Raw genomic sequence first — 144,179 nt, 5'->3', positions numbered from 1 at the left:
GATGGGGGCCAAGGGAGAAAACTTAAGAGGTACTAAGTTCTATGTATAGAATAATTTGATTTGCGTATGTAAAAAAACTGCTTTTTGTATATACCAGTGGTGGCGAACCTATGGCACGGGTGCCAGAGGTGTTAGTCAGAGCCCTCTCTGTGGGCACCCGCGCCATGCCCCGGAGGTGGCAGCTGTCCCTCTTCAACCAGCCGCCTGCTAATTCGCCAAGGTCCCACGTGGCTGAATGCATCCCGGCACGGCTGGTTTCCCTCCCCCCCATCCCGTCCCTCCTGGCCTCGCATGCTCTCCTTTTCACAGGCATGACCCACTGTATCGCCTTAGCTGTTGACCGACCATCCATTTTGGAGGCAGCTTCTTTGAATTGCTGGCGATGGGCTGCGGAGCCCCAGAGTGCACCTGGCGAGGGGCCAGCAGGCTGTGGCTACTGACAGACACCATTGGCCCCCATGCGCTCGCTGGTCTGTGTGCGGGGGCCAATGGTGTCAGGCAGCAGCTGCCCCAGCCCTTGCCTTGCCCCATGGCAATGGCACCCCCACCCTGCCTCGCCTCAAGCTACAGGATGAGTCTCCTGCTTACCGCCCCTCCTGGAGCTCCCCCAACCCTGCCCACCTCCCACAGGTGTCCCTCCCGAGCAACATTGAGGTGACCACAGCCACCTTGGCCATAGCCACCCAATCTTCCATGACCACCACAGCCACACCCACTCAGTGGGCCACGCCCACCTGGCACCCAGCAATAAAAAAGTGGGTTTGGGGTTGCAGTTTGGGCACTTGGTCTCTAAATAGTTTGCCACCACTGGTATATACTGTAGTTCTAAGCTCCCTAATGAGGAATAGCAAGTGTACTAATACATACAGTAAGCTAGCTTGCTTGAGACTTTTTTTTCCATACACGAATGATACCGTGTTTTCCTGAAAATAAGACCCAACCGGAAAATAATCTCTAGCATGATTTTTCATGACATTCATAATATAAGCCTCACCCTAAAAATAAGCCCCAGTTAAGATTGTCAGCCAGACTGATGCATTTAGTACTGTATTTCTCCCAAAATAAGACCTAACTGAAAAATAAGCCCTAATGCATCTTTTGGAGCAAAAATTAATATAAGACCTGGTCTTATTTTCTGGAAAACATGGGTAGCAAAGCCAGTGAATGGGACAAATTAGAGCACAGATTTATTTTATTCGCCATTTGATTTTAATTATATGAAGGCATGAAGGCTGAATTGCCAAATAAGTATTGTCTATAAAACAAATATTTGAGGGGGGTGTGTGTGTGTGTGTGTGTGTGTGTGTGTGTGTAGGATTAAATAGTAAATAGATTTTGTTTTAAGTAAAAGGGCTTCACATACCTGGGCTTCCTCCTCTTCAGTGAAGTCATTTTTAATATTGAAAGTCTTGCGGATTTCTTCTGGTGTTTTTCCTTTAATCATATTTGCAACAGTCTTGCATGTCACATCCAGTAAGCCTTTGATATCTAAGTAGTTTGCAGCCTTTACAGAAAGCAACAGATTTTAAAGGCTTTGCAAATCAGTGATTTATTAAATAACAGTGCATATTATATTTCTAGTAGTAATCATACACAAAAGCAACCAGTGATAACTAAAATCAAGCCTAGTATAACTAGAAATATTATTGCTAATGGCAATAAGCCTTTCTTCTATTTACAGACTTTGTAAGGACTGCCAGTTAAAATTTCACTGTGCTGTTATAAATTTTGTACTTTGGAATACATATTCCATACGATACAATATATCAAGTTTTCATTGTTCAACTAGTTCTGCTGAGCTTTCAAAAAAGCAGCAAGAACTACAAACCAGTAAACATACTTACTTTTTCTTGTTTAAACTTCTGAGATAAACTAAGCAAAATCTCAGCCTTTAATCCTGTAGGCACAGTTAATTAAACATGCTTTCAGTGATTTCATTTACTGTTGCTTGCAATGTCTATCTCTGCATCTTTACAATCATGATGCTTTGACATTTGATATTTTAGACTTCTGCAAAGTAGTTATGACATTAAAATACACACAAGTTCTATTATACTCCAATATTTCATTAGTCTGTAAATATCAATGGAACAGGACATACTAGGCCAACCTACCAGGATGAGTTCAAATAGAGTTCCTTGGTCTACTTTGAGAAATTCTTGATCCCACACAGGGATATCATCTGTTCGTTTCTCTTTGTTTTCATCATCCTCAGGAGGAGGCGGATCATCTTTATGATGGGTACACCACTGAATCACCTTTGGAAATTGAAATATGTTATGGAAAAACTTTATATATTTTTTTGTGTTTTCTACTGCACTAGTGTTCTACTAGCATCCACAAAGCTTTTGTATAAACATTGTTTAGCACAATACTGCAAACATGGTTTATGGGTTTAAACAAAAGGCTGCACCATTTTCAAATTAAGCATGCTCACAATGCTTAAGTGCCAATCTTGTAGAGACAGAAGACTAGAAAATATGAATCAGAATTCACATATTTCTTATATAATTTATTATTCTGAATTCCAAGCATAATTATACTAATATAAAGGATTTACAGAAAAATATTCAGAAAAATGATAAACAGAAATGTTCCTAACTAAAATACTTTAGTTTAGCTACTTCCTAGAAAAATATTTTCAATAATGTAAAAATAATGCAAATTTCTATTTTGTTATCTCTAAAATAAAGGTAAAGATAAATCCTTTAACAATTTTGCCAGAATATTGCACTGATATTAAATACATAATCAAATATTTTCTTTTTCTACAACTATTTGAACCCTCTTGTAGTACAGAAACATCATGAATATAAAGTACTCTAAAAGTAAATGTTTAAAATTAAGTCTAATTTTAAACATTTAAAAAGTAAACTGTTAAAAATAAACAATTTGCCTAAAAGTAAACCAAACAGGAATAATCTAATCAGAATAAAAATTGTATATTTGGGCTATTATCACAAGAAAGTTCTATTTCATAGTTTTACCATTCTAAAAGGTTCTCAGTATGACAAAAACTATAACAAAAATAAGAAACCCCCGAAGAACTTAAATTAACATTAATTTTAATCAATGCAAGTGATAGAAGAAATGGCACAAAATGGACAACAAAAATGGTGCAAAATGGACAACAAAATCCATGCCAGAATGCCTTCATATTTGCACTAACTGCAACTTCTAAAGATTCAAGGTCAACCTTGTGTGAAGTGCACTGCAGTGTTCTATATAAGAAATGCTTTAATCACTCTCTGTATCAACACAAGACAAACTTGCATTTTCCAGAAATGGCATAGATGTTACAATGGCAAAGCTGAACAACGGCATTCTTGACCAGAAAATTGTCCTTCCAGAAGCAACAAGGGATTCAAAAGAACTTCACTAGAAAAACTATTTTTTAAAAAAAAAAGTCAGCTCCACATGAACAGGCCTAATTTTTGCACTGAGGAATTGTTTAATTATTGATTGACCGAAGTAGTGTAAAAGCATTTGTAATCAGTCTTTCAAAATCTAAGTAACTCACAGAAAATATTCAATAATATACTATTAAACATAAACTTATCATAAAGCACATGTACTAAATATAAGACAATAGTTATAAGTTAATATTAAATACTATAGTCTATTGACATGAATGCCAATAATAAACTGCAGTGTGGAAAAACCTCAAGCAAAGATGGCCTCGTAGCTTTAGCATTTACTATTGTACAGAAATTCAAGATCTTCAGTAGCATTTACTATTGTACAGAAATTCAAGATCTTCAGTTAATCATATCATGCACAAAATTTAATTTTATCCCACCACAATCTCACAAATCATGTTTTACAATATCACAATAAAAACAACAGAATTAAAACTATCTACAATCCAAATAACAAAATTATGTATTTTATTGAAATAGAATTATTACCTTTTTTAGTATAGCTGCATTAACATTTGGAAGAGGAACGGGGTCATCATCTCCTTCATCATCCATTCCCAAGTCTAAGAAAGAAAAACAAGCAATGAAAAATATATTAGCAGCCATTTTTACTAATAATTTAGCCCCTGGCTCATATTTAAGTAGTTGTCCCCTAGGACAGGGCTTTTCAACCGATGGTATGCGTACCACCTGTGACACATTGGCACGTGGCAGGTGGTACACGGCCCTGCCCAGCCCAGGGTAGCCGGAGAGGGAAGGAGCCAAAGCGGCACAGCGCAGGACTTGCCTTGAGAGAGTCCCCGGGAGCTGCAGCGCTGCTGGGGTGAGGCAAATGCCTCAGGATCAGTACTTCCAGCACACCCGGAAGAGAGAGGAGGAGGAGGAGGAGGAGGGTGGAGACAAGAGAGGCTATAAAAGGAGGCAGTTTGGGCGGGAGAGGGAGAGGAAAAAAAAGACGCAGCCTTGGGAGGGGGAGGAGGAGGAAGAGTCAGCTGGAGCTGCACTAAAGGTAAGAGGGGGAGGAAGAGAGGAGGACAAAAAACAGGCCAGGTGTGGACACGGGTGGCAGCGACAAACAAGCAAGAAATGCAGCTGGGGAAGGGTCGCAGCATGAGAATCCTTCCTTCCCTCTTTGTCCCTTCCTTCCCCTCCGTGCCCAGGAAGGGACAAGGGAAGGGGGACAAGCTGCCAGCGCGGCTGGTGGCTGTGCCGCCAGTGGCCATGGCTTGAAAGGCCACTGTAAATTGCTGGACAAGAGCCGCACAGTGTTAAGAGCAGGGTGGCAGGAAGATATCTGTAATGAGGGAGAAAAACAGGCATCCCCTGAAGGAGACCAGCCAATGACCTTCGCCCTTTTCAGATACCCATGGACTCCGGGTGAGGGAACGCTGCAAGCGGCATGAGAGTCCATGTTACCTGTACTATGCTGCCCAGCCCCCAGCAGGCAGCAGCGCATTCTCCTCACAGCGCGGAGCAGCCGGGCGAGGCAAACCGGCGACATGCCAAACCTGCCTGTGCGCACGCAGAGGCTGAGGTGCATTCTCCTCACTGAGCCAAGCGGCCGGGTGAGGTGAACAAGCGACATGCCGAACCTGCCTGTGCGGGTGCAGAGGCTGAGGCGCATGCACTCTCCTCTGCCTCTGCGCGCACACAGGCAGGTTCGGCATGTTGCCGGTTCGCCTCGCCCGGCCACGGGTGTATGAAAAGGGCAAGGGTCATCTGCTGGTCTCCTTCAGGGGATGCCTGTTTTTCTCCCTCCCTCATTACAAATATCTTCCTGCAACTCTCCTCTTAATGCTGTGCGACTCTTGTCCAGCAATTTAGCGGCCTTTCAAGCCATGGCCACTGGCAGCACAGCCGCCAGCCGTGCTGGCAGCCTGTCCCCCTCCCCTTGTCCCTTCCTGGCAATGGTGACTGCCAGGATTGCCATCCCTAAGCAGCGTTACTACTGCATCGTTTAGCAACAAATTCCCAGTCCCAATCACCACTGTTAAGTGAGAACTATTTATAATATTAAAAAAACTGTTGCACATAAGAAATAAAGCATGGTTTTCTCATAAACTTTACCATTGTATAATTTAATTGCATCATTTTATTTAAAATTAGTTGAGGTTTCTGTGTACCATTGTGCTAAAATATTAAAATTTGAATAGAGTTGAATGAGAATTATAAAAAGAATATTTTATTTCAGTCTTCCTAAGCTAAGCTGCTATGATTATTGAAGCACATAACAATATACATTTCCTTATATTCCAAAAAAGTGAGATTAAAAACAAATATTTCTAAGCTTACACTGAATAGAACTGCAAGTTCATTTTAATCCATTTTAATTGATGGATTTATCTGGCTTAAAGCAGCTGTCTAATACCCTGAAATAGCAGTGAAGAAACAAGACCAGAACAAGTGGTATAAATTCAAGTATAGCATAAAAGGAGGACAGATACATCACGATGATACATTTTAAAATATATACATTTTAAAAACCCTCCAAAGTTATGCCATGGTCTCTGTATAAGTATTTGATGTGGCTATTCCCTTGTAACTAACCAAAAAGATGTCTAGATTTTTTTGAACAGCTTTTTAGAAAATGAAGTATAAAATCAAATAATATGGTTTTGTGTTACTTGAAAAAGCATATTTGGTATATACACTGTAACAATATACCTCATGCAAAAATTTACCAATTTTGGGGATGGAATATATTTTAAAATAATTTGTATTACAAATAGCTGTTCAACTCTAAACAATGTAGTATCACTTTGTTTTTCCCTACTTAGTAAAAATGAGCAGGCAAGAGTAATTAAAATAGAAGAAACCACCAACATCAAAAAGTTTACATATTCTAAATGTTGTCATCCACTTTATCAATCAGATATAGCAAATATTAATTGGGAGTGTCATAAAGGGATTGAAAATGCATATTTTTATCACACAAAACATCCTTTTCTGAATATATTATTGTTTTATTTATTTAATGAATTTCCAAACAGACTAATGCCTTTCACTCCTTAAATATTTTCTGCATTATTCAAAATAAAAAATTTACAGAAATAAATTTTAAAAGGTTTCACATTTCCTCTTTCCCCTTACTTACTATTACTGGGACAAGCAATTATCTGGATGATTACAACTAGTCCTCAAGTTATGACCATTTGCTCAATGCCATTCAAAGTTATGACAATGTTGTATGGGGGTGGGGGGGAGAGATGATGGATCCTTGGAGTTCCAGCCATCATAGGGTTCCCATAGCCACGACTACAATCTCAGTTCTCAGGACTTGGCTTACAATTAAAACACATGTTGTTGGTCACATGCTCACAATTTCTGAGCTCCATGCTGGCTTCCTACAAGGAAAGGCAATGGGGAAGCCGGCAGGAAATAGGAAGTCATGATTACGTGAGGTCCTCAACAACCTACACAATCCTCATTTAACAATGGCTACTGGTACTGCTGGAATTGCCATCACTAAGTGATAGTCATGTGATGTTGTTTTATATAACCACATTGCTTACAACTGCCATCGTAGCCCAAGGACTATCTACTGAAATTCAGAGATAATGAAATTTAGAAAGTGTGTATAATACAGAATTTGAATACATTACAAATAACCATTTATGGACAGAGAAAAGGGCTAAATTTCTGCAAATATTACTTACTCCTCCAACATTCAACTGTAAAAGTAGCTTGAAATCAAATCTTTATAAAGATTTCTAGACTCTTATTCCAAGGTCTATGAACAATTGATTTTAAAAAATAAGTTATGGGGCTAAATTCCTCATCATTTTTTAAACATTCTGACCCAAGCAGAATTAAGCTTTCATCCTGCAAGGCTTAACTGCTTCCAAAACTTCACATTTTAATTATCTATCTTATGACAGATAATTATGAACCCTTATGTCAACGTGATGGCTCAGCAGTTGAAACATTGGGCTTGTCTGCTGGAAAAGCTGGCAGCCCAAGTTTGAGATCCAAGTGCCATGCAACGGGGTGAGCTCCATCCTCGCCCCAGCTCCTGGCAACCTAGCAGCTGGGGAAGCATATAAATGCAAGTAGATAAATAGGTACCACTTCGGTGAGAAGGTAACGGCATTCTGTGATATCATGCTGCCCACATGACCACAGAAATGTCTTCGCACAGCACTGGCTCAATGGCCTTGAAACAGAGGTGAACACCGCCCCCTATAGTCAGCAACAACTAGGGGAGTAAAATCCGCAGGGAGTCCTTTACCCTTTACTTTTCCATTACCTTCATATTATTGCTTCACAAGGCTTAACTGTAACCCAGTTGCAAGACATAGTAAGAATTCACTATCAGCTCTAAAACAAAAATTAAGACAACCTTGCCCATGCCTTTGCCAAGAAGCTCTTAGTCTCAGGAAATCCACTAGGCTGTAAAAAACCCCATAAAAGAAAGACATCCCATGACCCCTAAGACTGATTCAAGGATTAAAATCCAATATATCAAATTAAAAATGGCTGGTGTGTGTGCAGAGAAATAGAAATACAGAAAGCATTTATCTTTATGATGCCCATACCTTCCAGCATAGTCTTGATAGTTACAGATTGTTTTGCAATTTCAACATCAACTTCAAATATTTCTCCATCGGAGCTCTGCAGTTTAATTGAAGGCATCTATAAATGAATGAAAAAATATTTTACCTATATTTTTATGTATGACATTTGTGGTTTCATTAGCATCTCCTATCAAGAGAGACAGTAAACCATATTTACAAAGGAATTTTTTTGTTTTGCAATGCTCAATTTCATCCATCCCTGCATCATCACAATGTGGTCAATAATATTAGCTAAGTAAAGCAAACCATTTAAGGAATGGTTTGCTTAAAATTAATGGCTAAAAAATGGGCTTGATCAGATTACAACTTACTCTTGACTATATTTGCAATGTTGCTGCCTTAAAACTAATCATTATTATGGAATATCAGTGCATAAGACTAAAATACATGTTTTAATCAAGAATCTCAAGAAGCTTGTTTAAACTTTTTTTTACCTTTTAATGTTTCAAAGCAACTTTTTACTTTCCAATATAAAGTGGTGCACATGACTAATAAAAATGTATGAGTAAAAAAATTCTAAATCTGACTTGTATTATTCTATTTAAGGCAGTGTATTACATATGCCTGAAGCTTGCTTCAAAAGCAGGCATTCATTTTGCAGAATGAGGTAACTATTTGGGCATTTTGACATGATTCATGGTCACTGACCTAATTCCAATCATTATCAAGCAAGTTTTGAAAATATAATATTGCACTTTCAACTAACTATCTTTACACCATCGTTCTTCACACTACTTGGAAAACAACATATTGGGAAGTGATCAGACATCATGAAAGAAGCTACATAATCAATATTACCGGTAGTGTTTTTAAGAGGAACCCAAATTATTTTTCAAGGTACAAAACCAGAAATCACTAAATATATGAATCTAGTATCTAAAAAGTACACAATCTGCTTTGGATAAGATTAAGCAAAATTCGTAATTTCAGCTGCAGTGACCCCTTAAAACAAAAGCGGGTAATAAATTTCTTAGTATTCCATAAGTAATGCATACTACCTTGGAGAGCTCAAGGCACAATAATTATTTCCATGGTATTTTTCATAAGGAAAGTTCCCATTAAAATCACAAGCGTTTTTAACAAACAAAATACACCTGTAATGTTAAGCATCAATTGTAACAGTAGAAACATTTTAACTGTGCAGCACTGGGATCAGGATGAATCTCTTGTTTAGCCCGACAAACAGAGCCATTAAACTGAATGGACACTTTAATCCTCATTTAAATCCTCTGATTTAGGACATCCTTAAATCCTAAGGCGAGGTTTGCATCCAGCCCTTTTATCATTGTTACTTGCGGCTATTTTTCCCCCCCAATAAGCTTAAAACTCACCAGATTGTTTAAGAGACAGTTTTTATAAGCCGCTTCAGATTAAAAGGCAATCGTGACTAAGCATTAGGGTAGCCTCTGCATAAAACAAGAGAGGCTGAAGTGCCCGGCTAGCTACGTCAGCCCTACTACCCTTTATTTCACTCACTACGGTATTCTCGCTTCGCTCCAGCAAAACACACTCTCCTCTTCCAAGTGTGCACGGTTCGCAAATTAACGACGCCCTGCGAAAACTCACACCGTCAAGCAATGCAGCACATATCAACTCCCTCTTTTTAAACAAAACAAAACAAAACGAGACGTTATTTCCTTAACAGGAGGGAAACAGGATGGGAAAATGCTCCTCTGGCTCGGGAGACGAACACCCATCTGTAAAGGAGTGCGGATTCCTAGAGTAGTCACCTTCCCTCCCTTCCTCCGTCCATCTCCAGGACGAGCCGGGCTACTGGAAGAGATGGCGGAGGCGGCCCTTCGGCTGCGCGTCTCCGCACCCCTTCCCGAGGAAAAAGCCGCTCCCTTAGCAACCACCTGCAATAGGTTCTCAAGCCGTCATCCCCTGTCCTCCCCTGCGGCCTTACAAGCCTCCTCCTAACTTTGCTCTCGCTCCTCACTATCCGCCGAGGAGGCCCGAACCTCAACCAGGCCTGGGCCTCACTCACCGTGAGGCAGCACAACGGCGGCGGCGGCGGCAACGGTGGCGCCTTTTAGCCTCTCCCCAACAAGACACACCACCCAACTCAAATTAAGGGCGCACTGGAGCGCCTTGCGGCCGCTGCATGTTATAAAGTTGGGGGCGGAGCGAACCCGAGCCGAGGGCCCAATCGTTGTCCCCGCCCCCTTCCACTCACGGCGCTGGGCGGCTCGTCTGAGTGCCTGCGCTGGACGACTCAGCAGGCGTCGCGCGCCCCTTCCCCGCTTCATCGCAGATGGACTGCGGAGGGGACCGAAGGGGGGAATAACCAAATTTATATAAAAAGGAAGAAGGAGACCCTTAAACGTATTGAGATATTAAATACCTCGGGGTCCTTCAGGCAGAGTCGGAAGTTGCCGGTACGAGCTCGCTCGTAAGGGTGGCGACGGTTTTACGTCATAATAGGAAGGACGGTTTCTCGTTTATTCTGAGCGACGTACTTCTATTCCCTTCTCATTTCCCCGTTGTAGTTGGACGAGTACGTAGTTCGTGTCTGATAATCCTGGGTGTTGTATGAATCCAGCTCCTTGTGGTTGTTACTCTGTGGGGTTATTTGCCCCCACACACACAAAGATGTTAAGTAATTGATAAAGGCAGAGAAATTGAAATAGGAATATATCAAGCAGTTCATTGCTGCCGAGGAAATTAAATTTACTAAGAGTTTTTTTTTTAAATTACATTTATATCCCGCCCTTCTCCGAAGACTCAGGGCGGCTTACAAGCTTAGCAGTATGTGTGTGTGTGTCCACAAATTCATCAGACATTTCAACGAACCCTTGGATTTATAAGTGAATCAGTCCAAGTATGTTTTCCACATGTAATCATTGGTAAGAAACTACATCATCCTAACTGGCACGTTTTACATCTACTGTTTCATATCAAGTAAGATGTTAGTTGCCATTACCCAGCTAGGAGAATTATTCAGGTGGTTTCTTTAGTAAGAATACAGACTTGATTTATTGGTTATTCACCTCTCAAACTCCCCCCCCCCCAAAAAAAAGTTCTATTTTAACTGCATAGATATTTGAAAGAAGCCTGGAAAGGGGCCTGCTTATATGATGAGCAGCACTACGTTTACTCCTCCAGGCACAATAAAATTTCAAATGGTACATTAGTTTCTCCTCCTCCCCCCAATAAATATAATTTTGAGAGGAGCATCTTCTGAAAGACTATTTCCAAATCAAGGAGCAGATTCAGTTCTCTTAACATTAAGCCAGTGTTGTTTGGAATCAGAGGTCTCTGCCACTTAAACCAACGTTTAAATTAGCTCTCTTAAGCAAAGCAAAAACTACCCCGAAAGCAGTCCTATACTACCTCAGATGAATGCCATATGATGTTTTATGTTTTATATCACAGCAATATCACAATTTATGTCCTTACTACTCCCTCTCTTTTATGCATGTCATAAGACAGAAAACCCGTTTTTGTTCCAAACTGGAAAATCTCACCTCTTGCTTGATAAATATAGTGCATATTAGTGTCATCAAACATCACCTTCTAGTATTTGTAGAAATGGAGTGTTCAGTCTTAGAGCATTAAATTTCCTTAGACATATGGAGTGAACTGCAGCAAAAAGACCAAGTCCAGGTAGATCTAGAGGTATTATAAACCCAATACAAGGGATAGCAATCGCTGTCAGCCACAGTGAAGTACTTAGCCCAGATATTGATGAAAATAATCCGATTCCCACCATCACCATCTGGTATATAGTTCTTGTTTAGCAATTGCCCTGTTTAGTGTAAATTGGATTTATGACGATAATTTTGCAAACCTTGGATCTATGACCTTGGCAGCCCTGTGAAGCAGAGAAGTTGAAGTGAGTCCATAAGCAGTCCCAATTACACTTAGCAACCACTTAACAACTGAGTTTTTGGGTCACTAAACAAGGATTACTTGTAAGTAAAATTGCCTTTGGATTAAGCACGAGCTGAACAATTTATATTGATATCTCCACAGATTCTCATTGAATTAGTTGTCTTACCACCGTTAGGATGTTTTCCAAGTTCCTGAACAAACCGACTTGATGCTTCCTAGATGTTTCCTAATTAGCTTTCTAGATAAGCCAAAGTTGGCAAGGTATTACCCCCCCCCAAAAAAAATAAAAGGATTTAACTATGACTTCCTTTCTGGCCATGCTAACTATATTTTCAAAACATGACTCTTTAAAACAAGAGTATTAAAACATCTTAAAGGCTAACAGACCTATCATATAAACTTTCATAGATCGTTTGTATTGATTTTCTTTTAAATACCCTGTAAACCGCCCTGAGTCCTTCGGGAAAGGGCGGTATATAAATCTAAATAAATAAATAAAATCAACTTGTTAGGTTTATTAAATACCACTAAATTGCCGTTTTGTGATGTAAATGACTAGGTATGATGTGTTTTCCTATTAGTATGTTAACATAGAATTATAAAATAGTCCATACTTTATTATGTTCAAGTTATTCTAAACATTTACTGTTTTTTCAACTGAACAATTTTAAACAATGATTCTTCTGCACAATACATAGGCTCACAAGACCCGTCAACAGGTCTTTTCTTTTTCAAAAGAACGATTTCAGCTTTCACTTCCAGAAACCATATTTAACCAAGGGCAGTAACTTGCTTAGAAGTGTCTTAAAAGCAGCCAATTAGACAGTGGAATCCAAGAAGCAGCAGGGTGATTTCCACTTTGAGAACCTTCTCCAATCATCATGGGATAGGAATTGCAATCATGAGTTACTATATTTAAAATTGGGTAACATGCTTTACATGGAAACATTTTCTAATAATCTATGCTTAAATATGAGATCACGTGGAGAAAAGATGCAAAATGAAGTTGCAGTGTATTATTCAGTTAAAACAGTGCAAGAAAAATGAATTGTTCAAACTAGTGTATCATCTGGCTAATTCATAGAAAAACCTGGCCACTTTTAGTTTATTACTTATGTTTTTTTTTCTTACCAGTATTTTAGCTCACATCAACTTTCTATTTGAAGATATATATTTTTAAATATTTGGAGTTAAATTTCTATTTAGTGTCTATATTTGGAGTTAAATTTCTATTAAAATGAATATTCTAGTCAACTGACACTAGGGGGAAATGAAGAGTAATAATGGTGCCAATATATTTATTTATAATAGTTGTCCCTATTTGTTTTTTGTAACAATATCTTAAGAAAAGCTCAATTTTTGAAATTTTTCCAGGAAACTGAGAAGTCTCTCTCTCTATATTTATAGATTTATATGTAGACTTAAAAATGCCTTGGCTGGGAATTACAAAAGCATTTTTTCCTGCTTCTGAACAGCAGCCCTTGCTACAAGGCCAGCCAGCTACTTGAAATTGAAGGTATCAGCCCACTTCATTCCGTGAAAAAGTTTTAAGAATCACCAAGTATGCACAACACTTTAACATGCCCTGTGCACATAAGGACTTTTCTTCCAACTTCATTATTCTGTTACTACTTTATTGAATGCTAAGTAAAAACACTAGTTACAAAGTAAGAGGAAATCACTGTTAATACATGTTTTGATTTTCACATTTGAGACAGTCAAGTTACAGGTGGTTTGTTGGTATATCCCCATTGTTACACTATTTCCATCATCATTCAACAAATGCTTGATACCAACAATTACAAGTAAGAATTTAATTTCCATTGTAATAGGCTCATTTTTCCTAGCTGTTTAAATATCCCAAGTTCTGGGATCAGAATATATTCAACAAGTATTTGGAGTATTTAGCCTATGACTTATTCACTGCCTTCTGCTCAAACCGAGGGAAAGTAAGCTGCCCAAGAGAGACATAATGTGCATGAGAGACTGTTACTACTAAGAATGGGTACAGAGTATTGAGATTGATTTATGATCTCTCACCAGTTCCTTTCCATTCTTCATTCAGTAGCACAGAAGCAGTAACCTCATATTCTTTTGCTTAAAAGTATATCAAAAAGAAATTTCATCAGGAACATTGAGTATATATAATAATTAAGACTATGCTTAGGTGAAGTTAGATTTAACTTCACAATCGAGGCTTTCCACTTTAAACATAGAATTAAATGTCAGAAGATCTGTTTCACAGAATAGCTTTCTCCCTAAGTATTTGACAAATGCTAACAGAATTATGGCAGTAATTATTTGCCTTCCTAATACATCAGATTACCAAATCTGATCCCTTAGATTTTGATTTTTATGTACTGTAATATGTTTCCTGAACTCAGTATTGTTTGGGTCCTTCAAAGGTTCAAAGAGACATAAAAGTTATTTTTTTATTAAATACAACATGATATGTGCTTGCAATACATTTTAAAGTCAATCATCTTCCAAACTTAGTTCACGAGTTTATTATGAAAAATGCTGCAACACCCTCCTGCAGCAACGTCTTACAGAAATAAATTGTTCTTTCAAAGTAATTCACTATGATGAACACATACATGGGACACTTTGTAGAGGAAAAGTGTGAGAGAAAAATGGGGTGGGAACAGAGTTCAGATGAAACAATAAGACAATTAAATTAAACTGTTTCCCTAAAAAACAAAATAAGAACACAAATAAGAAAAGTCAGTCTTGGTGCTTATTTAAAATGTTCATTAAGCTTCAATGATAGTTTGCTATTCTTATCTACAATCATGCTGGAAAGCTAAAGCTAAATGGAAAGTTACTTGTAATTCACGAAGTGTTTAAATGTCTACGTATTAATATTTGCAGTCTCTCAGAGAAAGCAAAAGTAACTACAAGTAGAACTATGCCAGAAACTGATCTCTTGACCAACAATGTTGCTTCAAGCATGCAATGAACTGGTTCATTCTAAAGTGGTCACAGTCGCTGACAGACAAGAGGCTTTGAATTTCAATATGGCACATCTTTTGGTCCATGTGAAAACAGGTTTGAATGTTAAAATGTTTTCTGACACTTTGGAGTTACTGTTGCTCTTCCCATGTTCCTTTAGGTCAACACATGGTTCATGGCAATACTGTACAAGTGGAAAATCTCATTACAGAAAGTAGTCTGGGGTGCGACGAGTAACATGTGGTTCACCTCTGCGTGGTGCCGGATCAAACTGCAAACTGGAAGAGAGAATTAGAATTTGTTGATCTCCTGATGTTTTTAAAATAACCTGTAATATATTTCATACTGTTTGAAATTTCAAAGAACACTTCAGGATAATTTCTTCAGAAGGACAGAGCAGCTTTCCTATAATGCCACTAATTGTGGCAATTTCCAAAGGAAGCTCTATTCAGGCACAGAAATAATGTCTTGTCATTCACCGAATTTACACAAAAAACAATTCAACCTATTTGTGTGAATCTTAGAAGTAAAAAGATTCCTCAACATACATAGTATTAATATTAACAGAAGCAAGTATTTCTTAACGTAACTTAGGTCTTAAACTTCAAAGAACTTATCCAGGAAAAATTTAACAAGGATTGCTGTTAAAATTTTACAGTAACTCATGAATCAATGAATACCCCCTGAAATATCCAAACAGAAATGTTTATTTTAAAACTATGCAAATTTAAAATAAATTTGATATTCCACAAATAATCTCTTCTGAAATACCTGGCAAGACCAGATCAAGCAACAGTGCATATTTATTTCAAGCACAGATGACTTTTTTTTCCCTTTTTTTTAGAAAGTTTTAACTAGGAAGTATAAATAGTGCACTTTGGTCACTCTCATAGAAATATTTTTAAAATACTTACAATGAGTATTTTAGAGTATCATCAAGCTCCATAATTGCAGCTTGGTTACCACAACGGTAACAATAATTTGGAGCACTAAAAATTGTTACTACATTCCGATCATGACACCAGTTGTATCCCTGAAAAAAGAAATTATGTAATTTTAATAAGAATCCCTTGCAGATAATATAAGCTGTAGTTATAATAAAATATATTGCTGTATTAAAATATATCAGGGTATGATCTGGGTTTGTTTTAAATATCTCAAAACAGTTGAGAGCAAGTCAAAACAAGCTTACCTCCATTACCAGCTGATGAGCCCTTGAAACCAATGTAAGACCATTAGCATGGTTGAAAGTTTCTGAAATATCTTGTCCAAAAGTATAGCCAGCTCCTCGAGGAGAAATACCCCAGCCACCCCGATCATCAGGATCTGACCACAGCAAATCACACATTGGACCCTAGGAAATATTTCAGCATTATGATTTAGCTAATACAACATAGGGAAACTTTCAAAATGCCAATTGGAGCGGCTAAATATTTTGGAATAGTATGCTTTTATCCCGTGCTGATGGTAAAAATTCCAGTAAAAAATACCAGAAATCCAGAATTTCTGTACTGCTACGTTCCCTACGCCTGGGCATTCTTCAGAATTCAATTACAGCTATTTTTCAGGTACAGCTGAATTCAACTAAAGCTAATTCTTGTGAACAATAATACTGTAAGACACAACAATACTGAAAGACATTGTGGCAATGAATGTACTTCTGGGGAGAAAAACCCGCCAGCATCTCCTTGCCCACACACGAGCCATCTATAGAAAGAAATTTCTTTCAGAATGGTGAAAATATAACTCAGAACAGTGAAAATTAGATAAACACTGTAAGTTTGAGTTGTGATTGCTGACACTTGCAGTCACTTTACCTAACTGGTTTACTTCTTCACTCCAAGGTAGTAAAAATGTTTTGAAATCTTTTTTTAAAAAAAACTTTTTTAAAAAAATGGGAGACCAGAGGGAACTAAAGATTATAAAGGAGAATACTCCAAGTCAACTCACAATTACAGAATTAAGAAAAATATCTTACCATTGGATATATTTAAAAATGAGGACCTAGAAATTAGTTGTAAGATTGTCTGCCTCTATAGTCAAACTGTATTTAAAATATGGTATGGAAGAGTGAATAAAAATTACAAAAGAAAAAATAATTAAAAGAGTACCATTAGACAGTAACATGCATAAACACAACTGAGAATTCAAATGGCATTAACTTACCTCATGTGGAACTTCTTGGAGACGATCAAGTGCTCTAATATGATCCAGTGTATCTATAGATGGAGAGAGGCCTCCATGTAGACAGAAAATCTGTGAAAGTTTTGAAAACTAGTATTAGAATAACTTTTTCTTAAATATCAAGAACTACAGTTAGCTGAACTTGTTTAATGAAAATTATAGATGATTTTAAAAGGAAAACATCTGATTAAAACATATTGGAACATTCACCCTATTTTGTATTTTTGTTGCTATTAACAAGAACTCATATTTTCAGCATACCTGTCCATCCACCAAAGCAGTAAGAGGAAGATAATCAAAAAGATCTGTGAAGTATTTCCAGACATTTGCATTTCCATATTTCCTTAAACACTCATCATAGAAACCATATACTTGGGTGATCTGCCTGCTTTCATGGTTCCCTCGAAGGATTGTGATGCGTTCACGGTAACGGACCTATAAAACAATGTAGTTAGTATAATCAGAGCAATTAAGAGCTTTTCATTTTACATTCCCTACCTTGACTTGTCCCCATCTCTATTAACATATATCTTCCCCTATCATTAATTACAGGTGTATGGAGAAAACATAATTTTCTAAACATCTCTTGAAATCAAATTTTAAATATCTGTATTCCTCCTACCCCAATTTGTTTAGATTGTTAGCATTGATATATAGGGGTGAGAGGGGAGACTATTGAATTTAAATTCAAGAGTAGAATCTTATCAGTCCTAGATCTCTTTTCCATCTTATTGAAATGGAGATACAAACTAAAGAAACGTGGGAGTTCTAGTTACAGGCAGTCCTCAACTTACAACAATTGAGCCCAAAATTTCTGTTGCTAAGCTGGACAGTTGTTAAGTCAATTTTGCACCATTTTATGACCTTTCTTGCCACAGCTGTTAAGTGAATCACTGTGGTTGTTAAGTTACTAACACGGTTGTTAAATGATTCTGGTTTCCCCATTGACTTTTCACGTCAGGTGGTCACAAAATGGGATCACATGACCTCAGGATACTGCAAGTATCATAAATGCGAGTCAGTTGCCAAGCGTCTGAATTTTGATCATGTGACCATGCTTGTAAATGTGAAAAATGGTCATAAGTCACTTTTTTCAATGCTATTGTAAAACTGAACTGTCACTAAATGAATGGTTGTAAGTCAAGGACTACCCGTATATCTAAGCATCTTATTTAGTATGTAGGAGTCTCTTTGAATTACACAATAATATAATTTTCTCCTGTACAATTTTTATTTTGTGCAGAATTTTCAACAGCATTACAATAATTCAGAACATAAACACAAAATAATAAAATTTCAAAATATTTGGAAGTAACCCCAAAATTTTCTGTATGCCTGCTATTTCTAATGCCAACATGTTTTAAATGTATTTTTATTACCTTAAGCGCTACCAGAAGTGTTACTGTTTCAACAGAGTAGTATCCCCTATCAACGTAGTCCCCCATAAACAAGTAATTTGTGTCTGGTGATTTGCCTCCAATTCTGAAAAGTTCCATGAGATCATGAAATTGTCCGTGGACGTCTCCACAAACTGTTACTGGACATCTTACTTCTTGAACATTGGATTCTTTTGTTAAGATTTCTTTAGCCTGCAACAGAGCAAAAAGTCAGCTTAACCTTAAGTAATTAATTAACATTTCAAAATGCCTAATAACGTATTTGACAAAATAGCATATGTATTATTTATTTCTGCTTCTGAAGAATATTTATCATACATACAAGCATACCGTAATTCATTTGGACTCCTAGCAGCAAAATACAAAAATGAAAACTAAAGAACAGCATAACATAAACATTATCCTTAAAATTTTCAAAGCCTTTCCCAAATTATTATAACGAGAGACAACAGCATAGGAGTATTGTACTGGTGACAGATTTTAAATGTTTCTCTGGTTAGTTCAGATGAAATGGATCCATCTAGATTTCTGGTGGAAATCTGTTCTAGAAGGTGGGTATTACTGCTGAGAACATTGGACTAGAGAGAGTACCAGATATTTTCTGAACAAACAGAAGCCCAGTCTTGCTAGGATTCAATTTTATCCTACTTTTACCCTTATCCAAATTCTACAACTTCCAGCACCAGGTCAGACCTTACCCTGCACTTGAATGCAGTTCTGAATACAGTGCATTCAGAAAGTATTCAGACCTTTTGACAATTTTGGTATGCTGCAGCCTGATTCTACAGTTGTTGAAATTCATTTATTTCAAAATCGAAAGATTAAATTCCCCCAATGATTGCCAGTTAGTTATATTTCTGTAAGTAATAGGGTCCTACCTGCAGACAACCCTAGCCATACAGAAAAAAAGATAAACATTAATGTGCTCACCAACTGTAAGACTTGTTCAAATCTCATGTGTCTGAATAACACTCAATTTCTTTCAGTTGATCTCCCCACTCAAATATATGAAAATATTAACAGTTTAAACCTATAGAAATAGCTGTTTATTAGAAAACAGAAGGTGATGCAATTTCAGAGAAGTTAGCATAAATGTCTGTCCCAAATACATGTACTTTCTTGACAAAATGAAATGGAACTGTTATTCTTTCTGGTGGAATAAAGCCTGGTGTATTTTAGATGAACATGTTCAAGTTTTTTGTGCAAACAGTGGCTCAAAAAAGGATGCACTTTTCTCCTTATTATGAGCATCCATGACAAATCCATACAAGAAAGATATAGCACCCTATACATTTGCCCCTGGGAAGGAGAATTATGAAACAGTACTAAATATGGGAATCCTTCAACATATTTCAACATTTTTTCCCCAAAGCAACGTAGCTAGAGAATGGTAAAAGTATTACTGTGATCAGAAGACAAATACCTCAAATACCCACATCTCCACCTCAGCAGTGTTCCCTATAAATAATAATAATTGCATGTGTAATCACTGCACTGTTACCTGACTTTGGTGGTATATTCAATTTGATAAATTACATATATAAACATTTCAAATGGTGTCTTCTTTTAGAAGAGCTAGAAATTATCATCTCCAAGGAAAAGGCTACCTACAGTATCCATATATATCAAAGTTCTGCTGCCAAACAGTGAAACATCTTCCGTAAATAAATAATTCAGAAATCTTTTCAGTTTGAAAATTACCAATTAAAAATCTGTTTGTTCCAGAGTTCGTAGTGAAACTTGTACCAGAGAAAAGATGTACATGTTTGTTCTGTTTCCCTCAAATTATTCAGAAAGAGAACCAAAGGAAGAAATGAGGCAAACTAAAAATAATCAGACATTGCCCATTTTACACTACTTTCATGAGTACTAAAAAGTTCTGCGGCCAATCTTCCCCATTGGCATAACATTTCATGTTTTCGCCACTGAATATTGCTACTCAACATGATCCGATATGAAGGAGACTTTGAGTTCAGCGTTGTAGCTGAAGTTATTACTTGTGAAACCCCAAAACCAAGTGCTATTAACAGTGCTGAGAATAATAAGAGAACTACTGTGAACCTTCTTTCCTCTTTTAAACCCAGCCAATCCTGAAGAATATTATTGTTGTCTGGGATAGCTTGCACTTTAATTGGTAGGCAACACAAAAGTATTGTTTTTGTATTAAGTCTTACATTTAACAGCATCCAGAAAGCTTTGAGAACTAATGAAGTCCGTTTTAGAATAAGAAATATATACCATATGCATCTAAGACCAGACATCTCTATAAGCACTCCGGTTTTAAAATGTGAAATCTGCTATTGTTTCATAGGCATTATGGCTTAATTCAAAGCCCTTTCTTTCAAATAATTTTCTGCCAACACATTAAAAAAATGAAAGCATTATTAAATACAAAGGTCATATTAACCAATGTTAGTAGTTAAACAAAAATCAGTATTGCAGATCAAAGTAAAATAAATTGAGCCACGCAAATGAAATTACTAACATAACAATTAAAATCACTTTTTAAGCTTAAAAAGCAAGCTCTTTGGTTTTTAACCAGCCCAATCAATAATAGTTTTGTTTAAAATGTAGAACAAGTGTGAAAGCAGAAATGTTTCAGCTTTCTCTTGAGTGCTGCTTAGTTTTTCTATTCTAGCATGCAATAAATACATGTCTGCATTCGAATAGAAAGAATCTTTTTAGGGCACAAAAACCAAGGGAGGCAATGGGCACATTTAAAATTCTGCAGAATGCCATGATATTTTCACAATATGACTATCATATTCAGGTTACCGTATTTTCTAGCGTATAAGACAACTTTTTAACCCATGAAAATCTTCTCAAAAGTCAGGGGTCGTCTTATACGCCGGGTGCTGAAACTTTAGGGACAGGGCTGGCTGGAAAACCTGGAGCGGATCTCCCATTTGGTCTGCGCAGGGAAAGCGGGACCAATTGGAGAAGAAGCTGCAGTCTGTGATTTTTTTACAGGCTGGGGTCTGGGCGTCTTTCCTTCTAAAGTTGAAGAGCAGCTGCAGTCTATCCCAACTTGAAAGGCAGGTGGGGAATGCAGCAGCCAGAGCAGCTGCTTAGCTCTAAGGACACATTTGACTCAGGAACTGGGCGGGCTGGATGGAAAACCTGGAGCGGATCTCCCATTTGGTCTGCGCAAGGAAAGCTTTAGAGTGAATTAGGAAAAGTTTAATCCACTTGCACTGTTTCATGTTTACATGTTTGATGACAGTCTTATGTTTATAAGTGACAGTTTTCCTACTAAGTACCTGCATGTCATAAGCATTTGAATTAAAATTACCATATTAAAATCAAATCTGATGTTTTTTAATTTTTATTTGGTGCGCGTTGGAAGAGGGGTAGTCTTATACGGCGAGTATAGCCCAAACCCTATAATTTAACAGGAAATGTAGGGGGTCATCTTATACGTCCAGTCGTCTTATACGCCAGAAAATACGGTACATGCATGGATTACCTGAATACAAACTGATACAGCTACTCTCTGGCACTCTTTAGACAAAGCCTGGCTCTATGATAGTATTAATTATGACTCGGAAATCTATGGAAGCTACTGTAATATAAAGAAAATCTGCAGCATTCAGACCAATAAACATTTATTTAATTATAACTAGGTCACAATTTCTTATCAGCTTCATTTGAAGACCCGTATTTCCAATTGCATAACAGAACCGTGAGAAGATGAAAATAGAATTATAGCTTAAGTAATAAAATAATGAAGAAGCAGCAGTTAACATTGCATTGCCAAAACAAAATAGCACTTTGGAAGTTTTCAATTCAGAGACCAATATTAGCATGCATGCAAAGCTGTTCATGTATGTCTATATGTTCCCACAAATATCAGTCCGAAATTAAATTACAGTGTTAGTTTTAAATATTTTTGGATATCTAAAAGTCAAGTGAATTATTCTTTGTTTAATATTACTAAGTATTACATTTCAAATAATTTTCTACAAGAGCTACATTGCCAACACCAGGTGTCTTAATACTGGCAGTAACTGATTTTTTTTAAAAAAGCTCATCAATGGTCTACTATACTGTTTGATTATGCTCAATGCTCTACCTATGATAGAAAGGAAGCAAATTCTATACCTGGATTAAAGTACCTCAATATAGATACTATTGGTTTTCTAAAACTTTAAAGAACGGCATACATACAAGAAAGCAAGTTCAGAAAAGCCAGACCCTGAATAAAAATTAGTATTTGCAGCAGTCTAAAAACAGTCGTTTCCCCAAATGTTTTTAATCTACAGGTAGTCTTCACCTGTAACGACTGGCAATTCCATTACTAAACAAGACAGTCATTAAGTGAATTGTCAAGTGACTTGACTCCGCTTAGTGATGGCATTTCTGACAATCCCAGTTGATGATGAATGAATCCTACCTGATCGTTAGGCAAGAAGCTATCTGGATTCAAGCCACTCTCGGGAGAAGGTAACAATTGCTTCTACTTCAACTCCTTCCATGCACCTATCTTCCCCCATACTGTTAGTGCCACCTGGGCATACTTTTATGCTACAGCAGCTTGGGTCTGATTTCTTAGGCCATCCAGGTCCTTCTTTTATGATAGAAAGAGCCAGGAGAGGTATGAAAGGTCAATAAGAGGAAAAAGGGCCCAGCTGCACAAAAGGGTCTCTTTTTTTCACATGCTGACCTTCTTTCCCAACCCATACAAGTCCTTCTTTTGTAAGTCCTTCTGGTCAGCTTGCAAGAGAAGGCCCGGCTGCACCTCTGAGAAAGGCGGCCCAGGCCAGTACAGTAGTGGCACACAGGTGGTAGGCAGGGCCAGGCAATGGGAGCAGCTGGTGGCAGTGAGTAAGCAGGTAGTTGAAAGGCAGTTGTAAATATGGGTGGGCCCAAATGTTCTTCACTGATTCCAAGGGCAATACAACAACCAGAATTTCAAGAACTTGTCATAAGTCCTTCATTCCATATCATCATAACCTCAAATGGCCACACAATCATCATTTTCAATGTTATGTGACAGTTTCCCAGCCAGTCTTGCAATCTCTCAGTTCTTCTCCCACCTAGCAACATTTAGCTGTGGAAAGGGAAGGGCCCTCACATACCATTCTTGGCCCAAGCCATACCTAGCACACTTTTCCTTATCTGTGCCACCCATTGATTCCCTGACCTGTGCTGCCCACCCACCTTCCCAAAACCACACAGCACCTCTTACATACCCCCATGAACCTTCCCTAACTTGCATGGCCCCTCTTGCATGGCCTCATGCACCTTTTCCTACCCACATTGCTTCCCCATACTGACTTTCACACAACCCCCAGCTACCCTTTCTGACCCACACTATTCTACTCCTGTGCCCTCCCCAATCCACTTTGCACCTCTGGCGCACAGCCACAAACCTTTTCCAATCCCCACAGTACCTCTCACACACTCAGATGTGAGATTTTATGATAGCCTGCCTCTTAAAAGCATTAAATCAAGACCTTGCGTAGTTTATTATCAACAGAATGAACAGATTCAATTTTACCACAATATTCTTCAAGCAGCCACTCAAACTGATTTAAGATTTTAAGCTAGAAGACAGAAACATTTGTGCCACCACAACCCCTGCATTCTCAGTAGGACCCACAATCATAAAAACTGGATTGTGAATAGAACTTTTTTGTATCCTTCCACTCCAGACACTATGCTGAATATATAAGCAAGAGGCTTGCAGAAGAACTAGATACCAAAACAAAGAATGGGAAGTTCAAGGCCTAAAATTTGAGCTCAATCTATTATAATGAAAAACAAGAAATTCAAGAAGAAACCAGCTTGGCTGCACAAAAATCTCCCTGACAAACTGAAAGACAAAAAGGACAAATACAAAAAATGGAAAGAGGGGCACATAACTAAGACCGATTATCAGCAGACAGCCAGAACATGCAAAGATGAAGTCATGAAAGCAAAGACTCAGAATGAACAAAGACGTGCAACAGAAATCATGGATAATAATAAAAAAAATCTTCCAACATACTAACAACAAGAAAAACATCAAGGAAACTGTAGGTCCACTCAAGAGAGAAGATGGCAAGGAAATAACAGGCAAGAGGGAGAAAGCAGAGCTGCTTAACTCATACTTTACATCAGTCTTCAAACAAAAAGAAACCATAGCCCAACATAAAAAAAAAACTACTGCAAAAGACAAATTGGAAACAAAAATCAAAATAAGCAAGAAAATGGTAAGAGAACACCTATCCAACCTTGACGAATATAAATCACCGGGCCCTGACAGATTGCATCCCAGAGTTCTGAAGGAGCTGGCAGGTGTTATCTCAGAACCATTGTACCATTTCTTTCAAAAATCTTGAAGCACTAAGGAAGTATCTGAGGATTGGAAAAGGGCTGATGTGGTTCCCATATTCAAGAAAGGCGGGGGGGGGGGGGAAATGGACCCAGGAAACTACAGACCAATCAGTTTAACATCAGTACCTGGGAAGATCCTAGAAAAGATACTCAAAAAAACAGATCTGCAAACAACTAGAAGCAAACAAAGTCATAAACAGTCATAACCAGCCAGCACGGGTTTGTTAAAAACAGATCCTGCCAAAGCAATCTTATTTCATTATTTGATAGTGACTAAACTAGTAGACCAGCAAAATACTGTGGACGTAATATACTTATGGTACATTTCAGTAAGGCATTTGATAAAGTAGATCACAACCTATTCCTTGGTAAGCTAGAAAAAGGTGGAATAGACAACATCACCACCAGATGGATCTGCAGCTGGCTGACAAATCATACTCAACGAGTAGTCCTCAACAGCACTACTTCCACATGGAGAGAAGTAAGCAGTGGGGTTACCACAAGTTTCTGTCTTAGGCCCAATACTCTTTAATATCTTCATCAATGACTTAGATGAGGGAATTGAAGGGGAACTCCTCAAATTTGCAGATGACACCAAACTGACAGGAGTAGCCAACAGCCCAGAAGACAAACTCAGGATCCAAAAAAGATATAGAAAAACATGAACAATGGGTCCTATCCAATGAGTTTCAATGTGGAGAAAAGCAAAGTGTTACATTTAGGCAGGAAAAATCAAAGGTACAAGTACAGATTGGGCAAGACATGGCTTAAAAACAGTAACTGAGAGAGGGACCTTGGAGTCGTAGTAGACAATCACTTGACATGAGCCAGTAGTGTGCAGCAGCAGCCAAAAAAGCTAATACAATCCTGGGTTGTATAAACAGAGGCATAGAATCAAGATCACGCGAAGTATTAGTACCGCTTTATAAAATGCTAGTAAGACCACACCTGGAATACTGCAGCCAATTTTCGTCACCATATCACAACATAACATACGAAGAACGGACCGACAGTTTGACACCCCTGCTCTAAGACCACCCTCACCAACAGTGACAGGCAAACCACTAGAATATAAACTGACAGCAAACACCACTCCTTACTAGCACTGATGAGGTTACCTAGTTCGGGTAATGAAATGCTGATCCAATTAATAACACCGAAAAACTCATTACTTCTGATGAGAAGTAAATACTATACACTCCGTTTCACCTGGTTTCTATTAGTACCTAATCCAATTCAGAACTAATTAACAACTGCATATTTACCTAGTACTGTTACTTATCTTCATATCTAAATTAAAGACATACCAGTACAGAAGCAGTAAGCTATTTTAATAGAAAAGAGAACCAGCATGGAGGAAATGAACCAACTATTATTTTCTTTATTAGCAACTTGTCAAGACAGGAAGAGGCAGTATAGTTCATTATATTTCCATGAAATTTAATTTTAATGTATGCCTATTAGTGCACATACAAGATGACAATAAAGGTATTACTCTATTTGCATTATCTGTATCAGTGGGGTAGTATTTATCATTAATATCAGAATTCAAGTGAAAAATTAAAATCTGTTTAATTTCCTTAGAACAAATCACTATTGTAACTTATATTTATCTTTTAATCCCTTTACCATAAATGTCTGGCTTTTTAGTATAAATAATTCTCCATGCTAAATTTTTTCTATTCCCTGTGTTTTGAACAAAACCTGCCACTTATATTTCTGTCTACAGAATAAAAAATTCTGAAGCGAAGTCCATTTTCTCTATCCAAAACTTTTTTTAAAAAAAAATTGACATTCTACCCTTCCTCCATAATTTGTAATAATCAAACTTTATTTCCTAGAGGATATTATACAGGAATGCTGCACTATGTGTTGAACACTAATAAGACTGAAATATCATCCGACAGCTTTAAGAACAAGATTTGCCAAAATATTTTTTTAATTTTTTTTTAAAAAGGTAACTCCAAGCAAAGGCCAGTGCAGAATGAACAGGACTATAGTCTCAGAAGTATGAATATCACTATAAAAGAAATACACAAAACTAGAGATGACTGCTAACCTTAACAAAAATCTTAGATCAACTAGGGTTTTCTATACGTATGCTATATTTTGTTCAGGTTTGACCAATATATCATTATGCATTCCTATTTTATTGGATAAACAATTCAGCTTTATAAAAAGCATTTCTTTAGTATAATTCAGTTCTGAATTTTTTAAAACATAAACTGGCAGGAACCTCTAACCTGTGTTTGGTATAATCTGAACAGCCCAAAGGAGTTAGTGAATTTTCCAATAACATTTAAAAGAATTTTAGGCAGTCAAGTTTGCAAAGCCACAAATTTTACCTGCTATTCTTATTGTATTAGGAAAAAAATTATGATGAATATATGACTTATTTCACTTATTCACGTAGGTATCACTGAACAAGCAGAAAAGCTTCCTGGTCTTATGCCATTCATATCTAATGTTAAAATCATGCTGGCCTTATAGCACAAATCACCACTATATTTATTTCTACAGTTTAACCTCTTGGATTACAGGTAGTCCTTGTTTAGCAATCACATTTGGAACCAGCATCTTTGTTGTTAAATAGAGCAATTCTTAAATAAAACCATGACTATGCTTTTCTCTGATTTGCACATCTACAAGAGTCGTAAATGTGAGAATTGGTTGTAAAGTTACTTTTCATCACTACTTTAACTGCAAACATTCACTAAAGGCAATCAATCACTAAACAAGAACAATCTTAATTTTTCTCTCCAAATTCTTTACTATCAAAGGTAGACTGCTCCAAGTATGGAAAGGAGTTTTTTGCAATATTTAACATCTAACTCTTTAGTAAAACTAGAAAAATAATACCTTCGAATACTAGTTAAAACCAGCATCTCATAATCTGAGATGCAAATTCAAGGTATATTAAGACCTTTGAATGTTTTCACAGATGGATACATAACGCAAAAACTACAAAGAAAGGATTGGCAACTTTAAAATAAATCCTCCATTACCTGTTTTCCTCATTCTTATTAATAACATGCCAATGTACTGGACAATCTCCAGCCTTCATCCCAAAATTTGTATATTTCAAAACTGAATTTCTACCATTTCTAAAGTACAGCCAGTCTCTGACTTACAATTGTAACAGAGCCTGCCTATCATTTTATAAGTTGTGATGGTCATAAAACCAACCACCCATGTGACCAACCCAATTTTACAACTTTTGCAGCAGTTGTTAAGCAAACCAATGGTTCATTATGGGCAGTTTTGTCAAAAACTGGAAGTAAATGCCAGTTTTGGGCAAACACCATAATAAAGTGTGGGCACATGACTGTTAGGATCGACAATTGCTGTAAATGCAGGCCAGTTGCTGAGCACGCAACATGCAGTTGCATGACGGAGGCAGCCATCAGAACTTTGGCACTGGGCTGTAAATATCCCCAGGGAGATTTTTGGTAACTACAAATGATTGCTGAGTAACATGTTTAGCATGTCAAGCAGGGGCGTCAAACTGCTGGCCCACGGGCCGGATGTGTCACAAGGAAACCGCGCCCACCCTATTGCCAGCAATGGGGAAAAAGCTCCAATATGTCGTGTGACATCACAAGTTTGACACGTCTGATGTAAAGTGAAAGAACTGAAAACATTTAACACTGCAGTAGTTGCACACCAGGCTACTTTAGTAAACTTATCAAGAAACTGAGCAGTAAATACAGACCTAATTGGTTTCCTGATAATGGACTTGGCTTGCAGGCTGCTAACTCAAACAATTAAATTTTGTTACCACAAAATTATTACAACTAAAACTGTACTTAAGTTTAAGTTCCTTCCATGGATTCCAATGAAACCTACGACTGAATGTCACACAAATGCTTTTTCAAAAGGCAACTAGACTTTTGAAACAAAGTCCAATTTGCCTTTTGAAAAAGCATTTTGGGGGCAACCATGACCTGGATGACGGAGAATCTCCATAGGCAACTACGACTGAGTACTTACAATAGTTTATTTAGTGACCATTTAAAGTTACAACAGCACTGAAAAAAGTGAGCTACAGCAGTTTTTCACTTATGACCATTGCAGCAGCCCCATGGTCACATGATTTACATTCAGATGCTTGATGACTGGTTCATATTTATGATGGTTACAGTGTCCTGGGGTCATGTGATGCCCTTTTGCAACCTTCTGACAAACAAAGCCAATGGGGAAGCCAGATTAACTTAACAACTGTATTACTAACAACTCTAACAACTTAACAACAGCAGTGATTCACTTACCAAATGTGGCAACAAAGGTCATAAAATGGGGCAAAACTCACTTAACAAATTTCTCACTTAGCAATGTACATTTTTGGCTCAATTGTGGTTGTAAGTCAAGGACTGCCTGTAGTTTATATAAAAAAATAACTGCCATTGAAGGTTAAATATTTTTTTAAAAACCTTATGAATCTAATGAAAATTACCAAATCAGTATTTAAGTCTCATCAGATATATAACCATAATCCTAAAATTAAACTTGAATTAAATAGTTATTTAATTAATTCGTATTTCATCTTTATTTTTGCAAATACTTCAAGGCAATGAACATACCCAACATCCCTTCCTCCTCTTACTTTCTCCACAACAACCCTGTGAGGTGGTTTGGGCTGAAATTGTGTGACATGTATAGACAAGACACAGGAGTCAATTTAGAAAAGGAAATACAACGTGCTGAGAAAAACTGTTCTTTCTCCTGCTGTCATTTAAATTTAAAGTAATGTTATTGTAATAAAATTATTTGAATACCATTCGTTAATGTAATTTAACAAATGGCAAATGCATCATTTAAAAAAAATCAATTGCATTTTAGCACGAAGGAATTTGACCACAAATGTTACAATCCAATTTAACTGATTCATCATTACATGCTACTGCAATACAAGAAAATGCTCCCTAGATCAGGGGTCTTCAAACTTGGCCCTTTTATGACTTGTGGACTTCAACTCCCAGAATTCCTCAGCCAGCAAAGCTGGCTGAGGAATTCTGGGAGTTGAGGTCCACAAGTCATAAAAGGGCCAAGTTTGAAGACCCCTGCCCTAGATTCCAGGGCGATTCACTCCCGCCCCCCATGCTTCTCCCATTATTCCAACAATGCTTTTCTACGTGTTTATTCAGAAGTAAGGTCGATTAAGTTCAAGTGGAATACAATACCAAGGAAGCGTTGTAAAAATTACAACCAACGATCATTCCGACCGCATAAATTAACGCTGAACCCTCTCGATCCAAGGTTGGAGCTGCCGAGAGCGCCTTTAGAACAAAATACATTTGGCTCCTCGCCGGCATCTTATTAAACCTTTCCTTCTCCATCGCTCGCCCGTGGAGCAAAACCCGCCCGACGAAGCACAAGGGACTTCCTAGCGGCATTATTTTCGGAGAAAGGCGCCATTTTAAGAGCTAGTGAGGGGGGGAGGAGGAGGAAGCGGGCGATGCGACAGGGGGCGCCGGGTCGGCGGGGGGAAGCGATCCACTGAGCCACACGGGCTACTCCGCGAGTAAAGGCCTCGGCGGTGCCCCGCGGGGCCTGTAGAATGGGCAGCCTGGCCGCCAGGAGCCCCGTTTCTCTACACCGCACCTGACGGGGACACACCCCGCTCTGCCTTCCCTGGGTAGATAGATGTACTCCCGCTTCCGCCGCCGCCGCCGCTTCTCCTTTCATGCCGGCGGGACGGCGCCCCTTGCGGTGGCTCTGAAGTCCGCGCTCGTCCCAGCGCCTTCCCGGCCCGCACCCGCTTCCCACATCTCAGCGAAGCCCTCCGCGATCAATGGCCCCGCCGCCATCCCCGATCCCCCTTCCGGACCTTGCCGGATCGCCGGCGCCTTCCTACCGAGGCTCCTCTCCCCAATTGTCGGGTGGGGGGGGCTCTTCGCTTTCCCACCACCCCCACCCCCGACACGTATTTCTCTTCTCTCCCCCCTCCCCCTCCGCCACAGCGGGGTCTGGGGGTCTTCCCCCCGCTTCCCGCGGGATCGCCACCGGCTGCCCACCTTCTCGCACAGGCTCTTCACTTGCCCTTCCGAGAGCTGCTTGCATTCGTTCAGCTGCTCGACCCACTGGTCGAGCTCCTTCGTGAAGACCTTCTCTTCCATCGTCGCCGCCGCTGCCTGCCTGCCTGCCTTCTTCGCTCCCTCGCCGGCACCCACCACCCCTGCCCCACCTCCGCCCACCCTTCTCCCTCCCCCTCGCGGAGATTAGGGGAGGCTGCTACTCGTCGGGAAGAAGTGAGGGCTGGACGGAGGAGGAGGAGGAGGAGGAGGAGAGAGACATGCACAGCGGAATCTCTCCCTCCCGGGCGACGGGGAGCGGCGGCAGCGGCTGCTTCTCCACGCTCGCCGATCCGGTCCGCTCTCCGTGTAATGGCTGCCGCGCCTTGACGTCACCCCCACACTTCCCACCCTCCTTAGACCAGCTCAGGCGCACCAGACGGCGCACATGCGTCCTTACAGTCAAATGGGTGGTTCTGCCCTAAGCGCCCCACAGGAAGCCTCTTCGAGCATGCGCACAAGCCCCGTGCGCGGCGGCGCAGCGATGTTTCAATGAGTTCCTCCGCGCGTTCGAGAGAGTGGGGTAAGATTCCAGGGAGGGGAGGGGAGCGGAGCGGAGGGGGTGGGTTGCGTCCTGGTCGCGTGCCAAGAAAGGTAACTCTTCTTTGACATAAATCAAACGTACGGGAATCGCAGTTTAGGTATAGAAAGGGAGGTTCATTCTAATTCTTGCAAAAAGTTCGAGTCAAGTTTGGAGGGAGATGCTTTTTGCAAGATGCTATATTTCTCTTCTATGTCGTGCCCGTATCTCAACTTCAGAAATCTGACTCGTCCCCGGCAATTTTCTTTCTGTGCCATTTCGGTAGATACTTTTCACTAAAGGCAGGAGACACTGAATGAAGCTGAAGCGGAAAAAGCCTGCAGTTTAGCGCAGCGTTTTCCAACCTTAGGAACTTGAAGATCCGTGGACTTCAACTCCCAGAATTCCCCAGCCAGCTACGCTGGCTGGGGAATTCTGGGAGTTGAAGTCCACGCATCTTCAAGTTCCTAAGGTTGGGAAACGCTGGTTTAGCGGACGGCGTCAGGTCGAAGAGAAAAACCTCGCAAACCCATTTCCCAAATGGATAGATGTCAACGTAATAAAAATTATATCCAAGATATATCTGCTACATTGAAATTGATGTTAGCCGGTGCCCTCCAAAGATCAGGTGCGACGTGTTCAACAGTTGATAAAAAAACACTGGGTAATTTTTCAACAGTTTCAAATGACTAAGATGACCCTTCGGTATAAAGCCGTGCTCTCAACGTCTCTACTGGATTATAGCTCCTATAATTAATTATTCTGCAACAGCATCCTTTGGCATTCCCAGTCACCATGGGATGAATATTATGGTTCAGCATTCTGAAGCTGTTGGGAACAAGTTTAGATCCAAATGTAACCAAAGTAACCAACCTTTTACCACTCTTTATTTTAAATAAACCTAGGGGGGAAGCAGATGCTTTCCTTTCTCTGTCTAAACTTCCATTCTGTAGCAATGTTTTTGGAGAACTGTGAGGCAGAAATGGCGGGAGGGAGTAAATGATTTGATAATTATTAAATGTATATGCCTCCCAACTCCCAGCAACTCTGGGTGGTAAACAGGGAAAGAAGGAAAGAAACATTAGTCCTTTCCAGAGCCAGGTCTTTAAGGCCCTTTGAAACACCAGAAGGGTGGGGGCCATTTGAATTTCATGGCAGCATCTCATTCCAGAGAGCAGGTGCTGCTACAGAGAAGGCAGGCTTCTAAAGTTCTGACAGATGGCATTATTTCATTGATGAAACCCAGAGTGCACTAAAACTCTTCCAGATTGAACTGGCCAGTCGGAATCTTGCATTAACTGGTTTAAACTAATTTATTTTATCCACTGGATCTTTCTATTAGAATTACTGTAGTTTTTTGCTGGAGATCCAGCTTGGCGTAGTGGTTAAGGTACCAGCTAGAAACCTGAAGATGGTAATGTTTAATCCCATTTTAGGCATGAAGCCAGCTGGGAACCTTGGGTCACTCTCTCAGCCCAACCCACATCCCAGGATGGTTGTGGAAAAATGGGTGAGAATATTATGCTGCCTTGTATGAAATAGTGGCAGATATAAATTAATAATTTCTAAAAAAAACAAATAAATCAAGTCTAAATTTAACCATCTGCATTTGCCCCATTTACCTTTGTTGCACATACATTTAAGAGACTTCAGCTTAGAGATCTGATTTACATCCTTTATTCATAATTAGAAAGGCAGCATCCAATCAGGACTGTCCTGCAATGGAGTAGAACCAGTTTTCTCTAACCTCCACCCTAGAGAGGATTAAATAAAAAATGGTAAAAATAGAGTTGGTATGCTACTAAGGTATGGCACTTTTTCCCAATCTTCTTCTACAAATTCATTCATTTATTAATATTCTAATCCTATTTTATTAGAATTGGCATCAGTATAATTACTTTGTAATTTTCAGCTCTTTGAGCTCAAATTTCTGAGTAGGCATGCATAGGATTGTGCTGATAATGGTGAAGTATTATAAGCAAGGATGCTTTAAAAGCATTTTTTCAAAAAGTCCCAAAATAAATAAAGAGCAACTGCTAAATCTTTTATTATTATGGGAAGTCTAACCAATGAAAGGGGACTAAATTACCAACATTATTATAATAGATAGGGCTCAATTAATTACTTTTAAAACATAGATGAAATATTTAAGGTATTGTAGACTTTTAGGCAAATTATAAATTGCATCTCCAAAATGCTATCTGTCAAATCAAGAAACATAAAATCAGGTTAGTTAATTTATATAATTATAAGATACTTTTTGCATAATGCTGAGAAAATGAATGTAGGAAGATTCCTTTAATTTTCCCAAGCAGAGACATGCATTGGTTCTATCTCTTACATTGAAAGAAATACTGACTCTGTTTCCACTTTTACAAAAAATAGCCCAAATTGTATATTTTGCAATATAGCAAGATTGGGAAACCTGGCAATAGGAGAAGTACATTTGCTGACGTTTCCAAGAGGTGAATACTGATATATTAATGTGACACAATTCTAAGGAACTCTGGAGGCTGCAAAAATAAGGCTGGGGTTTCTCACAACCCATGCATGGCCACTGTCCAGAAAGAGAGGCAACAAGAAATATATGATTCAAAAGAATCAGTACTGTAGGAGTCACAAATTTGGGAGGAAAAGCTAAGCACATTGATTTGTGCTTTAGATTGTAAGCCGCCCTGAGTCTTCGGAGAAGGGCGGGATATAAATGGGATTTTTTAAAAAATGGGATTTTCTGTGGGTAAGATACCTCTCTGCAACAAGATATAAAAATCCTTCATATTTCTAAATGCAACAGTCCCTTGGCAATTTTGAAACAATACAAAAACAAAGTAATTATACTTATTAGGCTTAGTGGAGGAAAATAGGTGAAAGTCAAATAATATTAATCACTGTCATTCCTGTTTTTAAAGTGTGTATGTCTGACAGTGTTAGAAGGCTGCATAACAGATACTAGGGCCTATTGTATGCAGGCATTTTCAATACTATGGAGTCCTTGGTGCTGTCTGAGCTTGGTTGTTTACTTGCAGACATTTCATTACCTGATTTAAGTATATCATCAGTCTTAGTGAGTATGTGCTTTATTCGCTCTGTAGTTTGCCCTGCTGTTGTTGTTGGGGTTGTGATGGTGTGGTTTTCTATTTGGTATTTTCAGTACTATTTGCAAAGCAACTGTAACTTGAATTTGGAAGAGTAGCTCTAACACTTTTATAGGGAAAATAACCAAGTGTCTTGTGGCTTTTTAAACTGTAGAGAGCCATAAAACACTTCATTCTTTTGTCTTGAAATAGAAACCGAATTAGGACAGAGGTGAGAGGAAAGTATTTTTTTTTCTTTAGCAACAGTCTTCACTAACCATGTGAGCTGTCTTTTGTTACCAGTGTTGTGACCTTAGAATTAAAAATAACAGTGATTGTTCTACAGTATTAGATGCAATTGGAAAAGATGTCCCTTAGGTACTCTTCATATATGTATTTGTACAAGAAGCAATTGCTCTCTTTTGGGGTGTGTTTTCACTGTGATGAAAGTAACTTTATGTATTTTGCAGTTTTTGTTTGTTTTCAAAGAGAAAAGAAACTTTCAAATAAAGTTTTGGATTCGCACCTGGCAATAAAGCACACACAAATGATACTGGTACAGAATGCAGCCCCGAGAGTTGTGTTGGGAGTCTCCCGATACTCCCATGTTACACCTCTGCTCCCTGAGCTGCATTGGTTACCAGTTGTCTTCCGGGTAAGATTCAAGGTTCTGGTAATGGTTTTCAAGGCCCTACATGGCATGGGTCCGGAGTACCTTAGGGATCACCTGCTGCCGGCGTCAACTTCCCTCCACCCTGTGCGTTCCCACAGAGAGGGCCTCCTCAGGGTGCCACCGGTCAGAGAATGTTGCCTGGTGGCCCCCAGGGGCAGATCCTTCTCTGTGGGCGCGCCGGAATTGTGGAACCGTTTGCCGGTTGAGCTCCGGATGGCGCCCGACCTTCGCTCCTTCCGGCACGATCTGAAGACTTATTTGTTCGAACAAGCCGGCCTGGCCTGATGGGGGATGGGGTTTGGATTTTATTGTTGTTTTAAATGTATTTTAATCTATTGTTAACTTGGGCATCTTGTTTAATTTATTTTTAATAATTGTATTTTGTATTTTATATGTTTGCCCTGTTCACCGCCCTGAGTCCTTCGGGAGAAATAAAATAAATAAAATTATTTATTTATTTATTTATTTATTTATTTATTTATTTATTTATTTATTTATTTATTTATTGTTAATTTCTTATCTAAAGTGGCCACCTGAAAATCTTTCCTTAGATAGCAAAGGAGCTGTTGTGTTTAAGAGCAGTTTATCTGGGACAGTATGGTTTTGCTACTGCAAAATCTTCTTGAAACTAGCATTATGCTTACCTTCTGGAGTAAGGGAGGGAATGTAATTAGATTAAGTTAAACTTTGTATACACATCTCAGATTATGACTTGGTTTACACATTGTACCAAGGCATAATTTGATTTGTTTATGGCTTAGTATGTTTCACCAACACAGCTGTTTGTGAAATAGGAATCATGACTAGTGCAATTATGTAGTTACTATTTTAATTTGATTCCTATCACAGCTTTCATTTAGAGCTCAAGGCAGTATACATAATGTTCTTCCTGTTTTTTCTCACACACTCCTTGAGGTAGGCAAAGTTGAGAAAGTGACTTGGCCCAATGTATCCTGAGAGCTTCATTGTATGAATCCAGCCTATTATGACTTATTCAGCCATTCTACTTGGTTTAGCATATTGTATGCAGTTTTATGAGTGAAACTTGGAGGTCACCCCATCATGCAACACTCAGGTCTTGAACTTGGGCTATCAACTTTCCAGCTGACAAGCTCAGCGTCTCTAACCGCTGAGCCATCAAGCTCCCACAATTCTATTTACTAGACGGCAAACCGACAAGATGGTTCTATATTGCAACTATTTACCATCTAAACATATTTTTTATCATTTCCACACTAATGATTTCTTACATACTGCAGCATAATGATCCAACCGTTGGCAATTCATTGTAAGGCCTATCTTCATTAGTGATATATTACTTCAACAACTGTTGGATGATGCATTAAAATGCTATCAATCTTTAATGAGGAAATGGCCAAAGTACCAGGCTGAAGTCACTTGTTTCTTTTTCCTTCTAACAAGTCTTAGTTAAGTTTCATCTGCTCTTTGTGAGAATGTTTACCATAATACCTTGTATTATGCTAAATACTACTGAAAGCAATAAGCTTACTTTGATGGCACACAGGATCAGGCTATGCATTCATAATCCAGAACTCAATAGATAGCTGCAAGAAGGCTCCATGGGACCAAATAAACATGAGTAGGGTTTATTTTAGATCCTGAATATCTCCTTCTGAACCAGGTCTATCAGGGCACTTCATGTCAGTATTTTTTGATTAATAATTTTATTGCTAATATAGTAAAAACTAATGCAAACTAAATTAGAAGAAAAAAAATCAGGTGCAAAAAAAAGAAGTTGAACAAAACAGGCAACAAGACTGGCAAATAGATTGAGTTTTCTGGTTCTCCAAAGAAATAGAGATTGGGAGATTGTCTACAAGTGTTCTGAATTGCTCACAAACAGCAGTCTCCTGTGGGTTTGAGCTCCAGGAGCCAAGGGAAACAACATTTTTGCTCTCAGCAATGGCAAAGCATTTCATAAAGACACTAAGCCAGCCAAACTCCCTTTCTAATTATATTTGGAAATGTTGAATTTAATAACTTTATTATTATCAGAGATCTTCAAAACAGCAAGCTTAATATGACAGCTGTCAGTTTTACCTTTTTCAGATTTGAACATTTTTAAATAGACTTAAGAATTAAAAATAATATGCAATTGGCAAAAAGCAAAAAAGAAAGTATTTTAAGAAAGTTTTAAACAGATTGGGAGACAAGAAACATTTGGAATATTAATTATTTTTTGCTTTAAGATTTTAAAAAACAAATATATGATGAAATAAGGTATTTGGGGAAAATGACCGAAATGGAACTAAACCCATATTAGGAATAAAGGCTTGATGAAGGTTGTAAATGAAGATTAAAGGACCAGGGAGAACAGAGTTAAAAAGGTAAGCCAGGTATATTTTTCTGTTTCCACAATTGTCATCTCTGCTGATTGGTGCAGTCATTTTTAGTTAACCATGATGTACACTAGAAGCCACTTATTCCATTTGCTCACTGATTATGTATTTTGCACCACTTAATTCTGTTTGATTACTGAATTATGTGACACCACCTTATAATATTACATACTGTATTTAATATATAACAACAAACTAGAAAAGTATGGTAGGACAGGTGATATACTAATTTTAAATACATTCCATTATTGGATTAGAATCCAGATTACACTGGTTTGATATAGATGTTCCCTCATCTATGAGTTTTGTAAAAAAAATAGTTATATAATACCATTCAAAGACTGGATTCCCACCCTGTACCAGGTCATAATGTTATTTTGAGAACTCACATCATGAAATATTGTGGATTTGTTATGTTAGCCCAGCCAATTATGGCATATAATAGCAATTTAAGAAAATAGTTTAGTTTGATATATGAGTTCCAACAATACATTTTCTCTCCATCCTCTCTATTATGTCCCTCTTCCATACACTCTATAAAGAGGTAGAAATGTATGTGCATTCAGAACACGTCTTTCTCTGTGAAATGGCTTTGTGCCAATCCAGTGCTTAAAAGTGACTCTTTCAGCTGCAGTCCACATATATTATTATTTCATATAGTCCTGTACTGTTCAATGTATTAAAATAGGCTTATTGTTTTCTCTTTAAAGAAGAATCAAAATAATGCCAATTAAAAACAACAAATATATTTGTTTTTACAATTTATTTAATTTAATAAAAATATATAACAAGGGAACAAATGGAATTTGCCCTTTGATGGAATGCAAATACCTATTACACCTAAATACAGTATATACACTCTGGAAAATCTGGTTAATGTTTTGTTAATATTAGTATCAATAGTCACTCGATTAGGTTAGTTAATGTGATTTTAGATTCCAATGTTATTTATTGGGAGAAGTGTCTTTGTAGATATGGAGAAAAAATACATTTTGAAGGAAATTTCCCTTCCAGAAATTCCACAGAACTTTGTACTGTCAATACTAGATCCATATCCTTGAGTTAAGCTATAACAATTTGGGGAAAAATAAGAGTAGAAGGATAGTTGGATAAATACCGGTAAAGAAAAAAAACCTGTTTTCTCAGCTCTAGATCATTTTCTTATCCTTATTGTCCACTTAACTAGTTCTTTTTCATTCCTAATAATGCCATTTCTGGAAAGAACTAATAATATTTAAAGCAGCTATGTCCAGCTCACAGGCCACAGGTGACCCTTAACAGCTAATAAGGTGGCCCCACAAGATTGTAAACTTTTAACACAATTATGTGATTTATATACATTACTATATGATATATTTTATATCTAGTTCCTCTTCACTCAGTGTAGTCCAGGCAAGCCAAAAGGTTGAATACCCATGATTTAAAGTGCTACATATCAATATTTTATTATTATATGCAGTTGTTTTGTATAGCATTCTGGGCAAGCTACACTCTCTGAAAGCCACTTTCTAAATATTGGAATAAATACTTGAATTTGTAAAGGAAGTGACTTTTTTCTAAATAGTTCCAACCAATTATCATAAATGTAGGGCTGACAACTTTCACATGTCTCATTTACTGCTTTTTTGACTAAATTGCTATGCGTGGATCAGATAGAAATGTAACTTTAAATGGGATTATATCAGGTTCTTATCACACAGAAAGGCAATGCATATTAAAATATCTGTCTGACGTACATGCTGAAGTTCTTTTACAATTTTGTTTAGTTGTTGGATCAGCATAAATATTTGGCTGACTCTTTTCAATCTGATAATATGTGCATACATTATTTAAAACAGGAGTGGAAGAAAACATAATACATGAATGATGATGGTATGAATTAAGAGGAGATCATTAACACCCTTGAAAATACCTTTATGCTATTGTCTTTCAGTTTAACAAGCAGTTGAATCATTTTTTTTTCTCCAGTAGAACTAGTAAAGTTTTCAAACAAACTGAAACCTTGTCACCTTTTTTTTACTGAAACTGCACCTGCTACAACAATTTTCAAGGATGTCAACCTCCCCCATTCATCTCAACTGATGTTGTGCCCTGGGGAATAGCACCAGATTAAAATATAAATCCTCTAATTTGCCAACAAATACTTGGCAGCATTTACAGCTTGGTGAAAATCAGGCATTGGGAATCCTATTAAATTTTATGCTGCTGTTTGGAACCTGACATCTGCTCACATTTACTGCTGGGAATTGATGATATGTTCATTGGGTTGCCATATTCCATTACACAGCAGTTGTTATGGGCTTTCAAATCCCCAGTGGTTAATTTCTTTAAAAAAAGGAAATGCCAGCAGTTAGCTTTGGGGGTGAAATTTTCTGATTAGGAAGCCCTTCCTTTACTCCCTGATGTATGCTGCAGATTCTCTCTGCTCAGTCAGTGGTGTGTAGGAAATACACTATAAGCCTGCCTAGGGCATTTTTGTCTGTTCTTAAATCATCTATTCCCTCAACTAAACCTTGGCAGAGAAAATAGATACAAAGACTGAATCCTGGAAAGCTCTGGTATAAAACTCTTAGCACATAAAATAAAGTGAATGTAGCAAAGTGCTTTGATGATCTGTGTTGAATGTCTTATGGCTTCCTCCATTCCCTGAATGACAGACTACATAACCCGAGGCATAGTTTCCTGTTCCTTCATAATTCGTTCACAAAAGCCAATAAAACGGAACAGATCATGAGGATAAACAAGGAGTTGTCATGGAGATAATATGCTAGGATTTTATGTTGCGATTGAAATTGCATATATTTGGCATGCCATACATGGCTCCAATAGCCATAAAATTCTATATAATTTCTGCATCCCCGTGACGGTTCCTGAGGAAGCCTACCTGCTCTTCCTATTCAGAAAGGAGCAGCAATTTGTTCTGGTTGAAAAATACAAGGACAGCAACCCAAGCCTGCCAAAACTTGCTCTTTTATGTATCTGTTCATCATGCAGGGCTCTTGCCCTCTTTGGCATCTGGCCCTTCTATCAGCCAATTCTGGGCCACTCACTTTCACTTCTGCAGCTCTAAATGGAAAAGGGATGAATATGCAATGCTTTCTGCAAAACCAGGCTGGAAGTTATTGAAGGCTTACCCAACAGGTCAGAACTTCCTGTCCTAAGTTACGTAACTCTTCAGTTGTGTATAGAGCTTGAGAACCAGCGGGTACATATGCTCGGTTAGAAAATGCTGCATTTCAACAAAAGGAATTAGTTGAGATTCAGAAGTCCAGATTAATGAAGGAAGGAGCTACCTACATAGCAAATTCAATCCACGTACATGTTGGATAAGTGCAAATAACTTTCTAAGCATAGGAGGAGAAAGTTTGGTCAGATGTTTCTTCATCTTCCCATTCTGGAGTACAGTCTGTCTTGTTCTTTCTTTCCTCACCCCCTCCATTTTTCCCCCACTTTTTTCACTTTCAAAACAGAGAATGTACTGCCATTGCGCCTGGCACCCTCCCAAGAGCTCTTCTAGGGAAGAAAAGAGGAAAGACAGCACACCTGAATAATATATACATATACACATACACATTGGGGACTCTCCCTAGTTGTAACGGCGCTGGACTTGAACCCAGTGATTTAGAGTAGTGCTTCTCAACATCAGCAACTTTTAAGATGTGCAGACTTAAACTGCTAGTGTTCCTTGGTGCCTGTGATGGTTTGTGTGACCTGTCAGTTTACCAGCCTGCCTTGCAATCTGAATAAAAATAAAAATGGGAGAAAACGTTGCATTGCGCAATGTGAGGGAGGAAAAAATCTTTATCTGAAGAAGGCATTTCCTACACACATGAAGGAATATCTCTACATGCATATATATTCTGGGAGATGTAATTAAGAATCTTTTATCAGCTTCCCCTAACATACAAGCCAATCAATGCCTCCATTGTCTTGAAAATCAGTCATTGGCTTGTAAAACACCAGTTATTTGTTGGCACTTCTGTTAACTTTACGTCCTAGAAGGACCTTCAAAGTACAAATTAAGATAAATAAAAAGAAAATCAGCACATCATCCGGCATGTAACTGCTGCTGATTTGCTATTTATTTATCTTCTTCATAAAATTGTTTCTGAACATACCTTACAAATACTGCCCACTAGCTACTGAACCAGCAAAAAAGTAAGATAGATTTATTTTGCAGGTGAATCTTATTATGCCTCACTAACAAGGCCAGCAAGTGGTTCTTCTCTTGTTACTATAGTGTCAATGCACAACAAGTTAAGCAAAGTCATTGGTTGATTTCCCTATTTAATTTCCCCTCCCATTGAGCATCAGCTGCTATGGGAAATAAAACTACCAATGTTTTCTCAACATGTGGGGTTGGAGGAGTATGGACAGGTACTTTGAACAGTAAATTTAGCCATCTGTTAAGTTACCTAATAGGTTGCAGGTATGGCATAGAGGCACAGAAAGAAGCAGGATGGAGTTCCTCCAATGCATTGGAAGTTCTCCTCACCTTGCCCCACATGCTACTCCTATGTGCTTGTCACCTATCCTCCAGGCTAATAGGTGCAAAGGAAAGACCAGGGTGAAAGGAAAGGGAGAAATAAGTAACAAGCAAGCTTAGTGCTTGATGGAACACTGCAAGGGAATAGCGATGCTGCCAGTGTGTGGCTATGACTAACACCACCCAGAAGTAGCCTATTGGTAGGCACAATGGTACTGCCCCTCCTCACCCCAGCTATAAAAGATTCAGTCATTAGCAGAAGCAGATAACCTGTATTGGCCCACCTGTTAAGCAACTCATTGGTGACAGAACAAGCAACATAGACAGCTGGCAGGATCTGACTGTCTTTCTCAGTGTAAATTGTCTTCTCTGTAACGGAAAATTAGCATTTGAAAGCAATAGTCTTTTGTTTTCCTCACACACTTCTAGCACTCTTCTAAGTGCTAATCTGGGCTTATAAAAGAAGCAATGGGAGGAAAATTATAACAGATTCTCCAATGGAAAAATTGTTTGGAGCACCTAGCATTAGTGCGGGGGGGGGGGGGAAATCCCACCTCAAGAATGCGAGATCCCAAAATAAGAAAATTCAAATGCAATCCATCAATCAAATTAAACCTATCAAACTAGAAACCAAGTAAAAGCAATCAAAGCATAGGAAAATTACACTGAGTACTGTGCCCAGTCAGGAAAAAGGTTTTATCATTGAAGTAAACCTTTAAAAAGGAGAGGGCTGGTTCCATAATGTCCTAGTTGTGCCTTTTTTCTCACATAGAAGATGGAGCATTTCTTCCTGGGCTGGTTACAAGCCATGGAAACAGTATCCTACTCACCAGAAATTTGGGCTTGGAAGTCAGGAAATAGTTATCTGGTGACTAGTGTCAGAGAGCCATGAATTAAAATATGGCTTTTATTTCACAGAAAATAAGAAAATAGAAAATAAATACATTAACACTAGACCACAGGTCTGCAACCCACGGCTCCAGAGTCGCATGTGGCTCTTTCAGCCTTCTCCTGCTGCTCCCAGTCCTCTGCCATGTGCAGTCCAAAAAAAAAAGTGGAACTAAAAAAGTTCAACCAATCAATTCAAATATACAGGGTAGGTGCATATCTCGCCTTGGCTCCACTCTTCAGTCAAACCCTGTTCTGCGCATGCGCGCATGTACGCGCATGCGCACACATTTTTTGCGGCTCCCAGTTTTTCCTTTTGTGAGGGAACCGGTTCCGAGTGGCTCTTTCACTGTTTCAGGTTGCTGACCCCTGGGCTAGACCAACAATCAAGAAGTTAACAATACTCCTTCCTATCAAGGAGCCACCAACTCAGACAAACAAGCTAACAGTAAGCAACAGTCTAACAAGGAATCACCAAGACCACTCCCACCAATACTGACAGGGCAAATCACTAGTATATAAACCGAGAGCAAACAGTATTCCCTTCTAGCACTAATGACGTTACTTAGTTTGGTTATGAGACGTCTACCAGAAAATAACCCAGCGCAAAGAACACCAAGGGCCCCACAGTTCAATCCTGAGCTACAACTATTCTCTTCTATTCGTATTACAGGAAGAAAAATCTACTTGGTGCCTTTCTTAGTTTTTCTCATTCCTGTCTTTATTCTCTAATTCTGTGACTGCTTTCTTGGCTAGAAGAGCAAATGGCTGGAAAAAACTCTTCAGAATCAGTGTTACATTTGGTGAAGGTGCTGGCCCAGAAACCAGGAGACTTGAGTTCTAATGCCATCTTTGGCATGAAAACCAGTTGTTTGACTTTAGGTCTGTCTGTCTGTCTGTCTGTCTGTCTGTCTGTCTGTCTGTCTGTCTGTCTCTCTCTCTCTCTCTCTCTCTCTCTCCTCAATTCATCTCACAGAGTTCTCATGGGAAAAATAGGAGGAGGAAGGAGAATTAAATAACTGCCACCTTGAGTTATTTATAAAAGTAATAAAGGTAGAATAAACATCTAACACAGAAATAGCATAAGATAAATAAGTAGTACTTTTTTGCCTCACCTGGCTAAATAGTTGATAAGAACGGTTTGCCCCCTTTTTCTTCCTGAGTGACACAATGCAGAGTAGGACTTTTCCCTGAAATAACATGAATAATGACAATGGCCTAAATAGATTGTTACTGAATGGGAGAATCCAAGAGGGATTATGAAGAAATGCTTCAAAGCAGCCTTTATCAACCCTTTAATACCCCACCTCCTTTGAAATATGTTCAGATCTCAGGGAACCACTGGATAAAAATTGCAAAATATATGAAAATTTCACAATACAATTTATTTCTAACTGACACAATGTTTTACAATGTTTACAATAACAGAAAAACAGCAGGCTGGCAATTGAGTCATGACCCATAAACTCTACCATCACCAAGAGTGCTAGCACTGTACAGTGTGCAGAGTTCAAAAAAAATGTGGGTTTGTTGTTTTTTTAATCCCAATCTCTCACAGAATCCCTAGAAATTTTTCACAGGGCCCCTATTTGAGAAACACTGCTAAAGGGTCCTCCTCCAAGGAAACAGAGACGGCAGTCTACCATCTTCCATGCATGTGCTTACAAATATTGTTAGAAGAGCAGTCAACCCACAAGAAATGCCTGTTATTTCTCAGCAAAATCTGATGGATTATCATCTGTTTGTACAAATAGCCATATTGCATTTGATAAAGTGGGACCGTCAGGATCAAGTCAAATGTGCCTGGATAAAAACACATTACTTGTTCTGTAGGATTGCAGTAGCTAGGGATTTTTCGATAACATTTAAATGAAATCCTTTTGTGTGTTTTTGAGTCAGTCTTACTCCTGGATACTGTCTGGACAGGTCCCTGCAGTTTTCTTGGCAAGGTTTTTCAGAAGGGCTTAGCATTGCCCTTTCCCCCCAAGGCTGAGAGAGACTGGCCCAAGGTTACCCAGTTGGCTTTGTGCCCAAGGCAGGACTAGAATTCCCAGTCTCCCCATTGCTAGCCTGATATTTTAACACTACACCCAGTGGTGGGATTCAAATATGTGAATAGCTGGTTCTTTGTCTGGATGCTGCTTCCAGAAGTCCATTCTGGGCCTGGGCAACAAAAAAAATTAGTTACTGGTTCTGCCGAAGTGGTGTGAACCAGCTGAATCCCACCACTGACTTACACCTAATATGGAAATAATAACATATTACTACAATGAGTGGTTTGATGAATTCTTTCAGAACTGCAGTGCTTCTTCATGCAGTTTGTTGTACACTGAAACATTCTAAATGCTATTTTCATCATTCGGCAAAAACAAGGTGCAGATTGATGGGACATATTCTCTCTCTCTAATTGCACAAACGTCTGCAGTGTGGTAACCCATCACTGAATCTAGGCAACAAAAGTATCACATTTCATGATACTTGACTGCAGATGGTTTCAACTCAAGCAGTGAAGGTGTATATTCCTGATCTAGTCTATGGAAACGGAACAATGATATATACATAATTTCTGGTTGCCACAGCATATCATTCCACTCCTCCCTTTTAATAAAGGCTCTGGATTAGAACATGTTGTTATGTAAGAATGCAAACTATATTCAGACCCACCATAATTATCCTAACTGCATCATCACCTATTTTTAACACCAAAGGCACCAGGGAAGTTTGTATTACATTGTTCAGAGAACAAACAGGCAAAAGATATGTGCATCCAAAATGAAATATGATTTACCGTAACAATAGCTTGAGTGGGGATTTTTATAAGTACAGTGGATAAACAAGTTATTGTTTTACTTCATTAACACTAAATTCCAACAACATGCTTCTAATATTGCACTTTTATCAAATTGTAAAATACCCCAATATACCCAATTTTCCTAGCCTGAATAACCATATAAAATAGCTTAACTTCATGGAGTGACTATGATGAGAGAGAAACCTAATCCTTCTCTCTCCAGTAATGACAAGCGATAAAATCATGGAAAGAAACAGCATGTGATCTGATAATCAACTGGCTGAAATGTTACGTTTAGAATTATTTTTGGAGCATTTAGTCATATGTGGGAAGAGAATATAAATATAAGTGACTCTCCTGAAAGGCAGCACTTATTCCTGCTCAAGAGGTCGGATGTGATCTCTACACAGTCTATTCTCTGCCTACCTTACAATTATTATTAAGACAAAAAGAACATATTCACTTTTTGTGTATATTTCTTGGGAAACAAATCCAGAGAGATGGGAAATTTAGGACAATATGAAGTCCAGTACTGGCTTCACAAAGCTGCTCTCAGGTAATCAACTACAATTGAAATTAAATCTTATATTCAATATTGGGAGACACACACACCCAATAATTGTTTTCTACGTAGAAACCATCTCTATTTAGGATCCATTATCAAGTAAGTATGTGAACCAGGATGGCAAAGTAGGTAAGATATTAGATTCCCAACCCCTCTCAGGCATGGAAACTGGCTGGGTGATTTTGACCAAGTTTCTCAGCCCTAAACTGAACCAACATGATAGATTTGAATCCATAATCTTCAATGAAGAGATCTTTAATGTGTAGTGGTTTGGTTCAAGCTAATGATGATAACAATAAAGATGGGCATAAGACTTCTAGGTATCAAAATCAAATAGAGAGAAATTCACCAAATCCTCATGATTATAAAAAAAAAGATTTTGGGTTTTGGGATTTTTTAAAAATACGAACTCAGAAGAACTACAGCTATGGTAAAATGATACAAAGAACAAAGGACCAAATTAGGGCAGTACAAGATAGAAAGAATTGTGCAAGTGTCACAAAAGAAAAAACGTGTCAGTTACTATAACCCTGAAGCATGCATGACTTATGCATGAATTATTTTTGTGGTTACCAAATAGTTTAATACAGGCTATTGCATTCACTAGTGAGAATTTCTTGTGCTTTGAAAGTTTGTGTTGTTTAAAATGCACCACGCCCTCATGATGGCATAGAAGTTGAGAACAGAATTCTAATGTTCAGCTCTCCTGTCAACATGCAAGAAAGCAAGAAGACATGAGGCTTGATTGTGGGACTTCAGCTATGAATATGTAGGTCTAGATAATAAAGAAATGTACAAAAGTAGTTTGGGCAGTAATAGAATTAATTGCTACAGGTTTTGGGGAGCTGTGATTAGACTTATATACACACTCAAGGTTTTCTTTTAAAATATAGTTGCCATTTTTTCCCCAATACAGATTTCTATTTTGGATCTTAAAGGTAAAGGTAAAGGTTCCCCCGCACATGTGTGCTAGTCGTTTCCAACTCTAGGGGCCGGTGCTCATCTCTGTTTCAAAGCTGAAGAGCCAGTGCTTGTCCGAGGACGTCTCCGTGGTCATGTGGCCGGCATGACTAGACGCCAAAGACGCACGGAACGCTGTTACCTTCCCACCATAGTGGTCCCCATTTTTCTACTTGCATTTTTACGTGCTTGCGAACTGCTAGGTTGGCAGAAGCTGGGACGAGTAACAGGCGCTCACTCTGTTACGCGGCACTCGGGATTCGACCTGCCAAACTGCCGACCTTCTGATCGACAAGCTCAGCGCCCTACACAGCTATATAACAAAGGAGAAATTCCAACTGGGTGAGCTTTTCTCAAAAATGTGCCTAACTAGAATTTGTTTTGCCACACAATTATTAGTGAATTTTAAATAAGCAACAAGCCATAACAAAGGGTGCCATCTGAGCCACTTCCTGAAGCATTTGCTTGATATCAGGTGACATCTACAGCCATGTGAAAAAGAAAGTACACCGTCTTTGAATTCTATGGTTTTACGTATCAGGACATAGTAAAAATCATCTGGTCCTTAGCAGTTCTTAAAAGTAGGTAAATATGTCAACACATGTTGACACCATCTCATCATTTATTTTACAAAAAGAATGGGGAAGCAATGTGTGAAAAACTAAGTTCACCTTATGATTCCATAGCTTGTAGAGCCATCTTTTGCAGCAATAACTTGAAGTGATTGTTTTCTGTATGACTTATCAGTCTTCTCTTAGATCATTGTGGATGAATTTCAGCCCACTGTTCTTTACAATATTCCTTCAGTTCATTGAGGTTTGTGGGCATTTGCGTATGCACAGCTGTCTTGAGGTCCTGCCACAGCATTTCAGTCGGGTTGAGGTCTGAACTTTGGGCCATTACATGACTCTTTTCTTTTTCAGCCATTCTGTTGAAAATTTGCTGGTGTGCTTGGGATCATTTCTGGGCATTACATGATCTGACCTTGGGTGAATTTGTTGGAACATCCACTCCTAGGAAGATTGGCAACTGTCTTGAATGTTCTTCACTAATGATCTTTCTCACTGAAGAATGATGGACTTTAAATTGTTTGGAAATGGCCTTATAACCTTCCCAGATTGTTGGATAGCAACAATTGCTTCTCTAAGATAATTGCTTTGCTCTTTGGCATTTTTTTAACACACATACCTGAATGCTGGAGACCAGCAAATTCCTAAACCTGGCTTTTATACAGATAATCACACTTACCAATGATCAATTGGTCAAGAGACTTGACTGCTACTTAGCCTCTTCATACCTATGGAAGCACTACTGATGTACTTAGTTTTCCACATGGCTTCTCCATTTTGGCTTTCTTTTTGTAAAAGATATAATGTAATATGTCATGTGTTGTTGTTCATCTGAGGTTGAATTTACCTACTTATAAAAACTGCTAAGGACCGGATTATTTTATTATGTCCTGATACATAAAACCATAGAACTCCTTTTTCATAGGAGTATATCTTATGGAATCTGTTTCCTGACATCATCTACCTTACACATTGGTTTAAATTGTAAGCCGCCCTGAGTCTTCGGAAAAGGGCGGGATATAAATGGGATTAAAATAAAATAAATAAAATAAATATTTGTAATTAATGTCCAAAAACCTAGCACTAAGTTAAAAAAATGCTATTTTATAGAATTTAACAGAATCACACAAGGCAACTAATGACATTGAATGCGCCTTGCTATAGTAATTTTTCTATGTTATTTGTAATCATTAAACAGTAAAAAATGATAATAATATTCAGGCACATATTGTTGTGGTATTCTGATCAGCTGCTGTAGAAAATATGTATTTCTGGGTGTGTACTTGAGTGAGAATGTGTCTAACTTCATTGCCTTTGTGGAGGAAGGGAAAGAAGTCTTTAGCAGCAGATAAACTTACAGGTTTTCCTTTTGTTATATTTTATTTTTACAAGTGATAGTGTGTTTGTTTCCTTTCCAATTCGATAAAAATGATCCTTGATTCAGGTTGCAAATAAAACCTCTGCAAATAAAGAATCACAGAAATTCAGCTTATTGTCCATGACATGTGCAAGACACATCAAAATATTTTTAATTAGCTAAATGAGAATTACTGTATATATTTATTTAAGAAAAAATCCTGCTACACATTCATTGCATGAGAAAAAGCTATTTCCTGTTTATTTCCTTTATCAAGTGCTTGAAGCTGAATGGTGAAAAGCATAATCAATGGAAAATCATAAAGAAAAAAGCTGCATTCACTTTGCGTTGCATTAATAGTAAGTTTCTCTGACCTCCTGAAAAATAAAATAAAATACAGTTTAGCAGAGCATTTAAAACATACCAGCCAATATGAATAATAAAAAATACTTCTATCAGTTTGAAGTAGAATGTGGTTTGTAATTCCTAACGTATTGGCTGTTTTTAATCAAAGGGTACTACAGCCCTTGCTGTTTTTCCCACATACTTTGAGACAATGGCCTCCTCCAAATAATAGTCATTAGAGCAATAGACATATTATTAATAACACTGCATTGCACAATCCTGATTATGTCAAATTGATGTAAACAAAACAGGCATATTTTTTTTATTGTTTTTCCATTTTTAATTATGAGCTCCCCAAATCTGGAGTTCAGCAGCCTCTAAAGCTAATAAATAAATAAAAATACTGGACACAGTGTGGATATGGCAATTATCCTTCTCCTACTCATCTTCTCTGTTCTTACTTTCTTCCACATGCATAACAGATATTTATTATTTACTTTCTATCACTGTCTGAAGAATCCTAACTCTGCAATTTCACACCTTTCAGCATCTATAGATATCTTGATAAACCATGCAGTAGTCCATAATGCCATTTTCAAAAGCCATTTCTGAATATTTTGCCCCACACATGTATATATTATTCTGATTCTCCATATTTTGATTGTGCTAAATATTAAGATTATACTTTCAGTGCTCATATTCTATTGCCTATGCAATGCATTCAAATACTGCACACCAGAGCTACAGGGTACCCTTAATTAACATTACCAGTGATATAATTGATAAACTGTCTTACTCTCAAAATAAGAACCAGGATGAGAAGTTGTTTTTTTAATTCTCCAACATATTAGGTGCTTGCTTACCTAGATTCAGACATTATCAGAAAAACCTGATTATGTACAGTACTGTGCAAAGGTCTTAGGCCATCTTTGGATTTGTTGTTTTAGCAATTGTACAATGACCATATATAATTATGTCTCAGTCTCGTTATTAAAGTATAGTCAGAAAATATAGGAAATTCGTATGCAGAATCCAAAACAGGAAAAAGCAGAAAAAACAGTTTCCGCAGGCCAAAGTGACAAGTATGTAGTGTCACCTCCCCTTGTACCTGAGCAACAGCAGACACCTGGCCCCCATAAACCTAAACGGAATGGAACCCTAGGTACTGCCATTGCTAACATCTGTATGTGTCCTATTATGTCATGCCAAAAAGACTGCTGTGCAAAAAAGTGTATTACATCATATGCTTCAGGATTACATACAGTACAGTACAGACACATGTTGTATGAGTGTAATTCATTGGAAGCTTGCTAATAAGGCCCAATTTCTATCATAACATTCCAGTCAAAATGCCAAGGAACACAGAATTTGACAGTCATAAAATCATACTTTTGCATCAGCAAGACTATTCTCAAAGGAAAATCAACAAACAAACTGGATATTCAAGATGTGGTATTCAAGACCAAAAAAATAATTATGGTCATTAAAACATTGCTAAAACAACAAAGCAGGTGGTAGCCTAAGACTTTTGTACAGTACTATATATAAAATGTAAGTTACATGACTGTATTTCAGCAGTCATATCTATTATTATCATTGGCCAAATCATTTTACAATATCTTAGGTTCACTCTCACAAATACTTTTGTAGTTGAGACCAGCTACAATTATTCCACAAGCTAGAATCCTTGCATATTATCTTATACAATGTTCTGATATGCTTTATTAGTAGTAGCCACATTTAGCAATATCTTTTTTTGCATGGAGCTGAAAGTACTGTATTCATCCCCTGTTGGATTGTTGAAATTTTTGCATATGTTTGCTATTAATTGCTACCAAATAATTATGTCTGAGAGAAAAAAAATAATACCAAAATTAAAAACATTTGTAGCGGATAACATTCAGCGGCAAAGATATGCAAAATTCATAAAAAACTAAAAATTGATGGATACTTTTTCATAGAACTGTACATTGCTAGCAATGCGAGTGATGGATAGTGGACTAAAGGCACTTTGGTATAATTTTGATTATTCTATGTGTGCTTATGTGAAGCTGAATGCTAAGGTGTTCCCCTAGTGCAGGGGTAGGCAACCTTGGCTCTTTTATGACTCGTGGACTTCAACTCCCAGAATTCCTGAGCCAGCATAGGGTTCCCTACCCCTGCCCTAGTGTCTTAGAGTGAGCATTGAGTACATACCCCAGCATAATCCCTAATCAATCAACAGTGCTGAAATTTCTGTGAAAACTGTGGTATGTCTTCTCTTTTTTATTTATTTTTTTCACCACAAAGTGAAAACAAAACAATTTGATAATTTCCCAGGCTGAATACATGAGGCAGTATGGAAAGAAGTGGTTCCTCAAGATCTGGAAAACTACAGTTCCCAGCACCCCTGTCCATGAACATACAGGCAGTAGTTATTAAAAAGTGTAGATCAACAACATCTGGGTGGCAAGGGTTTTCTCCCCAGTTACAACTAATACTAAAATAACAACAACATATGCACTCCCCAAACATTTAATTTAACAAACTGATTATAGGTCTCCTTTGCCTGTACCTTTAAATATACTATATAATTTCATACAAAATGAATAGTTTGGTGACTACTGCATTTCAAAATACTTTATTAGATGATCTACACATGTTCTGCAGAGTTATCCATGGCACTTTTTAAATGAAAATTTAATTGAAAAGCAAATGTCTTACGCCAGACATTTTATATCTTCCCAAGATGCATGCTGTTACATGGAAAAACTTGGCTTTTTTCATTCATTTTGCATATTTCCCGAATTTCCTGTGCTCTAAATATTACATTAAAAAATACAATTAGTTGACAGAAGACTTTTATTAAAAGCTCACTAAAATTATCTTATTTCTTTATTAATCAAATTGTATAAAAGCAATTCTGGGCGGTGCACACCAATCTTCCCCAAAACCCCAGTGTTTTACATTGCAATAAAATTTCCAAACGGTTTTAGCAGCAGTTTTTACCATTCCTTATGCGGCATGAAATCATGCTTTTTATGTACTTATAAATGACAGACCGAAGAATGCAAATTTACTCATGACCCCATTCAAATAATAACTGACCAAAAGAATTCAAAGAAGGTCTGGGAACATGGAAGTGAAAGAGCAAGATTTTCTGGTATTTCCAAGATTCTGCTACCTCAAAAGTAATATGGGCATCAAGTCCCAGAAAGGAATCAGGAGAACTTTCTTGGTCAGTATGCAACCAAGGAAGCCAATGCAAAGTCCCAAATGGAATGAAGGGCTTTCATGCCCATAGGATCTATATAGCATTCTGACCTAACAGCCCACCACCAGTGTGAATATCCCCAGCAGGAAATTGATGTCACAACATTTTCATCAACCATATCTTGGTCATTTGAAATGGATATCACACACCTTCCCATTCTATTCTATCCTTCCATGGATACCTATCCAAAGGGATTGTGGTTATCCTGGACTTTTAATTTTTGGCTGAGTTGTTGTCATTACTGTATATACAGAGCCAAGGAGGTTTCAGTCAATTTTAATAGACTAAGCACATTGTTACATGGCTATAAGTTCACAGCAAAGAAATTTAACTTACTTCTTGTTTTTCACGATTCTGATCCATATTTAGTAAAGATGGTATTTTGGATATTTCAGGTTTCTTTGACTCCCTTTTCAGCACTCTAACCTGTTTAACTTTTACAAGAAAAAATAACTATTTCTAGAATTGCACATTTTTTCTTTCTCTTTCCTTTTTTTTTAAAAAAATAAACTGTGGGTTTTGCTGTTTAGATTAGTTTGTTGTGTTAGAAATGGCTGGTATATATTAAGTATATAAAAATAAAAAGTTGAGGCTTATTTTGCTGTGCTAAAGAGTTAGAAAATGGATTTTCTTTTCTTTTTTCCCCTTTCCCCTACACTTCTTCCTCTTCCCCGTTTCCTTCCCCATTTTTCCAATATTTCACCTTCTTTTGTATTTAAATCTTCATAAGCTTAATAATATTATTAATATAGAATTGCACATTTTCTGTTCTGATATTCCAGTATTCCAAAATCTACAACCCAATAGCTAACAAAATCCTTGAAGACTGCAAAAAAGAAACCATTGCAAAAGGAAAAGTGATCTGTTTATCAAAGCTTACACATTTTAATTCAGTTTCAGTACATGTATATGTACGTCAGCCTGTATGGTTAAAAATAAATGAAAATGGCCATTTTCAGGAGCATAACACCTGTCAGAAAAGCAACATTAATCACTGTCTCTGGTTCAAATTTGAAACTCCTCAGACTGCTTAGCGTTAAAAAAAATAGCCCAAGATCAGTTTTTTAAAAAGGAACTGAAAACAGAAATCATTGCAGTTTTCATGGCCACTATTTATTAGTGAAATGAATTCTGGGTAATATCAGTTGAGACCATGAATACTATGAATACATACTTTTGCTAGTCATGCCGCGAGTCTCTTCAGAACAGGTCTGAAGTTGAATGCAGCAACAGATATCACATCCTTATGTAATGAACATGTGTGACATTGCATACTGTACTTACACACACACACACACACACACAAACATACATATTGTATTCTGATATTTTGCTAGCCATGCCATTTCCCTATCAGAGCAAATTTGAAACTCAACCTGGCAATAGAAGTCACAACATACTTCTGTGTTCATTGAGGCAGTACATGGCTATAAGCAGTATTTGGATGATGGTTTGGTTATCTACTGCTTATAGCCATGTACTGCCTCAATGAACACAGAAGTATGTTGTGACTTCTATTGCCAGGTTGAGTTTCAAATTTGCTCTGATAGGGAAATGGCATGGCTAGCAAAATATCAGAATATATTTGCTATCTCACACTGCATTATCCAAAAGATATTTCACCGATAAAAAAGTCATTCTTCTATTCCCCTATTCCTTCTACTCCCCTACCTATTGCAAGCCGTTTAAGAAAATGATGGGGTTGCAAAGTAGTTTCTCAGTTGGTTATGGAATTTCTCCAGTTCAAAGAAAATAAAGCAATACATGTTCCTCACCATCTTGAGGCCAAACTATTCAGGACTTTATCTTTTAGTATTTTATATTTCCTGAAGCTAAAACTCAAATACTTTGGCCACCTAATGAGAAGGAAGGACTCACTGGAGAAGAGCCTAATGCTGGGAAAGATTGAGGGCAATAGAAGAAGGGAACGGCAGAGAATGAGGTGGCTGGATGGAGTCACTGAAGCAGTAGGCGTGAGCCTAAGTGGACTCCAGAAGATGGTAGAGGACAGGAAGGCCTGGAGGAACGTTGTCCATATGGGTCGCGATGGGTCGGACACGACTTCGCAGCTAACAACCACAAGTTTTATTTATGCTTAAAATATTCTAATGGAACTAATTTTTTTACTGGAGAAAGCAGCACTAGATAGAGGGGCTTGTTTAATCTGATCATTTTTTTAAAAAATCAAACAAAAACCAGTGCAACCAGTGACATTTGCACAATACAGGTAGTCCTCAAATTATCAAGCCCAAAATTTCTATTGCTAAGCAAGACAGCTAAGTGAGTTTTGCCCCATTTTATGTCCTTTTTTGCCACATTTGTTAAGTTAGTAACGTGGTTGTTAAGTGAATCTGTCTTCCCCATTGACCGGGCTTGTCAGAAGGTTGCAAAAGATGATCATGTGACACTGGGACACCTGCAACCATCATAAATATGAAGCAGGTGCCCAACGTCCAACTTTTGATCATGTGTCCATGAGGATGTTGCAGTGGTTGTTACAAAAGTGTGAAAAATGATCATAAGTTGCTTTTTTCAGTATTGTAACTTCAAACAGTCCCTAAAGAAATGGTTTTAAGTCAAGGACCGCAACTAATGCTCCTAATGGAAAAATATCAAGGCTAAAGGCCCCATTTGAATTGGGGGGGGGCAAATATGCTTGCTGGCTGCCACTTAAAGCCAGCCACAACTGTACTCCAATAATAGCTGGATTTCTTCCAGTTTCCAGTAATTTCTAGATTTGGTTTGCATGCAGTCATCCATTTACAAAGGAAAGATGCTGCTCCAGTTGTGTACTAAAAGAAAAAAAATTGTTTGCTGTCAATAAACGTTTGGGGAACTATTTCTTCTAATCTTATGTACTGCTACTTCGTATGTAAAGTCCATAATTATATATATACACATTTCAGATGTGAAGCCCGTAATTATATAGACAAACACAAAACATATTCACAAAGATCTGTAGAAGATAACAAACATACTTTCCATTGCTTTCAGTTCTTTCTGTTGCCCTGTTGTAGTTAATTCTGGCAAGTGAATTTCTCTCTTCTCGCATCTTGAAATGTTGCGTTTCTTCCTGTTTACCGATATGTTCACCATGTGGTCAATTTGAGCAGCTCTTTCATACAGGGAAACCTTCTCCATTTGATTCTAAACATGGAATAATTATGCATCCAAGGAAACATCTATACCATGATTATAGTATCACTTATATCAAATCAGCAACTCAACACTTTAGTGGACAATTGTACATAGAACAGTACCAGATGCTGCCCCAAAACCATATTTTTTAAAAAAATCAAAAAGAATTTTTAAAAATTTAAAAATTAATCAACCATAAATATAAGAACTTGGTTCTAATCATGCAAAATAAACTAGTCTTGGCAGACATCTATAAGAATTCTTTAGATTTGAACTTCATTTAATTTTTAAAATTGTTTTTATGCATTTCTGCCTTTCGTGTAACATGCTAAAAACCTTTCCTTTATTTTTTTATCACCAAATAAATTTATACCATTGCAACAGGAAGTAGAAGTTTTTTTAAAAAATTACTGGGCAAACTAAATTAATATATTTTGTGCTTTAGTAACTGACAGCATTCAGCATGATGTCTCTGAAAAATCCATCTACAGTTCTTGGTTTACATTGTTTACTAAGATTTGTTTATTTCATCTGCTAAAGAATAAGAAGCAGTAACTTCCTTTGGAAAAAAAATGGGGAAGCCAAGGTAATGTTTGAAATATGTTTCCGAGCATATTTCTTTAAAATAATTATTTTAACTGGCACACCAAAGGCTACGAAAACTCCATTCTGGGTCAGAATTCGATAGCCAATCTTCCCATAAAAATTTGCTGCTTTCCGGGTACCACATTCAAATAGGCCTTCACTGTAACCAAAACCACCAAAAAAAGCCAAAGAGATGCATAGCTCAGTGACAGTTGTTTATTTTCATAGGAACAAGCTATAGTCCAGAGGCCAGAAATGTGTAAACATCAACCTTGGTGGAGCAGTGGGCTAATGCCTCCTTAAGTAACACCAGCTGCCTGCAATTAGTGCAGGTTCGCATCCCACCAGGCTCAAGGTTGACTCAGCCTTCCATCCTTCCCAGGTAGGTAAAATGAGGACACAGATTGTTGGGGGCAATAAGCTGACTTTGTAATAATGCCGCTTGGGGTGTGTGTGAAAGCCCTAATAAGCAGGCATATACATAGAATGAAGGCTACTGCTAAGCTTGTAAGCCGCCCCGAGTCTTCGGAGAAGGGCGGGATATAAATGGAATTAAAATAAAAAATAAAAAAAACCTGTCCATTTAGTACTGAGTTGTTTACTCATTTTTAGAAGCCTGAAAAAGTGCAAATATTTTGCAAAGGAATATAACTGAATTGGAATAATTAACTCCAGGCTAGGCTAGAAAAATAACAGAACTTTCTAAATGCTTTAATACTAGGGATAAAGACAACTAGACTTCGTTTAGCAACCTCAGTTGGAACCAGTAACTCAGATGTTAAGCAAAGCAGTCCCTGAGTGAAAAACCATATGACCACAACAGTGCTCATCATTTGATTTCAGCTTTTTTTTACATTGCTGCCAGAAAGTTATGACTCCAAAAACTTAGTGAATACAAACATTAAGAAAAGTTTCCAGAATTCAACTTACAAAGGAGCTGGGTAAAACAAAACAAAAAATCTTATGGCCCTTTTTCCCCCTACTCTTCCCTCCTCGTACTGGGATAATTAGCAAGAAAAGAATTAATGTTTGTATTTGCGTTAATTGGATAGGAAGGGATTACAAGAGAGGAACTTGCCATACAATGGGGAATACACATCTAAAGGAATGTGCTGGCACTTTTTCTATCCAACTCATGGCTTAGAGGCAAAAAAAATCTTCAGTGTGAAATTAGGGTCAGTGTCAGGCAGCAGTACAAGCCTACTGGAGGAGTTCCAATCAACTAATTAAAGTCACAGAGCTGAGCTGGTTAACTTGAGGTTAGCACTGCATTGTGGAGAAAAGCTTCTCAGGGAAGAGATAGCTTGCTTAAATAATCCAGGGGGCAAAAAAAAAATCAGGTGTAGGATGATGTGATATTGTACTATTTGACTGTAATGGCCAATGTGACTGAGAAACAACGCAAAGGTCCTATATATGCAGGCACTGGCTACATAGTTACTTTTTTCTTGCTGTTGTAACTGCAAATGGTCATAGTCTGAGGCAATCGCTAAACAAGGACTACCTGTACAGGAAATCAAAACTCTACAAAAGTCAGCCGCGTGATATTGACAGATTTGCTTAAGTTCAGCTGAAATCAGCAGTGATATTATTTCCTCATTGATTTAAAAGGGCATAAGAGGTTGTTTTTTAATGTACCTAAATTTGAGACCATCAAACAGGAATGCTTATTTTAAGATACACAGCCTGCAAAGAAGGTAAGCTCCAAAGAGGAGATATCCTGATTTGTTTGGGTTTTTTTTATCCCGCCTTCTTTACCTTATAAATAACTCAAGGTAGTGAGTGGCCTAAAGTCACCCAGCCAGTTTTTCAAACCTAAGGTTGATGGAACCTCCTTCCTACTTGACCTATAGCTGGGCTATAAACCATGTTTAAACAAAAGTTTTATTTCTGTCACATCTAGTGTATAGCTTAAAATTAATTGAAAAATAATTTGATTTACAACTGCATCAGTAGCACATGAACAGCATTAGTTTACTACATATTTTTTTTTATAATTACTTGAGTCATAATTCCCTCTTCCTGACGACTGTTTGAACCTATGTGTCCTACTGATGGCCAAGGACTTCGCCGTTTCTTTGCTTTTTCTGGAAGTCTGATAAAGAAAGAATACATTTATTCTTGAACAATGATTGAGCAGTTGAGAGTGTAACATTTTCCTCCAAAATGAAACTAAAAAACATGTTTCATATATTATATCAGTTTAAAAAATTTATCCTGGAGAGATCATTTTTAAATAAGGAGTCAAACACATTACATTTAAATCTATGAATTAAAAAACCTCTACTCTTTAAAGCTTTGAACAAGCCCTGAGGGTTGAACTAGATGTTTGGAAGTTATTCCCAGGATCTCATTTTGTGAAGTTTATGTTTGTGATATTATATTTTGTATAGTATTAATTCAAGTTATGGAGAGGAAATAAAAAATTGCTTCAGGTTGATTGCAATTGGAGGAGCCTATTAGACCAGACATGTCAAACTCCTGTCATCACGTGACGTCGCACAACGTATCAGAGCTTTTTCCCCATTGCCGGCGCTGTTTCCTGGTGATGTGTCCGGCCCATGGGACACATGAGGACCCAGATTGTTGGGGGCAATTAAGCTGACTTTGTAATAATGCCACTTGGGGGGTGTATGAAAGCCCTAATAAGCAGGCATATACATAGAATGAAGGCTACTGCTAAGCTTGTAAGCTGCCCTGAGTCTTTGGAGAAGGGCGGGATATAAATGGAATTAAAATAAAATAAAAAAAATAAAAAAATAAATGAATAAAAATTAATACCCCTTCCTATCCTCCATCCAACTCTCCCCTACACATGGCCAGCATTCAGTTTTCCAATACATACCTTGAATTAGGACACAGGAAATGTGAACTGAAATTCGCAGTAAGATTTCCACAGTTTGGATGTATCCGTGGCATTGTTGTACAGGGTGTTTGTGGAGCTTCATCCCTTATCCCACCAGCATCAATGCCAACTGTTATCAAGCTGGTACCATCACCAATTGGGGGTTTGCTCTCATGCGGTAAGTTGAGAGCATTCTGAGACAAAGTCATCCACTGTGAAACAGCATCATCTTGTTCATTTCTTTTAAGCTCCGAAATTTCAGATTTCCCCCCTTTCACTTTAATACCTCTGATCTTCATCTCCTTTGACTTTTTGTCTTTTTCCATTTCCTAGAACAAGTAATACATTCAAACTCTGCACCATTACATCTACTCACACTATAAAATGTGAAACGTGTTTATGAAATTCATTGAGAAATGAAACTGTCCCAAGGCATTTCAGAATATGAATTCACAATTTAAAAATAGTTATTTTGGTAGATAACAACATAAGGAAGGCCCAGCTTTGTAATTTTCTGATCCGGAATACTAACTCAACAATTATGGAACACTAACTTCGATACAGTAGATAAAATATCACCTTGCCAATAGAGTGCCTGAACTTTTATTCTCTGGATAATATGCTGGGATTTTTAATTGTGGAATTGTCTTACTAAAATAATCTTTACAGGGATACTACATTAAACAAAGTCTTTTAACAATTTAAAGCTATTACATTTGTTACATCAAAATATTGTTGCACAAAATCCATCTCATCGAGATTGTAATACATTTGTTGGTTTTTTTATGTGTGGCAAAACTCTTCGTTGCTTTTGCTGAAAAAGGAATGCCAGTATTCCTCTGCAGCTTGCTACACCTAAACACAATATTTATATTAAACGAATGCTAATATTTCTTCATTTCTAAAGGCATTTACAATTGATGTAATTGCAAAAAAAGCTGTTTAGACTCTCAGCTTAACAATATTAGACAAAACACAAGTCCTGAGGTTTTTTATTAACATTAAATTGTTTTCCTTTGCTAGCCTTACAGCCTAATTAAAACAGCCTATTGTAATGCCAATTCTAGTACAAACCAATCAGCTAGAATGAAACCAATGTCAATAATTTGATATCACATTCTATCAAATTGAATTTTTAGGATATCTTAGTATCACCATTTTCTTCTGCTCAACAGTACCTGATTCTCACATACTACCTGGACAAGTTTCCTTGGCAAAGTTTTTCAAAAGGGGTATGCCCTTGCCTCTTTCAGAGGGCTGAGAAAAACTGTCTGGCCTAAGGTCACCTGGCTGGCTTTGTCCCTAAGGTGGAATTATGACTCACAGTCTCTCAATTTATAGCCTGATGCCTTTGCCACTACACCAAATGTTTATTATCAATTTTAATAAATGCTTTAGCAGTTTTAACAAATGATGTTGATATTTTATTTGTACATCACTCCGAGTCCCTCTGCATGGGAGTTGGGTGGTTTCTACAATACATACATATATAATCTCAAGAGTAAAGTTACATATTAAATTAAATCTACTTCTACAACAAAATATATCACCAAATTTGGATTTGTCTCTCCAAATTGTCTGATGAGATTAGGATATTCAGCTTTATATACCACAATAGTCCATGCTTATATGGCATAATAACAGAACCTCAGAACACTCTCACCCATAGTCTCTAAGGGTTTCATTCAAAATTGTAAATATTGGTTCCATGAGCCCCATTTTGTTCAATTTAATTTCTGGTAGTGACACACTTTCTGAAGCTTTCCTCTAGATTGAGAAACTATTTTTCCCCCCGGGATTATCAAAGCAGCAGCAATAGATATAAAATCAAAAGTAAAAACAAAACATGCCCTGGAAGTGAATATGGACGCTAGAGATCTCAAATAAGACATTAATGTAATTATATTAGAGCTGCACCTGTTGGGATTAATACCCCTGAAAAAAATCAAGCTTATAGCAGCAATTTCAAAGCAAAGATGCATTTGAAATCAATGGCAGATCTATTGAGACCTTTTACTCTATTTAAGAGAACAAGCAAAATGGAAAAACACGTAACACATCCATGTAATTTTCTTAGCAGCAGCATGGAAGTGGTTTGGCACTGTGGCCTTTCTAGATATTTTGTTTCTTTCTAGACTAGCTTGCAGCAAAGATTTCCTACATTCCTCCCATCCAAATTCTAGCTAGGTATGACTTTGCTTAGTTGTTTTTTTATTAATCAACCAAGGATATTTAGGTGTTGCTCTCTCAGCACCTGAGTTGAACAATCCCATGGTAAATCCTTCTTACCACAGAATAAGACTTTCTGAATGCAATGAGATGGACAAATAAACCTGACAGAATTGTGCTATTTAACTGTTAAGCATAAATCTTAAATTCACAATCATTTAATCAAAATTCATTTAATCAAAATTCTTAATTAAGCCTTGTCTAACTTGAAGTTCATGAGTTTTTTTGAGCAAAAATTACCACAAGTCTGGGAGCTGTAATAGATTTGTTGAGAGAAGAATAAATCACTGTGTTAAGAGAAGAATAAATTTTCTATGGAAATTAATTTAATATAGCTATAAAATATGATTAAACCATACATAAAGCAATATTATGGTATAACTGTAGATATTTAACAAATAATTTGTATATGTTATATGCTATGTCATAGATCAAACATTTTAAAAGAATAATCATAAATCATTCTTACCTTTACAAGAATGGGACCATTCTGAGACATGTTAATATGAACTATTCTCTTTTCATCTTTGATTTGTTCAATCTCTCTGCTATTGTCTCTGAATTTTGAAAGATAATTCAGCTTTGCTTCTTGTAGTAATTTGCTTTTCAATTCTGGTAAGAATCTGATATGAAAAAGAACATTATTTACATCACAGTGACAATTTCAAATATAATCTTGTCCAATTGCTTGATTCCCTACAACTGTTTTGCTCTCCCTGCTTTCCCAGCCACCTACTTCTTTCTAGAAACCAAACTATTGTATATGCATTAAAGTAAGCATAATTCATAGAAAAATTAATGCAACAGACAGTTCACGTAACTCTTCAGTATTCAGCTTCAGTTACTGCCATATATCTATACTCTATATTAAGCAACTATACTGTACAAAGCACACAAATGACAACACATGTTCTGTATATCATAGATTTGACCTCCTTGGAAAAGACTTTAAAAAGAATTTGCTGTGTTCCACATTAAATATTTACTTTTAGTACAAAATATATTCTAACTTTCCAATTCTCTTTCAGTCTTGACAAATTATGCACTGTTCTATGTGTTGTGTTTAAAAATCAGGATTCTTTCTTGTCCCTTTAGCAAAACTATTTTGAAATTTGAAAAACAGAACAAATTCCTAGACAGATTTGCAACAAATTCACTATTCCTTCAGTCTTTTCATCTAATGCTTAAGATTATTATATCATCCATGAATACGCTCCATACTATAAGGGTCTGCAAAAAAAGAATTTTGCACTTGCTTGTGCTTTAAACTTTCCCTTTACGCATTCTATCCATTCAAGCTAGTTACTAAAATTGTATCTAAAACTATAACATATATGTGCTGATAAGCAAGAATGGGTGACAAGATAGACAAGGCTGGTAAACTTTCTAATATAGTTATATAATCCATCTTCTGCACAAAGGCAATAAAACCCAGTTCCGTTGTTCTCAGCCTTTGTATTGAAAAGATACTGCCTTTCTCTCATCCCTAGTTTGCTTATATTGTGAGCCATTTGTTGAGACTGAGACTATCCCATTCATTGATCCCTTTTCCTTCTCAGAAGATGAATCAAGTTTCTAACAATATACATTCTTATAATAAAAAACCACCTGTCTGGTGATGAGACATTCTCTTGTATAGATTACGTTTTTCACCATTCCAAGATATCTGTAAGACTCAGAGGGTTTTTTTAACACGTGTGTTCACTTTTTTTTTATACTTGAGCCCAATTAGTTCAATATCAGATATGCAAAAACCAGTAACCTGGGTCCTGAGATCTGGGTTCAAAAAGTGAGGTTTTTCTTCTTTTCCCACAGGACTAATTCCTCCAATGGGAATTAATCTTTTCCCTTTCCTTATATATTTTTTAGTTTATAAATGCAAACAACTGTCTGTAGAAAAGGTTTCCCTGTCAAAGGGTATAATTTTCAAATTTGAGCTGTGAACCCCATCACTTAAGTACATCCTGGAAGCAAGAACATGAGTTAGATAAAACAAGAACAATAAGATAACTTCACCACCTCTTTTTCTTTCTCCCAGGCTACTTCCTAGAGACTTGGCTAGTCAACACCAATAGTTTCAGAAGAAACTATTAAATTTCATAAAGTAATACCCTCAAGTTCACGTTGTTCTGGCTATGATAAGGAGAATTCTTCAGTTACCATCATTCGCATTACTGTCTCTGGCTCACCTTTCACATACTCTTTTGCCCCCCAGATTTGTTTCGACTGAAAAAGCCAGAATTCCCAGGCAAAGCCACACTGAATAAAAATTCTAAAAGTAGTAAGCACCTAGAAATCTGGAAGGTATTAGGGTGGGATGTTCTGATCTATAGGTACTGGGACATTGAATAGCAACAATCACACATTAATTGCATTTCAAATTGCTCTGTTTTATATCTAGAACATTTCAAGAAAATAAAGTTTTTAAGAAATCAGATATTATGCATAAAGAAAATATAATGTCTCAGCAACGTAAGCAGTATTAAGTGGAGACTTGACTCTTTCTAATCAATAAATTAACAGCAATTTTACATCTGTCATACAAAAAGCCAACCATCTCGAAAAGCTCTTTGAGTAAATGCTGAATGTTATATCCAAATAGCTTACTTTTCAACAAAACCATCTCTGGAGAAATATTCATGCTGTAGCAAATCAGCAGATGATATCCTGTCTGCAGGATCCATTTGTAAACAAGCCTAGTAAATAAAAATTGTTATGTTAGAAATAATATATTATAGAAGAATGTTGTGTAATAAAATTCGTATTATATTTTTTCTACTATTTAAAAAAGTAAATGTAATTGGGGTTTTTTTAGTTTCAATGAGTATCTCTCTTTATTGGCAGAAAAATGTAGTTCAATTTTTCACTACAAAAATTCTTATATTAGCACACTGATATGAATAAGTCTCAGTCCTTTTAAGACAAATTCTGTCTTGCTTGAAAGAGAAAATAGCTATCCTTCTCATGATCTTTGAAAGGATTTCTTCAGGAACACAGGCCTATTTTATAGCATAAGAAATGCAAATTGCTGATAATTTATTGTCTAGAATCATGCCATCCTAACTAAAGGAAATATACTTTTCATCTATAAAACAATTTATTTTTTATTTATTTTTATTTTAATTCCATTTATATCCCGCCCTTCTCCGAAGACTCAGGGTGGCTTACAAGCTTAGCAGTAGCCTTCATTCTATGTATATGCCTGCTTATTAGGGCTTTCATACACCCCCCAAGCGGCATTATTACAAAGTCAGCTTATTGCCCCCAACAACCTGTGTGCTTGGTAATAAAGATTACAAATGTAAAGAAAGGACAGCAGATGTTAACAAAAACAGAACCATCTCAGTACCTCACAAGTCCCCTAGGCAAACCGCTCTTGATACCAGGTTTTGAGGACTTCCAGAAAATCAACAGAGATGGAATCAGCCTCATGTCAGGGTCCATAATGTGAGTTCCATGGCAGAGAAGGCTCATTGCCTGAGACCTGTCAGGTATAGGTCCCTAGCATACAAGACTTGTAGCATGTCTCTTCTGATTGAATTACCAGATACAGTATAATTGAAGAGAGGCAGTCCCTCAAATAACCAGGCTGGAGGGTTTTAAAGGTAGAAAACAGCACCTTGAACTGGACCCAGAAGCAAACAGGCAATCAATGCAACTCAGGGAAGTGATGTTCTAAAGGCACACATAACTGCCCTGCTGCTTCATTTTGCACCAACTGAAGCTTTCAGATACTCTTCAAGGACAGCCCCATGTAGAACATGTTAGATAACTCCAGTCAGAAGATGACCAAGGTTTAAGTGACAATAAATAGAGTCCCTGATCTGGGAACAGATGCAATACAAAGATCTGCAAAGGCCCTTCTAGCCATGACTGCCATCTACTTTTTGAGCAGGAATCATGAGTCCAGAAGGAACCTCCCCATCTGGACCTTCACAGCCTCCAGGCACACCAAGATGTCTATGGTATTGCTTAATTCACCAGGGGCAAAGATGTGTCATTAGTGTATTGATGATACCTCACCTAATAGCAATGGATGAGCTCCCACAGCGGCCTCATGAGATGCTGAATAGAAGAGAGAGCACCAAACCCTGTGTCACCCCATACAGCTGCTTCCAAGGGTAAGATTCCTCTCAATCACACTGACAGGAATTGACTCCGGAGAAAGGAGATGAACCAGTACAACACAGTGTCACCCGCCCTCAATCCTCTGAGCTGATCCATAAGGATACCATGGTATGATATCAAAGGTTGTAGAGGGGTTGAGTAGGGCAAGGATGGATATTCTCACCAAAGCCTCAGTTGCGTTAACATTCTTAACATTCAGACAATACTTTACTTTTTCTGAGGAAATGCAGTTTTTTTCTCCTTCTTAGTGCATTAGCCGATTCAAAAAGTGAATCAATTTTTCTGATAGTGCCAGTTATAAGTTCAAAAACAAAAAAGAATGATAACCTACCAGCTAGGCTATTGATGATAACTTAGCAATTCTGCCTTTCTCAGCTAGAAGACTCGGTCAGACCAAAAGTCTCATCATGTGTATCCAGGGTAATGCTAGCCAAGGATTGTTGAGTGCAAAACAAGAGTGCAATGTTAGGAAACACCTACCTAATTTTTATTCTAGATATAGAGCATTATTTATTGCAAACCTAGAAACAATAAGAAATGTGCGAGAAGGAATCTAAAACAAAGGGGCAAACTGGACATTATGCTGAATTTATAATTAGGAAACACATTTGCAATTTGTTTTTATGCATAGTCAGTGTTAATTAGGAGCTTTCTTTTCCCAACTGTATTCCCAATTATAATTGGGCATTTATGCCCTTAGTCACTCTGAATGATTCCCACCACCACCACCACAGAACAGAAAAAAATTGGCTGCTCCTATGTTAAGGCAGACTATGAAGAAACCCGTCTCATTCTCATTCCTAGTAGCATTTTTTCCCCTCAAGGCATTAGCTCTGCCACTGTAAACCTGACATCACTGGATTTTCTAAAATGCTGAGACCAGTATGGTTCCCTTCATTCCCAGAAAATAAATAATCTATTCATGTTATCAGGTCCTGTTTTTGAATAGGCAGAACTATCCAGTCAAGATGAAAATGAAGAAAAGCATAATTTCCACAACCTGGGGCTGATTAGGTATCCTGAATTTGAACTCCTATAAACCCCAGTTAGCAAAGAAAGCTCTGCTGTGAAAAAACAACACTCACAAAATCTACTTGGCCTTTTAAAAATAAATAAGGGTATTATTTGTCTATGGAGATTCTCAGTCATCAGGTCATAGTAATCCCAAATACTTTTTCATGAGGCAACTGGACTTTCTTGTTTTTCTTTGAAAATGTTTCACTTCTTCAGCCAAGAAGCTTCTTCAGCTCTCACTGAATGGTAGGGAATGGAAAGATTTATACTCCTGCAAACAGCTGTTCATTTGCATTTTTATAGAGAATTGTTAATGCTACCTGGACGCTCATCTGTGTCTTCAGGGTCACCTGAGTAGTACAAATGGGTGTGAAGCCTTCTTGGAACTGTTGAAAGGACTGTGTTGTAGACTGGAGATAGATGATGTTGTATCCCTCTCCCTCTGTATGGCACAACATAGGATAACAAACCCATCAGGACAAAAGTCAGCAGTCCATTTGCATTTAAAAGACAAAGGCCACTCTTTTGAAGACAGCAAAGTCCAACTTTTGGACAGAGAGGACTGCTGGTTTGAAAGAGGGATCAAAGAGGCCATGTATGTCAAAATTGAACAGCCCTCTCTCAATAGAGGGGGAGGAATATGACACCATCTATCTCCAGTCTACAACACAATCCTTTCAACAGTTCCAAGAAGGCTCCACACCCATTTGCACTACTCAGGTGACCCTGAAGACACTGATAAGCTTCCAGGTGGCATTAATGACTCACTAAAAGAATGCAAATGAACAGCTGTCTGACGGAAATCTTTCCATTCCCCACCATCCAGTCAGAGCTGAAGGGGTTTCTTGGATGAGAAGTAAAACGTCTTCAAAGAAAAACAAGAAAGTCCAGTTGCCTTGGGGAAAAAGCATCTTTGGGATAAGGGTATTATTCCTGAATAGTAGAGCCCTTGTTTGCCAGGAGTCTTAAAACATATATTCCAGACATGTCAAACACAAGGCCCGGGGGCCGGATCCGGCCCGCAAAGTGGTTTCATGTGGCCCATGAAGCCATCCTGGAAACAGTGAGGGAAGGGCCCCCACTGCCTTGGCCCTGGCCCAGAGACCCTCCTCCTACCAGAGACCCTCAGATCTGTCCCACTCCTGCCCAGGCCCCCATAGGCACCCTTGATGCGAACAATGTAGAGCTGGCCACGCCCACCCAGTAGGCCATACGCACTCTAGCCATGCCCACCCAGTAGGCCACGCCCACCCACGCCACACCCACCCGCCCCCCTGAGGGCAACCGCAATGCTGATGCGGCCCTTAATGAAATTGAGTTTGACACTCCTGATATATTCTATTAGATATGACATAGTGCTCTGGTTACAAAGTTGTTGATCTGAACAAATTAATGTAAACATATTCAGATTTAACAGCAGTGAACGTTTCCCCCTCTCTCTGTGTAATATTTCATCAGAAAAAAAAATGAACTTAAAACTATCATTTAGTAAGATAGGGGAAGGAAAAGCTCGGTAGTTTTGAATTTGGCCAAGACAGTGATGTTGCAGAAAACTCTTCTGCAACCTAGCCATGCTAATTGTATTCCAGCATATGGGAAGAGGCTGGGGAATGCTGGCTGAAAACTACAAACTGTTGGGTTGGAAGCAGCCCAAGAACCTTAAGATATATGCAGAATTGTTTTGCTATCTTTATGTGGTCCTATCTCACTGGATATTGGTGCAAAGAGACTTTACTGGAGGTTTTTTGAGGTGGGGGTGAGTTTTAGCCATCAAAAAGGCAATGCATTTCATAAAGTGAGCAATAGGGAAATATTCAATTTGCTTTCTCCCTCTAGCTATCTATATAATTTAAAAGAAAAGCAGAGTTGATTGTAAGCTTCATATAGAAACCTTAGAACTCTGTGAGTAGCTGCCATGATGATACTGTGGCATATGAAAGTTAACACAGAGAGATCCCAGAATTACAATAACTAGCACTTTCTGTGCTATCCTTGAAATTTACTAAATACCAGCATTGCAAAAAGTAGAAACTGAAGTTGCCATAAAATGTCCATGTTTGGCTAACACATTTTTAATTTGTGAATACTATTATTCTGTTGTTTGAAGCTTTAATGACCTTTCACTGAATGAGTGAATGAATGAATGAATGAATGAATGAATGAATGAATGGATGGATGGATGGATGGATAACCCTTCATTTCACTGAAATGAAATCTATCAGTGCTAAAGGACTTATGGTTTACATGAACACTATTGCTGTAAGTCTCATTACTTGATGCTGAATCAAGTACTTCAGACTTTTGTTCAAGTATAAATGATAGCTGTACAGTAGTATTACAAATGTGCCTGCCACTGCTATTGCCATTAATAATGTAACTGACTCTTTGTTACTATGTACAATTCTTTAGATTTAAGATCTGATAAACGGGCACTGTCTAAAACAGTATTTGTATAATGTAGATTTCAGAAATACTGTATAGCAGAAAATTTTAAGAAAATCTATTTTATGGGTGAAAAAATTATAAAGAGGCCATCGATCTGTCTCCAGGAAATATGTCATCACGTAATAGATTAAATCAGGTTTCCTCATTTCAACAGGACTTTTCACAAAGAGTTCAGGCAGTTAAACCATAGAAACTCCCAATCTAATCTGGAATGAGGATACAACAGATTTAGTGACAAGACAACAAAAACCAATATTGTTCTGTCTTTGAGCTGAGTAATGATTACCAAAACAGAGAGGAGACATGGGAAAGAAAGCTGATGTAACATGTCAGATTAGTCACAGCTGCATTGTTACATTGCATAACCACTTTATGTATCTTCCTGGGACTTGCATGGCACAAACATAATAGCAGGTCTTTCACCTTAGTTTTACATTGCATAACCACTTTATGTATCTTCCTGGGACTTGCATGGCACAAACATAATAGCAGGTCTTTCACCTTAGTTTAAGCATAACCAATATAAAGTCAAAGAACCACTGAGTTGTAATGTGGTTAAGACAAAAAACAAACTATGATCAGCAGAATTGACACAAAGTTTATTTACTTTTGTATTTCAGAGGTCAAGATCTACCATGCCTCCCTTTCTCTTTTTCTGGGGAATGAGATGATGGAAGCTTTTAGTGATTTGGAACAAGAGAGGCAAGTTGAGGCAAGACAATGTGAACAGCAAATTTTAGGCCAGCACAATTTGCTGATAGAATGAATGAGTTCCACTTCAAGCAATTTATTCAGGAAAAATATAGAAATAATATGCATACTGAATTTTTCTATAATTAGATTATAATATTTCAGGAAAATCTTTTAGCTAAAGTTTTGATTAAACAGAATTAAAATGTTACCCTTAAATTTTCACATAATTGAAAATAGATTTGCAGGTAGCCTCTACTTCTTAAACAAAAACTGTTATAAGTTCTTCCTTTCCTCATACAAAAAAATGAGTTGTGAATGCAATTATCAAAAGCATCAGGAGCATGAAAAAGCAATATTCCCTGCCAAACTAATTACAAGACACAAAATAACCACTCCATTTACCAAATACATCAGGATTCATCCACAACAAACAATCATCCATCACATCACTAATAAACAAACAAATAAACGGCTAACAATAGACTTTCAGAATCCTAAGTTCCTGCCTAGACTATTATGGATAAAAAAAAGTTGCTTTAGCTGCCTTAAAAATCTTAGATGCTGTTGTAGAAGTTCAAGCTTCCTTTCCTCAGTGAAAAATAAAATTACTTATTTATCTCACACCCCTAGGCCAGGGGTGTCAAACTGAAATGGTATAGGGCAGGGGTCAGGAACCTGAAACAGTGAAAGAGCCACTCGGAACCGGTTCCCTCACAAAAGGAAAAACTGGGAGCCGCAAAAAATGTGTGCACATGCGCGTACATGCGCACATGTGCAGAACAGGGTTTGACAGAAGAGTGGAGCCAAGGTGAGATATGCACCTACCCTGCATATTTGAATTGATTGGTTGAACTTTTTTAGTCCCACTTTTTTTTTTTGGACTGCACATGGCAGAGGACTGGGAGCCGCAGGAGACGGCTGAAAGAGCCACATGCTCTGTGGTATAGGGTTTCCTGCCTGAGCAGGGGGTTGGACTAGATGACTTCCAAGGTCCCTTCCAACTTTATTGTTATTGTTCTTATTAACAACTGCCGGCCCACAGGCCAGTTGCATCATATGGAGGCCGCACCCACTCCAGCTCCGGCAATGCGAAAAAAGTCGAGATACATCGTGACATATCACATGAGGCAGCGAGTTTAACACCCGTGCTCTAGGCAGTGTAGAAAGTTTAAAACCAATAATTACAAACAAGTTTATTCTGTAAGGTTAAACTAAAAAATTAATAAGAAATAACTAATAATTCAAAGCTATAAATGTATAATTTCCAAATATATGTATGATTGGCCAAAAGGGATAGTACAGCATGAAATAGTTTTATAACATAAAGTAGTTTTACAAAGAAAAAACTAATGAATAAGTTAATTTGGATCCTATTAAAAGTTGGAATAAAACTCAAGCTATTAAATACAAAAGCTATGAAATGGATAGAAAATTATAGAAGTGTCTTGTAATTATTAATATAGATTTGTTAGGAAACATTTTAAGTTAATTACCTACCTTGAAAGACAGTTGTTTGAATTTTTATGTATTTTAATTGCATTATACTTTTAAAGAAGCTGAAACTGTGACCACCAATTCATGCCATAATTAAACAGAGTTAATAGTGAAGTGTATAAGTGTAGTTAATAATAGCATGTTTTAAAGAAAAAGTAGGTCTAATTTTGAAACAGTGGCTTCCAAAATCATATCTATTAGTTAATAAAAATTAACAATATTTGAGACTTAGAAAAAGTGTCTTTTTGTTTTCAGTTAAGATCTTTAAAAGTCAAAAAGCAAGTAGGCAACTATTAAACAAGATAAAAGGGGGGGAAAGTTTTTGAAAATTAAGTATTTATTGGTATTTTATTATGTGGCTGGATAATACTGAGCTGCCAATGAAGATACCTTGAAGATATCTGTATCTTTTTCTTTTTTATTATTATTTTTAACTTGAGAGATGATAGACAATATTTCTACTTAATAAATTCATTTTGATTAACTAGTATCTTGATAGTTTCAATATATTCATTACTAAGAAAATCTCCTATGTTAACTTACAGATTATTAGGTGTGTCTGATTTCTAAATGAAGATGAAAAGGGTCAGCAGATACTTTATCTTCTGTTAGTATTATTTCTTGTTTGAACCAAAGCAATGCCAGTTGTGTGCTCTGTAGAGTTATAATCCACTACTAAGATTTAATAATGGTTAGTGCTTTCCATAATATTTTGCCAAATTATAATCCACTCATACGATTTAATAAATGGCTAATAGTTTCCATAATATCACACCTTAAACAGTAGACCTATATAGCATCTTAAATTCCATTCCAATGTATGCTTTGGAGTATGAAGGAACATAAATATAGCATCTGTCCGCCACTCCTTCAAGTAATCATGCCTTTCCCAAGGATCATATATTTGGCCTCCAAAGAACCCTTTTGGAATCAAATTCAAAGCACTATGCTGCCCAAATAAATAAGATTGACTAATAAATAATAAATACTATCAGAGTATGTAAACAGTATAAGTCAAAATATGAGCTTGAATTTCATGAAGGGAGAAAAATCTCCTAATGCTGACTAAAAGTGCCAGCAAATTCAACCACTCAATCTTTAAAGCAGAGGTGAGGAACTGTGGTCCCTTATGACTTGTGGATTTCAACTCTCAGACTTTCTGAGCCAACATGGTTGGCTCAGGAATTCTGGGAGTTGAAGTCCACAAGTCATAAAAGAGCTATAGTTCCCAACCCCTGCTCTAAGGGATGACTGATAATCCAAGACTTCTCAAGCTAGGACATCCTCTTTTCTCCAAATGCACTGCCCTGTGCTATGCCACTAAGAAGCCAACCTTATCCATCAACTATAGTAATAAGCATTTATTTAACAAGTTTATTTAATATTAATGTATTAATTTATTGGTATGCGTGACAAATATATCTAAAATATGTTTACTCCTGCATATTAAATTGTTAAGTCAATAGGAATTTCATCCAAAAACCTTTGATTTTTCCAAGGGTCAGATGAATGTCTCCATGTGGTTATTAGGAGTTGAGATTGATTTGAAGGTACCTTTTTAAAAAATGGTACTTGCTGTAGAGCAAAATCATATTTGTTGATTTAAAAGTATGTATTTTTCCCTCTCACCCATACACAGACACACATACGCACAGAGTACCTCTCGCTGCCTTTCAGTACCTGTTAAGATATACTCAGACCTTTTCTACAATAATCTATTGGATAAAAATGGAAAGTAGCATCTTGGACTAGAAAATTAAAAACTTCACAGACTAGCAAAAATATCTGAAATATGCAAATACCTCTCTTTAGATAAATATCAATAAATCTCTACAGGATATGAAAAGGGCAGTGACAAATAAATGAACAACAAAGAAGTTTTTATATCATATGGCAAGTCTCTTTCCCATTTCTAAATACTACTGATATTTCAAGGTTTATAAATTATACATAAAAAGAATGTCAGGCTACAATTAATAATCAACAGTAAGCTTGATACTCAGACCTCTTCTGACATACATGAACCATATCTGCAAGTAGTGCACTGAGTTTGGGATATTTTTTTCTTGCAGTTTTAGGATGCTGAACTTCAGGAAGAACCATCCCTGAAAAAACCGGGCTCCTTATAAAAATACTCTGAAAGTGAGGTGTCAAGTTTCCTGAAAGACAGCAAACATACACATAAATAGTCCAAGTTACTTCAACATTTATTATTCGAGCACTGTTAATATTTTGTAATACATCAGTTAACATTGATTTTGCATCCATAATTAAAGATTAAACTCAAATTAAGGCAATTTTATTCATATTAAGAGACAGATCAATTTAGAACTGCTCTCTGTGCTTTGGAGAAACAGCATAAAACTTCTTGAGCGGTGTGGTTGCAGCCATGCAGAAATGTCATCCACTCACCCACCCAACTTCCTGAAGCTAAGCTAAGCTCAACTCCTTCTGGAAAGAGACATAGGTTTACAGTCTTGGAAATCTGAGTGCTCAATTTCCCCCCAGCCGGCTAAGAGAAATGGACTAACAATGTCCATCCATAGACATCCGCACCTGCATCTCTGCTGGTCATGTGGCCACACCCATCTATTTGATTGGCATAACAACATCCCACTTGGATAGCTGAGACATCCCCTGGGCTTTTCTAGGAATGTACCGATGTCCATGGACAGCAACCTTATCCCTTAGCCTAAAAAAAGGGAAAGCCAACGAAGAATGTGTGTCTGCAGGAGTGGGAGAAGAGTACACAAAGAAGAAGATGAGGAAGTGCAAAGTGACATCTAGGAACATATAACAGCTACAGGCAAACAAAATGGCTGACGATCAACTGTCAAGACCAAAAACAGGGTAAGTGGCCAATTCCTGTCTGGAATTCAGCTTGGATGCTCAATACCAACATTGCTTAAGAGCAGAGCTTGGCCTGGACTTTGGCAACAATTATACAAGGAACAGCCATGCTAAAAAAGCATATAAACCCCAATGCAAAAAATGCTGGAAGAAGCAAGGTCTGTATGCCACTTTACAAATTTTAAGACTTTTAGTTGTTGTAAGGACTGAGCCTCACCTGTTTACGTGCTAACCCAATTTGTCAGGGCTAGAAGGGTGGAATTAACCCTGTGCAGCCAGGGTAACAGCCTAATGTTGAGTAAAGTGTGTAGTACAATAAAGATTATGTAAAGTTTTTATTCTATGCTGTGTATCGTAGATAGATAGATAGATAGATAGATAGATAGATAGATAGATAGATAGACAGACAGACAGACAGACAGACAGACAGACAGACAGACAACTAGATAACCTTTATTGTCACTTTTTACTGTGGGCACAATGGCACACATTAAAAATGAAATTTAGTTGCTTGCTCTCAAAGTGTACACATACATAACATACATTTGTTGATGTTGTATGACAGGATGCTCTCGATCGTCCCTCTGTAGAAAGTGGTAAGGATAGGGGAAGGAAGATGTGCTTTTCTCATGCAACGCAGAAAATGCAGGTGCTGCTGTGCCCGCTTTACCAGTGTCATGCTGTTGAGCGACCAAGCCAGCCTACTTGTTAACTGCACACCCAGGAATTTGATGCTGGTAACCATCTCCACACGTGAATCATGAATGCACAGAGAAGTGTGGCTGTGGCTGCCTTTTCTGAAACTGACAATGATCTCTTTGTTTTTTCCAGTGTTTAAAACTAGGCTGTTTTCCTTACAGCAGTTCACCAAACCCTCAACCTCCTTGTGGTAAGCACCCTCACTGTTATCATGAATAAGGCCCACTACTCTTATATCATCTGCAAACTTATGGTTGGTGGCAAACCTAGCACAACAGTCATGGGTCAACAGGGTGAAGAGCAGGGGACTTAGGACACAGCCCTGAGGAGAACCTATGCTCAAGAAAATGGTGTTAGAAATATTTGTTCCAGCTCGCACATATTGGGGCCTGTTAGTAAGAAAAACAAGAATCCAGTTGCATAAAGGAGTGTTTAAGCCTAAAAGGCCCAGTTTGTCTACTAGATGCTGGGGAGTGTTAAATGCCACACTGAAGTCGACAAACAATAAATGCACATGAATATTTCTTTCCTCTAAGACAGACATGTCAAACTCGCGACGTCACGTGACGTTGCAAGATGTATCAGGACTATTTTGCCATTGCCGGCAATGGGGTGGGCGTGGCTTCTGGATGACGCGTCTGGCCCACGGACCAGCAGTTTGACACCCCTGCTCTAAGTGCTTCAAGCTCAGATGGAGAACAGAAGAAATAGCATCCTCCATAGAGCAATTTGATCGGTAAGCAAACTGAAGCAGGTCAAATGCTGGCGGGAGGCTAGATACAATAATGCCCTTTAGAAAGAATTCCTCATGAGAGATCACAATATCATGCTCCAGGCATGCAGATTACATTTTAGACATTCAAATAAGTGCATGGAGAAGGAGGTGAAGCAATGTGACCAGTACTTGATACACAATTCTTCGTGCATAATTCCAAGTATCACAAGCATGCCCTCAAACTCAAGGACACATTAAGCGGGCAGCAGATACGGCAAAAAAAAAGGCAAAGAGGGTTTCTGAGGAACACACAGATCCAGATCCAACATTCAAAGCATATGAGGAAGAGGGTTAAAGCAAATCCAGCCCAGCAGAGTCATGAACCAGTGTTATGAAGGAGGTACTACACCAACAGCAAACAGAGGCATCTCTTAAGAAGGGAAGAAGAGGAAACAAAACGGCAAGAGGCTGAATGTAGAGATCGCCTAGAAAAAGAAAGGGGGAAGAAAGAGAAGCTCAAAGAAAGGAGCGTAGGGACCTTCTTATTTCCCTCCTCAAGAAAAGAGAAGTCACTGTAGGAAAAAGCTCCACCACTGGGTAGCTCTACCCTTAGTAGGGTATGTTAGGAATATAAAAATCCATCCACCCATCCATCAGTGTGTGATGAAGACACAGAGGCATTTTTAATTATGTCTGAATGTGCAGCAATGTCATTTAAATGGCCAAGGGAGGACTGGGTGGCAGGTTAGCCCCATGTATGATAGGAAAGGGAAATGCAGGTCTTCCTACTCAGGAGGTGGCGGGTTACAGTAAAGAGAAAGAGGTGATCCTCTACTATTATGAAGTCACAAAATATGCAAAGATTCCGTGAATATAAGTAACTGGAATAGGAAGGAGTGAGAGAACTCTAGGCAAGGCTGGGAGACCTAGCTAGAACATGATTACAGCCAGATAGACAGATAGTACAGATGAAATTATTTTTGAACAATTCCCACAGATCCTGCCTGGTCCTGACTGATTTCGGGTGCAAGAATGACACTCAAGAGACAGAAATAAAGGCAGCCTACTTAGCTGAAGTCAGAAAAAACTGAGGAAGCTAGAAGTGGGGGCATGGAGAGGTTGGAAAAGGGAAGAAAAAAAGGAGAGACTGAAAAAGGAGGTACACAGGGTAAAGGGAGGGTGAACAAACCAAGGAGAAAATAGGCCCTGATATAAATGTGCCAAGATGGGGCACTTAGTTAAAAGACTGTCAAATCTCCCAAGGAAAGGAATCTTTCTTAGCTGTGTTACAAGCATCCGGAGAATAAGAAATAACAATATGGGCTACGATCAATGGAACCCCATTTGCGGGTTTAGGAAGCAAATGAATAATTTGTCCTTATTTGGTCAAAAAAGCACCAAGAGTGAACAAAGAGCACTTAACAAGCGTTTATAGTCATACTATACTTGTATCATTATGCATATAGAGCAAATATACAAGTTAAGGATGAAATAGAAATGACGGTAGTTGTGACTAGTACTAAATTGCCCTATTGAGTGCTAATATGATCAGATTTTCCTGGCTAGACATATCCTCAGAGGGAGGGGTAAGAATAACTACTGAGGCACAAGCCTGTAACAGGAAGAGGAGGTTTCAAAGCAATAGATGTTCTCTCTTCTCAACCAGATTTGAGTGGGGAAGGATGTAAGCCTCCAAAAGAGAAAAAGAAAGAGGGAGGCAGATCAAGCTAGAGGAGAAACCCTGGATACTGGAGCTCTCCCAATGGGAAATTGATATGGTAGAAAAACAGAGAAGATACTTCTTTAAAAACATTTTGGCCAGAAATGACAATGTATACAAGGAAGTGTCTACCGAATACTAGACAAGTTCTGCTGGCCAGGAATTGGAACAGATATCAGTGGACACTGTCAGGTATGTGGGGAATGCCAGTTAGTCAAACAGGAGACGGTACTTATAGTCCAGGGGTAGACAACCTTGGCTCTTTTATGACTCGTGGACTTCAACTCCCAGAATTCCTGAGCCAGCCATGCTGAGGGAAAAGGGAAAGGTTTCCAAGCTGAGCCATGCTGGCTCAGGAATTCTGGGAGTTGAAGTCCACGAGTCATAAAAGAGCCAAGGTTGCCTACCCCTGTTATAGTCCAAAGGTATAAATACTCATCATGCCAGAACCAATTACAATACCCTCACAAACCCTTACTGAGCCGCATTACATCCATGCGCTCTTCCCCAACCCTCACTGCACCCTCACATACCCTCCTCAGCCCTAATCTCACCCTTGCGTACTCTCCCCAACCCTCACTGTATCCTCAGACACCCTCCCCAATCCATACTTTTCTCACACACTCGTGTACACTCCTTAGCTCAAGCTGAATCTCTGGGGCACCCTATCCCTCCCTCCCCCACTCAGCAGCTGCCTGCTGGGCTGGGATTTGCAACTTCCTACCAGCTTCTGCACTGACTTTGGTGGTAGGAAGCTGGCAGGAGTTGCCTTGCATAACTAGCCTGGAATTCAGTTTACGGATGCCAACCGGGACAGCAAGAATTGCCATCACTTAGCAGTCCGGTTGCAGTGCAGACTGCATCACTTAGTGATGGAACTTTCAGTCCCAGGTGTCATTTTCAGTTGAGGACTATCTGTCCTATAGTGTAGTGGGAATAAATTCCCCTGTGTAAGACCTTGGATTTATTTCATTATAATGATTATTTAGTAAAGTTCAGCAGATTGTACACGTTCAGTAGAGGTACAATAATGGATACCTCGAGCGGTGCAATTTCTGAAAATCCGGCTAGCCCAGAACACAAACTAACATTCCCTGTCATACATCTGAAAGTAAACACAAATCCTCTCATCTTGAAGTTAAATAAGGTTAAAAGCTGAAGGCTTTTATTTCTTTCAAGTTTCCCACAGAAAGAATATGGAAAGGCAGGGAGGAATCTAAACCATGCAACACTTCCAGAACTCTGGAAGGAGAGTAACACACCTAGATTTCTAAATCTGATTAGGCCTCAGGGAACAAGTAACTGTGAAGGAAATTGGCAACTTATGTTTAGTACATGCAAAATATATATAAAAAAAATCTGATGATTAATAATATTCTTATGCAAATGACATAGGCAATGTAATTCATCTCAATTGCATGATGTCATCATTTAAATTCTTCTGTTTGGTATCAATTGATATTTGCATATTAATGGACATAAATGATGCATTCTGCATCACTGGTGTAATGACAACATCACACAAGAGATGTCAGGCTCTATAATATTTAATAGACAATCCATCCTCCCAATTGTCAGTTAAAATGAAACTTAAGTGTATAATCTGTAAGTGTATGCATCCTTGCCCCAAGGAGCATACATTGTAGAATCTAGAATAGAACAGAATAGAATCTGGAAGGGACCTTGGAGGTCTTCTAGTTCAGTCCCCTGCTCAAGCAGGAGAACCTATATGATTTCAGATAGATTTTTCCTGCCTAAATGTAAAACATTGCTTTTCTCCCCATTAAAATTCATTTTGTTAGATAGGGCCCCTTTGTCAAGATCGTTCTGGATCCTGAGCTTGTCTTCTGGGATGTTCATTATTTCTGCCAGTCTAGTGTCATCTGCACAGGGACACGGTGGCTCAGTGGGTTAGGACGCTGAACTTGTCGATCAGAAGGTCGGCAGTTTGGCGGGTCGAATCCCGAGTGCCGTGTAACAGAGCGAGCGCCTGTTACTCGTCCCAGCTTCTGCCAACCTAGCAGTTCAAAAGCACATAAAAATGCAAGTGGAAAAATAGGGACCACTACGGTGAGAAGGTAACAGCGCTCCATGTGCCTTTGGTGTCTAGTCATGCCGGCCACATGACGACGGAGACGTCCTCAGACAAGCGCTGGCTATTCGGCTTTGAAACAGATATGAGCACCGGCCCCTAGAGTCGGAAACGACTAGCACGCATGTGCAGGGGAACCTTTACCTTTACCTTTAGTGTCATCTGCAAATTTGTTATATATTTGACAGAATATATAACATAAAAAGGAAAGGAGGAAGTAAACAGATAACATATACACTTAGGTCAGTTCTACAATTAATAAATGCTGTATCTTAAAATGATTTCTGTACATTTCTAGAAAGTATTTGCTTCTGGCTTTTGGAGTAACCTTGGAGATAATTTGCATTGAAATTAAAAATACAGGAAGAAGTATTTAAACATGGGATCAACATGTTCCAATATGACTTTGGAGAGGTTAAGAGATGAGAGCTAGGTAAAAATGAAATCTGTATTTGAAGTCAAGCAAGTAAGATAGCATGAATAATAAGACCAGATTTACCACAGTTTATCACTTTTATATGAGGGGGGCAGAAAAGAGAGAAAGTTCTAGGGAGCAAAGTGGATCAGACATTCATGCATTGAAAGAATTGAATCTATTTTGCTTCACATATTTTCTATTTTATGTATCATAAGAAAACATGCAGACATTTTGAAGCCAAGGAGAACTTTTCAAGTAAAATTTTACTGAAAGTGTTTTTTTAGATAAAAAATATGATTCATCCATTCCCTTAATCAAACTTATAGAAATCCCAAAGCCTGAACAGAAAGACATATAGGGTTAATTCTGGACCAATAGATTTGCCCTGTATTACTACTACTACTACTACTACTACTACTACTATTAACAACAACAACAACAAAGTTGGAAGGGACCTTGGAGATCTTCTAGTCCAACCCCCTGTTCAGGCAGGAAACCCTATACCAAGGGTCGGCAACCTGAAACACTGAAAGAGCCACTCAGAACCAGTTCCCTCAAAAAAAAACCTGGGAGCCAGAAAATGCATGCGCGCATTCGCGCAAAGGTGCACACGCACAGAACAGGGGGCTTGATTGAAGGGTGGAGCCTAAGGCACCAGCCCTGCCCTACCCTGCCCCCCATCCAGCTCTGGTATGGATGGCTCTGCCATCCTGGCTTCTCCTCCCCTCGGAAAAGACTGCTCTCCCCCCGCCCCACGCTCTCCCTCTCTGGGAAGAATCGGAGTGCAAGGAGTTTTTCTTCAGAGCTCGCACCTCCTTCTTCAGGAAATCCTTCGGCAAGCCAAGCCTGCATGCCCTATTGTTGCAGCCAAAATATGGATGTAGTCAATAGTACTCTTATTACTCCTTGCAACTGGACCTCTTTGCAGCTCAACACTACATAAGACCGCTCCAAAGTCACTGCATCCAGATCCGAGGTCTGAGGGTTGCCTCCGGCTTAGCATCTTCTGCAACTTCACATGCACAACCACTTGCTCTTTCATGCCCTGCCACTGCCCAGCAACCGAGGCAACTGAGGTGGTAATTCCCACTCTTTTGCAGCAGGGCTGTCCGGCCCTTTTTCCATCTGCTGCACCTTCCTCGGGCTGCCCTCCTCCACTGTTTCACCCAGTGAGGTGGGGAGGGAGTCGGGCAAGGCGGCAGCGATGTGTTCAGAGGAGGGGAGCCTGAGGAAGGTGCAGCAGACGTAAAAAGGGCTGTATGGCCCTGTTGCGAAAGAGTGGGGTGAGGAGGGAGTCGGGCGAGGCGGCAGCGGTGTGTTCGGAGGAGGGGAGCCCAAGGAAGGCGCAGCAGGTGGAAAAAGGGCCCACTCACCTTTCCAGCAATCCTCCAGTCTCTTCCTCCGCTGCCGCCATGTGCAGTCTGAAGAAGAAAAGAGGTTTGTGGGCAGTCCCACAAACTAAAGAAGTTCAACCAATCAATACAAGCTTCGTGAGTTTTTTTTCATGAGAAGTTTGAATTGATTGGTTGAACTTTTTTAGTCCTTTTTTTTCGGGACTGCACATGGCGGAGAAGGACTGGAAGCCGCAAGAGACGACTGAAAGAGCCGCATGCAGTTCCAGAGCTGCGGGTTGCCGACCCGTGCCCTCTACCATTTCAGACAAATGGTTGTCCAGTCTCTTCTTAAAAACTTCCAGTGTTGGAGCATTCATAACTTCTGGAGGCAGGTTGTTCCACTGATTAATTGTTCTAATTGTCAGGAAATTTCTCCTTAGTTCTAGGTTGCTTCTCTCTTTGATTAGTTTCCATCTATTGCTTCTTTTCCTGCCTTCAGGTGCTTTGGAGAATAGCTTGACTCCCTCTTCTTTGTGGCAACCCCTGAGATATTGGAACACTGCTATCATGTCACCCCTAGTCCTTCTTTTCATTAAACTGGACATACCCAAGTCCAGCAACAGTTCCTTATATGTTTTATCCTCTAGTCTCCTAATCATCTTTGTTGCTCTTCTCTGTACTCTTTCTAGAGTCTCAACATCTTTTTTACATTGTGGTCACCAAAACTGAATGCAGTATTCCAAGAGTGGTCTTACCAAGACATTATAAAGTGGTAACTTTATAACTTCACATTACTTCTCTTTGAGTAACATTAAGAACAGTACTTACCAACTTTGGTCACGATTTTGTGAAGTAGATCTAGGTCAGAGCTGCTGGGTAGATAGGGGTTACCAGTGGCCATCTCGATAATCATACAACCTAAAGCCCAGATGTCCACAGGTCTAAGATCAGGAAATGAACAAAGTGCTCAACAATACAAAGACTAAATTTACAAATGTTTACATCTTATCATATAAATGCTCTAAAATAAATTAATTTATTACTTTCACTTTTTCTTCAATGAAATAAGATAAATTAAGATACATACACACATGCACAAAAAAATCTTGCCATCAAAAGAAGTCCACCAAATTCACACACCTGGTTTAGAACCAGAATTAAGCAGCTATTCCTGTCATAAATACTCATATAGTCATAAGGGTGGATGAAAAAGGAATGTATATTTTTTGTATAAAGTTTCATATTGATACCAAACTTTGCATGAACTTTCAGCTGGCAGAGGCTACTGTAGCCCAAATCTCCTCAGCTCAAATTTTCAAAACTTTTGCTTGTGTTTTTGTAGCCAAGGATTTACCCTAATGCAACATTTATAATTCTCTTCAAACTGCAGATTATGTATACAAAATTCTATAAATTGCTGAGACTGAATACTTTCTTTAGTCTTTATCAAAAAAGAGAAAGAGAAAGAAAGAAAGAAAAAGAAAGAAAAGAGAAAGAGAAAGAAAGAAAGAAAGAAAGAAAGAAAGAAAGAAAGAAAGAAAGAAAGAAAGAAAGAAAGAAAAAGAAAGAAAGAAAGAAAGAAAAGCAATAGCCGTTGGCTGACTTGGGAAGTTAAGCAGAGTTGGACCTGATTAGTATTTGAATTGGGAGCTTCCAGGGAATACCAGAACACAGGGTAGAATGGAAACCAAACAAACAAATAAAAAACAAGAATCCAGAATAAGCAATGGCAAACCATCCCATATTGTTACTATACAAAGAAAACTACACGGCTATTCCCAGAGGTTCATTAGGAGTTGAATCTGAATCAAGGACTTTTTAAAATTCAGAACAAAAACTATAGTGTAGAAATGTATCAGGGCGCCATCTAATGTTCCTTTACTATTCTTCACAAGTAAGTTTGTAGACATTTGTTTTGGAATAATTTGTGTGGCTGTACTTTAAAAATAATTAATGATTTTTTTAAAAAAAAAAACCTACTTCCCATATGTTGTATCTCTTAATACCAGTTCTGGAGCTCTGTACCATCTTGTAGCAACATAATCAGTGTAAATATCACCTGGGGCTGCTAAAGTCCGAGCAAATCCAAAATCACAAAGCTTGGTAATTCCAGTTTGTGAAACCAAAATGTTTTCAGGTTTAATATCACGGTGAATGACCTACCAGAAGAATAATGTAGAATCTGGTTTAAGAACAAAAATATGTTGTTTGAACAGAAAATTAAATGCTAACTAGTTCAGTAAATATATCAAGAACATAAGTTCAAACTGCTAAACAACTAAGAATAAAAGAATAAGTAAAACAATTATCTTTTAGGAGCTGGGGGAAAAGTCTAGGTCAATTAGTTGGACTGATCAAATGTATCTGGCTTAAGACTAAAGCCTACCTATAATATCGGTACTTTTAGTCTTATACTAGTTCCAGCAATAAAAGAAAGACTGAACAGCAAGTTACATACTGAGATCTTGATATGACACGCATTTAATTATTTTCAAAGGTGAGCCCAACAAGCTTGCTTATTATCATTTTGGAAACACTATATTCCACTTTATTTAAACCTAGACTTTTTCTTTTAGTGGAACAAAGCATTTTTGAAATAATAAATGCTTGGTTTGTAATTACAGCTTTTGTTTTAATACACTGGAAGGAGCAATAATATAACTGTTAATTAGGAATTCAATTTCCTGTAAGCATGACTTGAAAAAAGGGACTTATCCCTTTGTTCGAGAGTTGGATGTTTGGAACAGGATGGATAGAAAAGCAAATACAGTATTAACTCAAGAGCCCAGATGAAAGAAGTCTGTGACTCAAGTACGTTTGATATGGGAGTGATTTGCTATTATACTAAATTGACATAACAAGTACTGCTACAGCAAAAGTCTGCTTTCAGAATCTCAAGAGATGCATTGTTTAACTGAAGAAACCCAGAGACCACCACCCCTGCCAGTTTGAATCAGTGGGGCAGATACTGTGGAAGACAGGCAGCCTTCAAGTAACCAGGTCTTATGTCACTGAAGGGCTTTATAGGAAACTACCAGCACCCAAAAGCTAAATGGCAACCAGTGCAGCTTGCAAACCATGGAGTTGCATGGGCATAATGAGGCAGGCCCATCACTGCTCATGCTGCTGCATTCTGGACCTGTTGAAGCTTCTAGGTGGTACATTGCAGTAGTCAAGCTGTACAGTACTTTACAATATTTTTGAAAAGTACTTACATTATTGCTGTGGAGGTAGTCAATTGCTCGAAGAATCTGATAAAGATACCTTTTAAGTCTTCTACTATCCAGTCCATGAGAATAGTGTTGCAGCTCATCTAAAATTGTATGGTCAATAAATTCAAACACTAAATGAATTTTCTTTTTTTGTCTGAAGACTTCAATCAGATTGACCAAGTTTTCATGACGAAATTGCTGTTAACAAAAGAGCAAATAAATATTTTGTGTGCTCTACACTGCCCTCAACACTTCTGAATATTATTTATTATTCATCTATTTTTATAATGAATTTAAGCCAATATATTTTATTAAGTAATTAAAAAAAGTATCACAAATATTACTGTTAACTAGGAAATCAGCATTTATGGTATAACCTACTGTATGAAAAAAAAACCTGAAAACTTTGTTTCATCTACAATTTTTTTAAAATGGAATTTACTCATAAAATTTACCTCAATTCTGAATTTAAGAATCTTTCCACAAGGAAAGTCAAGCTACCCTCTTTACTGAATTGTAAAGCCTCCCAGAGTTATTGGTAGTCAAGCAACCAATAAATTATGGAAATAGGTCCAATAATTATATGTTACAGTATTTATAGTTTTTGACTTAGAACAATTCTTTTAGTGACTGTTCAAAGTTACAGTGGCACTGAAAAAAGTGATTTATAATTGGTTTTTCACACTTATGACATGGCAGCATCCCCATGGTCATACTTTCAAAATCTAGGTGCTTGGCAATTGGCATGTATTTTTGACAGTTGCACTATCCCGGGGTCATGTGATCGCCATTTGTAATCTTCCCAGTTGGCTTCCGACAAAGTCAATGGGGGAAACCAGATTTGCTTAACAATCACATGAATTACTTATCAGCTGCAGTGATTCGCTTAACAACTGTGGCAAAAAACTAAAAAGGGGCACAATTCACTTAACTGTCATGATTAGCAATGGAAAGTTTGGACTCAGTTATCAACAACCTAAGATATGCAGATGATACCACTCTAAGGCAGAAAGTGAAGAGGAACTAAAGAGCCTCTTGTTGTGGGTGAAGAAGGAGAGTGCAAAACTTGGGTTGAAACTTAACATTAAGAAAATCAAGATCATGGCATCCAGCCCTCTCAATTCCTGGCAAATAGATGGAGAAGAAATGAAGGTAGTGACAGATTTTATTTTCCTGGGCTCCAAGATCACTGCAGATGGGGACTGTAGCCAAGAAATTAAAAGACGCTTGCTCCTTGGGAGGAAAGCCATGGCAAATCTAGACAGCACACTAAAAAGCAAAGATATCACCCTGTCAACAAAAGTGCGTATAGTCAAGGCTATGGTCTTCCCAGTTGCAATGTATGGCAGTGAAAGTTGGACCATTAAAAAGGCTGAGCGCCAAAGAATTGAGGCCTTTGAATTCTGGTGCTGGAGAAGACTCCTGCGAGTCCCTTGGACTGCAAGGCGATCAAACCAGTCAGTCCTAGAGGAGATCAACCCTGACTGCTCTTTAGAAGGCCAGATTCTGAAGCTAAAACTCAAATACTTTGGCCACCTAATGAGAAGGACTCACTGGAGAAGAGCCTAATGCTGGGAAAGATTGAGGGCAATAGAAGAAGGGGACGACAGAGAATGAGGTGGCTGGATGGAGTCACTGAAGCAGTAGGCGTGAGCTTAAATGGACTCCAGAAGATGGTGGAGGACAGGAAGGCCTGGAGGAACGTTGTCCATAGGGTTGTGATGGGTCGGACACAACTTCGCAGCTAACAACAAAAGGACTACCTATATTAACATATTTCTGACCCACCTATGCCATAGATTGAATCAGGAAAACTATACAATAGCAACTGCAATTTTAAAATTAACACTACTAAAGAACATAACACTATATTAATCTCAAGGCTTATATAATTACAACGTAACTTGTTGTTGAAATAAATCTATGTACCATGAAAGGCCCATGAAAGGAGTCATTCCATAACTCAGCTACCACAGCTGAAAATCTCTTTATCTCTTCCTAACATACAGCTTCTATAAGGCAACAAAGAGGACAGACTCACAGAACTTAATATTTAGGCAAATACTTACAAGAGAGATGTCCCATTTAGGATTCTAAATGTTATTACCAATGCCACAAACATATACCATAAACATAGGGCACCCAGTGCAATTCTTTTAGGAATTACATGTGCTGTTACCAGAATCTGCAGAATATGTGAGCCCTACTACTGCTTTCAGTATCTAACAGAGCAAAATTGGTCTATCCTCTGTGAGTCAATTTTGGTCAAAGAATCTTGAAAACCGCTACCCATAACTTGCTACCAGAATCACAACCATCTCTTAAACTAGCAAATAAAGATCAGGAACAATGCAAATGGAAACACATTGCTTCTGGCTGTAAGGTGGAAGAATCTAAAAGAAACTGTGAAACCATTTATAATGATCTGTGACACATCGCTGCTGTTTTTTTCTGCTTGTATGGCAGCACCAAAGAGCCACTGATCTTAAATGTGGCGTTTTCAATGGATGCGAAAAGCTTGCCACCTTCAAATATAACCTCATAGATATCAGATAGGAAATTTCAGAGAATGAATATTCTATCCCTGACTAAAAATAGACATACCTGGCCAAAGGGACTCCAGATCATCAAAGTTACTTGTCCTTTCAATGACAAAAATTGATGAAAAATACTCTAAAGCTACTGACGTCTTCAAAAGTTCAATCTTATCTAAGTAAGCTATTTTTCAAATGCCCACATCTGAGAATCCCAATTCTATCCAGCCTCCAATTTATTCATGTCTCAGTCATTCAAGCATCCAGTCAGTAGTCCCTTATCTGTGCAACAGCATACAACTCCAATAAAAGGGAGAAATATAGTTGGACAAAATCAGAATGCCAATAACATCCACCTCCAAATCCCAGATCACCTCACCTAACAGATTTACATAAAAGTTAAACAGCATGAGGCTTTGAAACTACACAGAAACAAAGCTTTGGAAAGTGAGGGAATAATAATAATAATAATAAATATTATATAATTAATGTATAACTGCTGTATTTTAATTGTTATATTATCCACTGAAAGCAAAATAATCATATTTATCTATTTATTTATTTATTTATTTATTTATTTATTTATTTATTTATTTTATTACATTTATATACCGCCCATTCCCGAAGGACTCAGGGCAGTTTACAGGGTGATTAAAAAACCAAAATACAAAAGTTAAAAACAAATTTAAAAAAATATATTTGTCCCTGCATAAATAAAACCCCAGTTAAAATAAGATTAATCCTCAGCCTGGGCCAGAGAGCTCGAAGAGCCAGGTCTTCAGGCCCCGGTGGAATGAACGGAGGTCGGGGGCAGTCCTCAGCTCCACTGGCAGCTGGTTCCAAAGGGCAGGCGCCCCCACTGAGAAGGCCCTATCCCTGGGTGTTACCCGCCGGCAATCTCTTACCTGTGGCACCCTGAGAAGGCCCTCCCTGTGGGAGCGCACTGGACGAAGGGAACTTGATGCCGGCAACAGGTGTTCCCCCAAATATCCCAGACCCAAGCCATTTAGGGCTTTATAGGTCATCACCAGCACCTTGAATCTCACCCGGAGGGCAACCGGAAGCCAATGCAGCTCACGGAGTAGAGGTGTTACATGGGAGTATCGGGAAACCCCCATCACAACTCGCGCGGCCGCATTCTGCACCAGCTGAAGCCTCCGAGTGGTCCTCAAGGGCAGCCCCATATCTTGCTGCAGCCACATGAAGATGTGAAGTAGCTGCAGCAGGATAACTTTAAAGAGGTTTTCTGTGCATGTGTACATTCCAAGAGGAATCTTCACCGGGATAGCCAGCAAAGAAAAGCTTCAACTTCAACTTTCACTGAAACAATCTCACTGAAAAATAAAATTTCAAAATATTTAAGCACATAAAATCTAAAAATCTAAATCTCTAAAGCAAAGAAATACTGCCAACCCTGAATAAGCCAGCCTTCATTGATGCTACAGATAATATAAGAAATTCATACAATAATAAATGTAATTTAATTTCTTTGGAAAATTCAGGTGAGTGTTAAGTTCTTGAAAAACAATGCATGCTAATTTCAAAAGGCTTACATAAAAATAAGTCTGACATAAACATAATCCCTTTACTTATAGTAATATATATATATATATCTTTATTGATTCCCCAACCTATGTTACCAGTGCCAAACATGGACATTTGCAATAAAGCATGAGTGAAAGCTAGTCTTCACGGAAATGAGATGTTTGAGGAAAGCTGATGGAGTGACAAGAAGGGATAAAATAAAAAAATGAGATCATAAGAGAAAGAACTGTAATAGAACCAATCTTAAATTATATACAAAGATAGCAAGTTAAGTGGTTCGCTCACCTGGAGAGAATGTCTTGGGATTCTATACCATAAAAGGCATACACAAAAAGAGAAGGCCAAAGAACACAAGGCAGACCCAGAAGAAGATGGAGAGACAACATCAAAGACACACTGCAACAGCCTCAAATAACAATGGTTGAGGCTACCAGAAGTGCAAGAACCTGAATTTTGTATCTCCCTCGACACCGAAGTGGTAAGAGGAAGTTTACAAGAAGATGTATTTACTAGGTTATAAATCAAATTTTTAGTATCAAAACACCCCACACAACATGTGGCCCACCAGCATTTTTTTTAAAAAAATCAATAAATAAACAGTCACTGGCAGTGCAAAGATGTCCTGCTAAATACTTTCTACGCCTCCAGCTCTAGCACTACACCACAACTCTACTGGCTGGTGAACAACTGATTGGTGCATCAGGCGTTTATTTGCATCCTGTGATTATATTTTCATTTATCAATGTGGCTCTTTTCCTGCTACAAGTTATACAGGCCTCTATTAAAAATACTGATTTTCAAAAGAATAAAAGAAGCAAACCTTCAGGAATTTAATCTCTCTCATTGCAATTTTGTTGACAGATTTTTCTGGTTTTTCATAAAATATCTTAATGGCAACTATATGTCCTGTTTCCTTGTGTTTACATTTCATTACCGTTCCGTAACTTCCCTCTCCCACTTTTCCAAGGATCTCATACATCTCCATACTCAAGTCTGAAATCTCTTGAAGAAAAAAAAATATTTTGTTAGCCAGTCTTATTTTTGTTTTGTTAACCAGTCTTATTTTTGATTGTTTCTTAAGCCATGTTTATAAACAACAGGAGATAAATTATACCTACACTTACAGGCATACTGGCCTGATAGCACATAATCAGAATCAAACATCTTGTATCTAATAAGCTACATAATGGTTAAGGACACTGATTTATCAAGTTCCACTAAACTAAATGGGGGCAATTAATTAATATTTATTCTCATTGAAAAAGACTACTGCAGGATAAGGCTATCTACAATTGTTTGTCATGATGATATATGCTCCTACCAGTATTAGAAATAATATGCTTCCAACTAACTGTCGCTGAGGACATAAGAATTTTATTGAGACTCTGCTTATCTATTTTCATAAGTAAGCTTACTACCTGAAAGAACAGATTGTTGAATAAATTGGGTTTAGCTCTGATCCTGGATAACTCCGAGTTGTTAAGAAAAAGTGATTTGGTGGACCATATCCCATGTAATACAAAGGGTAGCCTGCATTCAAATCAGGCAATTAGTTTATACAGTAGTCTACTCTTGACTCTTAATGCTTTCATTTCATATCCACCTGAAAACTACATTATTGCTCCAAGATTTATAATGCAACTATATTAGAACTAGCATATTGGCTGAGTGTATTCTCTTGTTAACAATATTCTCTTCTTTCAATAAGATTATTTGAAGAAACTATTCTTTATAAGAATATTGTGAGGATTCATTTCCAAAATGGTTAATTGCAGAAAACATGGAAAATGTGATACATAAGAAAATTGAGAGCAGGCAATTTATTAGCTTCTATCAGAATGGTCAATAGCAAGGAAATGTAGGTGAAGTAATGCAAATTTCTACCAGGACCAGCTCACCTCTCCCTCTTTTGAACCTTGTCGGTTTGCGTTCTTTGTGGCTTATCCTTATTTACTTATTTTCTACTGGGTACACTGTGCTATAACAGAGTATCTCCCCCTTCTCAAAAAGGAAAAAAATGGCAAACGTTTAACCCCCTAATTTTTGCAGGAAGCATTAAAACCATTTAACAGATGGAAATGAGATGCCCATAAAAGGGTGCATTTGATGTTGCCAGCGGGGTGCGGGTGTGTGTGTGTGTGTTATGGCATTTTATTTATTTTTGTATTGGTCTTTTTATCTTTGTAAGCCTCCAGGAGTTACTGTGAGTGAGTTAGATGGCTATATAAAACAAATCTTAAATAAATAAATAAATAAATAAATGATCCTTCTGCCCATAGTGAGGGATATCATGGTGGAAATTTCTGATTAACCTTCATTGCAAATATGCCCCTTGCTGCATTTGGATGTTCCATAATGTATATCCAACTCAAATCCCTGCACATTAATTTAGGTACTGAAGGTTTCTCTGGAGCAAGGGACTATAGGACTGCACAATAATCCTTTGCTTTTAAACGTGCATTTTGTTTCCGACGATTGTCAGGCTGCAATATTTTCCTCACTTTCACCGCATCTCCTCCCATGCTACAGTATTCGGAAACACAACCTGAGCAAGCTTCACCACCGCAACCTCCACCCTGCCTTGCTCTTTTCCGGGCCTCAAGGAACCTCCTTCCCGCGTCACACCAGGATATCCCACAGCTGCCCTCCCGCGCAACCCTGACCTAGGTCGCTCCTGACCTGATCCCGGGAAATCCCCATGTTGAGTCTTCCCAGGTCTAGCCAAGCAAACCGGCCCGGTTCCATGGCAACCGCCGCTATGTCAACAGCCAGGGACGACGTCATGGCGTTCGATGGATTTCGGGCAAGGCAAGGTCCTGAGTGACGTCAGCTCCCAGGTGGAACACGATGTGCTACCCCGCCTAACGGGGTTTCTGCAAAGCCGCGGTTACACGAAAGTCCCGCGAATCGGCAAAAAGTTAAGTCTGGAGGCACCCAGACAATGCCAACTGCCCCCAGCCCGGAAAAAGCTCATTTCTTTGTCTTTATATGTAACGCCTGTACATATCAGATGATCGAAAAGTTCCAGGGGCGGGTGGTTTTCAGTTGCGCGGTAGTTACCTGCGTCAAACTATTTCTAAATTAATAGGCAATATGCTGCATTGGGGTTTTTTTTTTTAATCCGCTTCATTTCGAGCGCATTTAGGCAGTCGGGTCTCATTGCACAGCAGCGGCTCAGAAATAGAAAGCTTGCGATATTTCCGTGGCTACAACTAGGCATTCTGCTAATTGTTTTTTTTTCCCCCTATGCTCATTCACGTATATCTGCGCCTCTCTTCAGCGGCAGAAGTATACTTGCTTCTCAGATTATGTGAATCCGCTTAACTATTTTTATTTTGCAGTAAACGAAGTGGACAGAGAGCACAAGATTTTTTCATTATCCATCAGTTTTCAGGGCATCATTGTTTCCCTTACCCAAGCAACCCCGATGTCATCGTAGAATGGATATATCTAAAAAAAAAAAGATTAGAAGATTATGGCAAGAAAAGCACTCCTTTGCTGGGCAACGTCGCTATACACACATACACACAGAGTCCCGTACCTATAAGTTCAGTTGCTGGTTACGCTTGGCGGCAAAAATAATGGTGTGGCATCTTAAGAACCGACCAGTTTTTCATGCGGTAATAAATTCCTTAAGACACCATAAAGACTTGTTTATAATTAGATTCTTCATAAGGCTTACACCTCGCCTCCACAACTTACGACCAGGGAACTGTGGCTAATATAGAAACCTGAATAATAGACCCAATCTTGAAATCAAAGGGTTATCCGGTCAGCGTGCGTTGCAAGTGAAATCAGCAAAACGTCGCGCGCGCCAACCGCGTCCCCCTCGGGCAAAAGGGAGAGAAAGCTACCGCCGGGTTTTCGGAGAAAGAGGCACTCCCCTTTTCACCCTGGCGCGGTGGTACATTCCTAAGGCGTTCTAGGTCTCTCCTCCGCAAGCGGGCACAGTGGTAGAGTCGCGAAGGGTGGCTTCTTTCCCTCCTCCCACCGGCGGAGGGAGACGCCATTGCAGAGTTGTTTGTGAACCAACGCGAGGAGCGGGGCAGCTGCGGTAGGAAGAGTGCCGAGGCTTTTGTGGGAGGGGGTGACCGGGAGTCCTTGATCATCGGGGCGAGAAGACCATGTCCACTCCAGCCAGGCGGAGGCTAATGAGGGATTTCAAGAGGTAAATGCTGCCTATATGTCTCCGGATCGCTCTTTCCAGGGCTAGAACCCTTTTCTTTATAAGTGCTTGAGCTGGGATTGACACCCTCCCCCCTTTTTTTTTTTCTAGGGGAAGGGAATATCTTTCTTGGGGTCCCTTGCTGGAACCTAACTACTCTTTGCCCTTCCAGGCGACGACGAGTATGGGCCTTTTGTAGAGAAAAGAAGCGAAGAGGAAATCTGGATTTCTTCTGCTCAAAAACTGGGAGGCAAAGTATTGCCCTCCTTTGTAAGAAACTATTTCCACTCTCCTGGGCTTTAGTCGTCCCGCGGTAGGGAAGCAAACAAGGAAGATGCTAAAATTTAAGAAGGATTATTTGAGAAACGAGATTTAAACGATCAGATTATTTGATGTGTGTGGGTTTTTGTTTTGTTTTTTTGTTTTAATCCTCCCAACAAAAGAACCTCCCATTAGACTGTGAAAGCTTCGGGTCTAATGCATATTTTGTAAATAAAGTGAGCCGGATTAAAATGGACTGAGTTGACCACGTAGTAACAGCTTGACTGGGACGCCTGTGTAGTTGAGAGCGAAAGCAAGTGCCAGGTTTCTTTTAACTATTCCTTGGAAATGGTGGCCAGAAGCTTTGCTTTAAAAAGCTGCTGATTTCTCTCCTCGTTGCTGCCAAGTACTGAACTACCTGGGGAAACGAAAGCATGTTTCTTTCTCTTTCTAAAGAGAAGAAGATTAGAAGCCTTTCATGAAAGCCGCAAACTTGATAAAAAAAAGCCAACACATTTGTCGATTACTTACTGGTTTCTGGTTGATGGGCCATAAATTGTGTGAAATACAGTCTTCATTGTGGCTTCAAATGTTTATTTGGTATGCTTTCCGTCCACTGATTACAAAGCATTTTACCAATACTGTGTAATTGATTCAAAAAATATTAACAAGCATTGCTGAATCTCAGGTGTGGAAACCCTGGAGTCGAAAGTAGGATCCTCTTCTTTAGTCAGTGTGTTGAATCTTTTAATCCCTTAAGTATTCGTTAAGGTATATCTGGAATTTACTTCACTTTGTCCTTTAATACACATACAGAGCGAATTGTGCACAGTTTTTATTTCAGGCATGTAAAATCTGGGAAAGGCTGGCTAATGAATTCTATAATTGAAAGGAAGAAATGGGAAATGTGGATGGAAGAAAAATAGTCTATGAACCTGTGATTTGCTATTTTCTCTGAATTTTTCTGAAAATACTTTTTTGATTAAATACTTGTGAAAAAGCCAGTTCTGCTGAAGCAAATACAATAAACATTCCAAGTACTGTAGAGTAACTCTCACACAAGGAAGCTATTTAATTTTCTTTATGGAAGGGGGAGCTTGTACTTCCGTGTTTGCTTAGGTTGCTTCCTTCTATCTTCTTTGCCTCTTAGGTTTTAGTGACATCTGGAGGCATCTGAGCTTGTTATTGCTAGTTGGCAGAAATATGGCCATTCCCTTTTCTCAAGCAAGCTGTTAAGAACACTGTCCAAAATGTCTTTCCTGGCATAGCCAATAAAGTTTACCAATAAAGCCTAAATTCCTAATTAAACAACTGCTCATAAACTGAACATTTGGATAATGTGTATATCACTATATTAATATTACAGCTGCTCCCATGCAATGTTAACTAGAAAATCGGCACCGCTATAGGATGTCCAACATTCATTTAGACTGAAATTAGTATAGGTGGAATGGCAAGAGAAAAAAAAGTTATTTTTATAAGTGTAGATGTTTCAGAATGGATGCTATAGCTGATAATCTGCACATATTTGCATATATGTAGAGCAGTTCAACCCTGGTATTTGGTTAGGATTTAAATTGCACTTCAGGCATTAGAGAACTGTTTGGATTTAGCACTTGAATGCAAAATATGCTTCATTTGTGGTATCTAGCAAAGATTTAAAAAATCCATACTAAATATTAAATGAGAAGCAGGTATCTCAAAATGGAATTCATTTATTCTACTGTTCCTTCTAGATAGCTAGGTTGGTATAGTGGTCCTGGAGGTGATTTCTTGTCAGAAAGCTTCTGTACTAGGCTCAGAAGACTGTTATTAATGGGAGAAAGTTTATGAATTTAAACGAGGTAGTAAATAGCATTTATGTATTCTGTGACCTTCAGCTGACAGTTTTCACATATCAAATCCCCATTTAGAATTCAAAATCTAAAAGCTTTTCACAGCATGGTGTTAATGAAACTTTAATAACCAAAATTATCTCTGAAATGCACGTGGCAATTAATAATTTGGTGTGATATTAGTGTGCAAACTTGCTATCATAGAGCAGAGGGTCAAATTCTTTTGCTATCCAGCCAAGGCTTTGGGTAGCCTGTGTTGTTGACATTAATGCATTGAACTGAGCATGCCTGAAAATCAGAGCTGTATAAAGTTCAGAGTAGTTTTAAAGGGCAAAGAAGTATAGATTAGCAGGATCATGTTATTAATTTCCTCTTATGCTCATTATCACTGTATTGCAAATATTTTCTTTCCAAGAAACAGCAGTATATGACTATAGCTTTATTTTAGATACAGCTCTTTTAATCTGTATAAAAGGATGTGAACTCTACTCTTAAATGTAAATAAATGAGAATAATGCAATATAAATGCCACAATGCTACAGTAAAGATATTTGCATATTAGAGTAACTGAATGGTTTGAAAGGATAAGGAAAGTTTCATGCAGTAAAATTATAGAACAGACATGTCAAATTCGTGACATCACGTGACATCACGCAACGTATCGGAGCTTTTTCTCCATTGCTGATAATGGGGTGGGCGCGGTTTCCTGGTGATGCATCCGGCCCAGAGGCCGGCAGTTTGACACCCCTGTTATAGGGGAATCATTTGCCACATAATAGAACTTAGTACTTTTTAACTTTCCTCTAACGGATGGCCTGTTGATAATTCAGTTTGAGTGATTGAATAATGTAAAAAATTAAGATGCTTCACGGTTAGGATAGACAAAATATATGGGTATTTTGGAGAGATGGAATACCTCATAGAGATGATTGAGTGGAATGGGACAGCACATCAGAATCAGGCTTTTCCACCAACCAAAATAAACTGGTATTGTTTGTTTACTATTTGGATTCAAACAAAGGACTTAAAGGTTTCCAATCTGTACTAATTAATTGGTGCTTCAGATAGATAAAATTAATATCCCCTCTTTGGAGAGATACAATCAATACCTAATACATGGAGGTAACTATATGGAAAAGTACAGATAGTCCTCACTTCATTCAGTTCGTTCAGTGGCCATTTGAAAATATGACAGTGCTGAACAAAGGGGCTTACAACCTGTACCCAAAGTTAAGGCTGTTGCAGCATTCCTGCACTCCTGTGATGAAAATTTGGGCACTTGGCAGTCCACCCATCCTTACAACTGACTGCAGGGACTCTGCAACTCCCCATCTGCCTTTCTCTTCCCCCTATCTCAGCTGCCCACCTGGCCCATCAGCATCTGCAAAGCTGCTGCAGCCTTGGACACCTGGACCTGCTCCCCATTCCATCATGTCCAGGAAGCCTCAACCAGTGACAGGACCAGCAGTGCATGGAAATTGCTTCAGTTAGCTTTAGTTTTTCTGCAGCTGTTCACAGGCATCTGCAATTGATGTGAAGTGTGGCCTTCCCATAAAAACCACTCGGATCATTCTGCAAGCAGGTGCCATTCTCACGATCATTCAGAAATCTAGAAAGAGCTCCTTCTCCAAATCATATGATTTTTTTTAAAGAAAAAATCGCCAAATGCTCACTAGAATAAAGGAAGGCTGTACCCCATATTGGCTGGACACACCAGTGAGCAGCTGCAGAAAAATGCAAAGGTAAGTGGGAGCAGTTGCAACTGGTTGAGGCCTCCCAAGTCTGTAATGTGTGGGGAGACGGGCTGGACCTTAGGCAATTTTCTGTGCACTGCTGAGCCCTGTAGCTGCACCAGGCCTTCTAGGGCCGCCCCCACTGCTGTGCTCCACTTAAATGATTTGCATGATCATTTAACAACCACAAGTGAGACAGCCAGGATTGTTGTGTTTGAGTGAAATGGTCACATGATGTCTTGCTTAATGGCCGCTGTACTCAACAACTGAAGATTCCAGCCTAAATTGTGGTTTAAAGAACTACCTGTAATATCAATTATCTCCGAGAATTGAATTCATCCTTTTCTATAAAATTCTGTTCATGGTAGGAACATTCTGACCAATATCTTTTAAATTGGAGAGAATGCTTTTATATTTTATATTTTTCTTAAGCAGGTCAGTAATTTTTTCGAGTTAAGTAGTAAAGTATTTGAACAATATGATTCTGAATACTTTCAGGCTGCATAATTAATGTTTGCAAACTGTCAGGTTTTATATTTTTACTTATTATATTTTGTTTATTGGAAGATTACAAGAAGATCCACCTGTTGGGGTCAGTGGTGCGCCATCTGAAAACAATATAATGCAATGGAATGCAGTAATTTTTGGGTAAGTAAAAAAGTCAATATATATTAGGTAATTCTCTGTGAAGATGATATAAATGCTAGATAATAAGACTATACAACATGTATTGATAAAAGTATTTCCATAGTTTTCAAAATAAAATGTTCTTAATAATTGTAAGTATAAACGTGGCATCATAGCAAGGCTACTCCTGTCTCATAATGTTGAACATTTGTAAGCAAATCCCATTTGGTGTTTCTTTTGCCTCAGATAATAAATGCAAGTAGGACTCTGGAAAATAGATGACCTGAGGTACTAGAAAATTATATTTATCTGCAATTATATATTCTAAATATTTATAGAATACCTAATTGCAGCAGATTAGTTATAAATGTGAGTTTTATTTTTGTCATTTATAGTAATCTTGTTTCTCTTTTCAGGCCTGAAGGTACTCCCTTTGAAGATGGTAGGTTTCTTTAAACTTTTTTTTTTTGAGTTTTAGTTTCATTAGCCTATATAGTATTTCCTGCATTTGATACCTGAAGCAGATCCTGAAAAATAATATGTAAGAAACAGTAACCGATAGCTTGTCTATATAGCATGCAATCATTTGCTTCTCAGTGACAAAAAGAATTGTTCAGAAAACATCTGTTGGCAAATAATATTACTAATTGGAAATTAAATATACCAATCTATTTGGCACATGCAACAAAAAAAAGCTAAAATATATTTTTACAAAAAATAAACACTTCTACAGGAAACATTTGTAGATTTAAGAACCCCAATATGGATTCCCCCCCCTCATTATCTATTTTTGTCATCTGGATGTCAGCCAGCAAGAGATCTCTGGAACTAGGCAGGATAAATAAGCTGGTAAATAAATGAGTAAAACTCAAAATCTGCAGTAAGTTAGATTTTTTTTAAAAAAAACACTGCTCAAGTATGTGGTTCACATGGGATTATTTATAATTAATTGCATTAGCTCTCAGACTTGATAATTCTAAAAATGAATTCACCCACATCGAAATCTTAAAAACAACCATTGCTTCCCTATAGTCAGAAAAAAAACTCTCTTCACCATGATCAAATTCCTATATACTACTAGAGCCACTCTTTGGTTCTCACCTGTGAGAGGCACTCTTTAAGACCTTACTAAATCTGAGGTCATTGATTCAACTGGATTTTGAGAAAAATGACTGCAAGACAGTAACATATCAAAACATTAGACCAAGCTTTTGTGTCCTAAATGTTTAGTGTCTTCAGTAAGCAGTGGGGTTGAAAGGCCACTTTATCTTTCAAGCAGTATTCCTTTGTCAATAATACCCTGGGTTTTATCAGTAATACATTGTCCAACCACAGTAAAATATGAGGCTATTATGGCAATGACAGACATACAGTATACTGTAGCCAACCACTTCTCAGGTTTAAATGTTATGTCTTGAAGACATGTTTTTAAGGTTGCGCAATACTTTAGATTTTGTTCTGAAAAGTTGCCACTGCTTCATTAACGCAGATGCATCTGTTTCCAGGATCAATCTTGCTTTAAAGACTCACCAACAGATGCTATACTCGCATTCTGCAATTCTTTTCAATTGAAGCCAAAGTGTTGTACAGCCTTTACAGCTTTAATACAGTTAGAAATATGCTTGTATATAATTCAAAATTTGTTGAAGGATATGTATATATGTGAGAGTCTTATAATTGATGAGAATGTATTTTTAAGTAACAAATATAGGCTATAAAGTTTCAGTTTAATGATTGGAACTGTTTTATGTTAATATTCTATATTTATACTAGAATATGGGAATGGATGCATTATAAGTCTGATAGATCCACAAAAGTTTTTGAATCAGATTGATTTGGCATTGGCTTCTGTTGCATTTGAAAGGAGCAGAATAATATTGTCAATCTTCCCTTCCTGGAAACTATTCTTATTCAGCTCCCTCAAAAAGGCAAATGGCTATTCACAAGCCAACTTTACCTGAGATTTCTATATGCAGCTGTTATTTTTTTATTTAATTTTTTTTAAGTGGGGGAGTTCAACACTCATGGATGACATGCTTCCTTTTCTGCCATAGCATATAGATCCTATTACCTTTTTATAGGAACAGTATTGAATATAATAACGCCTTCTAAAACTGTCCACACATTTATCAGTTTTCTTTGAAGGATTATTTTTGGATTACAAATAAAACTCCAAAAGTGGAATTTCAAATTGTTGTGAAATAAACTTTCATTGATTAAATTAATATATTCCTGAGCCTTAAAACAACAGTAATGAAATAGTCCTTTGGAACTTGGTGGTATTTACTTCTGTGGATATACCGGGGATTGCATTCCAGAAACCCTTAGTCCAGACATGTCAAACTCGCAACATCGTGCAACATATCGGGACAGTTTTACCATTGCTGGCAATGGGGTGGCCATGGCTTCTGGGTGATGCGTCCAGCCCGTGGGCCAGGAGTTTGACACCCCTGCCTTAATACATTTTACAATCCCTTTGTCTCGAAAGAATGAATCCCTATTACGTTTTATGCTGTGGAAGAATTTTGCATTACAAATATTTTTATTCCTTCTGTATAAAAGTTGAAGATTTATTTCTGTGCATCTATACAATATGTATTAAGCTCTTTTCCCTGCCAATAAATTTCTGTTGAAAAGAATACCATGTAAGTGGCTTCTGGTGAAGATTCATGGTGAACTAGATTGTTCATGAAGGAGCAGGGATGGCATTGTGGTGGAGATTTACAGCCAGATGGTGAACTCTAGCCAGCAAAATCCAGAAAATTGAGAGATTATGAGATCGCCCACTTGCACTGCAGGAGCTGAGATTTTTATGGTCAATTCATAAGTTGAGCAGCTGAAAGTTAAGGGATTTCAACTAAGCTCACAGCTCTAATGTAGCCTATATGGACATAAGGTTTACCAAACTTCATTTCTTAATCATTTTTGGAAATTGCTTCTTAACTATTAGAAAATTTAGACTGACAAGTTTATTTTATAAAACCAGGTGTGTTTCCTTCAATTCTTAGCAAAAATAATAATAATACAAATTTAAGGACTAAAAAACCCCTTTTTTGCAATAAGCAGCAAAAGAGGGATTAGAATGATGATTTGGAAAAGTTACAAATAGAGTAACGATCCCACTTCTATAGGTTTGAAATAAAGATTTTGAAATTATAGGAATTGTTCCTACAGGAAAATGCTGTTGTTTTGAATTATTAAAAAAATCAACTTTGTTAGAAATAAAAGGGAGGAATATAAACTTGATTTATTTGATCAAAGTTAAAATAGATATTCTGCTAACTCTGGTAACCTTTAATGGACTTTTGCTGACTAGGACTGCATAATTTTAAGGATTCATTTTAAAGAATTATGGGAAAAAGAGATCATTTGTTGCATTTTGAGAAAAGGCAATAAATTACCAAAATTGTTCATACTTGTTGGGATGAGGGGGAAATCTATTTTCTTTTTCTTTACTATATTCTTTTTTTCTGCATTTTCTAGCTTTCTTTTGTTTACCTTTTTTAGTTTTTATCTTTTAATTATAATGCTTAATAAAATTATTATTTTTTTAAAAAAAGGAAAGTATTGTATGTGTAATGGAATGCATTGTAACTTAACAATCAGAGAAAGAAACTTAGGAAGGATCACCCCTAATTGATTAGGCTGCTTAAATGTGGTGACAGGAAGTTTGTATGCTGAGACTTAACAAGATTCTGTTAATGTAGCCTTACAATAAAAGTAGAATTATTTCATCTAGTTGAATTACCTGTCTGCTTACCAGAGAGGGCTATGAAATTCAGGTGTAGGTTGTTTGTATCTCTTTATTTTCTGTGTTTGCGTGTATGAGAAGGAGGGAGAGAAGCACAGAAAATCTTGAATTTTCTAATGCAAAGCAGTTTTTTTTAGTACAGGAAATGCATAATATGTAAAGAAGCCATAACATTTAGTTTAGCAGAGGAATTAATAACTATTACAAATGGAGTATTTACATTTTTTTTCTTCTGAACTGGCTAGTCATATATTATCTTGAATTCTACTTTTGTGTTTGGTTTCTTCAGTTGTAGTGATATTCTAGTGATCTACAGCATTTCCCTCAAAATAGTTGATAGTTGAATTTTTAATCCGTTTTAGGTCCTGTCCATAGTCTTATGTGGGTTGCTAGAGGAAGTTGATGTTACTTCTATTTGCATTTTAGTGTTTTACTCACATTTGAAATAAAAATAAATGCTTTATCGAACTCTTGTTTTTGCAATGGTACATCCTGTTTTTGAAAAAAAATGAAAAAATATATTTTCAATTGGTTTACTGTGACCATACTGTTTCAAAATATTTAAATAAGATGACATAGGAATGCATTATATAAAGCTATTATTATTTTACTTTTTAAAAGAAATTACATATATATTTATTTCCTAATCCCTACCACACTTCCTTATCGCTTACCTTTTTCACACAGGAACCTTTAAACTAATAATAGAATTTTCAGAAGAATACCCAAATAAACCACCAACAGTTAGGTTTTTATCAAAGATGTTTCATCCCAATGGTAAGTATGCAATAATAAAAATCTTCTGTGTAATCATATATTCAGCAATGTTCTATTTCTATATGTTGAAGACAGGCTTATGACAATTGGTTAGCCCAGAAATTCGTCGCAATCTGCCAGTGATAATACAATACAATATTAAATGTTTAGATCAAAAGAATAATCACAAAATTAAGAAATTAAGATGGTAAATTCTTGTTTTCTTAAAGTCATTGTAGGGAGTTAACTAGAAGCAGTAATTCAGTCATTTGTCAAAATACCAAGGGACTGCATATACCGTAATCAGACTTATTTATATTTTCCTTTATTGCCTTAGCTAAGCCTTTTTTAAAGGTACTTGGCAATGTATTACCGTAATTCAAAAAATGATGGAAGAATATATTACTATTCTTATTACTATATACTGCAATGAAATTTAATATGAGTTGTAATATAAAAATGTTTTAAAATAGGCAGATAAGAAGATGCAGAAAGAAACTATTAAACTTCAGATTGTTTAAAAGAGTATGTTTCCACTGGGAGAGAAATTAAAAGCTCCTGTTTGTATGGAACCATAAAGGAATTATACGATAGGTGTGTCAGATATTTTTCTGTTGTAAGGAGATGCATTAGACTACAGTAATCGCCATCTCCCATTCCGTTACCATAAATAAAAATAAACCTTAATCTACAATAAACCACAACTTACCTTTGTTTTAATTTTAGAAATCTCTGGGTCCTGAATCTCATATATTAAACTACTAATCATTGCAAAAGTCCAAAATTTGGAAAATAACCTTTATATGGGTCCATTAGTTTATAAAATATGGGTTTTCTTCCTTTGTGAGTAATAAATACTGTAATTAAATAAGTTATGGTATCTAAATAAATATAATGACTTTTTTATATGAGTTGTACTTAAAGTCTCTTCTGAGAAATATGTTATACATTTTCAGATGCTTATTTTTTGGCAATAAATCTTATGAACCTCTGCAGAGTTTTCTGAACTGTTCAATTAAATTTGTATTAAAATATTAAGCCTTGGAAGGAATATATTATTGACCTACCTTAATAAAATATCAAAATAATTTAAACTTTCTGCATGGTGTTGAAACACTTAGCTCCTTTGGAAACAGTTAAATCGGAGAATGACTAACTGAGATTGCATTCTTCATTTTTTCCCATCAGTAGCCATTATTGCTTTATGATTTTTTTCCTGACTAGCAAAAAGAAACCTAGGAAACCTATTTTGGATGTAACACTAAAATTATGGAGGGATATTCTTTTCCCAATTACAGAGGAATCAGACAGTGTGCATCATGTTTTTTTAGATGATCCTTGAATGCAAATTAACAATCTGAAACCAATTACATAATTCTAACATCTTCTATTTTAGTATATGCAGATGGAAGCATATGTTTAGATATCCTCCAAAATCGTTGGAGTCCAACATACGATGTCTCATCTATTTTAACTTCAATTCAGGTAATTTAAATAATAATGAATACTTTCTTCAAACTTGATATAGAAGTGCTAGCTTGCTGTTTAATCTTCAGGTGTAAGCTATATTGAATTGTTTGATTAAGCTAGTTAGTGTATGACTACATTTGTCAAAAAAGATTGTTGTGTTGAACTTAACACTACATGAAGTATTTGTAACATCAATCTAGCTATAATTTCTGTCCAGTGTTGCATTGTTTCTGTTTATTTTGTCATTATCCTTTTAATGCTGATTACTATTTTCATGTTTTTTTGCTTCCTCTGCCTTCAGTCACTGCTTGATGAACCCAATCCTAATAGTCCTGCCAACAGCCAGGCTGCACAGCTTTATCAGGAGAACAAACGTGAATATGAAAAACGAGTTTCAGCTATTGTTGAACAAAGTTGGAATGATTCATAAGAAAGGACTTTAATTAACAGACACCCCATAATCATCATGTACAATTTAACTTGCGATAGGAAATGCTACCAGAACTCAAGTGCCACGTTTGACTTGCATACAGATGCATTCACAAATGCTCTTCAGTTTCAAAACTTTAAAAGCTTGTGTACTTTGATTAATGTACTTTTTATTGCATGTTATGACCTAAGTTATTGCTACATAAATTTGTAATATATCCTGTTTGTATTTTTTTCAAAGTGTATAATGTTGGTGTGAAGTTTTCATGACAGAATATACATATTTTGTAAATCTGTACTTTTTTCAAAATATTGAATGCCTTATTTTTGAAGTCTTTAGATTTTTAAATTGGACAAATCACTTAAGAGAGTTTTATATATAAAATATTTCATGTAAAGCTGAAATACATAACCTCAGTGCAAGACATTTTGGTCACTATTCTATTTTTGACACAGATTTTAAAGTTGATTAATTTTTATATGCTTTTTTTTAGAAGCATTCTGCACAGCCATTTTTCACCAGTCCTGTATGGCAAACTAACATAAGAGACCTTACAGGTCTTACATCGGACTTGTAAATTGCACCCGGGTTGCTCTCCGAAGTGAACATTTTTGTAAAAACTTGCCCAGTGCCATTAAATAAAGTGCAAATAGCTCTGAACATGAAGAAACAAATTACTGCTCACTAGGGACTTAACACTAAAGTGCCAGAGCAGTGTATATATCGTAGCAGTGAATTGTGGACATTATAGCCCCAAAACTTTTACCTTCCTGGGTTTTCGAATAATTTGTACCCATGCCTTGGCTATGCAAGTCTTCTGTGCTGAGTTTTTGTTCTGTTACTATTCTTCTACCCTTACGTGGTAATTCTACACTTGATGTTAGCCAAAAGGCTGAGAAGCTGTCCTTGGTAATTCTGTGAACGTGATCACTGAAGAAAATCTATTTGAATTGCAGTGCTCTTGAAGGCTTTTTGAATATGACTTCTTGACAAATCAGTTTTTCCCATTTTAAAGCTACAGTAGTCTCCCTTTAAATAACCATTTTGCAGTTGAACTGCAAAGAATACTCAACAGTTACCTCAAACCCAGACTCAAAAACATTAATCCCTTGACCACAGGAAAATTGCCCACTCCTCTTTTAAACATAGACAAGACTTGAGGTGCAAGTCTATTCCTGTTGGATCATTGCAGCTATTTGTTCAAAGAGCTAATTCATTTTCCTTAACTGCTGTGCACATGTGATTGTTGTGGTTAAGCTCATATTACATTTATATAAATAGTAGTCATGTACTGATATCAGACTACATGTTACTATAACAACCTTATTAACAGGCATAGTAGGTCATTTAAGGATCAGGTTTGGTAAATGAAAGAGAAATAGCAACTGAGTATGCTTACTGAATGAATTGCAAAAATCCAAATCCAGTCCGAACAGTGGAGTCTGTCATGTCTTTATTGAACATACTGAATCAACTTTTCCCCTCTTGAAAAAGCCTCAAGAAAATAAGCTCTCGTAAGAGGCTAAGTCCTGTCAGAAATTCCAGTCACAGGTATGCATTTGAGGAGCCCTCTGTTATAACAAATGCAACTGTGATTATTGTTAACATTGGAGTTTGCTCATCATAGCACAGGTTTATGAAAATAAATCATGCCTCAGTCAGGTGTTGCTGCAGACTCAGAAAAAGTGCTGGTGCTCCTGAACCTGGGCTAGGCCACAAAACCATAACCAAAGATTTGGGCCTCCAATTAAAATCTACAGTTAGATATGATGTACAACTGGAGAAAATGTAATAGCATTGCTACCTCTTCCTAGTAATTATCCAACAAATCATTCAGGAGAATACAGAACTCCTGGAGGTCATAAATCTATGATAAAAGCAAAGGATCTGCAGGCCATGTTTGATGTCAGTTTTCATGAGTCCACATTAAAAAAAAAACACTGATCTACAAGTTTGTGGGGGGAGTAACAAGAAGGAAATTGCTGTTCTCCAAAAATCAAAATGAAAATTTGCCCAAAACTACTTGCACAACCTAGTGTACCAATTGAACAAGATTTTGAGGTTAGACAAGATGAAAGTGGAACTTTGGATTATTAATGAGTAACATTTGTAAAAAAAAAACATTTTAACAGGTTTCCCACATCAATCAGATTAATAAGAATTATGTAAACAAAATCCAGTGATAAAATGGTCTGCCTTCTCTCGTAAAGATTGTCTTCCTCCTTATTTTACACTTATTTTACATTGAAGGAAGAAAGCCAGAATATAAACTGCTTCTAAATTATTTTATATTTGAAAACAAACGTATTGGTCAAAGTTCTGTATTATCACTGCATTGTTATTCCTAATAAATCTTATTAACCCATGCCCAGAGAGAATTGCTCTTTCCCCAGTCTGGCTTGTTACTAGAAATACCTGATAATACTGAAATAGAACAGAGAAGCATATCATGATTTGGGGCTGATTTTCAGCCTCAGGTGTCTGGCAATTGTTGAGGGAGTAGTGGAGTCTGGATTGTACCAGTGGATTCTACTGGAAAATGTCTGGGAGCTGAAACTTTAATGTGACAATGCAGTTAAACACACAGAAATAAAACAAGCCAATTGAATTGTTAATTTTGAAATGGCTGACTCAAAGCTCTTACCTTAAACTAACTGAAATGATGTAGCATCACCTGAAGCAACCAGTTCATGTAAAGACAGTCTAAAAATATCAATGAAAGCAGTTCCTTAATAGAAGTAGCTTTTCTGTTAATAAACACAACATACCGAATGCATGATTGATCAACAGGTATAGAAAACATTCAGTTGAAGTTATTACTGCTAAATGTTTTCCAGCAAGATCAGTGAATGTTAGTTCAGAGTGTTCAGTAAAGACATGACATAGTACACTGAACTGTTTAACAAGAACTTTTTTTCTGTATTAATAGGATTTATGTGAAGCTCAGATCAGATTGTAGATCACAGAACTGCAGTATTATGAATAGCATTAAATGATTCCAAGTTATCTCAGAACAGAGAACCAGCAATATGCCTAGCCAATCTTTCATCAGAATTACGTAAAGGAAAGAGTAAGCTAAACAGAAAAATAGGCATGGACTTCCCTTCATTGTAATAAACTGGGTTAGTGAGTTGAAAGCAAATGATGAAGGGAAAAAACAAGCTGTATTCATTTTAGAGGAATACCTCTATGCAAAAATGCTATTCTCAAATGGAGAAGGTTCATGTTTAAATAGACAACATAACAGCTAATTACTGAAAAATCTAGATGGGCTGACTTTTTTCTGTATACATGCCCTAGAAATATTTCAGGTTTGCAGCTGTATAATGAAGGAAAGGGAGATTCAGTGTCTCCAGATCCACCAGATGGAAATCCAGTTTCTATTACAGATATCGAAAGAACTCAAAGGCAGTTAGAATGTACTTTTATAACAATGATAACACAGAAGTTGTGTTTGTGTAATCTGATGACTCTGCAGTGGTTAAATATGTCGACATTCTCTAATAGGTATTGTAATGTACAATATAATTACCTATTCCTAAATGTAAGATGTTGAAAATTTTAGGCCTCTAATGATAGCAGGCCCAATACCACCATACTGCATTCCTGGAAAAAGGTTTTGTCTGTCCCACCCTTTCTAAATATACACCATGCAGTGGATTGCAATTGTGCACTAACATCACTTCTAGTGATGCCAATGAACTGCCATCATTCTCATTTGTCTTCAACAGAAGTAGTGCTCACCCAGACCACTCTAGGTCAGGTTCATCAAACATACTGGCAGTTCTTTCAAACCAGAAAAAAAGGGCACTCATTTCAAAGGCCTTGAGCTTAGATGGCTAGATAAGGAGAAAAAGTAAATTCATGAAATATCTATCAGCTGTCAGCTGTCATGGTTAAGGGAAATACCACTTGCTAGCAGCCAAGAAGGGGAGGGGAGCGTATATGCTTGCTTGTAGGCTTCCCAGAAGTATCTGGCTGACCTACTGAAAACAAATTTCTGGACTAATCGACCTTGGGTTTAATCCAACAAAGCTTTTACGTTCCTATGAAATCACATGCAATTCAGTCGCATCTCCAACTCCAGCAAAATGTTGATTAATAAGCAGAGCAGGCCTACCATAGGAACAATTTTGTGGTTGGAACCTCTAGGGAGTCCAGAGGTCTACACCAAGGGAGAAAAACTTGCTTCCCTTTCCTAGGTCTTTTTAAACACATTTAGCTGTTTTCCTTGCTATAGTTGCAATAGAAAGAATACTTAAGATTGGGGTGGGCAACTTTCAGGGGGCTTCATGAATCCGTCTTCCCTTTTTTCAACCCTTAAGCCAAGTCTGACCATATCGTAGTTGCTAAAAATTGTTGCATAGTTCCCAGCCGTTTTGTAGCATAAGGCTTACTATTAAGTGTAAAATAGATTTTAAAAAGAAAATCCCCAATCTTTTTCCAAAGGCCAAGGGAAAAATATTGGTCATTTTTGCATCATCATCCCTACCAACTGCAGCTTTCAGATACTAAAAATATGTAATGTTCAACTTCCAGGTGTCAAAACAGTAGGGATAGAGTAATCCCTCACATAAATAATATTGTTGTATATATAGATATGCCAGAGCCCCAAAATCAGGATAAATGCTGCAGAAAATTTCTGCAGAAAAGGAGAATGTGCATCCAAAACTGAATTTCTCCCACCCCACAATGGTAGAGATGTTTGAGTGGGAAACTTTCTAAGTTATTTTCGTGGTAGTTATACTAAATAATTACTGTATCTCCAGGAAGAACAAGGCAAGACCCGAAATATGAAAAAAGAAGCTGATCATTAGTTGCAACATTAGACTCCTTTTGCCTTGTATGCCAGTACTTTTCTTAAATTCAGATTAGGGCAGTACTTTATATTCACTGAATCAATTTAAGGTAAAACGTACTGCTCTTTTACAAAATCAAGTCAGCTTAATACTACTACTGGTTTTTGGAACGTTCTAATACTCAACAAGATATCTTTGAAGTCCAAGAGTTCAGAATACAGTTATATATAATTCAAAATTCATGGAGAATTCAAGAAACTTTCTTATACTGAAGAAACTTTCTTATAGCCTTAATACTGAAATGGGTTATGTAAGAGGTAGTGTCTTTAAGTATAGCTGAACTCTGATTAATGTCACAGAAAAGACCATGTCATTTTCTGTTACCATTTTAGTTTTTAGTTTTTGTAACCTTCAATCCAGAAATTTTGGGCAGTACACAACATAGTAAAATATAGAATAAACCACCAAAAGATTGTAATTACAATTACAAAAAAGCCACCAGAAATATTCAATCCTAATTGGTTGAATAATATTTAATGGTTTATGAAATGTGAAGGACGGGGACACTAAAAACTCTGAAGAAAAGGAGTTCCAAAGTAGAAGCCACAACTACCATCCAGTCCAAAGGCAGATAATTTTTTGCAAATGGTGCCCAGTATGAAAATAGTTTGCCATTTCCTTCTTCCAGTTCGGTTTTTTTGGTCTATAGAGCTGACGAATTTCAATGTGTCACCTATCTAAGAACTAACCAGGTCCAAGCCTACTTATTGCTAAGCACATTGATTTGTGCTTTAAATTGTAAGCCGCCCTGAGTCTTCGGAGAAAGGCGGGATATAAATGGGATTAAAAAAAAAATTCCAAGCCCAAAGAAGAACAGCGAGGCACTGCCTGTACAAGGCATATGTAGTAAAAAATAGGCAACGCAATGTTTTGTTTTTTAAAAAAACATTTATTTCTTACATCCAGCAATTTTTCATGACTGTACATTTGTTTTTATTATTCCCATCTATTTTTTGTGGGATTTTGTTACTTCTGTATTCATACCATATAACTGGTACCTTAGGAAGTGTCACCATATCAGATTTAAACCTGCTTTCTGAAAGGTTTTTTTTTGGGGGGGGGAGAGTATCTAATGATAAATAAACATAAGTACTTGTCTTCTTTTCTTCACTCTTAATCTGATTTTGTGTGTATGTGTGTGTATGTGTATGTGTGTGTATGTGTATGTATATATATATATATATATATATATATATATATATATATATATATATATATATATATATATATATATATATATACACACACACACACACACATATATATATCAAAATCTGTACATAATCTCTAAGCATCCAGTATAAAAACAGTCTAATCTAAAATGCATCTCAGAAGTGATGTTTGAAGTATCCAGATCAGTTTTCAATATAAGCAGATTGTGTAGTAGAGCAAAAGCCTGACGTTTCTTCTCTCCTAGGCACTAGTATTGATTCTAAAAAAAAATGCACAGTAGAAGCCCATTAAGTATATTGCAGTCACAGATATCTGAAGTTCAATCATTTGTAATGTTTAGTTTATTCAAGTATTATATAAAGAGCCTTGGTTATTAGAAATCCTACACAAAACCTAAGTTTTAAAAGCATTATTACACCAAACCACCGAAGACTTTACTTAAGCACTAATCCCAAATTTAATTATTTGCTAAATAATTAAACAAATAACTGCAGATTAAGTATTGATTCATATAAACATTTAAATGCATGGCAGCCAGGGAAAAGTTAATGCTGCATTCCACAAGCTATAATTAGTATACCTTTGTTGGGCCAGTTATGAATACATAGTGGCATGGTGAAGACTACTGTATGTATTAACAGAAGCATCATGTTTACCCAGCCATTTGAAAGGTGTGCAATAATAAATTTAAAATCTTAGCATAGCTTAAAAACCTGAATTACACATCACTTACTAGCTTTTCACTTTGGCTGTTTTTTGCTGAAATTATGGCTCATGAACGAGCCCTTAACAGACATTCAATGTAAAAGTGCCCTTACTATAAAAGTAATATTGATGTTGTAATACAAATGACAAGGCCGTGTATTAGGAATACCCATATTATATAATTTTTGATATTTTTAACCAATCATAAAAGAACAATCTACTAGAACAGATTTAGAAAGTTACAGTAACTAGGCTTAAAGACAGAAGGAGCTATTACAGATTGTAGAAGCCCAATCCATTATAGAGAATTCTGCTTTTCTCTAAAGTTGAGCATATACAGTAAGCTTTCTACTGAAGCAATAAAAGTTTAATTTATATGCCAGCAGATTTAAGAAAATATAAGATAAAGAATTATATCTAGTGTTGCTTGTTTAGCAGAAAATTTATATTTCTATACAAGTCATTACATCCAATTTTTCTCAACCTGCTCTGAGATATATTCCCTAATGCTATAAAAGGTAACCCAAAGAAGAGTTGTTTTTCAAGGAATATAGGACGCTGCACTAGAGAGGAATATTAGGGGTGGGGGGATGGGGGGGAGAGTTGTTCTGACTAGCATACATTTAAGCAGTTTCAGCTAATATACCAAGCTTTCCAGAAAATAGAATCCAAGGGTTATGTAATCAAATACGATTATACTTGTAAAATTGCCGCAAGAAAAGTTTTCCTAAAGGAGGCCAAAATCTTGAATAATCTTCACCTTTTGAGTAATTCATCCCGAGTTGTAAAATGTGGCACATCTTCAACTTCAATTCCGTTTGCCATTTCTATCACCTTCTCCAATAGATCTTTGTTATAGCTGTATGAAGAAACCAAAAGTTTACAAGGTATCTAATACTCTTCTATTGTTCCCACAATTCACATTTGCTATCAACAAAGTTCAATCCTTTCAATTTTATAAACAGCATCCATAAAGTTAAGAAAAATTGGGATGCTTTAGGCCAGCTTAATTATAAAAGTTAGGAACAAAATTAAGCAAAATACAGGCTAAGTACAATATTGAAGTTACCTTGATTTTAGGTACCAAGTTTCCAAACATATTTAATAAAAATTCTGTGCTTTGTTTCTAAGAACAAGGCATAAATGAAATTTGGAAAGCAACCCTACAGCAAATATCAAAAGCTCATAAACGTTCAGATTACTGTTTCTAAAACAGATTTTAAACACCTGTTTCTTTAAAAAAGTAGAAGATAAAAAACCCAGCAAGGTAAACTTCTATCAACATTTTCATCACCTGCCTCTAGTTCCTCTGAACAAACTGACCTGTGAATAGGAGAAAAAGAAGTGGTAAAATGCCATCATTGTCACCTTTTAAAATAGTCTTAATGTTTTAATAGCATACTATTGCTCTTAATGACCTTAGGTAAGTTAACCCAAGACACTTGCTGGCCGAAGAATGAGAACAAAATACTTAAAATAAGTGGGTTGCCTATCTTGAAATAGTATTTTCCCATTTTTGTACAACAGCATGATGATTCCTTTATGGTGACATAGGGTGGCTCAGTGGGTTTGGACGCTGAGCTTGTCGATCAGAAGGTCAGCAGTTTGGCGGGTCGAATCCCGAGTGCCGCGTAACAGAGTGAGCGCCAGTTACTTGTCCCAGCTTCTGCCAACCTAGCAGTTCGAAAGCACATAAAAATGCAAGTAGAAAAATAGGGACCACTACGGTGGGAAGGTAACAGCTTTCCGTGCGCCTTTGGCGTCTAGTCATGCCGGCCACACGACCACGGAGACGTCCTCGGACAAGCGCTGGCTCTTCGGCTTTGAAACGGAGATGAGCACCGGTCCCTAGAGTTGGAAACGACTAGCACGCATGTGTGGGGGAACCTTTACCTTACAGTCCATTATTCCAATATGCTGGGAAATAGAGTTTACAGGGAACAATCCCTTATCAGACAGTTAATCATCATTGAATGACAGGAAGTACGCACAATTTTTAGACAAAGAGCATACGGCATATCAACTTTTGTCTGCATTCAGAGCAAACAACTTCAAGAAATCCTGTCATGCTACTCTCTCATTTCAACATCTACATACATAAGTGTCCTTTTTCCCCCTCTAGATTCTAGAAAGAAAACCACGATTGTGGTGTGGCTGTATTTTATGTAAGTATAGGCTTATTTCCCTTTAACTGCTAGAGGTGAAGCAGCTCTCAAACCTGCAAATATAAAGCAGGCGGCTTCTCTTACTATGACGTAATCTGTAAAAAAAATGGGCGGTAAGAAAATACCGGGCAATCCCGGCGCATGCGTCGAATGAAAAAAACGGCTGGCCGCCTACTCCCTGCCCACTCCTTCCCCCAGTCTAACGTTTCCCTGGTGCATTGGACGGCAACTTCTATCTTTCCCGGCTGGGCGCGAGCCGGCCGGGCTCTGCGGCCCAAACCATCTGGAGGCCTTGCGAGCGAAGAGACAAGGAGGCGGTACCTGCATCCCAGGAAGAGATGATTGGCCCAAACCATCGAGAGGGAGAGCAGCTGGTCCAGACGCATCGGAGTGGCCGCCTCCCCGCCCTCCAGAGGGGCATTGCGCAGGATGAAGGCGCGCCGCGCCTGCCAGTGTTTTTCGTTCTCCGAGTAGGAACGGAACTGTTCAGGGAATTCGGGCTCGGCCACGACCTCGCTGTCCCCTCTTACCATCCTTCCCTCCTTTAGCCTGCCCACCAGGAATCGGAACTGACGCCTTAAACGGGGCAGCCGTTCGGCGAGAAAGCAAAAGGCCACCTTTGCCGCTCTAGCCGTGAATCTCCACTGCTCTTACTCCGGTCCTGGAGCCTTAATTCCAAGGGTCTGGCGTACTTGGCTGCGCAACTGATCCGCATGCGCAGAGATGCCCTGTCTCTGTGAGTCAACTCTGTGTCCCTTGGTCGCAGACTGGCATTTATGGAGTGGCGGGTTCCGCGGAGGATGTTGAGCGACTGCAATTAGGGCTACTAAAACCCAGACGACCACTAGATGGCAGCAAAGAATCCCGGGGGGGGGGGTTGTACCTGTGTGTTGCTACCGTCTGGAATGTTGCAGTCCAGGCCTGGCAGACTTTGTCCAGAAAAGTACCCTCTGTGAAACTACCTTATTTATTCATAATGTTAATACATCTTAGTTACTTCCAGCTGCTCAGACTAGAGTGCTCCCATTGTTGCACATAGTACCACCTAGGTGCCCTGTTTTCTGCTCTTGTCTTTCAACCGAAAATAATTGTCCCTGGCTTGACAGAGGCCATTTTACAACTAATAATTATCCTGCTTACAACACATTACTGAAGACCTCGCTTTCTGGAGAAAGCTGTAATGCTGGGAAAGGTGGAGGTGGAAGGAAAGAGAAGGAAAAAAAATCAGCAACAAAATGGACAGACTGGGTTACAGTGGTGATGGGGGGGGTGCTGTTGGGAGACTAAAAGACCAGGTTAGGGACAGATCATAATGGAGAATATGTGGTTGCTAAAAATTGACAATGATTTCATGGCACACAATCAGCTATAGCTGTTATACTGAATTAGGTGCCAATTTACTTCTGGATCTGATTCAATTTGCTGGTTATGACATTTAAACCCTACATGGGGTAAGTTACCTACTGAACTGTTTTCAAACCATTTACCTCAGCTCTCCCCATCAGGGGTGGACTCCCATCAAAGAATTCCAGTTACCAAAGTGCAGGAAGAGAACCTTTTCAGCTGTTGCCCCCTCCCCTTGGAACATTTTGCCCCCAGAAATGAGATAGGCCCCCACTCTCCTGGCCTTTCAGAAATATCTAAATGCCTGGTTTTCTGTTGAAGTTTCCACTCATCCAGGTCAATGTTGTCCCCGAAATGCTTTTAAAAAGGCAACTGGATTTTCTTGAAAAACCAAAGTCCAGTTGCCTTTGATTTTAAAGCAGCTTTGGGACAACCTGGCTCTGCTATCTTGCTTGGGGCTCAGAGAGGCATACACAGATTGGGACTTGTTAGCACCCAAAAGTCCCTCCCCCTGCCTTTTAATTAATTTTTAGAATTGAATTTTAACTCTGCCTCTTTTTAAATTTTATATAGTTATTTTTTAAAATATTTTTGTATGCTGTACAGAGTCCTAGGGAGAGGGGTGGTTTCTAAATTTGATAAATATAATACAATTCTATTGCTTGGATGATGCACCTGTCCTTACTACTTTTAGATGCACACAACAATGATGGGATAAGTAGTTTAATCCTTTGATATTTTTGGCAAGGAGGGGCCTGTTTTTAGCATCTGCTTTAATATTGGCCAAATGCCTTCCTGAAGTCCACCTCTGCAACAATGCTGGCTCTGCAGTCTTTATTATCTTGACAGAAACTGTAAGGAAATAAGATTTTCCTCTGTAGATCTGTATGCTGTTTTAGTTATGTTTGTGATTTCGGTTGATTGTTAAAAACCAAAGTTTCACTGACATGTAAGAGTGTAAGAATTTGATACTGAGTATTATGTTTTATATTCCTTGTAAGTTGCAAGTGAAACTGGATTCTTGAACATTGGATACGAAAGCCATTAATAATACATATTTGGTTATAACAATAGCACTTAGACTTATATACCCCTTCATAGTGCTTTACAGCCCTCTCTAAGCAGTTTACAGAGTCAGCATATTGCCTCCCCAACAATTTGGGTCTCCCTTTTACCGACCTCGGAAGGATGGAAGGCTGAGTCAACCTTGAGCTGGTCAGGATCGGACTCCTGGCAGTGGGCAGAATTAGCCTTCAATACTGCATTCCAACCACTGTGCCACCACAGCTCTTATATTATCTTCCCAGGTCTTTAAAGGTAAATAGATTAGTTTTTCCACTTTCTGAAAAGCATCAGATCCTATGGTGAGGTTTTGAATGAATTCAGTGTCTTCTGAACACATTACACAAATTTCTTGATGCAGAAAGTGGATCTTAACTAGCAAAAAGCATTAAGAATAGAATGGAACAGAACAGAGCTGGAAGGGACATTGGAGGTCTTCTAGTCCACCCCCCTGCTCAAGTAGGAGAACCTATACCATCTCAGACAGTCTTAAGGTTCACCTCTTGTTTCCAGTGGTATAAGAACATTTATTTACGTCAGTATTAGATGATTGATCCACAACTTAAAATGAAGTGAAAAATAGAGTGATATAGTAAGCACAGTATTTTGCTGTTTACTCAAAGGCAATTTCCCTGGAATTTAATGGCCTTACTCAATTCAATGGCTATATGACTATAAGATTTCTAAGTCACACAGAAATCATGCAATTCACATTTGTGTAAACAGTGTCCTAAATATGAACTTTACTGATTTTCACATTGCCGTAATTATTGTATGCTTGGTTTCTGCACATATAAAATCCATTAATGCAATGCACAAATCCCTGAAACTAAACCAATCCAGAATCTGTTCAGTGTTCTCCTTCTGTACAAGCAATAATATGTCCAGGTAAAAATAACTGCTTGTTGATTTCCACATCATTCCACCACCTCTAAACCTCCAAGGCCTAATTTAACAAAAGTATGTGAGAAGAGAAGAAGACCCTTGAGGCTACTATAAGCTTGCACCATGTTCCACAGTGTAATTAGCTCTGCAAAGTCAATAGATATTCTCATAGCACATATCAGCTTCTATATCAAGGAACAACTCAAGAAGGAGCTTTGGTACTTCCTGATTCTCCCATGAGCTCTTTAACTGGCTGCTGCCATTACAGAGGTGTCAAACTGCCAGCCCGCAGGCTGGACGCGTCATGAAGAAACCGCGCCCACCCCATTGCCGGCAATGGTGAAAAAGCTCAGATACGTCACACGATGTCATGTGACGTCACGAGTTTGACATGTCTGCATTAGAAGAAGCTGGTCTTTTTTGACCAAATGCATACTATTCTGCAGAAATCTCCATCAGTGGCATCTCCATTTTTATTCTACAAGGTAGTATTATCAATCTATCAAAATAAGATCAATTTATACTGATTTACAAGCAGGTAAATTAATACATTTCTCTAGAGAATTGCTAACTAGTTTCTACATCTCTGAGCTACTTTATGTTCTCTTTTCCCTTCATACCAAAGCTGTCTTACTAATTACATTTACTACACATATGTATGTCTCATTCAATTGACTTCCTATCCTGGCATCCTTCACATGATGAACTACAGTAAACATCATCCACAGTCAGCAGCTATTAAGCTACAGTGACAGGAGTTGTAAGAAAGCATTTAGAGATTAAGGGAGGATGCATTAAATGTGACTCAATTTGAACAGACAGGTATAGGACTGCATTATTGAGGTGCATTTACTTGGATATTATTCCCATTGAATTCATTTTATTTATGAATAAACAGATGCACATACATCAGTAGCTTGCTGTGAGTATTGCTTTTCAGATCAGCTGGGGCTGGACTACCCTTTCATATAAATTGGTCCAGATGATTGCTTTCCTGTTGTCTCTGCTCATTAAAAATAAATTGTTACACAGCACGTACATACAAGTTAGCAATGCCTGGAGTTGATTTTTTTATGGTATTTGACATGCAGAAAATTTAGCAATTTTTGGATGCTGCTTTACAATCTAGGCATACTTCGGAGATGTGGAAAGAAACGGCATACTGCCTGAGGAATTCTGGGACTTGAAATCAACACATCTTAACTTTGCCATGGTTGAGAAACATTGAATTCAGTGTCACAGTATCTAAGCATGGAGATGTAGAATTTGGCTCCATTTAAAAACAGCAACTCCATAGCTTTGAATGTCATATTATCCCACTGTCTTCTTTATGGACCTTTTTTTTTTAAATTTCAGGGCTGATGGTCAAAAACGCTTTTTCTGAATAAGTGAGGGTATAATCCTTTTCATTATCTTTTTTGAAGCTAATGTGAAATATTGTCATTTTTTTTAAAGGCAGATTTCATTTAATACAGATTGGTATGAAACTGAAATGATGCAATATTATGCTTCCTCCTCTCTGTTAATGGTACTTCTGTTTAAATGGCTAGCTAGGTAGACATAGAAATAAGATGCATATAAAAATAAAAACCCTTTTAAGAAGAACACCACCACCACCCGCCACTAATTACTTCAAATTATTCAAGGAAATAAGATTCCATAAGGTTTTCAATCAAGAGTTCAGCTGTATCGAGCAAGCAATGGCATATTATTCAGAGATTTGTTTTTTACAGTTTGGAGAAATTGAAATTCTCATTCATCTCTGTGAGGCAGACAAGGTATACAAAGTAGATGTCCTGGTTTCCAACTATTAGCCAATGTATAGACTACTGATGATGAGTGGGGGGGGTGTTAATGCATCACATCCAGAGAGGGCTGCAATATGAGATCACCACTCACTGTGGGGAAAAAGTGCTAGATGTCTCTTTCTAGTTCTTTCTTTCCCTTCTCTATGGTTTTGCTTTGTTTGGCTGAAGATGAACTCGCCTCTTCAAACTGGATGTTCAGCCTGAAAAGTGCTATCGGTTTTGACACATATTTGAGGTAATATATATGTTTGGGAGTCTTAGTTTGCCTGCAGTTTCTTTTCCTGACTTGCCTCTCATATCACAGTTACCATGAGGATAGAATTAACACACTAGATGAGGGGGAAAAACTTTTAGATAAGGATGTCAGTTAACATCATAAAACTATAGAAACCATCATATGCTTCAGAGATTTCCTGTCATTCTTTTTCTCCCTCCCCCTCCCCATTTTTTGAAGTATATTTCGTTGACAGTTAGAAAAAATTAATGGGATGGTCCTATATTTCATGATTTATATGTCTGTTGGAATGACAGGTCTGACTTGATAACCAAGTGCTTGTAAATAAGTATCGCAGGATGCTAAGAGATGATCAATTGTTTGCCCACATAGCCTTCTATTGTCATAGAAAGAATAGCAGTTTTACCCAACTACAGTAAAGAAAAGCATATACGGTAACATCCTTTTTAAAAATGTAATTTAATCATTTGAAATGAAAGTACAAGAAAGTAGAAGGCGCCCGCATGCATTTTCACAGTACAAAATCCTGTTGAAAATCATGTGAAGAGTCAGCTAGGAGCTATTCATAGATTTGCAGGGTTAGGTTGCCAGACCTCATTGCCACAAAATAATAATAATAATAATAATAATAATAATAATAATAATAGTAGTAGTAGTAGTAAAGTTGGAAGGGACCTTGGAGGTCATCTAGTCCAACCCCTTGCTCAGACAGGAAACCCTATACCATTTCAGACAAATGATTGTCCAGTCTCTTATTAAAAACTTCCAGTGTTAGAGCATTCACAGCTTCTGGAGGCAGGTTGTTCCACTGATTAATTGTTCTAACTGTCAGGAAGTTTCTCCTTAGTTCTAGGTTGCTTCTCTCCTTGACTAGTTTCCATCCATTGCTTCTTGTCCTGCCTTCGGGCACTTTGGAGAATAGCTTGACTCCCTCTTCTTTGTGGTAGCCCCTGAGATATTGGAACACTGCTATCATGTCAACTCACTTAAGTGAGAGCAGGTCCAGTTGAATCCTGAAACCAATCTAGACCTATAGATTATCATTGTGTTGCATGAAACACTATTATCAAAAAGTGCAGCATCTCTGGATTCAGCTTTCTGTCTTTTCAACGTAACATACAAAGTTCAGTTTAGTTCAGCATTATCTGTACTGATTATCTATCCATGTCATGCCGAACAACAGAATACTTTGCTGTTCTCACTATTAAACCTGAAATTCTATCCCAAGTTAAGAAAAGCAGGAAGTAAGTCTGCCCTCACAAGGATCCAGGCATAGCTTGCAAGAGCTAAATCTGTAACATGAGATCATAATCCCTCTGCCCTATTTACTTGTACTACCTTCAATTTAATCTCTAACCTCAGCAACCTTTTCTGGTTATTGCATGTAAAATTACAAATCTTGCAGAAAAGTGTCTGTCGTTGATGAGAATCACTAGGTAAATGCTTTTAATAACATGTTAAGATTTACTTTCCTCCTTGAAAGATGAAAAAAGGAACTTGATTAAGTTCCTCAGCAGCCCCACCATGAGACATCAGAGGTAGAATTTTTGTACGGGTTGGATGTTAATAATTAAATCCAGAATTTAAGCATACAAATTGCAGCCTTTCTTTCCAGTAATTAGAATTCACTTTTGCCTCCCAAAGAGAAACCTTGTGGGACCCATTTCTTTTTTCTGTCACTAAAGACCCATTTCTTTCTTCTGTCACTAAAGAGATAGCCAATAGCTCCATCTTCATATTATACACAGAAACACAAAACAGGGCACCTACCTGATTTCCGGTTTGCTCTCTCCCTAGCTCTGTATTTTGAGAAAACAGCTAGAAGGTTATTTGTCCACTTCTCTAATATTTTATCAAGTTTTGGGGTGGCTCCCAGAGATTGCTGATTTCCTGGTCCTGCCACAGGCTCAGCTAGGCACCTTTCTTTATTTCTCAAACTTTCCTTTTGTTAATGGAATAGGTCAATAGGTACAAAAAGTAGGGAAGAAGCAAATCGTCTGGCCCCTTTTCAGGCAGAGTTCAGGATCAGACATGTGACAGAAACTGTATTGGTTCATCTTGTTGATGACCTGTGGTGGATTGTGGATGGGGGGAATGCAACCAATTATTCTTGTTCTGATATTATTTGCAAGGGTGAAGGATCAAAGGCACTCTTTTATGGTGGTTCTATTCTTTCCTGAGGTCAAAACCTAGGGCACTCCAGAAAGAGGAACCCTCTTTATTTAATTTAATTTGTACATTAAGCAACTAGAATTTATCTGGTACACCGGCTATAGTCAATCTACCTCTCTGCTCTAATCCAGTGTAAAAATGTGGTGAAAATCTTGATCCAATGTCTAGAAGCTGTAGGGTCTGGACTCTGGATGGGAAGAAGTAGATTGAGACTCAACCCTAGCAAGGTAGAGTAACCTGAGTGCAGGATAATATCAAACTTAGTTCTTAATGAGGTTATGCTCTTCCAGAAAGACTTGATGCAGAATTTAGGGGTTCTTCTGGAACTCTCTGCTCCCTCAGGAAAAAACAGATGGAAGCTGTGGCTGGGAGAGTTTTTGCCCAACTACAACTGGTGTCCCAAATGTGACGATTCCCAAAAGGCACTATCAACAATAATTCATGACTTTTCACCTTTTGTTCAAACTGTTTTTAATGTGCTTTACATGAGACTGTACTTTAAAACCATTCAGAAACTTCAGTAACATTAGTGCAGAATCCAAGTACTAATTGTGACTACATGACAGAACCATATAACAAGATGTTTCTGGGTGCAGTTCAAGATAGTGGTAATGACTTATAAAGCCTCATATGGCTTTGAGTCTGGTTATCTCCAAAACCACTTTATCAGCCCTTTCAAGGAATTCCTACCAAAGATGCTTACTAAGAGTTTCCACACACAGTGAGGCATGGCAGGAAAGGATTTGAGGTCACGCATTTTGTTCAGGTGCTCCTCCTTACATTCTGTAAATAATACCTGTGCCCTCACTTTTTATTATTAGAAACTTGCTTTTCAAAGCATCTTTAGGAGGGCGAAATGAGAAAAAGATGTACCTGAAATGTATGTTGACAGCATCACTATGGATGTAGTATACTGAATGCTGTGATAAATGTGCTTATATTAATTAGAGAAGTTATAAACTATGACTTTGGTGATATTGTCTATTCTATGATATCATTGTATTTATTTTATTGGAGTGTAAGCTGCTCAAAGTGATCAGAATGGGATAAAATATTTGAAATATAAATGGAAACAAAACAGTTGTAGTTAGCCTATAATTCCCAGGATCACAGAAAGGTTTCTTCAGTGCAGGCCTTATTACTGTCTTCATTTATATTGACAGCATATTCCTCTAGCAGGAAACATTGATTCCCTTCAATTTAGGACGGGTCTTGTCATGACCAATTGAATTCAACCAGTTTTTTATTCTTTCATTGGATAATAGAATAGTAGGGCTTCAAGGAACCTTAGAGATCTTTTAGTCCAACCCCCTGCACAAGGCAGGATTTCTTCCTTATTCTATCCCAGACAAATGATTATCTAATAAGGGAGCACCCACAACTCTGGGAGATAAGCTGTTCAATTAATTAATTGTTCTCACTGTCAGGAAATTTCTCCTTAGTTCTAAGTTGGGTCTCCCTCTGATGAGGGAGATCTCAACCCACTGCTTGTTGTCCTATCTTCTGGTGCTTTAGAGAACAAATTGACCCCGTTTTACCTGTGACAGCCTTTCAAATATTGGACAAGGGCTATTATATCACTCCTAAGCTTCTCTTCATTGGGTTAAATATACCTAAATATACCCTTAGCCATTTAACATACAGTTTAGCTTCCACATCCCTTATCGTCTTTGCTATTCTTCTCTGCACTCTTTCTAGGGCCTTAGCATCTTTTCTGTATCATGGTGACCAGAACTGAACACAGTATTCCAAGTGGGGCCTCACTAGTGCAGTATAAATCATTACTATCACTTCTCGTGATCTTGATGTTTTCCCCCTGTTGATACAGCCTAGGACTGCATTGGCTTTTGTGGCAATTGCAGCACACTGCTGGCTCATACTTAAGCAGTGGTCCACCAGGACACTTAGATCCCTTTCACAGGTACTACTATTGAGCCAGGTACTACCTAATATGTACCAGTGCATTTGGTTTTTCCTGCCTAAGTACAGGACCTTATTTTTTTCACCACTGAACTGCATCTTGTTGGATAGGGCCCAGTGCTCAAGTCTGTAAAGACCCTTCTGAATCTTCCAAAGTGTTAGCAATTCCCCTCAGCTTAGTGTCATCTGCAAGTTTGATGAGCGCCCCTTCAATCCCCTCATTTCTGAGGATTGTTGTTGTTGTTGTTATTATTATTATTTTGGAAGGGACCTTCGAGGTCTTCTAGTCCAACCCCCTGCACAGGCAGGAAACCCTATACCATTTCAGACAAATGGCATCCACAACTTCTGGAGGCAGGTTGTTCCACTGATTACCGGTAATTGTTCTGACTGTCAGGAAATTTCTCCTTAGTTCTAGGTTTCTTCTCTCTTTGGTTAGTTTCCATCTGTTGCTTCTTGTCATGCCTTCAGGTGCTTTGGAGAATAGCTTGACTTCCTCTTCTTTGTGGCAGCCCCTGAGATATTGGAACACTGCTATCATGTCACCCCTCATCAGGGCTTTTTTTGTCGTAGAACACTCAGAACGGAGTTCCGGCACCTTTTTTGGATGGAACATTGTAGGGTAGGCAAGGCGGGTTGTATGACATGCGTGAGTTCCAGTACCTTTTTCTTTTACAAAAAAAGCACTGCCCCTCGTCCTTCTCTTCATTAGACTAGACATTCCCAATTCCAGCAACCATTCTTTATATGTTTTAGCCTCCAGTCCTCTGATCATCTTTGTTGTTCTTCTCTGTGCTCTTTATAGACTCTCAATATCTTTTTTACATCATGGTGACCAATACTGGATGGAGTATTCCAAGTGTGGGCTTACCAAGGCATTATAAAGTGGCATTAACACTTCATGTGATCTTGATTCTATCCCTCTTTTAATGCAGCCTAGCACTGTGTTGGCTTTTTTGGTAGCTGCAGCACACTGCTGGCTCACATTTAAGTGATTGTCCACTAGGACTCCGAGATCCCTCTCACAGTTACTACTATTGAGCAAGGTACCACAATACTATACCTGTGCATTTGTTTTTTCTTGCCTAAATGTAGAACCTTACATTTTTTACCATTGAATTTCATTTTGTTAGATATTGCCCAATGTTCAAATCTGTCAAGATCCTTCTGAATCTTAAGCCTATCTTCTGGAGTGTTGGCTATTCCTGCCAGCTTGGTGTCGTCTGCAAATTTGATAATTTCCCCATCTATCCCCTTGTCCAAATCATTGATGAAGATGTTGAAGAGCACTGGGCCCAGAACAGAGCCCTGGGGCAACCCACTACACACTTCCTTCCATGTAGATGTGGTTCCATTGAGCACCACACACTGAACACAGCCAGTCAGCCAGCTACGACTCAATCTGGTGGTGATGCTGTCTAAGCCACATTTTCCTATCTTATCAAGAAGTAGGTTATGGTCTACTTTATCAAATTCCTTACTGAAGTCCAAGTAAATTATATCCACAGCATTCCTCTGGACCACTAATTTGGTCACCTAGTCAAAGAATGCAGTAAGATTTGTCTGGCATGATCTGTTTTTGTCAAATCCATGTTGGAGAACATGGGCCAAGATAGAACTTTAAGGTGCTCCACTGCATGTTTCCCTCCATGTAGATGAAGTTCCATTGAGGACCACATGCTGAGTTTAGTTCATCATTATATTATATTATTACATATTATTATACATACATATTATTCTATATACTACATCATAATGACAACAATATACTTCAATAATGAAAAAAATATTTAGGAAACTGATCTTCACTTGGTGAAGAGTATGTTAAAAGATTAAGTAGTTATTTCTTACTAGAATGATACCCACTCAGTCGCTACCCACCTATTTATCCTAAAAAGGATGAATGCAACATGTAGAAAGTGTTTTTCATACAGAAGATCCAAAGCCTGATTATCTCCACTGAAATAAGGAAGAAGCTCTGGGAGGGGGGAAACTATTACAATTTTATGGAAATTTAATATAAATACATTGCTTATGTGCAGCAATTGTGATTATAATCTTCCTCTCTTCCTCCCTTTTCTCTTATGTTAAGGCCTCATATTCTGTTATAGCTCAATAGTGCCCCTTAGAGAGTCAAGTAAGTTGGCAACCTGCTAGAAAACATGACCTAGCCAGATCTTATCTTTGTTCTCTGAAATACAGATTTGGGAAGGAAAACATTTTTTCGTAATGATGCTCCCATTTTTCTAAGCACTTCCCAATTAAAAAAAACCCATCAAGAAGCCACATTCAGTCTGAACCTTCTGTCAATATTATTTGTTTAGCTGGGGAGTCCCAAGACCCTCTGTCAATGACCTTTCTTCTATTTAAACTCTGAGAGAAAAAGATATAAATAAACAAACCTTGCCCAGACATCAGGCAGAATCTTATGAAAATCCCGAGAACACAATGAATACCTGTGCCACTTTATAATCTTGCACAAAAGAAATGTTTCACTGCAAAGCTACCCTTAAAAACCACACAATTAGATCTCTAGATATAAAAAGCAGGTTATTTAATGAAAACAGGAAGAACAACAAGGGAAAATAATCAAATACGTAGAATTCCTAATAAAATCAGTAAAGGCAACCTCATTAAACAAATTACAGATTATTTGCTTGAATAGGTCCTTGCAGAACATTTACAGAATTCACTCCAAAGGGAATAGTTTGAAAGAGAGAATTTTTGTCTTCCCTTTAGGTTTTATTAGGTAGGCTTTTATTTCTTTGAGCAATGGTTTCAAAGTTTTAAAAGATACCAGAGATAAAAGAAAGCCAGCCTTTTTGGTGAGACTGGCTTTTGTATTACCCAGTAAAATTAGAATCAGAGTATTAGAATATTCTTTATTGGCCAAGTGTGATTGGACACTTGGAATTTATCTCCAGTGCATAAGCTCTCAGTGTACATACAAAGAACAAAGTGATAAATCATAAGATACCAATAGGAGTAGGTAATAGGAAAAATAAGGATAAGTCCTTAGTTAATGCCTGGCAACAGGCTGCTTCGGAGGCGCTCGACCGCGTTGTCCCTTTGCGGCCTCTGACCCGGCGCAAGTCCCGACTCGCTCCTTGGTTCTCCAAGGACCTGCGGGAGATGAAGCGCCAGAGAAGGGGCCTAGAGAGCATTTGGAGAGCCAGTCGGTCTGAGTCTGACCGAACACAGTTAAGATCCTTTTCTAGATCCTATCTTGTGGCAATGAGGGTGGCAAAGCGCGCCTACTTCACCACCCTCATTGCGTCCGCAGATAATCGCCCGGCCGCCCTATTTAGAGTGGTCCGCTCCCTTTTAAGTCAAGAGACGGGAGAGGACCCCCTACATGGACGGGCTGAGGAATTTAGTAATTATCTGGTGGACAAAATTGCTCAGATTCGGGCTGGTCTGGACTCTGACTGGGCAGTATCTAACGAGAGGAAAACGATGAAGTTGGCCAAGTACATTTGGGAAGAGTTCGATCCTGTGACTCCGGATGAAGTGGACAAGATCATGGGGAAACTAAGTGCTGCCACATGTTTGTTGGACCCATGTCCCTCCTGGCTAGTGTATGCTTCTCGGGAGGTTACACGAGGCTGGCTCCTAGCAGTTATCAATGCCTCACTGAGTGAAGGGTACTTCCCTGCTGCCTTGAAAGAGGCGGTGGTAAGGCCCCTCCTCAAGAAACCGGCACTGGACCCAGCTGTTTTAAACAACTTCCGTCCTGTCTCCAACCTTTGCTTCCTTGCGAAGGTCGTTGAGAGCGTGGTGGCACGACAGCTCCCTTTGAACCTGGAGGAAGCTGAATATCTAGATCTGTACCAATCGGGTTTCAGACCAGGGCACAGCACGGAGACGGCATTGGTCGCGCTGGTGAATGATCTCTGGCGGGCCCGAGATAGAGGTTATTCTTCTGTCCTGGTCCTATTAGATCTATCAGCGGCTTTTGATACCATCGACCATGGTATCTTACTGCGTCGTCTTGAGGGGCTGGGAGTGGGAGGCACCGTTCTGCGTTGGTTCTCCTCCTACCTCTCGGACCGTTCGCAGACGGTGTTGGCAGGAGGGCAGAGGTCAAGCCCTAGGCCTCTTAATTGTGGAGTGCCTCAGGGTTCGGTGCTCTCGCCCCTCCTGTTCAACATCTATATGAAGCCGCTGGGAGAGATCATCCGTAGCTTCGGGGTGAAATATCAATATGCTGATGATACCCAGCTATTCATCTCCACCCCGAACCAACCCAGTGATGCCCTTGATGTGATGTCCCGTTGTCTGGAAGCGGTACAGATTTGGATGGGAGAAAACAGGCTTCGACTCAACCCGGCCAAGACTGAGTGGCTGTACATACCGTCATCTCGTTTAGTCCAAGAGGTTCCATCTCTGACTATAGGAGGAGAGATGTTACCTCCCATTGATAAAGCACGCAATCTGGGCGTCCTCCTAGATTCACGACTCAGTTTTGAAGATCACATTGGAACCGTGGCTAGGGGGGCATTTGCACAGATTCGTCTTATATACCAATTGCGCCCCTTTTTGGACCGAGATGCCCTACGTACAGTCACCCACGCACTCGTTACCTCCCGTATTGATTACTGTAATGCTCTCTACATGGGGCTGCCCTTGAAGACCACCCGGAGGCTTCAGCTGGTGCAGAATGCAGCTGCACGGGTTGTGATGGGAGCTCCCCGATACTCCCATATTGCACCCCTCCTGCGTGAGCTGCATTGGCTACCAGTTGCCCTCCGGGTGAGATTTAAGGTGCTGGTACTTACCTTTAAAGCCCTACATGGCTTAGGTCCGGGATACTTGCAGGACCATCTGCTGCCGGGAACAAATTCCCATCGTCCAGTACGCTCACACAGAGAGGGCCTCCTCAGGGTACCGTCAGCTAGGCAATGTCGGCTGGCGACCCCCAGGGGGAGGGCCTTCTCTGTGGGAGCACCAACCCTATGGAATCAGCTCCCCCCTGAGCTTCGGATAGCCCAAAACCTCCAATCCTTTCGCCGCGGCCTCAAAACACACCTGTTCCACCAAGCTGACCTAGACTGACAGGCATTTTAATTAATTTATATTTAGTATTTTTAATTCATTTTTAAATTCTCTAATTTTTTTATTGCACTGATGTTCTCAATTTCATTTTATCTTGATTTATGTACTTATTATATGTTTTATTGTGAGCCGCCCTGAGTCCTTCAGGAGATAGGGCGGGATATAAATCCCATCAATAAATAAATAAATAAATAAATAAATAACTGCAATGCAGCCCTAGTACATGGGTAAATATCCTTAGGCATAAGACAGTGTTGTGAGAATTTGGGGTTCAGCAGAGTGATGGCATGGGGGTGGTGGTGGTGGGGAAACTGTTTCTGTGTTTTGCATGCAGTGCCCTATAGCAATGTCCTGAGGGGAGGAGTTGAAACGAAATTATGTCCAGGATGTGAGGGGTCTGTAGATATTTTCTCAGTCTTCTTTCTGGCCCATACAGTATACAGGTCCTCAATGAAAGGCAGCCTGGTTGCAATAGTTTTTTCTGCACTCCTAACTATCCGTTGAAGTCTATATCTGTCTTGCTTGGTTGCTGTGCCAAACCAGACTATTAGAGAAGTACAAATGACAGACTCAATAATTCCTCTGTAGAACTGTATCAGCAGCTCCTTGGGCAGTCTGAACTTTCTGAGTTGATGGAGGAAAAATATTCTTTGTTGTGCCTTTTTAACTATGGTTCTAATGTTAAGTGTCCATTTCAAGCCTAGAAAATTATACAACCCAGAAATAAGAAGGTCTCTACTGTTGATATTGTGTTGTCTAATATTGTAAGAGGTGGTACTATAGGAGGGCTCCTCCTAAAATCTACTGTCGTTTCTACAGTTTTAAGTGTGTTCAGCTCCACATTGTTCTGACTGCACTACAGGGCCAGTAGTTGAACCTCCCTGATCAATAGATCAGAAAATGGCTTACGTGTTCATTGGGCAATCATCACTCAGTAGATCCAATATTTACCACAGCAATAGAAATTTGCTCTCCAATACTGGGAGAGATCCATCAAGGATCTCATTTTAGAATGATGGAAGAGTATCTATAAAATGTTCCTTGGTAATCATATTTATCTACAGATTAAAAACTAACATTGCATTCTTTAAAGGTGTTGAATATCTTTCACTGGAATATTCATTTGGAATTGGGCAGCTAATAAATTTAAAATAAAAAATATCTCTGAATTCATTTTCCGGAGCCCAATATAATAAATTGAATTTTGCAACACAGAAGTTCTTGTGAACAAAATTATTAGAGTTAAAAAAAGAGCCGTCTCTTGAAAAGTCCTTTTTTTCCCTATGTTATCTGTTTTGATTATATTCCTGAGCAACTGAGGTTTTTAAATAACAACAAAAAAACAAAACTAACCCAAGCTATAATAATTATCTCTTTGCAATCCAACAAAGTGTGGTCAGTAGAAAGGAACATTATTGAGTTTTGCTCCAAATATTTGGGTGTGTTACATTTCTTAGCAGTTTTGGTTAGATTTAGCTGATAAGTTATTTTTCTGCTTTGGTGCCTAAATACTGACTTCAGAAAATGAGGGCTGGGTAAAAACTGCCTGCCTCTGCTAAAAGTCTGCCTTTCTCTGATCTCCAATTCTTATAATATGTAATTTTGCTCTGCCCATTGTATTACAACAATAAAGAAAAAGGAAATTTTTAAAAAATGCTCTTTTTCAGGCTAGCTGCCTTTTCTGAAAATAACTCTGCTTATGCTCTGAAAGCCCAGATTATAAGCAAGTACACTAACATGTAAACAATAATGTTATTGTTACTTGGAATTCTTCTCTCTACTGATTGACCGCAGTTAATAAACCATTCCAGTGTGGAGACTCTAAACAGCTTAAAGCAATCAAATGCAAAGAAGGGTTAAGAATAGTTGCAAGAAATCAATGACATCAAATACCCCAAGGTAGTATAATCCTCCCTTTTTCTCCACAAAGGCCCTCAGGAAAAACTAAGTGTGTGTGGGGGGGACACTTTGAAAGCTTAACTAAGAAAGGAAGGCAGGGGCTGAACACACAGCAAGTTGGTTGCTCATGCTTTCAGGAGAAGGACCTGCCCAGCTCCCAGCTGGCCATTTTAGGCTGTTTCAGACACATCCCCACTTTTCCAAGCACCAGAAACTGCCAGAAACTGGCCAGTTGGGAGCTGGGTGGATCCTTTTCCTGACACTATCAGCAACCACAGGATGGATTAAGATCATAGCAGTGGTGGTAATAATAATAATAATAATAATAATAATAATAATAATAATAATAATAATAATAATAATAATAATAATAATATTATAATAATAATAATAATAATAATAATAATAATAATAATAATAATAATAATAATAATAATAATAATAAAATATTACGGTGGTTCCTCCAAAATAAAGCTTTTAATTTATGTAACTAGGGAATTCTAAGTCCTTTTGCAAAAAACTACAGCTCTAGGCTCAGAAATTCTGGGAGTTGAAGTCCATAAGTCATATAGGGGCCACAGTCCCCCACCCCTGTTCTAGATGCTGGGAAGGCAGAGTTCACTGTCAGCATTGCCATTCATTTGCAGGACTAGTCAAGGACAGAGCTTCCTAGTTATTGCTTCACACACCGTCCTGTGATCAGTCAACTGGGACATTTTTGGAATCTGTCTTGGGCTATTTCAGAAGATCACTAGATCTGTGTTCATAAATAGCTTGCCATGTCAGCTCAGAAGTGCAACATACCACCATGGCTGTGACTTACTAATTGGGCAACTAGTTGTGTAGCCTTACATGCTATTTCAGACACTCACCTGTACTTCACCCTTGCCCTACATCATATTCAGAAACATTTAGATGAGATTATTTTCCTGCTGGTAGGCAATACACGGGAGAAGAGGAAACCAAGCCAGAAAATGATCCACCAATCACTTTCCATAATTGTCTGTATAAATAAAGTATGGACACCACCAATTGCCATCCTTATTACTGAGGCCAAAGTTACTCAGCCATCAGGGCAGCAAATTTTACTCCAGCTTATTTTTTGCCTGTTGAAGAACTGGTGGATAGCACTTTAATTTGGCTTTCTGGCTGTGTCATTAGAATAAATTAGATCCTGATAAGGCAGGGTTGAAGTTACTCTAAGGTCATTTCCTTGCTGGTGATTTATGGTGTCTTATAGTGTCACCTAACCATCTCTGTGTTGATATAAAGCCTGTTTCCATTACTGTTATTTTGGCACTGCATTGATTGGATGACACTAGAAAGTGTTATCAATCATTAGCAAGGAAACAGTCTAAGGAGGTCTGTGGTTTTGACTCCCCTTGCTTTTTCACTGTCCAAGCAACTGACATGGAAACCCTCCAAGAATCTGGAAATATGGTCTTCTAGGATTACATTCTGTTAAGCTGAATTAGCTGTGATCATTCATTTCCTGTATTTAGCTGTTATGCAATGTCCCTGTGTTTTGTTGAAGAGGTAATGGAGGAAGTGAGCATTGCTACTGTTAACGGAAGAAACAAAAACTTTTGAAGTGCATATTTCTGGTAATTAAAAAAAACCCTCACCTCCTACATTTCTGGGAAAATGTACCAAAAATAACATCTCATTCTACCCCACTGTTATTTGGAAATAACCAAGCATCATCCAAATAAGTTATTTCCAAAACATTAACAGAAAACTGACCAAACGGTAAAAAAAGCAAAGAAGCAGAATGGAGAGTTTGTGCAAGCTAATCTCAACAAAAGACCAATTATGTAAAAAGCAAAGTCTAAGTGCTATTGCTATTGTTATTACTGTGTTAATCTAAAGTTAGATTCACAATCCAAGACTGGTGGAAACTTAATAATTCAAGTTCCAACCAAGGATTAATAATTCAAGTTCCGACTAAGAATTATTAAGGTAGTGTCTAAGAATATAGGTAATTGCAACTAGGGTGATTTTTTATAGAATTTGGGTTTCAGGTCTGATAAATTCAATATTTTCAGATATCAAGGAAGCCTTTACTATAGCTCCGAGGACTCTAATTACAATTGGTATAACAATGGACTTCTTTTTCCATAAGCATTCAGCTTTGATCTGCAAATCCCAGTATTTCACATTTTCCCCCCAATTGTTTTGCTGAATCTTAGTATCACCCAATATAGCAACATCAATGAACCAGACTTTCTTTCTTCAATATCTGTTGTATCAGGCATGTTATGAACAAGATGCCTGTCTTTTGGATCTTAAAGTCCAATAAGGTCTTAACTTATTCATTTTCCAAAACCTGTTCAATGTGTTGGTTCCAGTAGGTTTTTTTTAGTTTCAGATCCAAACTTTTGGCTAAGTTTCTAATGAATAATTTTGACAACTTGGTCATCATGCTGCTTGTGGTCAGTTTGTGAAATTTTGCTGCAGCCACTCTGATCAAATGGTTAATGGTTTCATTCTTTTCACTATAAAGACCACATCTGCTATTGTTTGATAAATGTTGAATTTTCACCTTCCTGCAATTAGTTGACAAAGCTTGTTCTTCAGTTGTTCAGCTTTCAATTGAAAGTTCTCAATTTCTTTCTTTAACACCCCTGATCTTAACCAACTCCCTGTGGGTTTTTTTAATCAGATTTTTCCTATATATCTTTTAAGTATTGACCATGCATTGGTTTGTTCTTCCAATTAAGAAATCAATTTTTAGTTGTTTATTTTTTTATAAGTCTTCACCTTTGTTGTTTTCAAGAATTTTCCTTATTTGACTTCCTTCAGTTCTTGGCTTTTCTTAATATAGTCATTCAAGCCATATATTTCTTTCTCCACAGTTTGTTTCACCACCTCTATCCCCTTTGGCTCTTGGCAAATACAGCCGATCAATTTCACTTTTTGGGTGCAAAGCATGATGCATTATCATTAGTTTTCTTATCTTTCTATCCAACTTATCAAGTTTCCATCTGGATCCAATCAACTATTCCTGCTATATATATAGAATAAGAAGGACTGCTCAGGTATTAATTCCTTTAATGATGTTTCTACAATTTAGGTTTGATTTCAAATTTTCCGAACTCATTTGATATATTTGGTAGAAGCATTCTGTAATAAATGGGAAACTTCCAAAATTCTCAAAAACTTCATTGTTAAGTTGTATTTGTACGAAATGATGCTTCTGCAGGGAGAGTGGAAGTGCATAGCTACCTATAGGTGGAGCTTCAAAAAGGCTTTGTAGTACAATCATGATGGCTGCTGATTCATTTGTTCATTTCTGTATACAGAGGAATTGGATAGCAATTGTATGACTACGCAATCCTAGCTGAACTAAATCCTCTGCTTCTAGAAACCAAGATATGGGAGAGACCACAGAGAAAGCTAGCCTCTAGAAGATACTGAAGCCATAAAAGGACAGGAAATATATATATAAAAAACAGTCATTGAGAAAAGCAAATGGGGAAAAAAATATTTCGCAGCAGGGGAGGGAGTTATCTTGAAAGAATAACTTGGATGGAATGGATCAAATGAAAATCAACTTGGATAATGTTAAGAACCAAAAGGCACCTACTTGGAGATGTTTTGAGATGAGAAACAATATAACTACTCCTTATATATACCTCATTAAATAAATAATTTTATTTTTTTATTTATTTTAATCCCATTTATATCCCGCCCTTCTCCGAAGACTCAGGGCGCCTTACAAGCTTAGCAGTAGCCTTCATTCTATATATATGCCTGCTTATTAGGGCTTTTGCCCCCCCAAGCAGCATTATTACAAAGTCAGCTTATTGCCCCCAACAATCTGGGTCCTCATTTTACCTACCTCGGAAGGATGGAAGGCTGAGTCAACCTTGAGCCTGGTGGGATGCGAACCTGCACTAATTGCAGGCAGCTGGTGTTACTTAAGGAGGCATTAGCCCACTGCTCCACCAAGGCTCTTACACCATGGTCTTGGAAATATGATATGACCTGGTTGCTGGCAAGAAAAAAACAGCTTTGGCTAGACATTTGGGAAAGCAAAAGAGACATACCCATAATCAAGGAGAGAACCAACCTAGAACTAAGAAGTTTCCTGACAGAACAATTAATCAGTGGACCAGCTTGCCTTCAGAGGTTGTGGCTGTTCCAACACTGGAGGTTTTTCAGAAGAGATTGGATAACCATTTGTCTGAAAAGGTATAGGGTTTCCTGCTTGAGCAGGAATAATCATAAAAATGAGACGCTAGATTCTAAATCAAGTATCCTCAAGCGGTTTCAAGCAGAATAAAGATTTAGCTACATTTCACTTTGTTTCGTAGAGTGTGCAAGTAACAGTGAATTGCTTCCTTTTCTTGCTTACTAAGGCTCTGTTGCTGGCTTTGTAAATGACAGGTAGGAGAGTCATGGCCATGTTTGGAACTGCTGCCCATGCTGGAAGATTTTTGAGCAGTCGTCAACTCTCATTAACCAAGCAAGGTTGCACGGGCAGCCTTCCGTGCAGCATACATTCATTTATCCCACAATGTGCAGGAGGGCAGAAGACTGAAGCAATCTCCATCCTTGTTAACAGGAACTCGGTACCTACTTCTCTGTGCCTTTTGCTGTGAATGAATGAGGCAAGACGTGTTTGGAATCAGCAAAAAGCTTCTCCAGCTGGAAGAATGCACTGGCAATAGCCTGGGAGTTGGGAGAAGAATGAGAAACAATTGCTTAAAAAAGAAAATCACTTGGATTTCTCCCCAAATTTCTGCTGAGGCAATGACAGTTGAGAAGCTGTTTCCAGCCCTGCTCCTGCTCCGTTGCTAACCTCTCAGCTGAATGTGATACTGCTGTAACCAGCACTTTCACTGATGCGTCAGTTTTTCATTCCCACACTAGATAATGGTTAAAAGAGCCCCAGCAATAGAGCGACTTATTTTGCAACATAATTATTCCTGAACATTACGGTACTTGTTTTTCCCCAGGGAGGGTCTCTGCTTGCTGATCTGAGACCCACTTCTTGCCTTGCTATAACAGAATCAGGTGGCAGCACCTTAATGTGACATGCTTTCAAGTTTAGTAGCAACCTCATTTCCCTTTTCTCGGCTTGCCCGCTGGCTGTGTAATTAAGCAGGAGGTGGCAGAAAGCAGGGACTTCTACACCCCAATATGTATACTCTGCCCAGGCCAAAGGCCAGAGGAGAATTTAGAACTGTTTCTCCTTGAACTCTTATTTGTTGGCAGAGATTGGCGGGGGTGGGGGGTGGGGGGAATAGTCATGTCAGAGCAAAATCATGCCACGATCCCAGAATGAAAAACACTACTAATACAGATTTCAGAATGCACACAATTCACTCACCACTTCGCCCCCAAGATATGACATATTCCATGGTTCTCCAGCCAAAAGATACCCTTAGAATAGACAGTATCTAAAGACACAGAAAAAGGGACGCGGTGGCTCAGTGGGTTAGGACGCTGAGCTTGTCAATCAGAAGATCGGCAGTTTGGCGGGTCGAATCCCGAGTGCCGCGTAGCAGAGTGAGCGCCTGTTACTCGTCCCAGCTTCTGCCAACCTAGCAGTTTGAAAGCATGTAAAAATGCAAGTAGAAAAATAGGGACCACTACGGTGGGAAGGTAACAGCGTTCCGTGTGCCTTTGGCATCTAGTCATGCCGGCCACATGACCACGGAGACGTCCTTGGACAAATTCTGCCTCTTCGGCTTTGAAACGGAGATGAGCACTGGCCCCTAGAGTTGGAAACGACTAGCACACATATGCAGGGGAACCTTTACCTTTATCTTAAAAACACAGAAAACAACTAAAATCTGATCATTTGGTTAAATTCTTCTGGCGGATCCTGCATTCATTCTTCCTCAAATACTGACTTGGACACATTTAGCCACAAATTATTTATGACCTAACCGTGCTCACGAAGCCTGAGGTTGCTTAACAGAACCCCATGATCTTTAGAAATAGTTTGCACATAACCTGCTGTATGGATAAGTAATTTTAAACCCTGGACTTCATGGATTTATGCCTTTCTGCCCCTGTGGCCTTTAGATAGCCATATATCTTACTAAGCATAAATATAATGTTGTTGTTGAGAGGAGTGATTGCCTTTTAAAAATGAAAATAGTAGCATGAGCTTCAGAAGCAGGTTGGCAGCTTTTGGTGGGAAGAGCAGGCTTCTATTCTCCTAATTTTTCCATCCCCCAAGGGGCTGCAAGGGATGGGGGTTGATTTAATAAAATCACCAGAGAAGTCAAGGGCAGGATTTGGAGCCTGTTTGTTTTAAACACTTGCGTTTAAAAAGCCCTGCAATTAATATGTCAAAGCTGTCAGAGCTGGGATGCAACACCACGACCCCTTAAAAAGATTATTTGGATGTGTGAAAATTTACACCTGACTGGGGTTACATTGGGGCAAGAAATAAACATGCCACTTCTAATAGTTACTGCAGGCACACATACACATGTAACAACAACAACATCTTACAAACTTGGCAAATAAACACACACACACACCCCAAAAAAATTAATCATATTTCTAATGGAAAATGAGAGCTTGCTAAATTTTGCGTAATTCCTGAACTCTGGGTTCATTTTGAAGATATTCTTTTTCATTCAATAAAGTCATGGATGGTGGGGGAGGAGTTGGAGGGAGAACAGGTCATTTCCTTGCCCTAAATCAGCTTGTCTTGAATATCTCCTAAAGCGCTGCAGTTTGAAAAACACTGGCATGATAGAAGGTATTTTGGATCCTATATTCTGCTGAGATAATAGTTTTCCTCTCAGCCTGATCCTTGTAAATTCTTCCCCAGTTCTTGCCCCCACATTCTTCTGTTTTCTCAGTGCCTTTCCTCTTTTCCCCATTGTCCTAATTCCATCTGCAAAATAGAATAGAATAACAGAGTTGGAAGGGATCTTGGAGGTCTTCTAGTCCGACCCCCTGCTCAGGCAAGAAACCTTATACCAGACATGTCAAACACAAGGCCCGGGGGCCGGATCCAGCCCGCGAAGTGGTTTCATGTGGCCCGCGAAGCCATCCTGGAAACAGTGAGGGAAGGGCCCCCACTGCCTTGGCCCTGGCCCAGAGACCCTCCTTCTGCCAGAGACCCTCAGATCTGTCCCACTCCTGCCCAGGCCCCCATAGGCACCCTTGATGCGAACGATGTAGAGCTGGCCACGCCCACCCAGTAGGCCATATGCACTCTAGCCACGCCCACCCAGTAGGCCACGCCCACCCTGGCCATACCCACCTGGCCCCTTGAGGGCAACTGCAATGCTGATGCGACCCTCAATGAAATTGAGTTTGACACCCCTGCCTTATAGCATGTGGATGTGGATTGGATTTTTGTGACCTCCTGGCATAATTGTTCCCTCATTGAAAGGATTCCTTCAAGTCTGCTGACTCATGCAAAGTTCCTGTAGTTTTCTTGCAAGGTTTTTTCTCCCCCCCCCAAGTAGTTTGCCATTGCCTCCTGCCTAGGGCTAAGATATAACGACTGACCCACGGGCACCTGAATGGCTTTCTACCTAAAGTGAAAGTAGATCTCAAGCTGTTCCGATTTCTAGCCTGATGCCTTAACCACTGCACCAAATTGGCAAATGCAAATGTATTTAAAAAAATAAAACCACTCAGGCTTCATATAGGGCTCTGGAACTCTTGTGTAGCATTGTATTCCACATATTTTTGCATTAAACTGGTAAACTTGCAGCAGCAGTTTTCAGCTGCCTCGTCCCTACCATTCTCTGCAGATGCAGATCCTGGAGTATAATTCTGATTCCCATCACTGGCTAAAGCAAGTGCATCAAAGAGTGTTCTATGTTAGTATTAGGTGTGCAGATGAAGCTATTGGCTCAGTAGATGTCCAGTATAAGCCTTGATGTTAAATATGCTATGACATCATCATTGACATAATATGCATTCTGTAATTTGCATCAGTCACATCATGACACAAATGACATACCGTATTTCAATTGGCATTATTTACAGGATGACATCATGATATGTTTGATCTTGCTTGCCTCCCCTGTCCTCTTGCCATGACTGGCTTAGATATCATCAACACTTACATATGGATTTGAAGTCTATGTCAGGGGTGTCAAACTGCCAGCCCATGGGCCGATTGCATCATGCAGAGGCCACGCCCACCCCAGCTCTGGCAATGCAAAAAAAGTCATGATACGTCGTGGCACGTCACATGACGTGGCAAGTTGGACGTCCATAGTCTATGTCATCACATCATGGGGACCTATTAGAATTTGAACAGAAAAGAAAACTGAAGGAGAAAGATTTGGCAGAGTCTGAGCAGGGAAACAATACAAAATGAAAAGCACCTTTGATTTGATTCACAATTGTTGCATTCCTACCATGTGTCAGTTATGTTATCAAATATTAAATGCAATTTGGGGTATGGTATAACTGCAGTACAGAAATGGAATTAAAGCAATGAAACCAATGAGTAGCCTATTAGCCGTAAGAGAAAAAAATATACAATTTGATGCAGGCATTCAAGGTGAGAAAAGCTAAATCCTTCAGTGAGAAGTAGATAAACAAAACCAAAGGGAGAAGAGGAAAAAATGGCTGCTCCTCAAATCATATCTTTATCAGACGGTTCTAGGTGGAATGTGGAAATTGGGTACATTCATGCAAATTGAATGACTTTTGGAGAAATTAGGTTGCACCAGGAATTGCTTAGAAAAAGCATTTCAGTATAGTGAAATTAGACATAGAAAGCAGAAAATAATAGTATGTATTGTCTCTGAGCTACCTATATATTTGGCATATATAGTACTATGCAAAAGACTTGGCCACCATCAATCATAATTATTTTTCAGTCTTGAATGCCTCATCTTAAATAGCCAGTTTGCTTGTTTCCTTTTGAGAGTGGCCTTGCTGATGCAAAAATATGATCCTTGGCATTTTGATTGGAATGATGTATTGTAAAGTTGGTCAGCTTATTAGCAAGCTTCCAATGAATTACACTCATACAACAGGTTTATGTACTCTATGTAATCCTAAAACATGTTTTGCATAGATGATGTAGCAGACGTTTTTGCACAGCAGTCATTTTGGCATGACATAATAGGACACATACAGGTGTTAGCAATGGTAATACCTAGGGTTCCATTCCATTTAGGTTTACGGGGGCCAGGTGTCTGCTCAAGTGTAAGGGGAGTTCACACTACATACTTGTCACTTTGGCCTATGGGAGCTGTTTTTTTCTGCTTTTTTATGTTTTGGATTCTGTATGCAAATTTCCTGTATTTTCTGGTTATACTCTAATAAGGAGACTGAGGTATAATTATACATAATTATTTCTTGCTACAACAACAAATCTAAAGGTGGCCTAAGATTTTTGCACAGTACTGTAGATAATTTCCTTTTGGTAGCATGTGCACAGAAGCATAACTATTTATGAGGACAATACTGTATGATCTGAAATATATGAATGAGATGACTGTCCTCCATTCTTCTTACTATTATCTTTAATCATAATCATAATAGTAAATACTAGTAAAGTCCTTGAATCTGAAATGTTTGCTAGTAGAAACTAGCACACTATTCATTAGAAGTAAATATTTATTCCCAGTCCCTCATATGTTAACAAAACAATGTTTCAGCGTAATGAGAGCATGCATCAATCACAAGTAATTTACAATCAAAACCTCTGTTGGAATACAACTGCAATTATTGTCACCTAACATGAGGAAAATGATTGGATGAGGTGGGAATTGAAAGTGTTACAATTCACAAAGACCAAAGGTTGGGAAGACTGACTGAGTGAATCAGAATAGAGTTAGAAGGGACCTTGGAGATCTTCTAGTCCAACCCCCTGCTGAAGCAAGTGACCCTATACCATTTCTGTTGTGTTTGGATCGACGACACACACAGCAAGGTATTTGTAACAGTGCGGTTTATTGGTACACGTGGAGAGAACTGGCCCCGGCCGGTCCGGGTAGCTAAATATATATGTCCAGCAGCCGCTGGACGCTAGCCAACCCCATGTCCCGAATCTCCCGCCAAAGAAACAACACCCAACCCAGGGTCGTGGATTTCCCGCCGGTGGAAAACCACTCCCCTACTAATCTACATATACAACACCCCTTCCCCCCCAGCTGAGAGTTAAGATCTGACATAGTCCTTTAGGTATGTTGGTGGCCTATGGGCCCTGGCAGGGTATCGCCCAGGTGGGCCTTCTGCCCTGTTGCTCGATTCCCTGTCAGGCCTTGCGGTCTGTTGAGGGACTGTTGCTGGTTGCAGTTCTGCTGTTTGCTGTGTTACTATGGGGCCTGATGATTGTTGTGCGGTGGTCCCCTGAGGTGGAGGTTCTGACCCGCTTGGTTGTGTCCCTGGGGCCCCGTCTGTTGGTGAGATGACCCGCCGATCAAATCTATTGTCGTCATGTGATAGGTGATCCCCGCCGGTTGCCTCTGGCGTGAATTCAGGGGACCTTTTCCTTAGCTGATCAATGTGCCTCCTGATCTGTCGTTCCCCTTCCCCCTCTATGATGTATGATAGTGGCCCCACTCTGTCAATGACTACCCCTTGTGACCACTTTTCACCCTGCCCATAGTTCCTGGCCCACACTAAATCCCCAATGTTCGGGGACCTGGTTGCACTGTCCTGTTCCGTTTCAACTGGCAGCCTATCAGGGTGGAGTCTGTCTAGTTTGGTTGTCAACCTTCTGCCCCACCTCATTTCCGCTGGGCTTTTCCCCGTTGCAGTGCACGGTGTTGTGTGTTGAGCCAACAAGAACTGGGCTAGTCTCTGGTGCCAGTCTCCTAGAATAATCCTCTTTAATGCTTCCTTGGTAGTCCTGACGTTCCTTTTGGCCAATCCGTTGGAGGAGGGATGGAAGGGGGCCGACGTTGCGTGTCTAATCCAGTTGGCCTTGAGGAAATCCTGAAATTCATTAGACGTGAATTGAGGGCCGTTGTCAGAGACTAGTACGTCAGGTAACCCATGGGTGGCAAAGAGTCCCTGCAAGACCTGTATTGTCTTGGCGGATGTCATACTTTTTACAGGCACTACCTCCAACCACCGGGAATAACTATCTACTACTACTAAGAAAGTCTGGCCTTGGAAGGGCCCTGCAAAATCTATGTGAATGCGGGACCACGGGTTGCGAGCCGCCTCCCAACTGTGTACTGGGTTGTGTCCCTGTTCCGGTCTAGACTTCTGGCACTGGTAACACCCAGCTACCCTATCCTCAATTGCTTTGTCCAGCCCTGGCCACCATAAATGGCTTCTGGCTAGAGCTTTCATCCGCACTACCCCTGGGTGCCCCTCATGTAATTCTGTGATGACTGTGTCCCTTTGTTCCCTGGGACTACCACCCTGTTTCCCCACAGTAGGCACCCATGGTGAGAAGACATTTCATCCTTCCTTCTGAAGTACGGTGTGAATTTGGGGTCTGGGTTTTCGTTGGGCCACCCCCCCTTGGACCCATGGATTTTACCCCAATGAAACACTTTTCCCTTTTCAATTTGAGTCCTGCATCTCTAAATTTCCCCAGTACCTTTTCAAGTCTGTCAGCTAGTATCTCTTCAGTTTTTCCAGCAATCAGGACGTCATCAAAGTAGGGGCATACTCCAGGTATGCCCTTTAATGTCCTCTCCATCACTTCTTGGAAGATGCCTGGAGCTGCAGCAATACCAAATTGCAGTCTGTGGACTCGGAACGCCCCCTTGTGGGTAACTATCGTTTGAGCCTCAGCGGCTTCCTTGGAAACAGTGAGTTGCAAATATGCCTGCGCCAAGTTGAGCTTGGCAAAGATGGCGCCGTCCTGGATCGTCACGAGGACCTGCTGCAAGTTTCCTGTGGGCTTCGCGATTATCCTATTTTGTAGTTGTTCGTCTCGCAGCCCAAGGACCACCCTGTCTCAGATCCAGATCTCTAGATTGTCATACTTGCAGCGCAGGGCGGCCTCCCTTACGGCAGCCACAAATTGGGTGATCGACTCGCCTGGCTTCTGGTTCCTTTTCTTGAATATTCGCCTCCAATATAGTTCCGATCTCTTGGGGGTGAAGTGAACTTTCAGCTTGGCCAGTAGATCGGCGTACGACACGCTTGCTACCGGTGCCGGTTGACACAGTCAACTGCTGATAGTGAGGAGTGCCGCTGATAGTGAGGAGTGCCGCCTGTTCCTTCGCTGTTCCGCCGACGGATCCCACCTTCGTCACCACTGTTGTGTTCGGATCGACGACACACACAGCGAGGTATTTGTAACAGTGCGGTTTATTGGTACATGTGGAGAGCTGGTCCCGGCCGGTCCGGGTAGCTAAATATATATGTCCAGCAGCCGCTGGACGCTAGCCAACCCCGTGTCCGGAATCTCCCGCCAAAGAAACAACACCCAACCCAGGGTCGTGGATTTCCCACCGGTGGAAAACCACTCCCCTACTAATCTACATATACAACAATTTCAGACAAGTGGCTGTCCAGTCTCTTCTTTAAAAATCTTCAATGATGAAGCATCCACAACTTCTGAAGGCAAGCTATTCCACTAGTTAATTGTCCTCACTGTTAGGAAGTTTCTCCTTAATTCCAGGTTGTTTCTCTCTTTGATTAGTTTCCATCCATTATTTCTTGTCCTGCCCTCTGGTGCTTCAGAAAATAGGCTGACACCCTCTTCAGCTTAAAATAAAGTTAAGTTCTCTTTATTGAGGATAAGGTACATGAGTCATGAGCAAAAGTTCAGTTTGATGACAAATCCTCTGTTTGATTTATGGCATAAAGAGGCATTGAAGTGACCTTGTACTTGGTCTCCTGGGTTCCTGAATCAGAGCAGAATCTTTCTCTGTACTTGGGTATTTTTTTTCCAAAAAGTTTCTCTCTCTTTTTTTTCTTTTTCTTAGTATTTATTGTTTGCTTCATAAACTAGCTTTTCAGAAGCTAGAACCCATCTTTGCTGCTGGGGAAGGATAGGCTGCTGGAAGCCTTTATGAGCATTTCTTGAGAAACAGTAAAGCAGATCACAGATTTCTCCAGATATAACAGTAAATAAATATATCGCCCACTCAATCAAGTAGCATTCCAAAGTTCTGAAAGCCTACCGTGGGTGTGAGTTGACCATGGAAAGATGGGAAGTAGAAAGGAGGACACTTTAGTCCATATCAGGTGCCAAACCTATCATTCAAAGGCTGCCTGCAGGAATCAGAGGAGCAAGAAAGAAGCAAAAAGTGAAGAATCTGGGCACAGTAAGACGTTACGGAGTTTACTGCCTTCTGACATCTCAGAATTGGTTATCTCCAGGGCTTTTTTTTTGTCATAGAATGCTCAGAACGGAGTTCCGGCACCTTTTTTGGATGGAACCTTGTAGGGTAGGCAAGGCGGGTTGTATGACGTGTGTGAGTTCCGGCACCTTTTTCTTTTACAAAAAAAGCACTGGTTATCTCATAGCACATCTTTGTTTAAAAATTGGTTTGCCTAAAAGAGAAGAGATGGATTGGCACTTATGTCATTCATGTTTCAAAGCAATGAAGGTCCATAGTAATCTCTCTGCTTCACTACCTCCCTTCTCCATAGCACTGCCAAATCCCCCAGGATATTACATAGGTGTTCAAATAGACGTCAAAGATTTTGAGAGGTAAGATTTTGCTTAGTTGTCTTTTTAAAAGAAAAAAAGAAAAAAGCATGCTCTCTTTCTCTCACTCCACTTCAGTAATCTTGAAGCTATCTGAATATTTATTTTCCTTTCAGTATTAGGTACTAATTATCACTTGATTTGTTCTCTCTCTCCCTCCCCCCTCCACCTCCTCCCACAAAGGAGCTTCTGACATCATCCAGTGGAATTATGTAGACTCTTATGTTCTATCTCTCGTGATTCTTTGGTAACTGGGCTGTATATATTCCCTCAGAAAGGCTGGGCCTCTTTCTGATCAGGGAATACTTTCAAGCAATGGAAAATTATAAAATGGCAGGCTTCCTGCCAGAATGCTCTTTGTATATCTGTGAACCAGGGAGCAGGTACTTTGGTATGAGCTGGCATAGTAGCACATTTTGACCTAGTCCAGGTGACCATTGAATTCCTTCTCACTGAAGATGGTGGTAGGGAAAATGTGTGGCCTTTTACATCTTAGTAGACTTGTATTATTGGTAAAAGAGGCAATGGTTAAGGTTTACAAGAGGTTTAATCCAACATTTTCTAGACGTCTATTCTTCATTTGTGTCCAAAAATCTCATTGCCCATTTAAATACTCAATTTCAAAGCAGGCCTGCCATTGTATTGGTGCCTTTAATAGCCCTGAGGTGTAGAAAACAACATACTCACTACAGTCCTCCATGGTAAGAAAAGTTTCCATTCAACTGATTTCTGCATGCAAGATCCAAAAGTATAATTAGAGGAATGGAATGGAACGGAACAGAACAGAAGAATAGAATAGAATAGAATAGAATAGAATAGAATAGAATAGAATAGAATAGAATAGAATAGAATAGAATAGAATAGAATAGATTTGGAAAGAACCTTGGAGGTCTCCTAGTCCATCCCCCTGATCAAGCAGGAGTCCCTATGCCATTTCAAACAAGTGGCTTTCCAGTCTCTTCTTAAAAAACTCCAGTGATGAAGCACCTATGATTTCTGAAGTCAAGCTGTTCCACTGGTTAATTGTTCCCACTGTTAGGAAGTTAGGAAGGGTAATTGTTGTCACTATTAATTCCAGGTTGTTTCTCTCCTTGATTAGTTTCCATCCCTTTTTCTTGCCCTGCCCTCTGGTACTTTGGAAAATAAGATGACTCCCTATTCTTTGTGGCAACCCCTCAAATACTGGAATACTGCTATCACGTCACCCCTTGTCCTTCTTTTCTTTAGACTAGCCAATTCCAAATCCTGCAACCATTCTTCGTATGTTTTAGTCTTCAAACATTTAATCACCTTAGTTGCTCTTCTCTGCACTTTTTCCAAAGTCTCAACATCTTTTTTATAGTGTGACCAAAACTGGATTTAGTATTCAGGTGTGGGTCTTACTAAAGTTTGATAAAGCCCTCCCTCCGCAAAAAAAAATAATTATTTACTATAGTCCAAGGTATGTTTCAATTTTTTCATGCCTTTTTGGGGAGACTGAAAATACACTGAAAACGCAGCTGAATGTACCCAGCTGTTATAGACATATTGTACTTTAGAAGATTCCAACAGATTCTTCAGGTTTAAATACTTAGCTACTTTGTAAGTGGTATTAGAATGCCTGTCTGCTTAAAAGAGAGAAAATTGTTTCTGAGCACCGAAGACAGTATAGTGGTAGAGGTGAAATGTGTTTCATACAAAGATCCATAAAAGAGGAGCAATATCAAAGGATATGTCCAAAGGTATTGACTGCTTCTGCTCCACAGGGGCAAGTGCATATCCATTATATGGTGTATTATTGAATTCACCCTCCAGTTGAGCAGTTAGAAAGAGATTAGTTCAGCTCCTTAAAAAAATACCTCCAATATTGGGGTAGCATCAAAGTCTTAAAATAACCAGCTGGCTAGGTGCACAGGACTTTTGATAGTCTAAAGACACAGTAGATCAATGTGCAGTTCTGCCTCTGTGATGCTCTGTGTGAGAAGCTCTCTAGCCTCTCGTAGGGTATGGATAATAGACATTCAGGTAAGGGCCAGAAATACA

At 38.5% G+C, this 144,179-nt stretch overlaps 5 protein-coding genes across 10 annotated transcripts in view; 1 reads left to right on the top strand and 4 right to left on the bottom strand.

Moving 5' to 3' along the window:
* Positions 1-10,125, bottom strand: part of SKP1 (S-phase kinase associated protein 1) — a 33,728-nt gene extending 23,603 nt beyond the window's left edge. For 3 of the 5 annotated variants that reach the window (XM_083352706.1, XM_083352705.1, XM_083352704.1), the window contains exons 1-5: positions 9,981-10,125; positions 7,955-8,051; positions 3,909-3,982; positions 2,115-2,258; positions 1,364-1,504 (exon numbers count right to left, since the gene is read on the bottom strand). In XM_083352706.1, the coding sequence (XP_083208832.1) occupies positions 1,364-1,504; positions 2,115-2,258; positions 3,909-3,982; positions 7,955-8,051 (456 nt within the window). In that variant the 5' untranslated portion in view covers positions 9,981-10,125. Of the gene's footprint in view, positions 1-1,363; positions 1,505-2,114; positions 2,259-3,908; positions 3,983-7,954; positions 8,052-9,469; positions 9,921-9,980 lie in introns of those variants that run through there. The other 2 variants (XM_083352708.1, XM_083352707.1) reach the window with 2 other exon arrangements.
* Positions 10,126-14,245: 4,120 nt separating this feature from the next.
* On the bottom strand, positions 14,246-31,072 carry PPP2CA (protein phosphatase 2 catalytic subunit alpha). The gene is made up of 7 exons (XM_083350902.1): positions 30,693-31,072; positions 18,343-18,552; positions 17,225-17,398; positions 16,946-17,035; positions 15,972-16,133; positions 15,694-15,812; positions 14,246-15,057 (listed from the first exon to the last, which is right to left on the bottom strand). Exons 1-7 carry the CDS (start codon positions 30,792-30,794, stop codon positions 14,985-14,987), a joined length of 930 nt encoding a protein of 309 aa, XP_083207028.1. The 5' UTR covers positions 30,795-31,072; the 3' UTR covers positions 14,246-14,984.
* Positions 31,073-49,247: 18,175 nt separating this feature from the next.
* CDKL3 (cyclin dependent kinase like 3) lies at positions 49,248-89,280 on the bottom strand. The gene is made up of 13 exons (XM_083352703.1): positions 89,101-89,280; positions 84,205-84,399; positions 82,970-83,148; positions 81,818-81,930; positions 73,181-73,320; positions 63,995-64,083; positions 61,857-62,010; positions 59,159-59,487; positions 58,315-58,408; positions 55,569-55,737; positions 52,927-53,024; positions 52,041-52,135; positions 49,248-49,369 (listed from the first exon to the last, which is right to left on the bottom strand). The coding sequence occupies exons 1-12, from the start codon at positions 89,263-89,265 to the stop codon at positions 52,100-52,102; spliced, it is 1,761 nt and encodes a 586-aa protein (XP_083208829.1). The 5' UTR covers positions 89,266-89,280; the 3' UTR covers positions 49,248-49,369; positions 52,041-52,099.
* A 2,993-nt stretch (positions 89,281-92,273) lies between these two features.
* Positions 92,274-103,732, top strand: UBE2B (ubiquitin conjugating enzyme E2 B). The gene is made up of 6 exons (XM_083355367.1): positions 92,274-92,448; positions 96,842-96,922; positions 97,318-97,343; positions 101,340-101,429; positions 102,805-102,893; positions 103,180-103,732. Exons 1-6 carry the CDS (start codon positions 92,405-92,407, stop codon positions 103,306-103,308), a joined length of 459 nt encoding a protein of 152 aa, XP_083211493.1. The 5' UTR covers positions 92,274-92,404; the 3' UTR covers positions 103,309-103,732.
* Positions 103,733-109,332: 5,600 nt separating this feature from the next.
* CDKN2AIPNL (CDKN2A interacting protein N-terminal like) lies at positions 109,333-113,176 on the bottom strand. 2 transcript variants are annotated; one of them, XR_014491214.1, is made up of 4 exons: positions 112,532-113,176; positions 111,340-111,368; positions 110,806-110,904; positions 109,333-109,599 (listed from the first exon to the last, which is right to left on the bottom strand). XR_014491214.1 is itself a non-coding variant. In XM_083352709.1 (3 exons), exons 1-3 carry the CDS (start codon positions 112,741-112,743, stop codon positions 109,581-109,583), a joined length of 330 nt encoding a protein of 109 aa, XP_083208835.1. In that variant the 5' UTR covers positions 112,744-112,822; the 3' UTR covers positions 109,333-109,580. The 2 variants fall into 2 exon arrangements, 1 of the variants encoding a protein (XP_083208835.1); XM_083352709.1 differs by lacking the exon at positions 111,340-111,368 and having other exon boundaries at positions 112,532-112,822.
* Between the last annotated feature and the right edge of the window lie 31,003 nt (positions 113,177-144,179).

The sequence above is a fragment of the Vipera ursinii genome, assembly GCF_947247035.1.
Source record: "Vipera ursinii genome assembly, chromosome: 2".
NCBI classification, from domain to species: domain Eukaryota; kingdom Metazoa; phylum Chordata; class Lepidosauria; order Squamata; family Viperidae; genus Vipera; species Vipera ursinii.
The sequence above is the reverse complement of the archived record's forward strand: the minus strand, read 5'-3'. Positions and strand labels throughout refer to the sequence as shown.

Excerpts from the sequence above, each read along its gene's own strand:
- CDKL3 (XM_083352703.1), bottom strand. The coding sequence starts at position 89,265 with ATGGAGATGTATGAGATCCTTGGAAAAGTGGGAGAGGGAAGTTACGGA. Across the intron at positions 81,931-82,969 it reads AGAGATACAACATATGGGAA|ACCTGTGGACATCTGGGCTT; the intron begins GTAGGTTTTTTT and ends TCCTGATCTTAG. Across the intron at positions 62,011-63,994 it reads AGAGATGGTTTTGTTGAAAA|ATTCTTACCAGAATTGAAAA; the intron begins GTAAGCTATTTG and ends TTTTCATATCAG.
- CDKN2AIPNL (XM_083352709.1), bottom strand. The coding sequence starts at position 112,743 with ATGGTAAGAGGGGACAGCGAGGTCGTGGCCGAGCCCGAATTCCCTGAA. Across the intron at positions 110,905-112,531 it reads CATCTCTTCCTGGGATGCAG|CTATAACAAAGATCTATTGG; the intron begins GTACCGCCTCCT and ends TTCTTCATACAG.
- PPP2CA (XM_083350902.1), bottom strand. The coding sequence starts at position 30,794 with ATGGAAGAGAAGGTCTTCACGAAGGAGCTCGACCAGTGGGTCGAGCAG. Across the intron at positions 15,813-15,971 it reads CTCATCAGCTGGTAATGGAG|GGATACAACTGGTGTCATGA; the intron begins GTAAGCTTGTTT and ends TTCTTTTTTCAG. Across the intron at positions 15,058-15,693 it reads GATACTCTAAAATACTCATT|TTTGCAGTTTGATCCGGCAC; the intron begins GTAAGTATTTTA and ends TCTCTCTTCCAG.
- UBE2B (XM_083355367.1), top strand. The coding sequence starts at position 92,405 with ATGTCCACTCCAGCCAGGCGGAGGCTAATGAGGGATTTCAAGAG. Across the intron at positions 92,449-96,841 it reads CTAATGAGGGATTTCAAGAG|ATTACAAGAAGATCCACCTG; the intron begins GTAAATGCTGCC and ends GTTTATTGGAAG. Across the intron at positions 102,894-103,179 it reads CTATTTTAACTTCAATTCAG|TCACTGCTTGATGAACCCAA; the intron begins GTAATTTAAATA and ends CTCTGCCTTCAG.